General features: G+C 43.7%; 3 protein-coding genes across 5 annotated transcripts; 2 read left to right on the top strand and 1 right to left on the bottom strand.

The window, feature by feature from the left end:
• The first annotated feature begins 14,302 nt into the window (after positions 1–14,302).
• On the top strand, positions 14,303–26,301 carry LOC128802709 (uncharacterized). Its single transcript, XM_053969264.1, has 8 exons — positions 14,303–14,331; positions 16,203–17,390; positions 18,724–18,966; positions 20,615–20,698; positions 21,322–21,434; positions 23,516–23,708; positions 24,215–24,352; positions 24,589–26,301. Exons 2-8 carry the CDS (start codon positions 16,211–16,213, stop codon positions 24,618–24,620), a joined length of 1,983 nt encoding a protein of 660 aa, XP_053825239.1. The 5' UTR covers positions 14,303–14,331; positions 16,203–16,210; the 3' UTR covers positions 24,621–26,301.
• A 20,808-nt stretch (positions 26,302–47,109) lies between these two features.
• Positions 47,110–95,461, top strand: ABCG1 (ATP binding cassette subfamily G member 1). 3 transcript variants are annotated; one of them, XM_053969287.1, is made up of 16 exons: positions 47,110–47,151; positions 50,068–50,311; positions 60,326–60,367; positions 81,056–81,173; positions 81,915–82,047; positions 83,439–83,489; positions 85,512–85,657; positions 86,316–86,439; positions 87,547–87,661; positions 88,366–88,514; positions 88,685–88,786; positions 89,908–90,076; positions 90,838–90,938; positions 91,375–91,533; positions 93,233–93,351; positions 94,702–95,461. In XM_053969287.1, the coding sequence occupies exons 1-16, from the start codon at positions 47,110–47,112 to the stop codon at positions 94,928–94,930; spliced, it is 2,043 nt and encodes a 680-aa protein (XP_053825262.1). In that variant the 3' UTR covers positions 94,931–95,461. The 3 variants fall into 3 exon arrangements, with proteins under 3 accessions (XP_053825262.1, XP_053825253.1, XP_053825265.1); XM_053969278.1 differs by lacking the exon at positions 60,326–60,367 and having other exon boundaries at positions 88,643–88,786; XM_053969290.1 differs by lacking the exon at positions 60,326–60,367.
• Positions 95,462–110,195: 14,734 nt separating this feature from the next.
• On the bottom strand, positions 110,196–113,707 carry LOC128804408 (trefoil factor 2-like). The gene is made up of 5 exons (XM_053972161.1): positions 113,626–113,707; positions 112,547–112,693; positions 111,011–111,160; positions 110,306–110,374; positions 110,196–110,200 (listed from the first exon to the last, which is right to left on the bottom strand). Exons 1-5 carry the CDS (start codon positions 113,705–113,707, stop codon positions 110,196–110,198), a joined length of 453 nt encoding a protein of 150 aa, XP_053828136.1.
• Between the last annotated feature and the right edge of the window lie 16,519 nt (positions 113,708–130,226).

Raw genomic sequence — 130,226 nt, forward strand, 5'->3', positions numbered from 1 at the left:
ATGCAGTGAATATTTGGCAAATTGCTGCATGGGACTTTTACTCTTTCCTCACCTGGATCAAGCCTTTGGGAAAATCCATGGAAAAAAATTGATATAAGCATTGAGGAGTGCTTGGGACCTGCAGGTATGGTGGCATTATGGAGTTGCTTTCACTGGCATTTGGAGGCAGATCAGACATGGTTCAGTAGGATATGAGGAGCTGCATTCTCAGCAGGCTGACACAAATCCATCCCAACAAACCTTGCTCTCTCCAGGTGACTCTGAATTCCAAGAAGAGTCTGCCTTCCCGACAGAAACATTTGGGTAGAATTTTCATTGAGGTGTAATTATTCCAGCAAACAATATCACAGCATCCTTGGGAACGTGCTGGCAGCTACTAACACTACTGACAGTGAGGATTCTTCATGGCTTATGCTAGGAACACTGAAACTCTGCAAATCCACTCAGGAAATGTCTGGCTTTGCCTCTCAGAGTGTCTGCAGCTTTGATATGGAATGTTAGCCACGAACAGTGCTCTCATTTATTAGCTGCCCTTGGCATCTGGCAATTTGAAAAGATGAAGGAAGGGATTCACAGCAATATTTTTGAACAAATACAGCTGTTATTGGTACATGGAGACAGAAGGGTCGTGTGTTTGTTCTCGTGCCAGCCTTGAGAGGCTAATTACTGAGTGTTACATATCAACAGTGTTCTCAGGATTATTCCAGCACATTGAATTGTGCTCTGTATCATACCTGCCCAGTGAGCAAATTGTCCACTGGGCTACTCAACCAAAAATGTGAAAATATGGAGGAATGTCACCCTGTTCTTTCGAGAGTTTTAAAGTTCTTCTAAAAGTTCCTATGCCTTCTAATATTTACATATTTCAGCTGAGTTTTCTCACACACTGTTCATGTAAATAATGATTGTTTTGCATTCTTCTTTGTGAGTGGAGAGAATTAATGGACTGTTGGTTTGCACAGTGTGGTTGGAGAGGTGGCAGTTTCACCCTCCAATCCACTGTCACTTTTGCTGTTGTATATATAGTGGAGTCAGAAAATAAAGTTTACCTTTTTAGGTTCTTTTTCTTTCCTTTTACATCTAGCCTGCTTCTGTGAGTTATTTCATGTCACAGTGTGACAGAGGAACTGGAATTCAGAATGTCACATTTACTGAGTCCAACTTTAATTTTTACAGAGCAGCTCTGAGGTGCTTTGTGTGTGTCTGTAAGGAATACATCAGGAGTTACAGCTGAACAAGATGCTGTTTGCTTCTGGGCATGTTTTTATTGTCCCAGAAAGATTTTCAGCTGATAAATTGTTTGAGACTACATTTTGTAGCCCACATAAAAATCAGCTGGCTTAGTCACAGGAGCTGGTAGATACTGCTGCAAATTTCCTGAATTTCTTGGCATTTTTTTGGCTACCTGTTAGCATTTATCTGACTACCTGTTCTCCTCCTTTTCACTTGATTGGCTACAGCTGTGACATCAAATTCTTGAACAGGAGAAAGGCACCTCTGTTTTCTGAAAGATCAGTGAGAAGCATGACCTTGTGAAGTTTAGTCTCTTCCCTGAAAGGACATCTAAGGATTTTACATGCCAGGATGTCCACGCTGTGTCTTTGTCCTATATCCTGGATGTCCTGTATCCTGCACCTCTCTTGTGACACAGCACTCCCAAAGAAAACACAGTTCTTATGTACCTCTTCTGGTACTCCCTATACAGACTGTGTGGCCTCCCTGAGAAAATGCATGTTTGGCATCTTCCAGGTTTTTTATTTCTAGCACTTCCCCCAAAATTTAATTTCTTAAACTGATTCTGGGTTTTTCATGGGATAGAGCCATACACACCAGAGAAAGGAGCACCTGGGGTGGCCTGTGCTACTGTCTCACTGCCTTCCTCTGTTGCAACCACAGGTGGAAGTGTTTTCCCATCCATATGAGCAGCTGATATTTGTGCCATGTCTTGGTGTGCTGCATCTCTGCTCCTCCTGCTTTGAATTCCCCAGTGCCACTCAAATCCATTCAGCTGCTGTGACTGCCTCTGGCACCTGTCACTGAGAGCAAGATGTGACACACATGTGCCTCCCAGCAGCCTTCATCCAGGCCTGTGCAGGCATCTGCTCAACTTTTTCAAGGAAATTCAAAATTAAGAGTAAGAGATGCAGTTTGAAGTTAATGTGATGGTGCCTGGGTTTTTTGGAAGTGGGGTGCTGAGTGAAAACACAACCTCCCTTTGTGCAAGTTGCTGATATTTGAGGTAAGTCTTCATGGCAGCTTCTTGCTGGAATTCCTGCTGCATTTGGCACATGATGGATGAAGCAGGAGATAGAATAAAGGATGAAAAAACACCTTAAATTGTTTCTGTGATTGTACAGCTTTTGTTTGTTTAGGAACAGGTATTAGTGACTGTCAGCTGAACAAACTATATCTGTGCTCTAAAGTCACCTGCTTGGAGTTTGTTTTCTTTCCCAGTCTCCATAAAGATGCAAACAGATCTGTCTCTATTTTAGCACTTCCTGAGGGAGTCAGATGGACCCTGCTAACCTACAGAATCCCTTAGCCATGCTCTGCACATTTACTGACACAGGTTTACTCAGGTTTTCTGTCTAGTTACACACAAAATCTCCAATTACAGCTGCTGGTGCTTCGTGGTGCCCTTGCAAACCAACCTCACATTATTAACATGCCCAAGTAAAATCTCATGGAAAGTTTTACTGCTTTTCCCCTGCCAACGCAGCCTTGACTAATTCACTCAGCACAGCCAGGTGAGTTCATGTTCTGTACCTGTTTCCCAGTTTTCTGAGCTCTCTGCTGGGAGCTCACAGTGGTGCCTTTGGGCTCTGCTTTGCTAGGAGAGGACCTGCAGTCCCCAGGAGCAGCCCCTCTCCCTGTACAGCTGTAAGCAGCTGTTTTCAGTAGGTACACAATAGGGATTAGAACTGGCAGAGAGCAGGAATCTGGCAGCTGATAAAACACCATCCTCTGAGGTCACAGCTGACCAAGCACACCTTTCTCCTGGAGATGCCCTGGTTGAGGATCAGCCATCCAGTCCCTGGCCCCTGGGCTGGCAGCAGGGGCTTCTCCTGCTGAAGGGAGAGGGCAACCCTTCCTCTGCCTTTCCAACTGTTCTCCCTCCTGCCAGCAGGGTTTGGGTTTTATTTTTTCTGCTAATCCTGCCATTGCTTGGCCATGTGCTGGTGCCAGTGGTAGGGGGGCACCCAAGGCAGGCAGAGGTCACTGTCAGGGTGGGGAGGCCCTGGCCCAGGGTGCCCAGAGGAGCTGTGGATTCCCCAATCCTGGAAGTGTCCAAGGCCAAGTTGAATGGGTTTCTCAGAAACCACTTCTAGTGGAAGGTGTCCCTGCCCATGGCAGAGGGTTATAGATGATCTACAGATGATAGAGGGAAATAGATGATCTTTAAGTTCCCTTCCAACCCAAACCATTGAATGAATCTATGATTCTAAGCCCTAAAACGAATCTCCTGCGTTCAATTCCTGCCCTGTTGTGTAACACTGCAAAGTCAGTTTCCTCCTTTTCTTTCACAGATTTCATAATCACAAAACCAGGGGGAGGCAGCTGTGCTACACATGCCAAGGTGAGCCAGCACCGAGTTACATGTGGACAAAGTGCTTTTGTCACATTACTTCCTTGTCACATGATTTGGCACTGGTGGATTTTCCTTCCCAGCAGAAGGTGGAAGCTGTTCAGGATCTGAAACTAAAGTGTTGTTTTGTTCTCAGCAGTGATTCATTCTGCAATGATAACTCCTCAGATTATTCTGTTTATCTACCAAGCAGAAGAAGACACCTAAATAACAGTTCAAAGTACTTTGAAACAATGTCCCAAGAATAGCACAGGTTCTCACATTCCTTCCAGACAAACAATAAAAGGTTTTGGCCTTTGGTATGTTTTTTTTTTCCTGTTGTGACTATACTTACATGTCCAGTTAAAACTTCTTAAAGTATTTTATAATTTCTGCCATATTTTAAAGCTTAATGACTTGCCATGTCTTGGCAGGGTACATTTATTACTGCACAGTATATATCATATTCTTTTCTACCACAGATATATGTAAATTCTCGGTGTGTGGTTTTAGCTGACAAAGGGATTTGCAGAGCCATGCAGAAGAAATCTATGTGTGATAAAGAGATCACACAAAACATATAAAGAGCATTTTTCCCTAGATGCCTGACCTGTAACTACCTCTTAAGCCTGTGCAGGTGGTTCTGACCCCAGGACAGAATTTTTTTACTCATTTCTCCACACCTTTCTCAAGCTCTCCCTTTAAAACAGCAACAGATACAATAATTCAGTTGTTCACAGTTTGTTGCCACTCACTGTGTATTTTTATCATTGCCTGTGGATTTCTCTTTTCTTTGCCCTGTGGCAAATAACACATCCCCATAGAAATCAAATGACATATCACTTTCTTTACAGAACTGGAAACTCAGTGATTTCTATGCTTCTTCAAGTGGAAATGGCTTCTGAAACACAGATCCTGTTCTGTGGCTTGAATCACTCAACTGAATAATAGACTTTATACAAGAGCATGCAGTGATAGGACAAGGGGGGATGGGATTCTAAACCTACTGTCCTTCAAAGATGGGATATTAGAAAGAAATTCTTCCCTGTGAGGGTGGTGAGGCACTGGAACAGGTCGCCCAGAAAAGTTGTGGATCCCTGGAAGTGTTCAAAATGAGGTTGGAGGAGGCTGTGAGCAACCTGGGATTGTGGAAGATGTCCCTGTCCATGGCAGGGTTTTGGAACTTTAAGGCCCCTTCCAACCCAAACTATTCTATGGTATTCTATGAAATAACTCATCTCTTACTGCAGCCAGTGGAACAATTCAAAAATTCATGGTCAGATGGGTTGAACTGAAAGAGGAAAGGCTCACAGCCTTTCTGTAGCTCTGTAGCTCACAGGATGAGCACTGGTAGAAGTAAAGGTCCAAAGATGGGAGAAGAGGGTCAGTCTTCCTTCATGTAGCTTTTCCTCTGCTGTGCCCTTGAATCTACTCTCAGGAATATTCCTGAATACATTCTCAGGAGATGTTCCAGCTCATTTGTCCACAACTTCTTGGGAAGGATCCCATGGCCTAAAGAGGATCTGAGACCTGATGCATCTGGGCAATATTTTAGCTCTTCCAGCTACTGCATTCACAGAACTGGATGAGCTCACATGTTGTACATTCCCATGTTTGTAAGCAATGACAAATTTTTTTACGGCTGATCCTCAGAGATGATGCAATTACTCTTTTTATAGTCCCAGTGTCTGTTGATAATCACCAGGTGAAGCTGTTGACTCTCTACTCACATTGCTGCAGGGAATTTCCCCAGGCTAGGGGAACAAGCCAAGGACAGCCATAAGTGAGGTGTGTCATTATTTCTGTCCTTCCCCTCCTCATTTTTTCCCCAATTTTGACCAGCTAGAAGGTGAACAGAAACTTTCTTAATTAAAAGTGCACCATAAGTGTGCCTTTTGGAGGCATCTCGTTGTGTGCCTTTTTGAGGTATCTTGCTGTGTGATTGCATCACTACTGAAAACTGCTTTTTCATTTCTGCTCCTTCCAAACTCCTCTGTCCTCCTCTTTCCCCATTTCACCTGGGGCAGACAGACTCCTCTCCCTCTTCAGCCAACAACAGTTTGGCTGAAAATAGTTTGAAAAACTATAAAACTGAATTCTTGCAAGGCTGGAGTGTATCTATCCAGTGTATCTGGTAAATTCACTACACCAGCAAGGTTAACCTACTCATGGTGTCAAGAAACCAGAGTTTGGGTGGTAAATCTTGAGAAAACCTGAACCCTCCTTGGTTTTGTTCTTTTATACACAGAAAAGCAAAAATATTGTTTACTTGGAGAAAGGAGAGAAAGCTTTGGGGTATTAAGGGAGTTTGGAGAGCCACCCACAATGAGTCAAATCTCAGACTTTGTGGGGTAAGAGTGGATCCTTTCTGGAATAATCCTGCACGAATATCTTTGGATGAATCACTTAGTGGAGAGAAGACCAGCCTAGGATAGAAAATATGTTCTTCCAGTCAGATAATGAACCTCTCAGTGCTCCTCCCTCCATCCCCTCTATTTCTGTACTGGCAGCAATAACAATAACTATTAATTCCAAGTGGCATGAGTTTGGGAAAGCGTTGCTTTCCAGTGCAGTAATGCAGGAAATAAGCAAACCCACAAACCTGTCTGTGATATAGACAGCTAATGAGACTCTTTTCTGACCCCATGGAGACCTGCTGTGCTGTGTACTTGAGCCTGGAGATTGTTCTGTCCTGCTTACCAAAGGGTCTGCCACTCCGGGGAGCTGCTCTGGTTACCTGCCCCCAGGTGACCCAAAGCTGCACAAGCACCAGTGAGGGCAGGGGTTTAACAAAACCACATCTGGGACAGGGGAAAGATGCTTTTAAGTGTCTGCACATCCCCAGTACAAACCAAAGTTTGTTAACTTTCCTTAACTTTTTCATAACATGACTTAGAGCTAAGGCAGATTTTGGCGCATCACCTGAACACGCCAGTGGGATGTGTTTTGTTTCTAGTTGGGATCTATCTTTTTGTGTTTGGAGGAGCTGGGCTGTGGCCAAGCCATGTTTTTTTTTCCCAAACCTCCTCTCAGGTAGTGCAGTGCTGGTCCCCTCCTTCATCCCTCACATTTGCCTTACCCCAGTGCAGTCAGCCACAGCATAATGGACAATGGGAAAAGCCCTCAACATTCCTGCTCTCAGGCTGGGCCATGAGGCACTTACGGCCAGGAACAGGGAGAAAAGAATGTGCTGAAGCAAAAGCAAACACAGATCTGCAGTGATAAGATCAGAAATGGCAACGGGCGTTTTTTGTTCTCCTCAACTGAACGCAGGTTCTGACCTTTGTGGGTTAATTTTAGAGACTTGACTTCAATTTTCGGGTAGTGTTGCTTGTTTGGACAGCACCTGCAGTGTAAATTGGAGTCAGATTTATGAAAATACTTTCACTCAGCCAATAAATCCCACATTTCAATAAGAAATCTATAGGGAAATATACTCCACGAGTACTTGAATTACTGTTTTTCTTTAAATATCCGGGGTGTGCACTTTTCTTTTACATTTGCACATGAATCCTTCCCCATAAATTTTATTCACCTGCTGTTTGAGTAACTCAGGTTAGAAGGCAGTTTTCATCTGACTATTAACACTGCAAAGTGACGTGTGGATTCAGGATTGCTCAACAAAGGAGGGGCTCCTCCCTTCCCTTTCTCCTCATCCAGCGGTGTAATTTCCCCCTTCCCTGTTACGTAGCAGAGCTGAACAGAAAGTTGTCACAGAATCAGAGAATCACTGGATGGTTTGAGCTGGAAGGGACCTTAAAAACCATCCAGCTCCTACCCCTGCCATGGGCAGGGACACCTTCCACTATCCTAGGCTGCTCTCAGAGCCTCATCCTACCTGGCCTTGGACACTTCCAGGGATGGGGCAGCCCCAGCTTCTCTGGGCAACCTGTGCCAGGGCCTCAGCACCCTCAAAATAAAGAATTTCTTTTAAATATCTAATCTAAACCTACCCTCTTCCAATTTGAAGCCTTTCCCCCTTGCCCTGCCACCACCTGCCCTCATAAATAGTCTCTCTCCATCTTTCTTGTAAGCTGAATTCCCAGCGACTTCTTACAAGACTAATTCAGAGTTTTTAGCCATTTTTCACTTCTTGAGACTGAGTTCACAGCTGCTTTTGTGTCTTCAGCAGTAACTGGAAGACAAAGGCAGTAGAAATGCCAAGGGGCAGATTGACAAAGCCACTGTGCTTTGTGCTGGCCCTTTGTAGGACATGATTGTCCCTTTCCCAAGGAGATCACAGTGCAATAAGAGACAGTGGAAGAAATAAGCTGTCTGCAAAATACCCAGCCACTGATCTAAGAAATATTTATGTTTTGGTTTTTTGGGGTTTTTTTTATGCCATGCAGTAATGCATCTCCCATGCATAATATATGCCACATCACAGAAAAGGAGATTACTTTGTGATTTATATTTCACGTTTGCATATATATATATTTATATTTATATATTTATATATTTATATAGATATATCTATATAAAATATATTTATATATAAATATATAAATATATCGGAATATGTATTCATATATAAAAATAGAAATATATATGAATATACATTTATATATTTATATTTATATAGATATATTTATATATATTCTATATATTTCTATATTTATATTTAATATATGCATATATTTATATTATATATTTTTTCTCTATCTGTAAGGACACATATGTCATGAGGACCTCAAGCACTGAGGCTTTTTCATTTCAGTGACTTCTGCACCCACCTCCCCTTATGTTCCACACAGAGGGGCATGTACCACCCTCCACACCCATTCTATTTTGCACACTGGTGTCCATTCACCCTCTCTGTTGATCAGAGAGAGACACAGGATGGAGAATGAGCAATAAATGTGCACATGGGCAGTGAATCTCAAAGTACTCCGGTTAGCAGTAGGTAACCATTTCTTCTGTTCTTGAGGAAATACATTTACAGTCCTAAAGCTTCTCTATTTCTACATCTCTCCACAGCTTACATTGCTTTCATAAAAATAAATAAATAGAATACATATCCTCGTGTTGTTCAGTCACTTGCATTTATTTGGGTTTTAAGCTTTCTTCAGGGAAATAGAAAGTTTCCCAAGAGCTTCAGGTTTCCACACACCTGTTACACGAAATAACTCACAGAAGCAGGCTAGATGTAAAAGGAAAGAAAAAGAACCCAAAAAAGCAAACTTTATTTTCTGACTCCACTATATATACAATAGCAAAAGTGACAGTGGATTGGAGGGTGAAACTGCCACCTCTCCAACCACACTGGGCAAACCAACAGTCCATCAATTCTCTCCACCCACAAAGCAGAATACAAAACAATCATTATTTACATGAACCTGCATGAGAAAACTCAGTTGAAATATGTAAATATTAGAAGGTATGGGAACTTTTAGAAGAATTTTAAAACTTTCAAAAAAACAAAGTAACACACACCAGTTCTTCACCTCTTGTGGTACCAACTGATCTGCTGCACTAACTCATCTGAAAGCTTTCCGTGCCAGATGTGGGCAGATTTTTAGTCTTTAATGAATGGTATCCATAGTCTTCAGGAAATCTTTGTGGAACTGCTTCAGCCAGATGTCTAACCACTGAATTTTTCTGTGAATAAAACAAGGGAAATTCGTCTTAGTGAAACCCTGATGAATTGTGAAATGTAGCCAAATCATATTTCCAGAATATTCTGAAAATCTCAAATGGCAACTGATGTAGAGGTGCAAACTTTAAGGCTGTTTCATAATCCTTAGGCACTGAAATCAAGTGACTGCCAATGTCAACACAATCTTGGAGGATGTGAATGGATATTTTAAATTATTTTAATATTGCTTTATTTGCTAGTGACCATAGATCCTCTTGTTATCCTGTGCACTCTACACTTGAAATACAGAATCACAGAATATCCTGATTTGAAAGGGACCCACAAGGATCAGAGTCCAACCCCTGGCCCTGCACAGACACCCCAACAAGTGCCTGAGAATGTTGTCCAAACTCCTGGAGCTCTGGCAGCCTTGGGGCTATGCCCATTCCCTGGGCAGCCTGTTCAGTGCCCAACCACCCTCTAGAGGAAGAATATTTTCCTAAAATCCAACCTAAACCTCTCCTGACACCACTTCATGCCGTTCCCTCAAGCCCTGGCACCGTTCAGAGGGAGCAGAGATTGGTGCTGCCCCTCCACTGCCCCGGTTCTCACCTTCTCACACACCTTTCCTTTGCAGGGCTCATACAGGAATTTGAAGGATTGTTTTGTGGTGATTCATTTAAAGAACTGGTGCTTCAGAGAAGGATCATTAGCTTAATTGTTTCTGGGTATATTCTTGCTAGATAAATATGCCGGATTCTCATATGTTTGTCTTGAAAGCAGGGACAGATCAGGCTGGTGGAGGAGAAAGTCTCCAATGCCAGAGTCTAGCCTGGAAAATTATTGAATTAATACCCCTCAGGAGAGCAAACCAGACCAGATTAAGATGAGGAAGGAAAAGAGGAACTGAGACAAAGAAATGACAGCAGAGGACAAGTCTTAGTCATTGATCTCCTGCTGGAGCCCTCGAAGGAAGACAATAACAGGGAAACAGAGCCTTCCATTATATTTAGTCCTGCAAAGAAACAAAACAAGATTATGGGTCCCATCCTCCTCCCATTAATGCTGGCAGGCCCCAGAAGAATAATTTGCATTCCAGCTAAGCCCTTGTTGTTTTCATATCTGACTTGCAAAATGGTTTCTCAGAAATCAGCTGGAGCAGGCACGGGGAGCTGAGCCCACCTGGCAGTGGGATTAACCTAGAAAGGAGCTGGATGTCTTTGAGCTGCCCCAGAGCATCATCACAGGAAAATTCAAAATCATCTTAGGCTGAAACATCTTTCACAAACTTATGGGGTGCTTGCAAACAAGGCTGTTTAAACTCCCTGTACCCTGTTCACAAATGTCACCAAATTTATCATATCTGTGCTGTTTCAAATCACACCAAATTAGAAATGCACAAATCAATTGGAAATAAGAAAGCTGATGAATAAAAACACCCCACATTCTCTCTGGCACTGAAATTACAAAAGGTAGTTTTTCTGGAAGCAGTTTTAGACATGGAAGGATCTCGTGATTTATGATTGATGAGAGAGTAAACATAAAATAAAAACCGACGGTTCTGAGTTAATATGTAATAGGCTGATACAGAAACAAACCCAGTTGTTTCCTCTGAATAATGCAGCTCAGGGGGGCTGAGCCCTCTGAAATCACACACACTAAGGAACTGCAGAGAAAATTCAGTGGTAGGGCACTTCTTACACAAGTGTGGTTGTAAATAATGCAGAATGGCAGCTGGAAATGTCACTGACCCACAGCTAGTGTTAAAATTATAACATCAATATCAATAATAATAATGGAAATAAAATTACAACCACAACAACAATAGCAGTAATAATAATCTTGAGTGATTGTAGAAGGCAGGAGGGGTTTGAATGTCTGAAATCCATATTGTGACCACACTTTGTGACAGTGCAGGTACATCCTGCTTCTAAGGAATAATAGCTATAATAATAATAATAATAATAATAATAATAATAATAATAATAATAATGCTGTTTCATTCACCAGCATTTCCTTATGGGAACAGGCTGGCTACAGAGCCCTGTTTGTGTTATTCTAGCACAAATAATACATTTTTGGTTTTCTTTATAATAATGAAACACATTTTGATTTTTATCAGTGACAGGTATGTGAACTTACAGACATTTTTACACACATGGGAAGTACAGTTCTTACCTAAAAAGCCCATTTTCCCTTCACTCCTAACACCCACAGACCAATGCACATCCTCACTGACAGTACTGACATGTTTTTGGAAGTTCTTGGACATTTAAGTTTGGTACTACTGCAGGATAAAAAAAGGTAAAAGCGGCATTATCCACTTCCCCCAAATTGTGATTTCCACAAGAAATTCCATCTCTGACTTTCAAAATGACAAGTGAGAGTCTGGAAGTGCTTGGGGATGGCTGTCAGGAGGGAAAATTAGAAAGCTGAGTGCCTCAGAATGGGTTGTTTATTTTTCAGCTAGTCTTTTATTTTTCAGCTAGCTGTTTATTTTTCACTAGCACTTCTCCCCAACATTTGCTGCTTCTAATTCAAGTTGGCTGAAGGGCTTAGAAACCCATGAGGATTTTGGTCTTCTCCACGTTGTATTCTTTGATTTAATACAAGATACTGCCTTCACCAATTCAGCTGCCCCCTGTATTTCTTTTAGCTTCATCTTTCTTTGTTTTGAGAAGTTAAACCCTTGGTAAACACGTGCTTTTAACAAGGTGTTTTTAAGCAGATGGAAATTAGTATCTAAAGAGAGGTTTATTTCCCAAGTCCTGAGTCTTTGATCGCCCCAAAGGAATGACAAAGTTTTTTGCAGGTGAACTACATGTCATTTAATCTTGTTATTCCCTTGTGTATCTTCACCTTCCAACTCTAGGCGAAACCTGAGTTTCTTCAGCATCTTTCAAAAATAAATGTAAGAATGAAGTGATCATTTAAATCTTGAGTTTAAAGATTTGTAAGATGAGTCACAAGGAACTTAAAATATTTGAGAAGGGTCACCAGTTTCATACTGGAAAGTCTCTTACCTGTAAGGCATGTGGCAAAACTTGTTCTTTGTTTACCAGAAAGCAACTTTTACTGTAAAGTACATGACAAGCTGAATTAAAAGTTGGTTTGGTTTTGATCAAGGTGAAAGAAGAGAAGGTGTGGAATTGAGGCTGCCTAACACAAGAGCTTATCTGAACCTCAGCCCTGGTAACAGGCTCTAATGCAACATCCACCCCTCTGCTGTCTCTATTTCCTGGAAAAAAAAAAAAAAAAAGAAGAGAGTTTTGGTTTTTTTTTTTTTTTTTTTTTTTAATGCAGCATGTCATTTGCTGTATGTTAGTAAAAATGGGCTTATGCTGCAAAATCTGAGCTTGCTTTCTTCTTTAGGTTCACAAGAGACTTCATACAAGTGTCACTAAAAACCAGTGGTGCTTCTAAGATACTAGGAATTTGACTTAATAGACTTTGCAGCCAAGTTTCCATGGATGTAATTTCAGAGAAAATTCCGGTTAAGAAAGTAGGGAGTGGCATTTCCCACCCTGTACTCCACAGTCTGCAGGCTCATTAAAGGTTATTTGCATGTGAGTAGGACCTGCAGAGGTCAGGAAAGGGGCTGAGGGTCAAAAACTACCCTGGTGTGTAGAATTACACCACCATAGTCCCCATGGTGGTATAATCCTACCTTATTAGAGATAAGAATCTCTAATTCTTATACCATGAGCAAGAATTAAAGACTGGGTTTGGTCTTACGGAAGTCCAAAAGGGAGAAGTCTGACAACACTGATCTCCTAAGCAGAGGGAAAATGTGATTTCCAATTATTTATGCAAGCAGAAATAGCTTGTATTTAATCTTTAAGAATTCCAGATAGATCTGTTAACAAGTGATTGCTAAGAAAAGATCTGACTAAGTCAGAAGTTTCTACTTCAGACAAGGCACAAAGCTGAAATTGCTGTCTCACACCAGAAAACAATACCCTTAAGTTCATTTCAAGGAATATTTTTATTTGTCTTACTTCCCTGTCAGAGTAAAACCAAAATGAAACCAATTTTAGAAAACAGCTGCTGAAGCAAAATCTGGAATTTATGCAGTTACAGATGTGCCAAGTCTTGCGGGTCTATAAAAAACCTGAAAAAGAATTAGGTAAATAATGATCTTCCCTCTTCAGGCCTTACTCTGCCCCACTCCACCCCATCCCACCCTACTCAGGACAGCATTCCTCTGACATAGTGTGGCTGGAAAAAAAATCTCCCTGGAAATGATTTAATGAGGACTTTTAGCAGTATAAACCTCCGGCAGGGTAGGGTATTAAAAAGATGACAAAATGTAAATGTTTAAATCACTGATGAGCCCCAGGCATGCAGAGGCAGGTTTGACATCACTGAGTTAAAGTTCTGACCCAGATTTGGTGACCAGCAGCTGCCTATAGTTAGGAGCAGTTTCCCTGCTAAAGAAAATGGGGACAAACTCAGCTAAATGGGGATAAATTTCAGCTAAGAATGACAAGCCTGGTCATCCAGCATTTTCCACCTGCTTCAAAGAAGTGAAATCATGGAGATTTACAACCACTCCAGTCTCTTTCCAGTATTGCAGAAGCAATAACTGGCATGTGTTTGGTGCATTTATAGCAATTTGTTGTTCAAATACAATAAACATGCAAGTTAGAACTGAATATTTAAACATTTGCTCCCAAATAATTAATAATACAGGAAAATATGAAGGGAAAAAAGGTGGATCTATTGATTAGGGCAAGACTTTTGGATGCAAGGCTCCTCAGTTCTGGATCTTAGTCATGCATTGCCCAGACCCAAGGTTGTTAAAATATTTTAGTTATTGAATACCCTGAACAAAAGGGTCTTCAGATGTGTTGCCCTGCTCACTAAATTCTTCCTGTCTTTGACTCACCTTTGATCACACTCTGACCTTCCTCCATGAAGGAAAAGCAAGCCTGCTTCAACAGAAAACGCTGTGATTTATTACAGAACAGGTCAGGTGTGAGATTTTCGTGACGTTGGCTGCGGTCCCAGCGTGCGTGCGGGACTGGCAGGGGCTGGGAGGTAACACTGGCAGCCTCGCCCCTGCTTAAATTCCCAAAGTGCTCCATTCAAAATGCCACTCTCACGCACGGGACCGGCACTGCAAGGAGGGGAACACTCAACATGGGCACTCAGAATTACCTCTGGCATCTCATCCTCTCTCTTCTCCTCTGTAAGTAGAAATTAATTTGGTTATTTATTGTCGCTATCCATTTAGAGGATGTCATTGAGAAACATTCGAAATTATAATCAAGGAAGGGGGGCTGCTAAAAATAAATGTAAATCCAATAGCATGCAATATTTACAGGGTTGTAGTTTTTTGGGGTTTTTTTTTTTGTTGTTGTTTTTTGTTATTTTGTTTTTGGTTTTTTTTTTGTTTTTGTTTTGTTTTGTTTTGTTTAGCTTGAATGCATTGGATTTCAGCAGATATTTTAGTAGGGATACAAAGCTGTAAGTAGGTAAAAGAATGAGAGCAAAGTATTCAGAAAACTCATCTAAAAGATCAAACATGTAGTGTCTGACCAGATTTTATAACTTTTTTTACCCCTAGGCTTAGTTATGAATGATGCATTTTGCCTATTTTTCTTCTCTGAAAGACTCTTTAGGAAAAAACACATTAAAAAGCATGGATTAGGTTGTATTTACTGTGCTGTGTTCTCACTGCACTGCCAGAGATTTAAAAAAATATATAGAAATTCAGAGGGCTGCATTATTTTATTCTTAATGTCTGGTTTCATGTCATTCAGTGCAGATGAACACAAGTTTCTTGACTGATCAATACCTGCTGTTAAAAATCTGGGAGATAGAAGCACAGGAACTTACAAATCAATCTGAATTTGGGTGTAAAAAAGAAATCAGTCTGTAGGAAGAGTTTTGAAAAACATGAATTGTAACATTACAAGTTTCTATGTTGACATTAAAACAATATGAAAATACCACCTTGATTTTACAGGTGAATAGAGTCAAAAGCAGTTAATTAATGTGGTCCTTAAGAATTTGATAGAGCTGCTCCAGTACACCCTCTCTGAGAATCCTCTACATTTCATTCAGCCAAACCCAAGGATCCAGGATAATAAATAAGTGTTGCTAAGGAGTAAAATTGCAATAGGGCAGAAGGATATGTCTGGGTTTTTAACAGGAGCAAAGCCACTCTTCTAAATTAAAGTTGAATTACCAGATCACGTAAATTAAATAAGCCCAAATTAGCCTGACTATTTAATCACAAAGGAAAAAGGGTTTGATTTGCCTTTTAAAGAAAATTTGAGAGTGTTAGAAATGTTGTCACCTTCACACTTGGCAACTACAGGAGTTACAATTTATTTGTAATTAGAAGTAAACACAGGAAATCAATGAATTTTCACCCAAGATTAATAAGATTTAGAACATCAACTGAAAGATAGCCTTAGAAAACTTGTTGTCTCCTGCCTGACAGAAAGTAATTACAAAAGAAATAAATACCTTGCAAAGTAAAGAAATTGAAGCAATAAAATATGCGCAAACAGGTAAGGAGAAAATTGTGCTGAAAAATTCATTCTGCTAATTTTTAATTTTCCTGTTAATTCTCTAGGAATTTTACTGTAGAGCAATCATAGGATCATAGAATTATTTAGGATGGAAAAGGTCTTGAGGATCGAGTCCAACCTTAAACCTAACACCGATGAGTCCACCACTAAACCCTTTCCTTACTGTAAATAATATTTATGAGAAGAAAAATACATAGAAAATTGAAAAAAAAAGTAGACTAGGAATAGAAACCTAATATAAATCTCTACATTTATACAGAAAAAAAAAGTATTACCAGGAAATTGGTAAGATCTCCTCAAATTTATGCAAGTGGGAAAGGAAGTAACAGAGATTTTGTGGTAGTTGAGGAATAGCAAAGAATATGAAGGGGGAAATGAGGAAGGAAAGGAATAACATAGAAGATGAGAACAGTGAGTGAATTTTTCACACAAGAACACAGTCACACTTGGTAGACTATTGAAGTACTTCACAGAATTACAGGGCAACAATCCATAATCCACATTTCTGAAATTCTGACAGGTACCCCAATGGCATTAGAGGGACAAGGCACAATGACTGCCACCTCTGAGAGCCACCTAAATGACCAAAATGTCTTGAGGGGCACAATCAGCAACAACAGAACTGGCCAAGCTGCAGAGACTGGCTCTGGGACAATAGAGGCCACGACACAGAGTCCAACTACCCCCAGCCCTGTGGCTTCCACCTCTGGCACCTCTCCTGCCTCAGGTACCACCGAGGCCAGGCCTTCACCCACTCTGGGCAGCAGCATGGAGACACCAACACCTGGACACCCCTCCACAGCCCTCCCAACGGGACAGCCCAAGGTGCAGGGGACGGCCACCTCACCTCCCACGGGGAGCCCCTCGCCCTCCACAGCCACAGCCTCTGCAGGCAGCAGTGCCACCACTCCTCATGGAGATGAGGAGAGCTCCACCACGACCCAGGGGGACATAACAACAACCCAGCCCACTGCCAACACCACCCACTCCCTCCCTTCCACACCCCTGATGTCCACAATGAAGGTGACGGGTGGAGAAGGGAGGACAGACACTACAACCATGGCAATAACGTCAGGAGGGGGCTCACTGAGGACATCCAGGAGTGGTGCAGTGAGCCCAGCATTCCCAACAACAGGAACTGGCACCACCACTGGCCCAGAGAGTGGCACTGCTTCCTCCCCGTCCTTCGGCTCAGCAGTGACGAGCCACTCCTCCTCCTCCTCTCCTGAGGGCTCCTCACCTGTGACTGCCAGCCCACAGCAAAGTGGCACCAGCAGCACCACTGAGATGCTCTTGGCCACCACATCCCACCCATCCGCATCCCTCGTGTTCTCCACTGCTGGTGTTACAGACACGGGGTCAGACACTGTGACAGCAGAGGAGGTGACACCCAGCCCAGCTCCCAGCACAGCCAGCACGAACCCAGTCTCTTCTGCCTCCATCCCCTCTCCTGCCTCAGAAACCACTGCACCCAGCCGCTCACCTGCACCAGGCAGCAGCACGGAGACACCAGCACCTGGACACCCCTCCACAGCCCTGGCCTCTGCAGGCAGCAATGTCACCACTCCTCCTGGAGAAGGGGAAAGTTCCACCATGAACCAGGAGGACAGGACAACTGAGCCCACTGCCAACACCGCCCACTCCCTCCCTTCCACATCCACGACGAACCTTAGTGTGCCAACATCTGCTAATCCTTCTTCTACTTGCTGTGAGTATTTTAACACACGATACTAAATTTATTTTTGGAAGAACCGAGTATAATTTTATTTCATTATTGTTATTTTTGGTTGGAATTTGAGCTTTTTACAATGTCTTTTTTAAGATGGGAATTTAATCCAGGAATATGAATCCCTGCATCTGTCTATTTTTTGAAAAGCTGCAGCTCCTGTCCAGAGTTGCTTTTGAAATGGCACACCTTGTGTTAGGCAGTGCCACAGGGGTAAAATGCTATGTGGTTATGCCAAGTTATGGTAATAGGAGGTTTTATTGGTTTCTGTTGGTTTTTATTGGTTTTGTTGATTTTGGTCTTGAAATTTCCTTTTATGGAATACTAGAGGCAGTCCCTTCCTTGGGAGAATCCAGCTGATTTTTTTTTTTTTTTTGCTAACTCGATTCTCATTTGTTCCAATACTAATTTTTTTCTAGCGCATCTTTAATTTTTTTGCCAAAGGGCTATCTGCCCACATTCAAAGAATATGCAGCAATGAACCTTTCATCATTTTTCAATGAATAAAAAAGTAAAGCAAGGATGGAAAAGAGAAGGATGCAGCCTTTTTTGTACTATGCACCTGAAAAACAAAGGCAGCACGACTTCTCACTTTTAGAGCACATAAGAATTCTTCAAGATCTATTAGTCCAAGGGGATAATAGTCCTGGATATAATTTCAGAAAGGGAAGCCTGATAAAATCACAAAAATGCATAATTATGCAAATATCAATCAAGGCAGTTTCTACACCTTGGTAAAGCTCTCTTGGACCCAGTAAATGCTCACTGGGTGCCTGCTTGCAGGCATAAACCACTATGATAGGTAAGTTTTCTTAACCCTATTATGAAGCACATTTAATAAATGCCTCTCTACTGCTCTGAATTTAGGTTTTTCTGGTGGTATTTTAAAAATCCATCCTCCTGAGGATATCAGGATGAGTCAAATACCAGTTCACATCAGAACATTCATGTTTTTCTCGACCAGCCTCATCAATTCTCTATTATCTAAAAGCAACATTGTTAAATTCTGACCATTTACCACACTTTGCCTGCAGTTACAAAGGCTAGGAGCAAGCAGAATGTCACCCATTTGTGTTTTGGAGCCATCAAACAAAGTACATTAATGTATGGTTTCTGTCTGTAGAGCAAATGGTTCTCTTCTGCTCTTTTGGGAGAAAGAGGTAGAAAACTGAAATCAGCTCCAAAAAAACACACAATATTATTTAAATAAATTTATATTGGTTTCATTAGTATTTTTTTCTTCAATAATAAATGAGTAGAATTGCAGAAGTGAAATGAGCTGCTCTCAGCTGCATGAAACTTTCACACTTTGCAGTGACCGTGTCCATCAAAGTTCAGAATGTGACTGCAGAAGAAATACAGCTCAGCTGGACCAGCAGCAGCAAAAGCAGCTTCTACAACATCTCTGTCAAGGATGGTGGAAAGGAGATTCGTACAGCAACTACAAATGAGACAAAAGCTGTGTTTCAAAACCTGCTTCCTGGCCATGTGTATGACATTTCTGTGTCAGTGTCATCCTGTGCTGAGAACAATCCTGCTTCAGTCACTGTCCGAACAGGTACCTCCTCCACCACCCTGGCATCTCTTTTTAATTAATATAAACTCGCAGTATCTTGTTGCCATATGATCTGGATTTGATCTCACAGACTCTTGTTCCTGCAAGTTATTTTTTTATTTATTTGATTCATCCCCTTATTCGGATGGGACTGCTTGAATTAAACAGGAATTTGCAAGTGTGAGAGCTTGCTCTGTAAAATTTCTGATCATGTTGTATTATTGAGCCAGATAATTCTATACAGAAGTCAGGATATTTTGGTTGCAAATTTACCAGAAAATATTCTGGTAGTGTGAAGTTTAGGTTCTACATGCTCTTGTGAATGCAGGCAGTCCTTAGTTGTCACTGTTACCTTTTTAATTTCATCCTAGGTTATAGACATTAAGGCAAACAGTTTAATTATGTCTCTGTACTGAAACTGATTCTGAAGGAACATGACACATAGTATCCCTTTAAATCAAGGTTTCTCCTTTTAAAACTCCCCATTGCCATCTCCCCCTCAGCCAATTCCCTTAGAAAAAACTTTTTCCACTAAACAAATTGCCACTTGGCACTGTATACTATTGCTTCTCCATCACTGGCAGAGATCTAAAAGTCAGCCTGCAAAGGATGCCACTGGGTTATTCTGGCATGATCCACGTTTGATAAAACTGTGCTGCACTTTATCATTCTTTCCCAGTGGCTGAGAAAGTGCTCACGATTTCTTTTTATATAACTTGAAAGATCTAACTCGACTTTTGGCAATTGTTGCTTTCTTCCAGCATTTCTTGACCTATAAAACATAAATGTCCTTGCTGCAATCCTTTATTTTTTGAGCTCTCTAATGGATTGTCTGATTATTCTCAAAACCTTTCTAGGGCAATTATTTTGGCAGTGGGACTGCGGGGTTCCTTCTGATGGACTTACCCTCTCTTAGTCTTTTGGACCACAAAGCCAAGGAATCCTTATCATTATTTCCATTGAAATCTTTCAATTCTTCAGTCCACTGGCTTTCATTTATTACTTTCTCTATTCAAGAAAAATAAAAAATTGTTTCCCTTTGCAATCTGGAGCCATCTGCCTTACCAGAAAATTGTTTGTAAGCTAATTAAAAAGAGCAAGAAAACCAAGTGATCCATATTTCATGTGAAATTAAAGATTATGTTCAATTCTATGAGAACTAGAGATATAATCCAATGAGATAACCACATAAAACCTGCTATACCAGCCTTTAATGGGTTTTGACCCTTCAAAATAATTCAGATCAGCAAGTCCAGACAATCATACTGAGGTTTTGAGACTCCATGATGCATATCTTTTTCCAAAATAAATTGCAGATGACTTTTACATCTGAAAACTCCATCTAGCTTACCTGAGTTGTGCAAGCACGTAATAGCACAACCTATATATTTAGCTCTCATAAGAAATTAGAGTTCTCAATGCTATTTCAGTGAATTCTCAAATACCACCTACCCACCCACCACCTGCCTCTCTTTTGATGTGCTCCAATTTTATGATTTGCAATTCTAAGTTCTCACTGGGCCAAAGGAACTGCTGCTTAGGTGACTCCTTGGCCATAATTAAAGACTTTCACCTATTCAATAATTTTCTTATTAGCACTAATAATGCATGCACAGAAGTGATTATCTTGATTTTTACATTTATTTTGCAGATTCTGGTTCCTGCTTCAAAAGAACTGAGTTGTGTTTAGCACAAAGTACTGGCTGTTCTGACTTGAAAAGCATTGTATGCTCCAGTAAGTTTATAGAACCTTAACATTTGTTTATCCATAACTACGGGGTATTATTTCACAATATAGTATCTCCCAGGAGTATTTTGCCATCTGCTTTATTTTGTCAGTTCACACAGCATCTGAAGTTCACACTTCTTTGGTGAAGAAGCTGCCTCCATCAAACTTCAGTGTCAGCTTCCAGCTCTATTTTAGTCTGGACTTTTCTATGTAAAGCTTTCTTCTTTTGGCTCAGGGCTCATCCACCTACTCAGGAGGATTTAAACTCACTCAGAGCCTTGCAGAGTCGAACAGACTGGTGTTACTTCTGCTGGAATCAGTGGGAGAGTGGCCGTTGAATAAGGGAGTGGGATGCACCCTAAATAATACAGGAATGGTGAACAAGTCATGAGGATTGTGATGGCTGACAAACTTGGAGAGATTCAGCTCTGAAGGTTCCAAAGCCACATACATGATACACCACATTATTATTATTATTATTATTATTATTATTATTATTATTATTACATTACTTTCTGGGTTTCTCAATTCATATTATAAATACATGAGATATTAAAGTCCAAAGACCAATTGTGGAGGTAATCCTGGAATTCACCTAATTGTTTCTTCTTTTTTTTTATTTTTTCCAGATAACCAAGCATTTGCCTGCAGAGTTTGGTTAAAAAATGAGACATTTAATAATACACTTTATAACTCTGATAGTGAAAGCTACATAACAATGGCTGAACGTTTCAAAACAGAGGTAAGTTGATGCAATCTTCTTTGTCAATGAATGAACTGCAGAAAGGCTTGTGATTAGCAGCCTTAGTCTCCTACATTCATTGCTAAATCAGGACTCTGACAGGTGAAAAAGAAAAAAACAGTATAGGAAGCACAAAATCTGAGAAGGACAGAGAGCTTGCTGTCCAATGAGGAGGACTATATTCCCTAAGCCATCCTCAAATATAAGTTACTTAGTGAAAGGCACTTTAAAATTCTATTTTTGCAAGGAACCTCCCATTCTGTTTATTTTCTTCCACTTCACTAACTGATGCCTGTGGAGACAAAAAAAAAGGATGTTACTCAAACCCATCATTTCAGCACAGTTTTGGAAACACGAAAACTTTGCAAGTGTGTACAGTAAGTCCAGATTACTGGCAATTCACCTCATGGAAGTGGCTGCAGGATTGGACAAAGTATCAAGGGGTCCATCTCAGGGGGAAAATGAGGAGAGAAAGTGGAAGCTTTGAGCTAGTAATGCTGACAGGCAGAAGCACCAGCCTGCCACTCAACTGTCTTTAGCAGCATGTTAAAAAAAACTTAATAATTTTGACACCTCTCAGGAATCCTGATGCATATAGACCTGCTGGAAAGGTAAATCTACCGTGGGATTGGGGTAGACTACTTTAAATAACTGACACAGGTATTTTTAGTGTGATGATCATACCCTTTAGCTAAGAAACTCCACAGATTTCAAAAGCAGTAATTAATTTGTTCTCACCACGCCAACTCGGAGGTAACCTTGTCTTATGACTGTTAAGATCTCCACTCCATGGATAGAAAATTTATTTTGGTGGATGTAAAAGGTTTCCTCCAACCTGACTGAACGCAGCAGGAATTTCCTTTACTGGCTTTTAATAAGCTTTCACCTCATGCAAAGTGTCAGCTTTTCTTCAAAAAAATGGCAAAATCAAAGAGAGGCTGTACTAACATGATTGAAAATATAGACAATTTCTCTATTTTCTCTATTGGATTTTTTTTCCGATTTTGAATGTTGAACTATTTCTTTTATATTCCACAGTACTACCACTCTGTAGTTGTAGCTTTGAAATGTTACAGTTTTGCCTGCATAAGTCAGGTTTCCTATCTAGACTGCTCATCAAGGAGAGGAAAAGAAAATAATTTCTAGAGCCTCTGGCCAAAGAACTTAAAGGGATGTAAAGTTTGGAATGGGGGGTTTATTCCATAGCAAAGATGGAAGCAGATAACTGAGCAGTGACTCAGAACAAGGTTTGTTATCATCTATGAAAAATAGTAATCTTTCAGACTTTTCAGGTAAAATACCATATTTATCCACAGGGAGAAGATAGCTTCCCTTAGTGGGTTGAATCAAACACCTAATTTTCTGAAAAGATCAGTCCTGACAAAAACATTTCAACCAGTCTTACTTAAAAAAGGGGACTGCTTGCTCTTGCTTTATATCCATATGAAAGCACTAAGGGAGGCTCTACTTTTGGAGATATCAGTGTAATTGATTTGATTTTGATTGATGCCATAGGAATACACTTGGTTTATGCCAGAATGATTGAGAGGCAAATCACACCCTTGTCTCTCTTTGCAAAGGTATTCTGTAACACCATGACTTTGAAAATCTGGTGACAAAAATAAGTTTTAAACCTCTCACATGAAGTTCTGTGCTGGTAGTGCATGCAGAACCACAGCTGAAGTTTAGTTGCACATGTTAAAAAAAAGTTAGGGGACACTGAACATAACTTTGGAAATATTGGGTGCTCTTTGTAGATTCCAAATTTTGTACAGTCGGGGTCCCATATGGGTTTGTGGAGGAGGACAACTTGTTTTAATGCATTATTCATTGATAACTAGCTAAACAGATTGGAGCTTTGGAAGTCAAGCTCAGATTTCACATTTTCAATCACAGACAATGCATCGCTCTGGAATCCTCTTTCCCTAAGTGTTTTTATTTGTTATCCCAAAGCAATTACCTTGAAAGAGTAGCAAGTGAGGAAAATTTAATAAATACTCTGATGTGTGCAGGATGTGTGTGTTCCTGCTCTGCCTCAGCTGACTGACAAGTGGAATAAATTTCTATTTCACCTCGCACAGGTTGTTGCAGCAATGCACGCTGAACTGGGGAATAACCACTCTGACGTTTTTGTGCTGGGGTTCAGACCTGGCAGTGTGATTGTTGATTTTCTCTTTCTGCTGCCAAAAGAAAAAGCCATGGATGTGGATTATATACAGACCCACCTGAGTAACGTGCTAAGGAGCAAGTATGGGAGCCAAAGTGAAGTGCAAAGTAAGTGATGCAGAAACAGCTTTTCTGTAATGGTGTGGGGATTAAAGGGCCAGATCTACTGCTGTTAAATTAAGATGATAAGTTAACTTCTCTCTTTTAAGAGATTCAGATAGTTCAAGTAACCTATTAAAACATTCACTGAAAGTACAGTGATTTAATACAGATTATGGACCTATTTTAAAGAGTCATTACACATACCCAGTTCCAGACTCAAAGGATGGGTTCTCTTCACACTTAAGGATCTAAAAACTCTCAAGTTACACCATTCCATCCAGTAAATCCTCAGAGCAGCTGTTATGGGTGTCACCAAGAGATCACAAGGACCCTCAGAAAAGATTTCCAGTTAACAAATCTTCACCACATACAAAAATATTTTCAATATTATTGAAAAGTTTCAAAGCTGCCAAGCAGTGAAACACAGCTGTCACTTAGGGCTCCAGGATTTCTTACACCCACTTTTTTGCTCTTTCTAGCTAACATTCCTAAAATGTGCTTTAAATTCCCAGCTCTGTCTGTTCAGTCATCAACTGACAACAGCTCCTCCTGGAGAGTAGCAGTGATTGTCCTTGGAGTTTTACTTGGAGTTGCATTAGTGCTGATTCTCCTGGCAATAGTGTTTTACATCCATGTGAGGAGAAGATCAGGTAAATACTTGGTTGAACCCTCAGGACTCATCGGAATGTTTGTCTACAAGCACTTCTAAGATAAACCATCAGTTTCACTTAAATATTTTGGGCGAGGCAGAAAATTAATATATTTATCTTGTAATTCGTCGTTAACTGTGCATAATAACATAGAATAATTCCACCCTTTCCTTCCCAATGTCCATTGCCAAATTCCTGAGCTTCTAACAACACCTCATGAATCTTCCTTTAAACAGGTATGGATTTTTCCACATTGTACACGTGGTAGAGTGAGGAACAGAGAAACTTCTCTTCAGCCTATCCCCTATAGGTACTGCAATGACTCTTAACACTGAAAATCTAGAGAGACAAGACCCAAACTACTCAATACTGTATTTAGGTGACACTGAAAACAGGGTGACTGAGCCTGGTAGCTGTGGCAGGTCACCTGAATGCTCAGCTGAGCCCAGAGTCATCCTGTTGAGTTTTGTGCACTTGCCCAAGGGTGATTCACCTCCCCTGAGACTTTTATCACTATATAAAATTATATATATACATACATATATATATATGTATAATATATGTATATATATTAAAAGGCATATATATACATATATATGTATATATATGCCTTTTTCTCTCCTGTGACTGCAGAATGAGCCCAGAGTAATTAACATTAAAGCTTGATTAGGAGTTTGGAGAAAAATTGGATACATCTCTGTTATGTGGACTTGCTAGAGAAGTCTGGTGGACCAGAAACTTGATTAGGAGGCTCCTGAATTCAAGGTTTCTATAATTGCTGGGCTATGAAGAAATAACTGCTTATATGTGTCAAATGTATAGCATGCTAAATACAGCTGTGCTTTCACAGCATAATCTCAGAGATGGGGAAGGCAAACATTAGGTTAATTTGAGCCAAAAGTATTTCACTCACCTATTGTTGCCTGTCAGAAATGGTTGGCTGAGCAAGGACGTGCCATATAATGCAATTTTATCCTGGTGAAGATACATTCTGTCCCTACGATGGTGGAGTTTTTCCTGCTTGGAATGTGCTGAACAGATGATAAAGGGGCAGTTTACTGCTGTGCATATTTCCAGCAGGATTTATGTGTTTCATTTCAAACCAGCTCTCCCTGTATCTGTATATTTTGTCAGTCTGCCTACATTTGGAATTCCTGTTGAGGCACTGAGCATCCCATGATGTTGAGGCCCTGGCTCACAGGCCCTGAACAGCCCTGGTTTTTGGGGGATTAGGTTGTGGTTATTTGGCACAGATTAGAGTACACTGGTGCCAGAACTGCAGCACAAGCAGTGTGGAGGTGCACAAGCAACTCTGCTCTGCTCCATGTGCAGCCAGCCTTCATTCTTCTCATCCCTCCTTCCCCGTGCTGTAACACAGCTCCTGGGACAGCCCTGCTGAGGATCCTGTCTGGAATATTATTTTTAGTAGCAGGGACCTATGAAACAGGGTCTTGCATGCCTTGCTCTCCCTTTCCTTCCATGTAGGGTCAGCTTGTCTATCCTGATTAAGATCTGGGGTGTGGAGTCACAGACACCTCACTGGTGGGAAGAGAGTGATTAGTACTTGTTAAACTTACATTATGTGGCTTTTAAATATAGCTAGCTCTGGTGTTCTACTCACTGAGCAGTCACTCAACAATGTATTCTGTCAGTAAATACAAGTTCTCCAGGGAGCTCCACTGAAAATAAAAATGAGTGCTCTCTTATGTTAATACTCCTTTATTTCTTTTTTGAGGAATCTGCTTTGAATAGCAAATCCTCATTGTCAGTAAACCTTTCTGATGTCCTTGTAAATAGTGTTAAATAGAGACCATGTACAGCAGGCTTGAACAACCCTGGGACTGTTCATGCAAAATGTATTTAATGTCTTGGGGGGGAAAAAGAAGTGGTATTTTTAACAATTTTCTTGAAGATGCTTTACAAATAAAATCTTTATTTTTACAATTGTGCATTCTGAAAGAATCTGCTGTTCTTGTTTTGTCATGTAATTTGGAGTCTCTTCTACCTGCAGGGGGGAGAGGGTGGCCAGTGCAGTCAACAACAGAACTGACCTTGGTATGATTATACAGAAGGATGATCTCTTTGAGCACAATCAAACAAGAGAGAAAATCTACTGAATCTATCCTTTTTAACCTTCTACTTCAATAAAAACCCCCCTACCACCACCATGTGGAGTCTAGACTTTGGGAACTCTCTGAAAATGAGAGCAGGAGAAGCCAGACCTCCCCTTCCACAGAGGAGCATTTGGGAATGCTCCCAAACAGCATTCAGATGGGCTCCTCATGCATATTCCCTTCTCAGAGAGAGGCAGCAAGTGGGACAGAGAAATACATGGCTGAGGATAAGACACTCCATTTATTGAGGCAGCTGCCTCCTGTTGGAATCAGTGGGATTTAAGCAATTCCTCCATTGTTGTGTGCCAGGATATCTGTGACTGAGAAAGGGCATTTTGCCTGTTTCAGACTCGCTTTCCCCACCCCTGGAACTGACTGACACTATGATCCAGAAAAACCTGAGCTACCTACCAATCCCTTCCTGCATGCTGTGATCAAGGCCAAGGTCCTAGGAAATACGGTGTTCTGTTCCTGTTGGAACTGATGAGATGAGACTCAAGTCTTCAGCTGACTTTTTTTTTAGCAATTTCACTTTTCCATTATTTATTATTCTAGATTCTGTCAATAACCAAAAGCTTTTGCTTCAAGAGTATGAGAAAATCATGGTGCTCTGGAACCAGGACCCTACCCAGTTATTGCATTCCCAAGGGCACGGGCAGTTTGGGACTGGATAAAGCCAAGCTTGGGAGGAGCAGGTTGTGTACTTGCCATCTTCTATCTAATTGAGATTATTTAGGCTGGGGAGTTGCCATCTATCTAACTGAGATTATTTAGGCTGTGCTGGGAATTTCCCTTAGTGCCTCTGTCATTGTAGATTCATGATGGAACAACACCTTGAAAGGGAGGAGAAAGCAACAGGACAAGCTCTCAGACTTAACCAAGCAGGCCTGGGGAACACTGGGAATGCCATGTCTGTGACAAGCCAGGTGACAAGCCTGTGACAAGCCAGGTGCCAGAGGATCAGAAGGAACTGAGGATCAACACAGGGAAGGCACAGGGCCAGAAGTTCCCCCTGCAGGGAGCTGGATCTGCCATGTGCTGCAATAAAGACTGGAGTGAGACACTCAAGTGACACAAATCAGCAACAAGAGGGGTCAAAGTCACAAAAAGCATAGCAATGTGCCTTCCCCAAAGGTAGCTGCTTGCTTTCCTCTTCTCAAACAGCAAGGAAGTGCTGTAGGACTTCAGGACATCCCAAGCACAGATTGACCTATAGGCTAAGGAGAGTTTCTGTGCCCTCAGCACGGCCTGGGAAAAGGAACTGGGGCTTTGGGTCTGGCAGCTGGTGCCAGGAAACAGGCATGACCTGCTGAGACATCAGCCAGCCCCCTCCTCAGGCCCACATTCCTGCACTGGACATTGCAGGGCTTTAGCACTGGCAGTGGCTGGTCCTCATGACTGACTTTGGAATAAAAAACCTGCTGACATCAGCTTCTAAGTGTACTAGTGGGGAAAAAAATGCAGGAACAGAAATATTACTGTTGGTAATCCAAGCAGGCCTGTGTCATTTTAGTCACTTTTATGGGAGCTGGGCTGCCCAAGGACATTGCATTCTGGGGACCTAAATCAATAACATCCCTGTTTAGCTAACATTAAATGGATGAAGCTGGTCTGTCTGCCTGCTGGAAACCCACTTTTCCCTTTCTGAGCAGATCAAGACTGTGCTGGTGCTGAAAATGAGTTAGATTTAAACATTTTTTGGTGTACAGACACACCCACCTGCCAGTTGTTTCCAGTTAAGTGGTTCTTTTAAGGACTCCGTTTCTGAACAGTCCAAAAATTTAGGGCTGTGCTCAACTTCTGGTTAGAAAGCTTGCAGTGCAAAAGTGGGATTTGTCCAGCTCACATCCACTTTGCTGTCCCATGGCCCCACTTAAAATTTGTCCTGAGAAACTGAAGGTCTTTTCAGCTGTAGGTTAACCCTGTCTCCATTCCTCTTGCTGTGGGGGACAAATTTATTTTTCTTGGATAGAGAAAGTAATAAATGAAATATTGAATATTTGTGAAATCAGGCTAGACACCATAGCAATAATTGATGTTTTATTTCAGGGATATATATTCTGTTGTTGCTGGTGTTGTACGTGCCCTGTTCTAATCTCACCATGATCCTGTGCTGGCAGCAACACAACACAGGTTAGGCAGGATTAGAAACGACTCAAAATGATTTTAGGATGGCTTGGCCTTGTCAGGTGGTTGAGGCATTTCCTACACCAGCACTGGACTCGCAGAAGACAAGTTCAGCTTCGTTTTTTGCATTTCTGTGCTCTTCCAGTTTGGCTGAGCTGCTGCAGTGAGTCAGTGCAGCTGTGGGATCCCACAGCAGATGTGCACAGCCGACCAAAAAATATTTAATGGATTAATCAAAAAAGGGTATATGTGTGAGTGGGCTGACTTCAAAGCTATTTCATTGCCAGTTATTCCTCTTCGCAACTTCCAGCTTCATAAACACACACTTTTAATTTTTTATTTTTTTTTTTTAATATGAGGCTGAACGAATATTACACCACATCTAAACCTCCATAAATCCTGTCGAAACTTTGATTAGACAGGGAAAACTCTCCATCCAGGAAGGTGTGTGATCTGAAAGTGCTGCGCTGTGCAGCAGGAGCCAGCAGATAGCGCTCCCTGTGCCGGCATCAGCTGCTCCAAGACCTGTTCGCGCCAAAATCGTCAGCAATTCACCCATTTTTGGCTCAGGGCAGCCTGGAAACTCACTTCCTTCCAACGGCTTAAGTGCACTTCAGATCTCTCTTCAAGCCGTGCCTTCTTCTCCAGCACATGAGATGCCCAGAGAGCTGGGGAATTAATAAGTTTTATTGCTCTGGAGAGGTGGCACAGAGCAAGGAGAGGCTGGACACAGCCGGGGAGCTGCACATCCTGCAGGTGACCCTGCACACACCCAGGGGAGCTGCACATGCTGCAGGTGACCCCGGACACACCCAGGGAGCTGCACATCCTGCAGGTGACCCTTCACACACCCAGGGGAGCTGCACATCCCCTGCACACACCCAGGGAGCTGCACATCCCCTGCACACACCCGGGGAGCTGCACATCCCCTGCACACACCCGGGGAGCTGCACATCCTGCAGGTGACCCTGCACACACCCGGGGAGCTGCACATCCTGCAGGTGACCCTTCACACACCCAGGGGAGCTGCACATCCCCTGCACACACCCGGGGAGCTGCACATGCTGCAGGTGACCCCGGACACACCCAGGGAGCTGCACATCCCCTGCACACACCCAGGGAGCTGCACATCCTGCAGGTGACCCTGCACACATCCAGGGGAGCTGCACATCCCCTGCACACACCCAGGGAGCTGCACATCCTGCAGGTGACCCTGCACACATCCAGGGGAGCTGCACATCCCCTGCACACACCCAGGGAGCTGCACATCCCCTGCACACACCCGGGGAGCTGCACATCCTGCAGGTGACCCTGCACACACCCGGGGAGCTGCACATGCTGCAGGTGACCCTGGCTGTGCCCTGGCAGCAGCTCTGGGGCCGTGGTGGCACAGGTGTGAGGAGCCATGCAGCTCTCACATGCATTTAAGCTCCTGGGGGAATTACAGCCAAAAAAGGAAGGGATAAAGGTGTCTGTGGGAATCTCAGCGTGATCCTACCTGTCTCTCTGAGCACCTAAATACCAGCTTAAAGCACAGCCCTGAACCCTCAGAAAATACTCGAAGGAAAAGGGTTTTTTTGATTCACAAACTCTTCTTCCACTTGTTATTTTTACATTCTGGGCTGGTGCAAGGTGAAGTGAGGACATCACAATTCAAGGAGTCAGGGAGGCAGGAGCAGTCAGCTGCCTCCCCCCGAGACACTGATGTGTTTGTTGGACACTACCAAAGCCACCTCATTGTAACTGTGGTCAGATATTGACAGCAGCTCCTAAACTTTTATTTGTTTCATTGCTACAATAAACTATTCAACTCATTAAAAGTTTAATTGTCTATGAACTACATTTGAAATCTTTATTTGATTTCTCTTCTCATAATCAGAAAGCTTAAGCAGCCTATGGGCTCTTTATTTTTTCAGTTGTTCCTTGTGAAGATTTTCACATTGGATTCAGGGAACCAGCAATTTAAGTAAATTAATATTAAAAAAAGATATAATTTCATGACCATGGCCAAATTATCTGGGGGAAAAAAACACCCCATGAATCAAAAACGTAATTAAATATTAGCTTTTGGTAATTAAAAAAGGAGATATTCCAACTGTCACTTTTCTTCACTGTCAGTGAGGTCATTTCCCGTGTCTAATCATTCCCCTTGTCTAAGAACAGGGGTAGCTGCAGAAAGCAGCTATCAGTGAGCTTCCTCTTGAGCATCATATACAAGAGCCTGAATATCGTGCCATTAGTTATTAAATCCTAATTAGTGTTTAGAGAAAAGATCAATTTTTTCTTCCCTTCTGCTGGACGGTGCCTGGTACTCACAGAATTCACGCCTGGAACATGGAAAAAGGAGCGTGGATTGGCACCAGATGGCAACAGGAGGCCATGAGGTGGGTCACTGCTGTGGTGCTCAGCTACAGGACACGTTATCTTAGGCTGAAAGATGTGGCTGGGGGTGTGTGTTCTATCACCATCTGTCAGAGCTGGGGCAGTTCTCTGCTGTTCATTGGGCAGTTTTTTCTTTATCTCTCCCACAACCAATCCTCCCTCCAGGAGATCTCTTCTGTTCATGGCCAGTGAGTGTCCCTGCATGGCTGAGAAAATTCCATCATCCCACGGGGAGATGCTCTGCCCAGGGGAGGAGCCAAGCATTCCTACCTGGATACAATCTGACCTGGGGAACACCACAGCAGCCTTTGCCCACTGCATTCCCAGAGGAGCAGCTTTCTTCCCCACTGCATTCCCAGAGGAAGCCCAGGCCCATCTCCAGCAGCCCTGGAGCTCCAGAGGAAAACTCCAGCCTTGTCCGGGATCCTGCTCCAGCAGAAGCACAGCTGGCACTGCAGGAGGGCTGAGCCCCCATGGAATGGGACTGCTGCCACCTCCCTGACCCACAGGCTGCCAGGGCCTGCTCTGACTCTGGCAGGGTTGTTTTTGTACTATTACATTTGTATTTTTAATTTCCCTAGTAAAGAATTGCTATTCCTATTCCCATATCTTTGCCTGAGAGCCCCTTAATTTCAAAATTATAATAATTCGGAGCGAGGGGTTTACACTCTCCATTTCAAGGGAGGCTCCTGCCTTCCTTAGCAGACCTCTGTCTTTTCAAACCAAGACATGACACACGTGATGTGCCATCACCCTCCAACCACGGGCTGGTGAACAGCCCTAAAGTGCCAGAGGGATGGGCAGAACAATCTCTTGTCCCTCCTTGCTGTCTTTCCAGAAGAAATGGACTCGGGAAGTGCAGCTCATCCTTGGCCTGGGGGCTGCCACCCAGCAGGGTGGAGGAAGGTCCAGGAGGGGAGGAGAGGAGGTTCCAGGAGAAAGGAGAGCTTGCAGGAATCACAGCTTTGTGTCCTCCCAGGGATGCAGCTGTGTTTGCTGTGCGTGTGATGCTGTGGCAGGGATGAGGCATCTGTCTCGCCTCGGGCTGGCCTCTGCTGTCAACAGAGAAAAATGAGCACCTCCAGGACATGATTCGTGTGCCCTGTGTCGTGTGTCTACTTCAGATGAGATGAAATCTCCCAGAAACGGCTGTTTCTCACCCCTGTATGTGAAGGGAGCATACAGCACACAAACTCCATTATAAAACAGCTGCAGGGGCTCAGAAGAAGGTTCCATTCCCAACTTCCAGGACTTGGAAGAAGGTACCAGCTTTGTTTGTTGTGCCAACACCTGGTGAGGTGGGTCAGCTGATCTGTGGCTTTATAGGCATAGGCAGAACATTATTTTGGGTCATGAAGAAAGAGCAGGAGTTTTTGCAGGCATGGGGAGTTCAGCAGCAGCAGGGATCAGGGAGGCTGTGGCTCTGCAGCCACACAGGTGGCACTAGAATTTTTCTCTGTTTTCCAGGATTTTGCCAAAAAGGGTCTATTTACCCCATTTCCTTTCATGGCTGGTGGTTTTCCTCCCCTCTTTGCTTTGAGTATCACAGAATCATAGAGCAGTTTAGATTGGAAAAGACCTTTAAGGTCATTGAGTCCAACCTGTGCCCACCTTGTCAAAAAGCCCAGAGCACTGAGTGTGACATCTAGTTGTTCCTTGAACACCTCCAGGGATAGTGACTCCACCACCTCCCTGGGCAGCCCTTTCAAATTTTGAACAACCCTTTCCATGAAGAAATTCCTCCTGGTGAGCAGCTTGAACCTCCCCTGATGCAGCTTGAGGCCCCTTCCTCTAGCTCTAAATAACTGCATAAATGGGATGGCTCTCACTAACAACATTTTGGTCCTGTGTGGGATAGGACATAGATCCCTCGTGCCTTTCCATCCCATATCCCTCTCACCATGCCTGTTGAATGCATCTTGACCTCAACACACACACATTACAGAAAATGCAGTATTGCACATGCCCTCGTCCTCCCTGCACGCAGAGCTGCAGCCTGATCCTGTGTTTTGGCAAAGACTGGGCAACCCAGGAGGAGAGGGGAAGACAGGAAGAAAAAAAAAAAAAAGGATTAAAGCAAGGGTAAGCTGAAAAATTCTTTAATGCCAAAGTAGTGCATGCTGGTTGAACTAAGAAAGCTAAGGAGGGTTGTGACTGCTTCCCCCTTCATGGCAGGTCACTGCCCAGGCTCCTGCACAAAGCCCTGGGAGCAGCAAGAAAACAGGGATGTGTTCTGACTGTGAGAGCCTGGCAGGAGACACTGCTCTGCTACTCACTGCCAGCAACCTGCCTGCCTCAGACAAGCAGCAGGCAGCAGGGTGGCTCAGTTGATATTGAGATGGAAACCAGATAAACCCTTCCTTCTCCTTTTCTTTTTTTTTTTTTTTTTTAATATATTTTGTCTAGGCACAAAGGTTTGTGGTTGGCCTGTTGCTAACAATGAGTGTCCTTATGCTGCTCTGAGAAAAATGTCCTAATTTCTAGCAAAAAGTGCTGAAAAGCCGAGTTAGAAAAGAGAATGGATCTGCAGTTTTATGCCATGTTTGAAAATGCCCTTTTCTTTGAGTTGTTCAGTCTCATGCCAGAAACTGGTTCCTGCTTTGCTGTAACAACTCTGTACCCAGGTTGTCCTTAAAGCCTTTTGCAACACAAGGGTGCAAAGGCATGTGAGATATTTACAGTTCTCTCACAGGAAAATATGCTCTAGGCTGTCACTGCCAAAAAGAAAAAAAAAAAACCAAACCTTAGCAAAGGATGCTCTTGGGTCACTGTAAAAAGGAATCTGATTTTGTTCAGCTTGTGCAATGGTCAGAAGTGACTGATATCCTAAATATGAGGAAACAGAGTTTTCTGCTTTGTCCTGCAGCTTGTGTTGCAATTGTCTCTGTCTCCTTCTCTTTTATTAAGTGATCTCTCCAAGAGTAGCCAGGAGCAGTTGCCCTTTTCATTCTCTACATTGCACAATGCAGACTGTAATTATTTCAATATGACTTTAATTAGTCTTTCTTACATTAAGGTTACAGTCACCATGTATCATGATTTATTTATTTATTGATTTATTTAATTGACTACTCAGATCTTAAAAGAGCTGAGGGAGTTGAGGGGCTTAAAAGAGAGTGAAATGGCTATTCAGTTTTGGAATTACCTCTGACACAGACTCAAGACCACAAAACTAGCTGTCATTTTCTTCCAGGACAAAGGCATTGCATTGGAAAACTGCCAAATTCAAATGGCTCTGTAGGATCCTGCTTGGTTTCCTGTCAGCTCAGACTGGCCAGGGAGGCTGCAAGTGCCAGCCTTCAATCTGCTTCAAATAGGATGGTGGGGAGCTCAACAGTGAAAACTTCCCTGAGGGCTCCTTCCTTCCCTAACCATCTTCTCCTCCTCCCCCTACTTTCCCAAATAGAGGCTCTACAAAACTGGAAGAGTATCTTGAATAAAATTATGCTGGAGATGCTTCCATCAGTCTGGGGGGCTGTCATAGTAATCTGGCCTGTCCTCTTCTACTTAAAAAAAGTTATCTGAGCAAAGTCTGAGGAACTGCTGTGCTAATTTGGGATGCTCAGTGTGTGCTCCTGCCCTTAACAACACACCCCACTGCCATGGAACATTTGTTACACCATGAGCATGTACATGACTGGTTGCAAGGAGCTTCTCACCACAGGTGCTACATCTGGAAACTCCAGATGTCCACAGAGCATGCACAGGTGAGGTGGAAAGTCGACCTAAATGGTTCAAAATGGAAAAAGGAAACAGGGAGATGCATGCTGTCCATGTGCTGTGAAGAGTGCACCTTGATGGAAATAAAACTAGAAAGATTTTAGCTGTCATTTTTTTCTTTTAACTTTTAAAAACGTTGTGCTCAACATAGGGTAGCTGTGTATTTTCTGTCTCACTGGATCAGAAGCGAGTGGCTGCAGAGGCACCACTGATTCCAGTTCCGTTCAGAGAAGACTATAATACATTTCTATTTATATTTCTATTCTATTTATTTTGTATTTCCCTATAGAATAGAATAGGAATAGGAATAGAATAGAATAGAATAGAATAGAATAGAATAGAATAGAATAGAATAGAATAGAATAGAGTCTGGGTTGAAAGGGACCTTAAAGATCATCCAGTTCCAACCCCCTGCCATGGCCAGGGCCACCTTCCTCTAGACCAGCTTGCTCAGATCCCCATCCAACCCAGCCCTGAACACTTTGAGGGATGGGGCATGCACACCTTGACACATGATTCAGCTACATTCTTGTGAGGTTTGAATTAGTGTCCTCTCCTGATCTGTCCCACACTGTACAGTATCATAAAATAACATAAATAGTTCAGCAACAGGTAAAATAACATCCCTCAAGGCATTTATCACTGGGAAAGCTTCTAATGGGCATGTTTTGATTAAGATTGCACTGGAGGCAGTGTTAGGTCTGAAGAGATTAAATATTTGAATCAGTGATTTGGAAGTAAATATAACTCCTCTGCTGATTAAGGTGTGTGACTTATGCAGAATGGTAAACAAAGAGGCAAGAACGGCTGCAATGCAACGATCCTGACTTCTTGATAAGCCTGACTCACTTAAGTGAAAAGTATTTAAGCAGCTGACTGCCCAAATGCACTTTTAGGAATCAGGAATGAAGGCCATGTCTCCAGAACAGGAGGCTGTATCTCGCAGCAGGAATGGATTCAGCAAAGGATTTGGCAGTGGAAGGATAAGCAGGTCAGCCTGAGCTCCCCCACAGTTACATCGTGGCCAAAAAAGGTTAATGGGATGCTTGGATTAACAATGCACGAGCAGGGCAGGAGCAGGGTGATGTTAACTCTGAACATGGCATTAGTGGGATCAACACTGAAATGCCACATTGGGTTTTGGCATTGACTGCTTGAAAGAAAGGCTGGGAAAGTACAAAAAAGGACCCTCAAATGATTGGATGGCAGGAGAAACTGCCACAAAGGGTGCACTAAAGGGTTCAGTGCATTTAGTTTATACAAAAAAAAAAAAAAAAAAAAAAAAAAAAAAAAGATTGGACAAAACTTTATTATGTCTTTGCTGTTATTATGAGGTATTTACCGTCTTGGGACGAGGAGACAGGAAAGTACCAAACTGCAAAGGGCTTCTAAACCTGGTTAAACACACGTGTAAACCAATGGTTTTAAATTGGGGTAAGTAAGTATGTAAATACTCTACAAACTATTTTACAGCAAATGACAAACTGGTGGAAAAAACTGTCAAAGCTAACCTTTGATTTGCTACCTTCAGATAAAGCCAGGAGAGAGGAGAGAGCTGCCCGGGGGCCGTGGCACGGCAGGCGGCTCCATGGCAGGGCTCCTTTGTGGCGCGGGTGAAGCAGGGGCGGGCTGTCAGGGCTGGCGTGGGCGGAGGGGCGGCGGGAGAGTGGAGACCATGGTCGGGTGTGGGAATGTGGGGAGAGGCAGGAGAGTGGGGAAGATGGTCGGGTGTGGGAATGTGGGGAGAGGCAGGAGAGTGGGGAAGATGGGATGAAAGTGAGAATGTGGGGAGAGGCAGGAGAGTGGGGAAGATGGGATGAAAGTGAGAATGTGGGGAGAGGCAGGAGAGTGGGGAAGATGGGATGAAAGTGAGAATGTGGGGAGAGGCAGGAGAGTGGGGAAGATGGGATGAAAGTGAGAATGTGGGGAGAGACAGGAGAGTGGGGAGGATGGGATGAAAGTGAGAATGTGGGGAGAGACAGGACAAAAGGGAAGACGCCACCGAAGCAAGGCGGGGCGAGGCGGCAGCGCAGGAATCAGCCGCCCGAGGCAGGGAGGTGGAGCGGAGCGAATGTTTGGCTCAGCATCCTGGGGCGCTGCTGTCAAGTGTGACGGGTTACAGGTTCGAATCTGCCGGGTGCAGTATTGCACCACGGGGTTGTGCCACCGCTCTCGGTGTTGTCCCGTCAGTGTCAGAGGTGCATGTGTTGCCATCATCACCCTGGTCCAATGGGACTGAAGAGACTCGCTGGCGGACGGAGAAGGGCTCCTTTGAAAGCACTCAACTTGAAGCGAGGGGGTGCCGAGAATCTCAGCAACGCAAGACTGTAAAGGATCTCAGTGCTCCGTCCAAGCAGGAGCGTCAAGACCGTGACTAAAAGTTGCTCAGCTCCTGCCACGGATGGGCACTTCTCAGCTTGCCACCATGGGAGACAAGATCTCCCTTTTCCTTACAATTCATTCTTCTCTTTCACTAACCTACTCATTTCTTCCCACCCCCTCCCCACACCTTCCTTTCCTCTTCTCCCTTTTTCTCCACTGTCAACTCACACCTGCTATCGCTGCCATGGGGACTACACATAAATTACAAATGGGACAAGACTGCTGACAAACACGTCTCAAGCTGTTTCTTTTCCACCATCAGTCTCATTACATGCTTATGACAATGAGAAGATGTTAGCAGCTTACATCTCTGGCAGCACACCAAGAACTTAATCTTATAACTTACTTTAAAAACCTTTTGACCAATCATACAAAGCAAAAGCGTATTGACAATAATTCTATCCAACCACTAGAAGCACACCTACCTTTGGTTAAAACAGTGCTCGCTTATTTCAAATACAATACCTGCTTGTAAGCTTTAAGATATAATGCACAGAGCTCCATTATTAAGCTTAGAACTTCCTAATATCTTGCTAGATGTACTTTTCTGTAACTTAGGCAGTTATTCTAGCCAAGTGTTAATACACTGACCATTGTTCTATTTGTCCTTACTTTCTACTTCTTGTATAATTTTTCTGCTGACAAATGTTATGGCTACTGCTTAGCTCTAATCGCAGTTCTGCTGTCTCTGAGGCCTGCCTTTTGCAACCTGCCTAAAACCCTCTGATTTTAAGGTTTCCCACAACCCACAGACCTAGAGGCTCAGAATCGGGGAGAGGCGGGAGCTCAGGAGTCACCAGCCCTATGGAGGGAGGTGGAGCATGGGAGATTCTGTGGCTCAGAGACACGGAACCCTGTGGAGGGAGGTGGAGCGTGGGAGATTGTGTGGCTCAGAGAGATGGAACGCTGTGCTGGCAGTGCCGAGGTGGCAGGTTCGAACCCCGTGAGTTGCCAGCTCCTCATGCACGGCTGCATCCGAGCTTGGCTCCGAGCAGCCGCGTCCAGCAGCCCAAGGCACCGGCCCCTCTCGGGGGCACCGCAAGCTCTGGCATCGCTTGGGCCGAGCAGCAGCAGCCGCGGTCGGAGTTTGTGTCAGTGCCGTGGAAGACACGCGTGGTACATCCACCACGGTGTTTGCTGCTGATGTTACCATGATCATCGCCTGCTGTGGGGGTAGCGCAACCATTACCCAGTATGACTGAACCTGAAGTGCCTCTGCTGTGCAGCGCAGAAGAGCCAAGAGGGGGCACACTTTGAAAGAATTTGTATTCGGAACAATTTCCCACCAGTGCAAGACTGGAAAAGACCTGACTGCGCTCTGTCTGACATAGAACAAGACAAGAAGCTCAAGTCACTCCGCTCCTGCATTGGATGGCCCATCTCTAATTTGGAGACCACACATCTCCCATTTTCTTAAAATTCATTCTTCTATTTCACTAATCTACTCTTTTCTTCCCCCCCTCCCTGTTCTCTCCTTTCCTCTTGTCCCCTTTTCTCCACTGCAGACTCACACCTACCCCATGCCACAAACCCAGGGGCTCAGAATCAAACCGTCTCTTTTTTTCTCAACCTCATCTTTCTCCTGTTCAAACCTGTGTTCTTTCCACGCTTTTTTCCCTATAATAATAATTGACAAGACCCACGAGACCACTTGCTTTTTTATTTCCCCACTTTTATTTCCCTATATGATAAATTAACCTAGAAAAAAAAAAAATCAAAAAGCTGGGGCAGAGCATCAGAACACAGCAAGCATACTCCACAACACATCCAAACCACTTTGTCTTTTCAAATGCAAAAATGATCCTCTGTCCACGACAAATTGTTGTTGTTGCAGTTTTGTTCCAACAAATAATTGCATCAGCCTTTCACAGAGGGCAGTTCATTTTTTGCTCTCAGCTTGACTCTTTAGGAAGATTTCTCCTGAAATATTTTCCAGAAAAATCCTTGAACTCTGCCCGGAGCAGCTTCAATTAACAGCAAGTTGTAAATTGGTCAAGCTGAGGTACAGTTTTACTGAAAATGCCATCTAAAATCTTTTGCCTTTTATACTTCTAACTTTCTTTTTCCCATCTGCCTCCTCCACGCTCTCGCTGGACTTTTCCCACGTGTTGTATCCCAGCACTGAAGTCCACAGTGGCTCATCTCTCCAAACTCTGTCGCTCCAACAACCATGACAAATCTGAGTGTGCTGCAGGTCCTGCACTTTGGCTCCCTCCTGGGCAATGACAGCTCTGCCTCCTTGGGAACCTCCCTGCTGAGCAGGCACCTTGTGCAGAGTGCATCACACTCGAAAATCCCAAATCTTCTGTGCTTCTGCTGCCAGTCATGTCCAAAAACACCTGAGGCGGACAGGCTGGGAAAAGGAGTTCTTTTTCTCCTGATGTGGATGGTCAGAGTGCCCATGTGCCAGGCACAGCCACTGCTCCACCCAACCTGCAGCAGGTGGGGTCATTCTGAGTCCCCTGCCCTTTGTAGAAGAGCTGCATTCCCTGGGGTGAAACTGTGGATTTCATGAAGCTGTTCCACTTCACAGAGGAAAAATGAGGAATGTGGTACTCATGTCCTTCCCCCAGCTGGCGTTTAGCTGCATTTTCAAAGCAGAACAACTGTGAGGGGGAAAGACACAAAACTTTCCCCAGAGAATACTAAACAGCAGTGACTCAGGCCTTGTCCTGTCCCATCAGGCATATTCCTGAAACAGAGCAGTGACTGAATTTGAAATTTACCTTTTTCATCTCCAGGGTGATTGCTCAGGGGCAGGGTGCTGTGGGAGAGGTGCTGCTTGCAGCTTTCAGTGAGAAAAAGGTGAGTTTGGGTCATGGCTGAGAATTCCCTTTGGAAACAGCTTTCAGGTACTGAGTCCAAGTCATATCCTCCAAGCATGACTCTTCCCCTGGCATTTCCTTCTGCCCAACTTTTCCTGGTGATGTCTGTGTGTCCCCCTTTCCCGGGGGCTTCACTCCATCCCTTGGCACTGCAGAGGGAGGCTGAGCTAAAGGATTTCAGGAGATTGGTGCCGTGGCTCCACGTTGCCCTTCAAACTGAGATTGCAGCCTTTTCATCAGACTGCAAGAATATTTTCCTCACCTAATCTGCTCAGAACAGGTTTGCTGAAGGTTTCCCCTGGCTATCACTGCATGAGTGCTCTCACTTGCTCCCCTGTGCCCAGACCCTGAGGCTACAGTCTGGGAAGGTGCAGTCCAGGGAGATATCATGCCTAAAGCCCAGCTGTGATTTCCAGTCATTAGTCTGAGCAATGTGTGCACATTTCTGCTTATAACCAGGGCAGTATGATTTGAGGGGGACTGCCCTGGAGGAATGCAGAAAGATGTCCAAAATAGCCTCTGTGCTGGGGGCCTTCTCTCTAGAGCCCTGGTCTTCTTCCAGCATGAAGAAAAATCTGCTTTTCTTCTTTCATGACTGAGGGAAAGTAAATTTGCTGCAAGCATGCTCTGTTTACATCAACTCAAAGCAGTGAGTTCATCTAAATTATGCCCAATCTCTGACAAAATAACTCTATTTGTTCAAGCAGGAAGCCTGACACTGTGTTTTCTTGCTCTCTTCTAGCACATCTTGGGATCAGCTGGCAACTGAGGGCTACTTAAAAGATACAGACTAATGAACTACCAGCTCTTGCAGAGCTGAGATAAGCCCCCACGGTTTCTTCTTCCCACTGCTACCCCACTTTAGTTTGCTTGATCAAAAAAAAAAAAAAAAAACCCAAAAAAAAAAACAAAAAAAAACCCCAAAACAAAACAAAACAACAACAACAACAACAAAAAAAAACACAAAAACAAAAACAAAAACAACAAAAAAAAAACCCTTTCATCATAGGGAAGGCTGTACCCCTACTGATTGCCAGGAGTACCACAGGCAGCAGCCACAGAAATGAACTACAGCTGAACTGGTCAGACACAGGTTGGTGTTCTGCCCTTCAGTTTCTTGCCTCTGCATCTCTGGAGGGGGAAGCTCCAGTACACAGATGTAAAAATGCAGATAAAATCCGGTGTGAAATGAGCATGTGAAACCTCTTGTGTTATTCCTGGAAGTGTCAGCTGGAGACAAATGTAGTGTAAGACACAGCTCAGGTGGCATCCATGTCTGTAGCACTGGCCATGGCTGTTCCACGTCAGGTGTCTGGAGCCCTCCCCAGGTGACAGGGAAGCCAAGATGGATCCAGAATCCACCCCAAATCAAGGTCAACATTTAAGAAGGAAAGCCTTAATTTTCTTTTGGGGATGCCCATTTCTTTCCAGTCTCTCCAAGATTCTCACTCTTTAGAAAGAGAATCCACAGGACTAGCTCACATAGCAATTTTCCAGGCAGCTAAAATTAGAGATGGATCCCACCCATTACACAGAGTATACCTAACCTGAAAGGAATGACTGATTATGTTCTTCAGTATTAAATAGATCTGAAGGCTGATCTGTTTAAACTGACTGATCACATTGTTCTCAAATAGCATTATGGGAATATTTCCAGTATGGATAGGGAAGCATTAATGTCATGTACAGAAAGACATGACAAAATTCAGATCGTTATTACTGTTGTTCCAATAAACAGGGAAAGGGAACAACAGGAAGGACCACAGCTGTGAAATCAAATCTTCAGGGGAGGGTAACTTTGAAGTCAGAACCAAAGCATACTCAAGCTGTTCAGTATCTTTTAACCACTACCAGACTTTATTAAAAATATGTGAAACTATACCTTCCCCTCCCTTTTTTTTACACCCTAAAAAATTGTAATTTGGCCAAACTGCCTTAGTTTTAGCAAGAGCCATATCCCAAATTACACCATAGACTGTTACTCAAATGATGGGTATGAAATAGGGGGGGTGTGGGGAATATGCCTCTCCTTATATTTGTTCTCCAATATGATTTTGTCCTGTTTGCAGATGTTTTCCCCACAAAACCCAATATAATTTCAGGTCTAGTGGCTGAAGTGGAACAGCATCCAGGGGGTTCTGGTCAGATACAACACAGGCCCTGCTCTTCCTGGGGTCACTTGCTGAGATGAGCCTGTCTGGATGCCAGGCACCCACCAAAGCCGCTCTGTCACTCTCCCCTCATGGGGGAGAGAAAATACAATGCCCGTGAGTTACGGGCAGAGAGAGCCACTCACTAAACACAATCATGGGTAAAACAGACTCAGTAGGGGATACTAACTAAATTTATTGCCAACAAAATCAGAGCGGGAAAACGAGAAATAAAACCAGAGCTCTGCCTCCTCCCTCAATGCGGCTGGGAGACGAGAATGGGGGTTGTGCTCAGTCCATCACCCGCTGTTCCTGCCCAACCCTAGGGCAGCGGGTGTCCACAGGCTGCTGCAGCGTGGCTCCCTCTTGCCCGGGGTGCAGCCCCTCAAGGCCGGGCTGCTCCAAGCTGGGTCCCGTAGGGGGTGAGAAGTGTCAGCAGGAGAGCTGCTGCAGGCTGGAGTCCTCTCTGGGCGGCTGCCGTGGGAGCTGCCCGGGGGCCGTGGCACGGCAGGCGGCTCCATGGCAGGGCTCCTTTGTGGCGCGGGTGAAGCAGGGGCGGGCTGTCAGGGCTGGCGTGGGCGGAGGGGCGGCGGGAGAGTGGAGACCATGGTCGGGTGTGGGAATGTGGGGAGAGCCAGGAGAGTGGGGAAGATGGGATGAAAGTGAGAATGTGGGGGGAGCCAGGAGAGTGGGGAAGATGGGATGAAAGTGAGAATGTGGGGAGAGACAGGAGAACGGGGAATACGCCATCGAAGCAGGGCCGCGGGGCGAGGCGGCAGCGCAGGAATCAGCAGCCCGGGGCAGGGGGGCGGAACTGAGGCGATGTTTGGCTCAGCGCCTTGGGGCACTGCCCGAACTTTATAAACGAAAGACCCGCGGGTTCGAGTCGGAGTGTAGAACCCAGACAGATGCTGAAGCACGTCTTAGCGGCAGCTCCTTGGATCCACAAGCGGCAGTAGTGCTCCCGTGAGTGCGGAGGAGGGTCTTCTCCTGACGGCGTAATGCTCCCTTGGGGCACGGGTGCGCGGCTGCAGCAGGGCGAAGGCTCACTTGGTAAGCGCTCGAGTTGGAATGACGGGCCAAGAATCTCAGCAACGCAAGACTGTAAAGGATCTCAGTGCCCTGTCCAAGCAGGAGCGCCAATACACCAACTAAACTTGCTCGGCTCCTGCCAAGGATGGGCACTTCGAAGCTGTCATCAGGGGAGACAAAATCTCCCTTTTCCTTACTTCTCTTTAACTTGCTCATTTCTTCCCACCCCCTCCCCACACCTTCCTTTCTTTTTCTCCACTGCAGACTCACACCTACCCCATGCCACAAACTCAGGGGCCCAGAATCAAACCATCACTTCTCTTAACCTCATCTTTCTCCTGTTCAAACCTGTGTTCTTTCCACGCTTTTTTCCCTATAATAATAATTGACAGGACCCACGAGACTTTTTGCTGGTTTTCCCCCCCCACCTTTATTTCCCTATATGATAAATAAACCTACAAAAAAAACCCCAAAAACAAAAAACAAACAAACAAACAAACAAACAAACAAACAAACAAAAAACTGGGGCAGAGCATCAGAACACAGCAAACATACTCCACAGCACATCCAAACCACTTTGTCTTTTCAAATGCAAAAATGATCCTCTGTCCACGACAAACTGTTGTTGGGTTTTTGTTCCAGCAAATAATTGCATCAGCCTTTCACAGAGGGCAGTTCATTTTTTGCTCTCAGCTTGACTCTTTAAGAAGATTTCTCCTGAAATATTTTCCAGAAAAATCCTTGAACTCTGCCCAGAGCAGCTTCAATTAACAGCAAGTTGTAAATTGGTCAAGCTGAGGTACAGTTTTAGTGAAAATGCCATCTAAAATCTTTTGCCTTTTATACTTCTAACTTTCTTTTTCCCATCTGCCTCCTCCACACTCTCGCTGGACTTTCCCACGTGTTGTATCCCAGCACTGAAGTCCACAGTGGCCTTTGCATTTCCTGAGGCTGCAGCACTTCTACACATGAACTAGTTCTTGCAGAGACACCCGAGCCAGCACTGCTGCACTAAAATGCCTCCCGTGGCTCTGCTGAACATCTGCCCTCTCCTGCTGTCTGTGCATTTCCACTTTTCCTGGCCTTTCCCCGTGCATTTCTGCATTTTCTTTTTCTTTCCTGTGGGCTGCACCAGTCTTGTGTCTGTAATGCTTATCCTGCTGTAAAGCCTGGAAGCTACTACTATTTCCTCATCTATTTTAGGAGTCAGGGTTGGTTTTGTCCCTGCCTGCCTGTCCTCACCTTCATTTGTAACTTCCCTTTTTTTTTTTTTTTTTTTTTTTTGTCCTGGATTTTTTAAACACAGTTTTAACTCTCTCTTTTTTTTTTTTTTTTTTTTTTTTTTTTTACTTTTATTTTTTTCCCTTCACACAGATATTTTTTGTCTGCAGGGACCAGGGGATCACCTGTAAAGTTAATGGAAGAGTTAATGAGGGAATGTAGGAATGCAGGAGACTGCTATTTTTAGCATGCTTCATCTTATGTAATATATTTTTTTTTTTCCCTGTGTGGTATCAAAATAGATACCAAAATACCAAATAGAACTTGGTTTCTGATAAACCTGTTTTATGTCTCAGTGTTTTACAAGAAACCCCTGTAGATACTGATACTGCAGCCACCATGATAAAAATAAATCCTGGGGCTCTGGTCATTTACACTTGCTCAGGAAAAACTCTTGTGGAAGACAGCACCTTGGTACCACAAACTTCTCATGGACAGAGCTGAAACTTGGTTTGTGCAGCAGATTTCAGGACTGTACATTTCAGTTCTGCTGCAGCTTTTATGTTGCTTTCCTTCCTTCTCTCTCAGCCTTTAGGAAGTTAAAACAGGACAGCAAACATCATGCTGGGTTTGTATCACACATTCACTAGGATCAGGGTATGGCTTCCTCTGTCTCTAGTTCCACCTCGAACTTAAAACAATGATATCTTTAAGTATATATATATATATATATTTTTTTTTTTTTTTTTTTTTACCCTGTAAATGCTTTAAACACACAAGTCAGTATTTCATAGCCCTTTTCAGCTCCTGTGTGGAGAGAATGCAGCTTTTGCAATGTTCTAAGGGAAACTACAAGAGACAAGCTTGAATAAATGGTGGGTGCTACAAACACATGCTCCAAATCAAGTTAACTAAAACCCTGGGATCGTCACTGGAAGAATGCATCATAAGTTCTCTTTATTCTTAATATTATGTGATAATTGTCTTTAAAATGTCTACTCAAACACAATTTAAGCCTTCAGTGAGGACTTCTGGATGGGTCCATCCATGTTTGAGTGGTATTCCACAGCAGGTAGATATTTCTTCCTCAATAAATGAGTTATAAGTAAATAACTTTCTGCAACCCTAAGGACTGAATCCAAGGCTGAGCTTAGAGTCCCCGCACTATTCCTTGCCAAGGGTTGCAGTGGATGGTGAATTTTGCTTGTTTCCAAGGGGGAGTCTTCTGGAAGAGATTCCCACTGAGGGTTATTAGCACATTCTGGAGAGACAATCACGTCAGGAAATCCTTGAGCCGAGAACAGCTGTGGGCTGGGAGAGCATCAGGGAGACATTTGATAGAAGCCAACCCTGTGCTAGAAGCACTTGTTTGTGCATCCATCTCGCAGCCACTGGCAGGAGGGAGGACACTGCAGGGCAAGGACCACATGTGACCTGGCACAGATGTTCTGGGCAGCAGTTCCCTCCCTGCAGCGCCCTGCTGCCTGTGGTAAACACAGGAATAAAATACTTACCTGCCTCCCAGGGGCTTTGTGAGGCTTATCCTGTGTCTGTGAAATGCTACATGAGTTCCAACCACTCTGGGAAGCTCTCTGATTAGAAAATTCCTCTCAGATTATAAACTCCTGTTTGTCATGTTTGGTAGTTGCTTTGAAACCAGCTCTCAGACCGCTGCTGTATTTTATCCCCACTTTCTGCTGCTTCCAGAGGAATTGAGAGGGAGCCTCAGCACACACCTAAAACAGTCCCACCAGGAATGGGAACACAGATGGCTAGTGGGTTTTTCAGCATCTGGCTTCTTAGGGCAGAGCTTTTTGTCCCCAGGTAGCACAGCCAATGAATCCACCTCCAAACCTAGTCATGGATCCAGAATCAAGCCAGCAGAGCCAGCACAGCCCTAATGCCATGTGAGCACCACTGTGAGCACCTCAGTGCCCGAAGGGAGGTGTCAGAGGATGAACCTGCTCTGCTCCGTGCTGCCCAGGATGGGTCCAGGAAGTTGGACCTGATGCCCAGGAAGTTCCACCTGAACATGAGGAAGAACTTTCCTCAGCAGTGACCGAGCACTGGACAGATTGTCCAGAGAGGGTGTGGCGTGTCCTTCACTGGAGATATTCCAGAACCATCTGGACACAACCCTGTGCCTTGTGCTCTGGGATGGCCCTGCTGGAGCTGGGGGGTTGGACCTGGTGACCCGCTGTGGTCCCTTCCAGCCTGGCCATTCTGTGATTTAGTGATTGTGTGACCTCGCTGAAATGCAGGTCTTTGGTGTGAGGAGCAAATGAATGGAGAATGTGACTCAGTGACAACTTTCCTTCCTCTCCATTCCTGAACTACAATGGCTTGCTCACAAATCAGTGGGTAGGGGTCCCAGGGCCAGAAGAGCTATCTCGTCCTCATGAAGATGGGATGGATGGTGCTTCTACTCCCCATTTCCTCAGGGAAAGCCTCCGGGAGCTCTTTAGGAAGCCTGTCCCTGCCTGGAGCGTGGGGACAATGCTGACCGCCCTCCTCATTTTGTCCCGGTGAGCGACCTTTGGTGCCCCAGTCCTCGGGACAAGAGTCTGCCGCGTGTTTGGGCAGAGCGAGAACCACGGCCACCAGCGGGTTGGGGACACGCTGCCCACCTTTCCCAGTGCCGGGGGGTGCCCCGACCCCGCCGCTCTCCCCATCCCCGGTGGGGGCGGGCCGGGGCGGGGGCGGCCCCAGCTCCATCCCGGCCCGCCCGCCTCCCGCAGCCAGTCGGGGCGGAGAGGCAGCACTGGAGGGCTCCTCCGCCAGCAGCCGGGCGGGCAGCGGTGCACATGGCATGTCTGATGGCGGCTTTCTCCCTGGGCAGCGCTTTGGTAAGGCGCGCCCTGCCTTGCCTCCGCCGGGGCCGCGGCGAGCGCCGGGCGGGGGGCGAGGTGCGGGGCTGGGGGACGGAGATGGAGCGAGGGCTCCGCGGGGAGCTCCCGAGACGCTTCCCGAGGGAAAAGCAGGGTCGGAGGGTGCGCCCGGGGCTGCGGGGGGCAGGATGGGGGGCTGAGGGATGCGAGATGCGGGATGCAGGGTGAGGGATGCGGGATGAAGGATGCGGGATGCAGGATGCGAGTGTGCGAGCGGCCGGCGGCGCACGGCGGGACTTGACCGCTGGTTACCTCTGTCTGTAGCTAAGGCGGGGGGATTATCGCCGAGCATGCTCCCTGCGCCGCTGCGCCCCGCCGGCTTCCCAGAGGATTTGCGGAGGGACCGTAACCTTTGCATAACACCCGGGGCCGGCGGGGGAGCGGGCAGAACCCGCGGGACCGTCCTGCCGCTGCGACCGGGCGGGCGCTGCCGTCCCCACCGGGCGCCGGGAGCGGCCCGGCTCCTCAGCGGCTCCATCAAACTACATGGGAAATAGCCCAAAGTGCCCCAAAGCAGCTGAGAGGTGAGCGCGGTCCTGCGGAGCGGCCGCTCGCCGTGCCCGGCGCGCAGGGCTCGGTGCGGGCACAGGTCGCGATGCGGGGCTGGGGCATCACTGGGGGGTGGCAGCGGAGAAGAGAGCGCGCTGCAGGTGTTGGAGCAGGTACAGAGGGGGTTCGGGTGTGTCTGTGCCTTACGCACGGCTTGGCTAAGTCTGTGGCCGTCGTAGCCACGGGATTGCCCAAGCGAAGGTGATCCCGATACCGGGAGGCGTTTGGATCATCCCAGTTGCTCGGGGGGATCCTCACCCATAGCGGGTGGTCCCTGGAGGAGGCAGGTGTGTGAACAGGCAGTTCGGTCCACAGAGTGACTGAAATTGTTTAATGTCCCACTAACAAAAGTCTTTGGCTTCATACTCTCAGATGATTGAGTAGCCAGGGTCTCGTCCAAAGGATATTTCTTTTTGAATGATCTAAACTGTCACCTGAATAATCAAGGTGACCTGCTCATTCAGAGTTCATTTTTGGATATTCCCTCTGATTGGGTGAAAGTCCCCAGTGGTTCCTTGGAACAAAACAGATTGTGAGTGCCAAAGTCAGCCTCGAAAACATTCAGGGAAGAATATTGTTAACTCGCCTTCTCTTAGTTTTTAGGGAAGTTCCCCTGCTTTAATTGTTGAGCTCTAAGATGTTTCACATTACTCTTGTTATGTTCAAATTACATGCCATGGCAATCAACTATTTAAGAATTTGACAGTAAGTGTTACTGGATACCTGACCTCTAAGTAAGTTGAGAGCATGATTAAAATCTTTTTCTTGGGAAAATGTGGTGAGCAGAGCTGATTATTTTCATCCAGAACTGGGGGCTTGTGCGTGAAGAATGTGAAGATGCCAGCTATGGAATGGTTAAGCAGGAGCACTTTTTTTTCATCAGTGATTATGTAGGACTGGAGGTTTTTAAAATGTGTTTGTCAGCGTTCATGACAAGCGACTGATCTGAGCTGGGCTGCTGTTACAACAAAGATGAGAAGACCAGGAACCATGAGAGGGAAATGGTAGTGGCACAGGCAAGAGGAGGCAGTGTCACTTCTTAGTTGAATTAGACAAATAGAGGGAAACAGTGGCAAGATCTGCAGCTCTGTTTGTGCTCATGCATTGAAAAGTAGTGCAGCACATCTGCTTTCCAAGAGATAGCTTTGTATTATGTGTCAGCATGGAAAGCCTGGCATTTAAGCCATCTACAGAATTCCTTTCCAATACAAATCTGTATTAAAAATACTAAATTTCCCAATAGACAACTGTGTAGATGTTTGGCTCTGCTTATGACATCCACCAAACAACAGGTGACAGCAGACAGCCTCTGAACTGTTCAAATTTCTGTTTAGCTGAAGAAAATTCATGACTGTTTTTCTTTTGAGCTTACACACATCCTGCTCATATTGGTGCAAGGCATCTGTGGTGGTAAAAGGAATGGGAAAAAAAATCCATATTTTGTATGCATAATTAAAAAAAAGAAGAGAAAGGTGGGTGGAAGGCTGTTGTCATGGCCAGGAGGGGAGGGGAAGGAGGTTTAGTCAAAAAAGGGCCAAGTGGAATTGCACAGAGTGCTGTGATAGGCAAAATGTAGCAAGAGGGATGGCTGTGAGCACAGGACATTGACCTTACAGTGTCAGTGGTGCAAGAACTGGAGCAGGGTTTGTGTGTTCATGTAGCTGATAATATTTCCATTAGTTATCACTATCAAGTATGGAAAGCACTCAAGGATTTTGGATGCAAAGCATTGTGCTTTCCTAAAAGACCTCCAGAAAAGAACTTGTACTGTCGTCCCAGGTTGCAAACTTTCCAGAACTATCAGTGCAGGAGAAAATAAGTCATGAAACAGTACATTGGAAATTATCAGAAATATAATTTCACCTTTACAGACGCATAGGCTGATCCAGAGGAACAAGAGCTCTTGGACACTTTGAGTGGCTGTCTTTTCAAATGTCTGCACAAATAATTGTTCAGCCAGATCCCTTCCCCCTTCAGCTCTGTCCCAAGTCCTTGAATCAGAGTAACTAGAACCAGATTCCTTGAGTGCATGAGAAACCAAATACAATGGGGACTAAACTTATAAATGTATTAATCTGGTGGAATATCTGAAAGGAAAACTAGTGCTGAAGGAACTGTATGTGCTGCAAGAGCTCTTTTACCTCTTCTGTCAAGGCTCAGGCAAAAGAACAAACAAAAGATTGCTTGATTTTACCCCTCTTTCACCTTTCAGTGCATTACAATGCTGGGTTTTTGTGCTATTTAAAGAATAATTCCTCTGGTGCAGAAGGTGTTGGAACGTGTTCCTAAACAAAAGTCTGTGAACTTTCTCCACTTTCCCTGCAGGGTGGCAGCAGTTCTGGTGGCACCATGGCCGAGCCAAAGTCTGTGTGTGTTTCGGTGGACGAGGTGGTCTCCAATGGCACAGACACCCAGGACATTCGACTCATCAATGGACACTTAAAAAAAGTGGACAATGCTCTGACAGAAGCTCACAGGTTCTCCTACCTGCCTCGCAGGCCAGCTGTGAACATTGAGTTTAAAGAACTGTCCTACTCTATCCAGGAAGGGCCATGGTGGAGAAAGAAAGGTGAGGAAAACAAGGTTCCATCCACAAGAAGCTGCAGATGCAGCAGTTCATACAACTGCTTATTTCTGCCTCCCAATTCTTCAGTATCTGAAGTAAATATAGTATTGCTGTGCTGCCAAATATCTGTCCTGTGATCTTGCCTGTCTACAATTTATTGTTGAGGGTGGGTAGAGCATGCAGGAGTTTAAAGATGGGGGTGGGGGAAGTGAGGAGGCTTTGTTTTTTTACTCCTGCAGTTGGCTGTTTTGTGAAATGGTTGTTTTTTCAGTAGTCTTTCAGAACAGCGAGTATCTCAGAATTTCTGAAGGCATTAGACACCAGGATAAAACCTGTTTTCTTTAAAGGCTGTGTTTGGAAAGAAATGCTGTGAGCTATAGGTTTCTCTACAGCTTAGATGGGTCTCTCAAAGCTTATAATTTCTGTGATGAAATCGCTGGCTCTTGCTGGGACTGCATCCTGAGGTTCAGTCAAGGACCAGGATGCTCTTTGGGTAGCTCCTTTGCTGATACACACTGCAAAGAGTTCACAGCCTGCAACACAGAGCACCAAAATGACAGATATTGGGCACTTCTCAAGGAAGAGAAGTTTGGAGTAAGTAGGGATTATTCAGCTCTCTCCTCTATAGGTTCTTGGTTGATTCCAGTTATAAAAGGTGATTCTGTCCTTTCTCCTCTGCTTGGCATAATTTCCTTTCATGCTTTCCATGCTTTCATTTGCTTTGTGTAACCATGTGTTTCCTAGAGAGTTTTTAGTTTTTTGGGTTTTTGTTTTGTTTTTTTTTTTTTTTTTGGTTTTTTTTTTTTTTTTTTTTTTTTTTTTTTTTTGTTGTTTTTTTTTGGTGTGTGTGACTAGTCCTCTCTGAAAGGAAAACTAGGTCATGCAGTAAATTCCTGCCAGTGAAAAGTATGCCCAAGAGAAAAATATTGAAATCTTCAGGAGAATTTTGTGTACTAAATGACATAACTGCCTTTCCTTGAGGAACTCTCTCCCAGTAATGTAAATTGGTATGGTTGTGTGCTTTAGTTCTTTTTAGAGATAAGGCCCTGCCAGTGCAGCCCCCACCTGAGGCGTACTTGATACCTGCACTGGCCCTGAAACTATAAATCCGCTGGCTTAAAGGTTCCACTTGAAATTGTTTCACAAAGTACTTGGCTGCCGTCTGTAAATTGTATCATTATCACAACACCAAGGCTTCAATAGTCTAAAAATGTGTGGTATGAAAAGCTCTGGAGCCGTTGCCATGAAAGTGCTACTGTATGCGGACAGGCTGTGCATACAATTATTCATTTGTTGAAAGATCTGCAGATTTCATGCTTTAATGGGTTTTTCAGCATCAAAATTGTATGTAGACCCACTGGCCTTCTTTTAATTACTTGCTAAAATTGCATAGAGCCACATTGTCCATAGAAGAACAACTTGGTTTGGCAGCAAGTTTGGTACATTCAAAATTATTCTTTATCTTATCAGAATGAACACAAAACATTGAAGTTTTTTTTGTCCTCCAAGAAATGGAGCTATGCCAAAATGTCTCATTTAAGGTTTAAAAGCTTGAGATTTCTAACTGAATCTCTTTCTCATTGACTAGAATTGATTGACCATATACCCAAAACCTCTGTTCAAATTTTCTGACATGCCTGGGTGACTTGGCTTGAACAAAACAGTGTCCTGGCAAAACGTCCTGCTGCTGAAAATGACCTGTGAGGGTATTTAGCTCTAGGGTATGGTTATGACTGTGTCACTACATTTGGATTTGAAAGAGGAGATTGAACTTTCCTGGCTGGCTGTGTGGAGGGGTTCAGATCCTCCTCAGCTGGTCTCACACCGTGTGTCATTCCTGGGACCACCAAGGACAGGCTCAGCATGGCTGAGCTGCTGTCTGCCAGCAGGGCTTGGCTCTCCCCTGCTTGCCAAGGAGCTGACACAGACTTGGGAGGCCTGCACCCAGTGCCAAGTGCCCGTGAGCCAAAGGGTGCTCTCACAGCCAGGAAGGTGAATCACATCGTGTGGCTGAGGCCATTCCCAGCTGGAGGCAAATCCTTACCCTTCTCCTCATCAGTGAGAGCACAGCTGGAATATTCTGTCAGTTTTGGGTGCTTCATATCAACAGAGATATGAAGCTGGAAAGGGTCTGTCAAAGGGGTAAAAAAATGGTTCAGGGGACCTACAAAGAGCAGCTGAGGAGTTGCTCCTGCCAACAATGCCAGATGATAAATAACATGAGCCCATGGCCACACATTGTAGTTTGGGTGGTTTAGAGTGGACACCAGGAAATAAATTCCTGTTCCCCAGCTGCAGCACTGGGATGTGTCACCCAGGGACAGTGGGGCTTTCTCCCTCACAGGGAGTGTGGGACACGTGGCTGAGCTGCTGATCTGACCTGGAGCTGGGGGTTGTCTTGCTTTGAGTAGAAGGCTGGGCCAGGTGACCTCCAAAGGTCTCTTCCTCCAGTGTTTCAGTGAGTTGCTGGTCAGATTATAGAAACCTTCTAGAACCAAACTTTCCTCCCAGCCACGTTCCCTCCTCCAGGGACTGGCTCAATATATTGGTTTTAAAAGAAAAGATTTTCCATTAGAGAAATAGAAAACCAAATTGCCTAAGTAGTCCTCAATGAAGGTAGGAACCAAACAGTTCAGATTCTTCGAGTTGTTTTAGTGGTTCTGCAAGTAGAAGTTTTTTGTGCGCAATTTGGGATATCTCTGTTCAAACCTGGTGGATTTGTAGCTGAGTGCATTACATATAAAACTATTCTGAATACCTTACACTGGTTTCTTTTCCAGTGGGAAACTGGGACTTTGCAGTGCCCAAGAGAAGGGCAATATTGTGCCTCCAAACGCTGGTGGTTGCTGCAGTTCAGCACTCCTTGTGGATTCCCTGTGCTAAAAGTCTCTCTCATTGCTGTAATGTGAAATATTTCAATTCACTTTTTATGAGAAGAGTAGCAGAAAACATGCTGGGGAAAAAAAAGAAAGGCGGTGTCTCTCAGTTCACATTGTTCTTGGGTGCTGGTTGTGGTAGGAAGAGATAAGGAAAGCTGTTTCAAAAAAGTCTTTTAATTAATGGTGTTTCTATTCTGAAATGGAGCTTAAAAAAGAAAATCTACTATTTCTCCATCATTCTCTACGACTGTAATGAATTAGTTAAAACCTTTCAAGAGTGTTGGATCACAAAGGCAGAAGTACAGATTCCTTGCAAAGACAATTTGTGCCAGCATGTTGGACAGGAATTCAACTGAAGAGCAATTCCCTTCAGTAAAAATGGCATTGCAAAGTAATGTTAAGGTTAGGCTCTAAATTAGCAGAAGGAGGAATAATTAGTAGTGCTGCCATTGTGTTCTGTACTTAGCTTGATTGTTCAGACAATGCAACTCATGGTATGTCATGTCTTTTATTTTTCATTAAAAGCCCAAAGAAAGGTGAATTTGCATTGCTTGTCAACAACAAAGAAGCTAAAAAAGCTATAGTAGACTTCAAATTGGAATTTGTCATTGATTTTTGTCTCAGCCTTAAACTGCTTAATTAAACTATTAAATATCATTTTCCCTTTAAATATAAGGAGGGGCATTTTGATTCTGAGGTTTATATGATAAATGCTGCTCTCCTTATGAGGTTTTGTCAGACTCATAGCAGAGATTGGTGTGACTCTGGAGCTGATTAATTCCTGCTGTAATTTCCCCTGAGGTCAGTGGGATTAACAGGGAAGGAATATGGCAGGTCAGTCCTTGATCAGAGCTGCTGTATCTGACCCATTCCATTCAGTAGGAGCTGTTGCCAATATGGGAATTTGGGAGAGGTTAAAGAGGTAAAAGTTTCAGAAGGTCTCACTTGACTTTGGCATTTTCCCCGTAAAGCTTTTAGGGAATTGGTCAACAGGTAGAAACAACTGTTCCTTCAGGTTTGAAGGAAAGGGATTTTTTCAGTGACTTGTGAGGTTAAGAATCTTCCAGAACTGAAAATGTGTCTCAGTCTTTGAACCCAGGCTATGTTCAAGCATGTCCTGGGGGTTTCCTGTGGGTCAGCGAGGTTCACGATTTCAGAAAACCCCAGGGCTCCTGGAGGAACTCTTGTGAGGTTAAGTTGGACTGGCAAAGCCAGAAAAAAGGGAACTCCAGGGCTGCTTAGTCCTGGGATACTTCTCCTTTCTTTTAGGATGAGGGACCCAGCTGGCTTGGAGGGGAAAAGAAGGAGTCCTCTGTTAGATCCAGTGTGGATCCTTAAATGTGAAAAGGAAGATCTGCAGAGTTTTGGAACAAAACAGGCCCAAAGTTTCACTGTCTTCTCACAAAGCCATTTATCTAAGGGTTGAGAAGGAGGTAGAAGTGGGTCTTGGCTTCTGAGCTGTATGTTTAATCTGCAGTTTGAAATGTAAATCACACAAACACAGAATCTGGTTTTACCAGTTCATAGAAAAATGATAGATGTGTAGGTTTTCATACTAGGACTCCTGAAAACTGTTTGCAAGAGGATTTGGTAGAAAAGTCAGTGCCTCGGGTTTCTGTCATTTTTGTTAAAAGCACCATGAAATAATCTGAATTGTGGTTTGGGGATGAATTATGTATAGTCCCCTATACAAAGGGGGCATGAAAAGTACTTTGGAGCTTTCTGTCTAGGTCAAAGTCATTCAGATTTACTTTAAAAAGGTACATACATTCTATATAGCCATGAAAGGACATTTGTTCTATTGTTTCTAGGTGGGTTTGCTATAATATGGGATGGAAATGGAAATATTCTGCCTATATAAGTGAGTGCATCCAGTAAGAAAGTAGTAATAAATTTGCTTGCAAAACCCCACAACAACTCAGGGATTGCTTTTTTTTTTTTTTTTTTTCTTCCCTCTCACACTTTTCAGTATTCATGGTTAATTAGGCAACGTTTTAGTTGGAAATTTCTCTGTTGTTATTTTTAGGACTGTAATGAGTCACTTGTGCTGCGTTCCAGTGCAAGTTCTGGTAGGATTTGGTCTGGAGTAACCTCTGAGAGAACGGGCTCCAGCAGGGCACAGTGCAGCCGGGGATTTTGGGCACAGAAATTCATGCTCAGCAGAAAAAGCGACATTTCTTGTTATTTTGGGTTTGTTCTGATGGCTCAAACCGCGTGGAAGCAAAGCGGAGAGCTGCTGCTGTCTTTGCTGTCAAGGTTGTTCCGCGGCTTTGAGCGGCAGGAGGGGAGCGAAGGACCGGGCTCGTTCTGGACGGCTCCGAGGTGTCCGATGGGGGAACACGGAGCCCTTGGCAGGTTGTTTGGTATTCATGGCAGGCCAAAAGTGGCCGTCACAGCCCGAGATAGTGTCATCAGAACAGCGCGATCCCTGCCTTCCGGCTCCGAGCGCTGTGTGTTATGTTAATACCGTTCCCTGCATAAGATGGAAACTTCACCGCTGTCAAACCATCAGCAGAGATTTAAACAGGCTGGGCTTTGCTGATTTGCTTCGGTGCTGTCTTAGGAATTAGCTGTGGTACACACACTCGGACAGACCCCTTTCTTTTTATTTAGCTGGGAGCTTTATTTATTATTTTTTGTGCAGCATCCTCTCTATGACTTCATTGACAAGATCTCACACCCCCCCACCTCCCATCCCCTCCGGAGATACCCAAACGAAACAGAGGAGAGGCGGGGGAGGGGAGCCGGGAGGGGAGGATTTGGCCTAAACGATGTGCTAATCCGTGCTGGGGGAGTCGGAAAAAGCCGGTGTTGCTGGGGCAGGTGCAGTGCGGTGGAGGTGCCGCATGCCCGCCCGGGCGCGCCCGGCGCGGTTACTGCCGGGCGATGCACTGCAGTAACCCGGCGGGATGCGCGCCTGCCTGGTTGGCTGCTCCAGGCTCTGTTGCTAAGATGGGAAGGAGGGAGGGAAAGATGCAGAACAGGAGCGAGCAAAAACCCACTTTGCGAGAGAGGTTTTTCTTTTCTTTTTTTTTTCTTTCTTCCTTTTTTTTTTTCTTTTTTTTTTTTTTTTTCCCTCGCCTCTCTCTGACAGATGGGCTGTATTGTTCTCGACCATTTTTTCCTGCTTTGTCTTCATCTCTTGTGCAAATTAAGATCCATATGTTGGGAAGAATAAACAAGTTAGGCCGGTTGAAACCAACTGCCATACTGGTAAAAGGCTCTTTTTAGGCAAATATTGTGTAGATTCCTTTTCAGTGGCTTAAAGTGTTGGCAAAATTAATTAAAATTAGGCATGATGTTTTAGCAGAGGGTTTCTAAGCACATGTTTTAACCTTGATAAGATCTGTGTAGTTTTTCTTTTAACACTTAAGCTGTGTCAAGATGGTAAAAATATATTGAGTAGTCGCTGTTACTGGAATAGTTCACAGTGTTTTATTAAGTGATAAATAACTCTTCCCAGTGTCCTCTTGGATGTGTTCTGTAAAATAGAGGTTATTGGGAACAAATCTTGGTCAGCCCCTTTGTCTGATCCTTCTACTGTTTCCCAGCTGAGTATGCCCTTACTTCAGCATTATTTGTTTTCCTTCAAGCAGAATCCATTGTTGTTGTGGGTTTGTTTTTCTTGGGGTTTGGAGGGGGTTTTTTTGTTTGTTTGGAGTGGGGTTTTGTTTTGTTTTGTTTTGTTGTTTCTGGAGTTTTTTAGAAATGTGCCTTGAGTTTGACTCAGTGAGTTTTGGTCACTGAGTCTTAAAGCAGAACATCTTCTTTCTCTTTGCTGTATTGTTTATTAAACCTAAACATTACAATGACCTCACTATTTCTCATTCTAGCTAATGTTCTGATACAATAAATTTTACTAACTGCTGCTGTGAAAACTTGTGGCTGAAGAAGGAGGTTTTAGAGATACCAATTAAAGCATTTTGGAATTCAAATGCCAGGAAGTGGTCACAGTGAGTTGTTGGGAGTCTTAGCTCTGGTCTTTGCTGTTTCCATCTCTCAGATAAATGTTGGGGGCTGGTTGTAACTCACCCTGACACCTTTCCCCTACAATTTGCTGTATGCTGAGTGGGATTTGATGAAATGATTTATCCTCTGCCCATAGGTAGTTATGCCCTGCTCGAGGTGTTGAGGAGACAGCATGCACCAGCATCTGGGTGTACTTTTGTCACGTTTCACAGTAGACTTTGGTTTCTGTAGTCTGGAGATCCATCTGAAGGCTGAGGAAAGATGAAGCAAGAGGCATTTTGCAATTGGAGACTTCAGACATCACATGGTTGATCAGGGTTTTCCACAACCTCACTAAAAGGAATGAGAAATCACAAGAGCAGACAAAAGTAGAAGCTGACTTGAGTAAAAATGCTGCTGAAATTGATTTTTTGTTGTGCACTTTCATGCCATTTTGGAAAGTGCCTTCTGGAAGTCCTTGAGGTCTGAGCTTACCAGCTCTTTAGGGCAGATTTTTGTTCAGTTCTGTGTCCTCTGAGAAATTATTTGCTTCTCACACTTCCCTGTAGTATTGTTCTTGGAGGTAAACTGTAGAGACAGTCAGAACATGACATGACTCAGAATGTGGCAGGCCCTCACTCAACTCAGCTGCTTTATAATTCACATCTGCACCCTTTAAACTTTGGATGGATAACTTTGTCTTAGAAAACGGTGCTTGTTCTTATTATTAAAATAACAAGTCAAGACTTACAAGAAACAACATGCAAGGAGATCCCCAGCAAAATTTGCATGGTTAGCACATGGGAATGAACTGACTTGGATTTATAATCAAAGTGTTGCAAACTGAAAGGTGGGTGTTCATTCTCAAAATGAAAGTCCTTGAGGCAAAACCTAAATCAGCCAGTGATGCTTTAACCCTAGAATCTTTGTGACTTGCATCTGGAGAGGTGCAGAAGGACATGTATCTTACAAAAGACTGAGTTTTTGTCAAAAATAAATTGGGAGTTTGGGTCATCGTGCCCAGAGTCCCTTCCTTTGCTTCAGGCATTGGAGAGAATTGGCCACCTCCTTTCCGGTGGGATTCTTTTATTTAAGAGCTTTAATAAAATGCCTTGTTGAAACATGACATCCATGTCAGATGACAAAATGCCCCATTTTTTTAAGGTAATCCTTCTAAAGGAAATCACGTGCAATTAATATTGCCAAATCTTGTATCAAAAACTTCTGCACAAGGCCTTTTATCTCCTACCAAAAGCCTTGGGACAGTAAGATACTGAGGTGTTGGTGGTTCAGATTGCCTGCCCACTCTGCCAGCTTTGGACCCAGCAGCCAGCAATTTTTGGTTAGCACCACTGGTACAGAAGGACAACAAATCCACAAGATCTTCCTTACCGTGTGGAAAATATAGTTTTCTTCTGTGAAAGTAATTTACAGGCAGAACTTCAGTCCCTAGGACTGGCAGAGTGCTCCTTATCAAGCCCAGGACCAAGCTTTAACAGACATCTTCTTGATATCAAAGTCTATTCAGAAATGGAAAAACTGAGGGTCCCCAAATTGTCCAAATGTACTCACTTTTTCACCAGCTTCACGAGAGGAATACATAATACACCATGTAGAGAAGAATTACTGCCTTTTTCAACCAATTCCTTTAGTTGTTCATCCCCAAGTATGATGGAGAAGGGTAACAGCACAGACAGAGGAGGCGAAACAGTTTAGGTTGTTTTCAGAAACTGAACCTCAGTAACTTCCCACAAGTAACTGGGAGGAGGCCTGCTGAAATATCACTTTAATGATTATTTTGAAAGCTGCTCCCTGAATTCAGTGCTTTGGTGCAGATGTTTGAGTTTAATTCAGCCTTTGGACACTTTGTTGCTTAGAAAATAAGATTTCGGAGAGAATATTTGATCTGAATGTGAGTGGTGGCATAAAATACAGCAGGACTAGTCCTGTGTAAGTGTCTCTGGAACGAGGACAAAACAATTCTGTCTAGGAAATGGTGTGGCTGCAGACGTGTGCTGCAATGTGGCTGCAGGTCCTCATTGGACCTTCTTGTCACTGCTGGGTTTCTGTTCCCATTTACAACTCATTTAGGCTCTGCTGATTTGTGGGGGAAACAGATGCACTCTGCAGACTTAATTTTCTTCAGAAGGTACAGGGATAAAGCCATCCAGATTCTTACCAGGCAGAACTACATGGAATTACATAATAGCTGAAGAGATAACCACTTGTTTGTTCAGGGCTTTTTTTTTTTTTTTTTCCTTTTTTTTTTTCCCTTTTTTTTGTTATGTATCTGATCCAAACAAAAATAAATGGCAGAGACCTTGGCTTTACAAGCTAATTTACCATCTGCCTCTCCTCTAGTATGTACAGCCTGCATCTTTTGTGTAAGAATCATATTTCTTCCAGCTTCGCATGTTTAAAGTAATGACAAATGTTATTTATAATTGCAGAGCATCTGCTACAAAAGAGAGGAGAAGATTGAATATGCAGTGGTCAGGTTCCTGGGTAAATCAGAATGGACCTGTGTTCCTGCTGAGCTTTAGAGAGTAGGCTTTTATGCCAGACAGAAGAAATAAGTTTCAAATGAAGTGATGCACCTGGTTAATATGAAATTTAAAGGAAAAAAAACACCACAAACTGAAGCTTTTAATACTCTTGTTATGCAATGGAGTTAAATTCTGCCCTGTTGCATCTGTTTTGTGCTTTTGAAGCAGTCAAGTGGATGGGGCTGTACCAGCAGAGCTTGGCCAGTATAATTTTTTTTTTTAGCCATGATATAGTTATTACCTCAAGTGCTTTAAAAATTAAGCCCTCTAATAACACCAGTATGACAGGGTTGGAATGGGTAAATGAGTACCAAATTAAAAGAAAGGGGATGGAAGCTAAATATTTGCTATTAGAGGAAGAGCATTTTCTTTTTCTGGGTCAAAAAGCCACAAACTGCAGCCAGCTTATTGCATATGAATATCAGAGCCTGACTGTCCAAAATGCTATTTGAGGCTCATAAAGCTGAAGCCTGTGGGTGGATGGAGTTTCATTTCCTTCTCCAGTTGGAGAGGTGAAGGTCTTAAGCTGCCACCAGAGAAATGTGAGTCAGAAAACCAAGGACAGTGCAGGGGGGCACATCTGTGCACAGCTGGCAATGAAAAGTTACTCCCCTGGGTTTTCATTTTGACCCTGAGTCTTGCAGAACTACTTGAAGAAGAATTTTCCCCAGAGGAACAAATTGACAGTACATAAATACAAAGGTGACTGATGGGAGACCTTTTGGAAAGCGAGTTGGGTCAGTCTGTTTTGTAACCAGAACTGCTGAGTTCTTCACAAGGGATGTCCAATGATAATGACAGTAATTAGACAGTAATACAAATTAGACTGTTAGGAGCAGCTGGAGCTGGTGGGGCTTTGAGACATGAGGGAATTCCTCCTGCCCTGGTGTGTGGCAGCCTTGGTTCTGGAATTCCAAGCCCAGCTGGTGGTGAGGCAGGGCACCCAGTCAGCTGTATGGACCAGCAGGAGGACGGGGCTTCTCCAGCACCCTCCTAAACACAGATGGCAGCTGGGCAAACCTGAGCAGCCCCAGTGCCTCACTGACATTCCTCCTCTCTGGCTGGTTGTGGGTTGCACATGCAAACACACACAGAAGATCTCTCTAGTGAGAGATCTCAGACCAGTGGGTTTTGGACACGCTGTCCATCCAGTCAGTCCCTCAGGCTTTGGTCTCCTTCAGTTGTTGGCACCTGGACCTGCAGTAACCCCTCAGATTTGCAGCCTCATGCTCCAGCAGCTGGTGTGCAAAAACTTCTGCTACTAACCACTGAGTCCACGGTGGTGCCTCCTGCATGTGACCTCACAGTGGTGAGGGCATTCCCACATGAGAAATTTGGGGACAGTGTTTAGCAGGAGTGCAGGTTGGACTGCAGTGATGAGGAGCTCTGTCAGACAGGTGTAGCTGGCTCCTGACATGCCTCTGGCCCCTTTAATCCCCATTTCCATCTACTTTCTCAGGCCTGTTCCTCCTCAGTCCTTGATCCATTCCTTTCCCTGCCTTTGGCAAGTCTCCTAAGTGTGCTGTGATGGATGTTTCTCACTCTGTAATTCCCATAGCCACCCCATGGCTGGTTTTACACCATTCCACACTCCTGTTCCCCCTGCATGGCATGGTAAAGTTCAGCATTCCACAGAGAGAATTTCCCTGTGGACACATCTTGGTAGGTTTTGCTCCAGGAACAGCAGTCCTGTCCTTTCCATTTTAGCATCTCCAGAGTGGCTGGTTCAGGGGGCTGTGTCCTCTGAGCCTCAGCTCAGTCTCTGTGCTCACTCTGACTGGCCTTTTATCACACAACTGAGCAAACACCATTTTTAGACCTTCTCAGCTGATTTGATTTTTCTAAGCTTTGACTTAAAAAATAAATGAAATAATATGGCTGGCCAGTCGTTTGTTTAAGCCCATGGAAAGTTTCCCTGTGGTGTATAAATCATCACTGAAGTGGAACTCACATTAGGCACATTTTTACCCTCTCGTGTGAAAGTTTCAGGAAAGTTGTGAGTGACTGCAAATAGGGAATGGAGCTGCTGCACTTGTGATTATAATAAATCAGGTTCTGCTGTCTTACAGGCTGAGTTATGACAATATGTGTGAGGTGCTATATCACAAACAGTCATGGGAGCTTGACAGACATCCCTGAAGGAGGATTTGATGCTTGATTTCTTGCCTGGGAGAACAGTGATGTAAACCTGAAGGAGAAATACATATCCTGAAGTATTCACCAGTCCATGAACCCTGGGGTTGCTGTCAGACTTGGTGTTCATGGAGGATGATTTTGCCTTGTGCAGTAGTCTGGCATCTGGGGACACCAGATGAAACTTCTGAATACACATGATAATACTTAACAGATTTACTCTTTAGTCTCCAAGCAGAAATATAGGCCTCAGTCTCCTGAATGCCATACATTCTATTTGCATTATAAAATCAACCAAACAAATGAAAATAAAGCAGGCCTTCCCATATAGGGCATGGCTGTGACATTTTAGAATTCATCTTTTGATTCTTATTGACAGGCAGTAAAAATAAGCTCCTCCAGCAAAGTGAATTGGGACAAAGGGTGGCACACGTTTTACAGCAAATAAAAATAACTTCAAAGCCAACCTACAATTCTTCTTGGGTGCTCAAACTGTGCTGCTCTAAAAGTACAGGCCCAAATGAATGTTGGAATCACTGCAATGACACATTGGACAGTTCATCCAAGGAACAGGTGTCAGCATTCTGCTGGGCTATTGCCTTATGGTAGAACATTTTGGACCAAATTAACAGAAATTAATAAAGTTTGATGAAGGAAGGGTATGGCCTAATACCCAGAAGGAACTTTTTCACTTATTTGTATGTTTCACTGCTAAAACTGCATTCTAAAAAGTACAGAAGCCAATGACATTCATTTCAAATGTCAGTGTTGAATGTCATCAGCATTCAAGGCATGTTTATATAGTGGTGGAATGTGTCAGCAGACACCATCCTTTATAGACTTGTCTGAAAGCATCACAGGACCTCCTTTCAGAGCACTAAAAGTAATATATTACAAGTATAATGTATGTACCTTGTGTTTCTAGATATAAATATGTACAATATATGTACATTTAATTTACCTATATAGATACCTGTAAATATGAGTGAGTATATATATACACACAGGCCATATCTATATATCTATATATCTATATATCTATATATCTATATATCTATATATATTTTTATATATCTGTATATATATATAGGTTATATATAGATATTTATAGGTTATCTCTGTTTTCATATTTAGATGTATGCATGCACATACACTCAGGTATATTTATTTATGTACAAAAACTGGCTTCATATCACTGCAACAAATACTTTGAAGATAACATTTTAATCGAGGTGTATATTCCTCCTCCTCCTCCTTTGTAGTGACAAGATGATGTAATTATGGGAAAGCAGCAGCAACCTGATTTTTTTTTTTTTTTAATGGAAAGCAAGAGAGTATCGGTTGCTTAGAAGTGGTTCAGGTCTGTTGCTACTGGATTAACAGCATAACAGGCTAAAATAGCAGGAAAAATGGATGTAAAATGGAAGCTGTTTTATCTGAGTGTCAGTGGTGAAAAGAATGGCATGAAGAAATGGCAGCATTTTGCAGATGCTTTTCAAGAGGGACTTATTACATTACATAAGTTGAGTAATTTTCTGCTCCCAGTAATTTCTCTCGTAATGGGATTGTTTGTGCTTTGTTCCTGTTTCCTTTAGAAGTCGTAAGAATTGTTTGGGGCTCTCATGTGTAGCAGTGGTGGGTCCAATTCAGACCTGTTTGGGCTATTTTGCCTGCTTACAGCTGCCAACATCATTGTCTGAATTCCCTCATTAGCTGAGCATCTTTGGAGCTTGCTTTCCTGCTGGGTGTAAAGGAGAGTATGTTTATGTGCCAGATAAATGGCTGCTACTTCTTTTTTGTTTTGTTTGTTTGAACAGTGGTTTGCTGGTGAAAACTGGGGTGAGTTGTACATCTTGGATTGCAGAAGGAAAATACTGAGGTTTTAAGTAGAATAATGTGTTTTGATTTGCAAGAGCCACCAAGAGAGTGGTGCAGAGAACAGGGATATGGTAGAGATGTTCTTCTGAATGATTTTTCTGGGGACTAGAAACATTCCTTAACTGCACCAGGAAGGCAAATAACAGCACTGCAAATCTACAGCTGGAGGGCACTTCCCAGGAAGAGCTCTCTGCACATGGTGGGTGTCCACGTTCCCCTGTGGCTGCTTTTGCCTTCCCAGAGCACCTCTGATGTGGGAAAGGGAATGGGCTAGGGAGGAAATTGTCTGTTTGTGGTTGGCCTGGAGAGGATCCACACTGTGTACCCCTCACACACCCCAGAGCTGTGAGCAGGAGTGGTCTGTGGTCGCTTCATCACTGGGGTGAGGAGAGTGGGATAGGGATGACTAGAGCTCTAATGGCATTTTTGCTGGCCACACTGGCACTCCCAGACCTTGGGATTGGTGTGAATTGCCCATTTAGAAGATGGTCCCACCTGTCCCTCCTCCAGCTCCCCCATCCACAGTAGCAGCCATTCTGTGCAAGTGCTGATGCTAAATCCACATAGAAAGAGGTGGCTCCAAATGCTTCCAGGGTGTTTACAACTGTACACAAGGAAAGGAGATTGGGGATATAGTCAAGATTAACCTCTCCTTTTGTATTGCAGTATCATTACCTAATGAGATCAGAAGCAAAGCCCAGCAGCTTAGTCAGTATTAGAGCGTAGGCACCCATTTCAGGAGGGAGCCTCTGAGAAGAGCAATCCTGAGCCGTCCTCCTACACCATTTTCTTTGCAGCTTTGCAAGATGGAAAAAGTGACAGCTGTAAACCTCCCCAAAGGCAGTTGCATGTTCTCCTCATGTGCATTGCCTCCAGACACTTCTGGCCCCCTGCATCATCATGGGTGATCTCCAGCGGTGACCCCAGCCTCTGCTGTCCCTGCTCTGCTGGGATAGAAACAGAACAGCTCTGTTGGAATTCATGGGGACAAGGTCTGGTTTTGAGCCATTCATGCTATTTCCACCAGACCAGGTCCCATTCCTGGGGTTTTTGTACTTTGGGACTCATGCCCTGTTCTCTGCCCTTGCTTCTACATCAGTTCTGAAAGTACTTTCTGGTTTAAGTTCAGCAAACACCCCTCCACAAGATCATGCCTTGTGCAGTTTCCCCAGGCATTATTTTAACATAACAGATGATGGGATTTCTGTGGGCAAAGCCAAATTTTAATTTTTATTCTGTTTTGGATAAACCATTCTATGTGACCTTCGCCTTACTGACATACGAGGGTCTAAAGAGCAGTGCTGTGGGAACTGCAGCAAAACCTTCAGTTATATAAGGACAATTTGCCATCAGCAAATAAATGGAGAGTGTGGGAGACAGGAATTGAGTAGGTAAGATGCTGTCCTTGCTCCAAGATCTTGAGCTTAATATTTGATGTCAGTAGACCAAGAGCGTGGGACCAGGGCATGTGGAGGCTGCCGTGCTAACAGTAATATCAGCTGTAAATGCACAAGAACTATTACAAATATTACAAGTACAGAAGTAAAAGCTCATCTGTTGGGGGCAGATAGCAGAGCTTAAAAGCAGCGTGTTGGGTTCCACTCAGGTCTTCACTGGAAGTGGAGCAGTGACTCAGTTTTAACACATACACACAGGAATTTAAAAACATGGCAATATTTTGAAAACGTTGTGATCTGGTAACACAGCAATGTTCTGTACTTGTGCCATTACCCAGATTGCTGCAGCCCCTGTCAGAATAAGGTAATCTCACCTGTTGGCACAAGGACAAAAAAAGACATAGGTGGTGCATTCATCACTTGAACACAATGATCAAAAGCATTTAGCCAGCCCCGAAATGAAAACCAACAATATTAGAGGTGCTTATTTTTCCATTTGCACACAGACTACAGCTGTTATTTCTGTGCTTTGTTCTGTCACATACACTTAGAAAAAAAATGCTTCAAAACTCTGAACTTGTGCATTGCCCATATGGCACTGAACATGCTGCCCCGAGAATTGTCTGTAGCCTGGCAGACCACAATTGCTTTATCACAGTTGGCAATTCCTGTGACAATGAGATTTGAAATTAGTTTAAGGTATTATTTCTTTTTAAAGTATTTTAAAAAACATGGATTGCATGAGCTGTTGTACCTATAGGTAGTAGAGCAAATTTTTCCTCAGGTGTCTCACAGCAGTGAGAAACAGGGCTGGACACATTCCTAGAATCACAGAATGGTTTGGGTTGGAAGGGAACTGAGAGATCATCTTGTTCCAACCCCCTGCCATGGGCAGGGACACTTCCCACTGTCCCAGGCTGCTCCAAGCCCCAGTGTCCAACCTGGCCTTGGACATTTCCAGGAATGAGACAGCCACAGTTTCTCTGGGCAACCTTGGCCAGGGCCTCACCACCCTCACAGGGAAGAATTTTTTCCTAATATCTAATCTAAAACTACTCTATTTTAATTTGAAGCTAATTTCCCCCTTGTTCTGTCACTCCATCCTTTTTAGACTCTTTCCATCTTTCTTGTGGGCTCCCTTCAGGCACTGGAAGGCCACAGTTAGGTGGCCAAAATGTTCTCCTCTCCAGGCTGAATAAGCCCAGTTCTCCAGACCTTTCCTCACAGCAGAGGTGCCACTCCTTTGAATCCATGTAGGTTCCTGCTGTGTAAGAGCATGTGGACAAATTAGATTAGACAGCAACCCTAGGCTTCTTGTATTGACAAAATATTTCACTGATGGTCAGCAGACTGTAAGTTACTATGAATTTTATCCAAAAGCTGAAATTCAAGTGAGTCTGCACATTTCCTAGGGGAAATAGCCCTGGCCTGTGGCTGAGCATCCACACAGCCCCTCCATGCCCCAAGAACAGGGGAGAGCAAAAGCTGAAAATTATGAAGATGAAGATCAGGACAGTTTAATTAGGGAAACCAAGCTGGCTGTGTCCCCTCCCAGCTTCTGGCATGCCCCAGGCCACTCTAAAAAAAGAAAGCCTTGACTTGGTGCAATCCCTGCCCAGCAATAGCCAAAACTCAGTGTGTGACCAATACTGCTCCAGAACTGCTCCATGGGGGCTGCTCTGCAGGAAATTCACTCTGTCCCAGCCAGACCCAGCAGAACAGCTCACATTTAGTGTCCACATCACAGCTCTTTGCAGCTGGTTGAAACAAACCCCACACTGATATTCTGAGTTCCTCACATCAGTGTTACTACATGGAAGGTTTCCATCTTCCACTCTTTTGAGTGGTGCACTACTGCCTTGTGTCTAGGTTGCCATGAATCCCTGCTTTTGATCCCTGAGCCTGTGGCAGCCTCTGAACCACACAACTCTGTGCCACTGTGTTGATTTCAGTGGTGCTGTGTTGTTTGGCAGGAGCTGAGTGTGGAGAGTGCCTGTGATTTTTAGGATCAAAGCATGTTTTGAGGTGACACGGATATTCTTCTGGCTGTGCCTCTTCATTATTTCATTTAACATGACAGTATTTGTGGGGAAAACAATGTAAACACCCTGGAATCTTTATCTCCCCTTTATTTCCTGTGTGTACTGATGTGTTAATAGGTAGCAGAGATAAACAGCTGGAGAAGGAGTAAAGTATAGGTGGGCCAGTGATACAAAGTTGTAGTAAGGGAATAAAGAAACCTCAAGTGACGAGTCAAGTTGAATTTTCTGGTAATGCATCCAACCAACACTTTTCTGAAATGTCCTTGTCAGTTTAGTTGGTGGTCAGGAAAAAATGTAAACATGCTGCCTTGACTTTGGGAGAAAAAAATGTGCACTGGAATATGGTTTACAGAGACATCTAATTAGAAGGATTTGAGAAGACAAGCACTTTTTAAGTGTGTCTCTCTTACTAATGATATACATGAGTCTTCAGGCCATTAAAACAGCTCATTTCTTTTGATGGACTTCCAGTTTGTGGAGGAAGCAGCAGCTGCTTTTACTACCAAATTTCTCCTGTCTAATTAGACCAGTTGAGTCAGCCAGCTTAAATCAGCCCATAGCTTACCCTTTGCCTCTTCACTGAAGAGCTGAATAACCTAATTGTAAAGAAGGACAGAAAATGTCAGAAGAAGTTACAGTTGTTACTGGGAAATTAACCAGTGCAGAGTAAAAAATACAAGGGAAAAAAGGCTGTTAACACAGAGGGCCTCCTGATGAGCCTATAATGAAAATCCCCCTGGAAATTCTCAATATCCTCTCTTTGTTGGAAAATGACAGTGCATCAGAGTAGAAACTTGTTGTTTGTTCACTGTGTTTTCCTCTGGCTACATTTTCATGCAGGAGATTCGTTAGGTCGAGGACTTTATAGCTGGGAAAGACCAGCTGAGTGGATGACCAGGGCTCTTCAAACTCTACAAGACCCAAGTTGAAGTTCTTGATCCGACTCAAGGACTTGGGCTTGGATCATCCTCACCTCAGTGAGTTCCACTGGCCTCTAGAGTGACTTGTTGCTGGTTTGCCAAGAACATAACCAAGGAAAGAAAAGAAAAAAAAAAATCCACCTCCAAAACTCAGAGTTGAATTTTCTCTCTGCCTCAGAATAAGGTGGAAAACCTCTAGAAGTGGAAGTCGTGCTTTTGTGATATGAGTTACTGCTTCCCACCTTGCTTCAAAAATAATTCTGTAGATAATTCCAAAAATACAGGATTCCCAAAATGCTGAATGACTCTGACGCCTTATTTTAGTATGTCCTGAAAATGTGAATCAAAGTTCATCCTTTTTTTTTTAACTTCAAATCATTTTAATTTGTACATTTGATTTTTTTTTTTAGTCTGTGAAATCAAAATTAATCAAATGGATGGTATTTATACTACAATTAAAGTACATATACCAAATTCTTTTTTTCTGTTTTGTGTGTGAAGAGTTTTTCTCTTAAAAACTCTTGATTTTTCCGTGGAACATATTATTGATGAAACATTTAATTGTGGTTAGCAGCAATATTCCTGCTTTGCTCATGCTACTCTATAAGCTTCAACTAATCCATAACATAAAATGTAGGTCAGCTGGAGCTTTTAAAAACAGATGGAAATTCAGGAGTTTATGGTAGTGTAATGGATATATGTCCCTGTGAGGCTGCCAACTTCTCCAAATGCAAAAAAAAAGCAGAACTCAGAGTGCTGAAAGGTGCTCATTCTACCTCATTTCCATTCCAGAACCAGCAATGCCCTGTGCAGTGGCTTTTGTTTGCAACAGATTCAGCACTGACATGCTGCAGAAGATGAGAATTACTTTTGAGGTGTTTAAAAGTTATTATATTCACTTTGCTGACAACAAAAACTATTTTAATTTGGGCAACTTCATTAGTGTAGAAGCCAGAGGTAAAAACACAGTTGTTCTAAGTAAAATGTGAGAAGTGGAAGTAATCCAGGTTTATTTCTGCACACACTTTTTGCTTTTACACTCAGGATCATAGGTTGTATCTTTTACTAGATTAGTGTGGAAATAAAATAAATACAGTGCCCTGCGTTTCTGTTTCATTAAAGTCTTGAGTGTTTGGATGAAGTGATGAGAGCCAGTGTGGCTATTTCTGAAAATAGAAGCCTCCCAGGACACGTGTCCATATGGCAGGGAGCAGGGATGTCCTGCTGCCATCGGGGCTGCTCCAGCCTCAGCAGCTCTCCCAAACCCAACTCCTGCTCCCTCTGGAGAGCTTTTCCAGGTTTGAAGGCCCATCAGGAACTTTCTGTCCATGTCTCTGCTCCTGGGTGTGTACAGTAGGGTTAAAGTCTCAGTGCCAGAGCTTCAAATTTACTTTTTAAAACACCTCTGATGTTTGCCCCCGAGTGTGTTTCAAAGGGTCCTCCTGGCTCCGAGTGTTCCTCACCTTCTTGTGGGAGAGAAAGGGACAGGAGCAGTGGGAATGTGAGGGGATGGAATGCATCTTGCAGTTTGCAGTGCAGAATTGTTTTGGGAGGGTGGGAGGGGCAGGGCAGGGAGGTGCAGGGGTTGTTCAGAGGCTGAGATCGCCTGCTCTTCAGAGAAAGTTCCTGTCATCACTAGTGCAGCTGAGCTAGACTGATGTGAAAAAATGGAATTTGTTTGGAGTCAAATGTAACATTTTGAGTTTCCAAAGCTGACTAATGATCTGTGATTTTATTCTTGATATCAGACTCTCTGTCAGCTTTTAAATTGCAGTGATTAGGGCTGAAAACATTTTTCAAAACCCAAGAGATGTCTCTCCTCATGTCTGAAGGCTGGGGACAAAGCATTGTTTTGTGAGCATGTGAACCATGGCAGAAGTCTGTTTTAGACAAAACTCTGTTTCTAATACTCTGAGAAAAGTTTTTTTTTTTCCCTCTGCAGTTTACAGGAGACATTTCATCACATTCCAGTTTAACCTAGAGTGTGTGATGGAGGTCACAGAAGGCTTTCCTTCGTGCACCAAGCTCTTTGGACCAGATATTTCCATGAGGCCCAGTGTGGAGGAAGGAGATGCTAAATAACTTCAGCTGCTTCTGCTGTAACTCTAGAAAGCCCCAGGGCTCCCCCCTAACCCTTACACAGGTGTACAGGAGGAAGGAGCCAAAGTTTTACTTTTGCTTTTTCCCCTTCCCTCCTTCTTGCTCTGGGTACACATGAGTGGGGAGGCTGGGAGGAGGAAGGGAGAGATTTGCAGTGAAAGGGGACTCTGAGCAGCAGCACAGGAGAGCCAGAGCAGTGTTCTCTGAGGAAGGAATGCTTTCTGTCTGCAGGGTGACCCAGCTGTACCCACGCTTGGCAGGGAAGGCAGATGGGGCAGTTCAGTTCAGAACAGCTGCTGGAATATTTCAGGATATCTCCCACTTGAAGATTTTTTTTTTTTTTTTCAAAAAGAAGGGGCTGTTGTGAAGGATTCTGGTTTTATTTGTTTGTAAAATTGTAAATAACACTATTTGTACCTTGATGTATGAAGGTACTGCAATTATGAGAAATTGCTTTTTGCCTGATTGTCACACATAAACAGCTTTCATCTCACAGTGCATCAGGCTCGTGACTTCAGTTTGTCATTACAGGGAATGTGTCAGCCTTTCATTTCAAACTGGCTTGGCTTTTCTTTTGTCAGGAAAGACCTTTCCTGTGTGCTGAAGTAATAGAAACAAAGGCAATTAAAAAAAAAAAACAAAAAAACGGCAGCAAAAAGCAATTATCAAACAAAGATTAGGCTGTGGGTATCGCTTGGAAAAGAGAATTCCACTAGATTCAGAAGAAAGATGAAGCTGTGCATCATTCATACTTTTTTTTTTTTTTTTCTCCTTTCATATTTCCTAAGGGTTGAAGATAAATTAGGGTAGCTATTTTCTGTGCAGGCAAAGAACAAGCTATGCCCCAGATCTCCAAAATGCTTCAACATGTAAATACTGCTTCTGGAGCCATCAGGTCCTGCTGCAAGTAGAGATTTATTTACATTCATGTTTGAAGGTTACTTTCGTTCATTGACCTATTTAATTGTCACTCTCTATCCCTGGCTGCAGGCATATGGCTCCATGTGCCTGTGGAGGGAAGAGGAGCAGCTTTAACTCTCTCAGGCAGAATCTTTCCACAGGAAAAAACCCAAGAACTGAATCTTAACATGGATGTAGCATGGTAATAATAAAACTAATAACAATAATAAAAATAATAGCAATATATGAATAAGAATAAAGGAACAAGAACAAGAACAAGAAGAAGAACAAGAACAAGAACAAGAATAAGAATAAGAATAAGAATAATACCCATTGAACTCACATGTAATGGTAATCCTCCTGTAAACCTCACTAGAAGGCTGCAGAACCAAATAAAAGGGAGGCAGAAAAGGTGACTGCAAGGAGACACAGGTTACTTAGATGCTTCTGCTCTAGTGATAACCATAAAAAACATAGAATTAAAGGGGGCTGGCACAAACCCATCCATCTCCCAGCACAGTGGGTAGGTGTAACCAGTAGTAGCAGGGGCAAAGAGGTTTGCCACAATATTGGTGACACTTTATTCCTCTCTTCTGTTGGTGGAACATTTGTCAAGAAAACCAGAATTCTGTGTCCACCTGCAAACACCTCTGTTTTTTGTCCCTTGGAGGTGTGGGTTCTCAAAATGAGGGGAGAGTGGCTGTATACTCTATTAAACCTTCAAACTCAAAATTAGGGGGCTGCAGAGCTTGCAAGCCCAACAGAGTGTCATATCTAATTAGCTATTCTGAGGAAGAGCAGCATTCAGATACTAAAATAATGTGATGAGCAGCCAGGATAACAGAGAAAGAGCATGGTACACATGACTCTTATTTCAGAGTTTCAAAGGAGTGGAATCTTTACTTAGTCAGGGCTTTTTTTGTTTGACTGCACAATGTGAACTGTCACATCCAGTGTCTTGCATAAGTTTAATATCTAGTCCATGGATCTGAGAGAACAATGAAATTAAAGGACTTTGCAGAATCTTTATAATTTACAGCTTAGTTTAAGATTCTCCCTGTGCTAGAACTTGGTTTCTTGCCTGATTGGCCATCTTCTCATCATTCTCTTTTATTATACAACATGACCTACAGTTACTGGGGATTTTGGGTCATAAAACTTGGCTTGGGGGCTCACAATCACTCTTTAGGCTCCAATTTATTGTGTGTTTTTCTGACTTGTCACAGAAGGAAGTTACTGTTCAGCACAGAGGAAGTGGTGTCAAACATTAGACATTCATACAAACAAAATTCAAAAACTGCTTTTAAGTTTGTCCTCAAATGTTTAGCTTTTTATTAACGTCTTCCAAAGCCCATTTGGGGTTTTTTTTCAGGCTCGGAGATGTTCTGCTTAAGTTTAAAGCCAGTGCTACCAGCACAGTGCTGTGTGCTGGAGCTAGGGGATAGCTTGAAGAAAAAATGTGTGAACTGCCCCCATTATCAGAGTGAAAACAGCGTCTGATACCTCTGTACATCCTGAACATGGCCAGGCTGCTCTTCTTGATGAGTGCCCAGGGAGCATCTGAAGGTGTCCCAATCTGTCGATTTCTTGGGGTTCTGAAGGTCAGGGTGACCCCGAGATCGTAAAGAGTCTTTGCTTCCCAGCCCAACGCAGCCAAAGAAGGAGCCTGGAATGTGTCCAATTGCGTTTTCAAGGTTGTTTATTTTTCCTTATCTATAACATTCTTTCTCTGACCTGCCGAGCTCTGCCTAGCAAGTCGGCCATCACATTCTCTCTGCCCTCTAGGGTGGTGTTTACATTTTGTATCAAAAGTTACATATTGTCTTTTTAGAATAGCGTGCCAATATCTATAATTTATGTTGGACAGTGTGTCTCTACCTTGAACCAATAGAAAAGTGTCACCATCACAGCAAGACATGGAGGACAAGACGAAGGAGAAGAAGGCCAGGACATGCCCAAATCCCTCCATCTTGAACCCGTGAATTATATTCTAAAAAGTTCCAAAATTCTACTTTTTCACCCTGTGTTAATTCAACTACCACACTACTCAAGCCCTTGTGGCTTGTAATTCCTCATACAAAATTGACAGCTTTTTCCATGGGCTAAAATTGAAGCCACAGATGTTTTTGACTTTGTGCCAAGGTCTCCGAAACCCCTGCCAGGGTCTGGAGACAGCCAGGGCAGCCAGAGGGATGTCCTGGACTCTGACACCAATCCAGCCTGAAGACTGGGGGGGTGCAATTGCTGTGCTCAAGTGCTGCGATGGCGCAAGCAAATGAGGGACCACAATCAAACTGACATTTCAATCCTCAAAAAAGATACTAAAGTCAGCCATCATTTTCTTGGCAGTGGATGGGATTTCTCACAGCATGGAGAGGCTCACCTAAGCTAATTGTCCTAAACTCCCACTGTAGTGAAGAGAGAGGCACTTCCACAGGGTTATTTATCCCTTCCCAGAGCAGGAATGCAAAATAAGTAGAATTCATCACCAGTTTGATGTGCCAGTTCCTATCCACTGATAATTTATGGGCCCTAGAAATGAATTTGGGTTAAGCATCAAACATTTTGATGTGTCAGATCAGGTAGATTGAACACCCCAAGCCTCGCTGTGAGCACAGGCTAAGCCCTGCATCTGAGTTAGGACTAATCCACCTCATGACCACTAAGTGGGAAATCGGCTGTGGATCAAGAGCAATATGTTTGACAAGGCCTGGCTGTGGGCTATATTAAGAAATGCAGTTTAGTCCACTACAAAGAAAGAGCTTTGCTGCCCACAGGGGGATCTCTTTTCTTTTTTTAAAGCTTGAAAGACTTACTCGTTTAGGTTGCGAGGAATAAATTCATCATTTCTGAGCTGGAACGAGCTGTGAGGCAGAGGAACTTGATTTGGTTACTTCAAGCACTCACCTGGCTTCTCTGCCCTTTCTGTCCTGGTGTTTTGGTGCCTGGCTTGCTGTTTTATAGACATTTACATAATGAAGGTCGTTTCTCTGAGGCAAGGTACAAGAATACATTACAATTGCAAATTCCCTTAATTGTCCTAAAGCAGGGCTCAGAGCTTAGACAATGGAGAATCCTATTGTTTAGTGTCCCTGAGAGACTGTGTGAACAGAACAGAAATATGTGCACGTGTTGATTCTAAAACTAGAGTGAGAAAATGATTGGTGAAAAAGGTTTGTTCACATTTGATACACAGTGGATGGCAGAAATTATGAACCAATGACATATGAGTTCACAGATAGGTTTTATTTGGTAGGCTAAAACATGTTTATTATTTCTAATGTGAGTCTGCCCCTCCAGGCTTTGTAGAGGTACAGTTCAAACCAGTATAAAATTAGGAAGGTGCCTGTTATTAAAGCAATATATTTTTTCACTCTGTTTGTCAGGAAAGCTGTTTCTGTCCCCCAGATTTTCTGGGAATTAAAAGATGGTTTTTTTTCTTCCCAAGTATCTGTACCTGTAATTCACTTTAACTTAAGCTTGTTTGAACTCAGTGCAGTGCTTGGGAAAGGAACCTCCATTTAAATAATCCCCATCAGGAGGGTTTTTAAAATCCAAATTATTTAAATAATCATCGACTGATACAGATAATCCCTTTCAACTGAGAATTTACAAACTGAAGCATCTACAAACCCTGTTGATAGCAGGGAGAGGAAAGTGCTCTGTACTCAAGCAGTGGGTGGGGAACACGGCGCCCTGGCTGGTTAAAGCAGAATTAGAAATATATGGCAAACACCGCCCTGACTATATTCCAGCTTAGGGAAACACCCTGCCTTTGATCTAATATTGGTTTAGGTGAAAAGCCCCAGGTTACTTCATCTTCTCACTGGAGGAAGCAGATTGGTGTGTGTAGTCCCTTCTAGTAAACACAAAGATGTTTTCTGTGAGGGTGGCTTCTCAGGAGTGAGAAAAGGGCTGACATGCAGAAAGTGAGTAATAGATTGAGAAGGAGGAGGCAAAAGAACTTTCTGGCATATTCACACCTGGAAAAGGATGATGTAAAAATGATAAGGAAAAATGTTTCCTAACTAATGTTTCATTACATCTCCAAATGTAAATCTGGCCTTGAGCTGTTATCTCTATGTGTGTTTCTCATCTTGTGCTTCTATGTAGAGTTTCTGCCAGTATTTCCCAGCTGTTCAGTTTTCTGATGGAAATCTGAAGAGTCTACAAATGAAATGCCTGCCAGGTCATCTGAGGATGTTTCCAGAATCTGGATGGACTTCTGCAAGGTCCTTGTCTCAGCCATAAGTCGCTAACCCTCCCTTCAGTATGACATGAGACCAAGTTATCCTGGTTTTCACTTCCTTGTGCAGTTGCTGTCCAGTTCATAATCCAGGGAATGGCCTTTGGCCATGGAAGTGGGACTCTGGTGGATCTCGGGGCAGCAGCAAAGTCATGAATTTTCTAGGAGTGTTTTTCCTTAAAGGGAGGATTCCTTACTCCTGCCTCAAGGGGAACAATGTGACAGCTTGGCTCCACATCCCCTTATTTCAGTTTTGTGCTGGAGAATTCCCTGGACTTCTGCATAAGTTTGGGGATTTCTTAATTGATGTAAGAGGAGGTGAGGTGAGGGCTGAGAGGTAAAATTTAGAATAGAAAAATACAGTGGGGATTCTTTAATGGGTCAATATACGGTGCCAAGAAATTGCTGTGGTTTCTTGTTGTGATTTAAGAAACAATTTGCCTGACAGTACAGTAAGAGAACATATTTGTGGATTGAAATTTAAACTGCTGCTTAAAACGTATGTTTCTTGTTGAAAGCATTAGAGGAAGGCAGGTAAGTAATACAGTAGTTGCCAGAGATGTCTTCTGTATTTCCAGCTGGATATTTCTCAGTAGGAATACATCCTGTCTTAAAAAAGCACCACAAAAAGATGCAGAAATATAGTCTTTGTATAATTACTTCATTTTTAATAAAGGAATGCTTCATTTCTGCCTGGCAGGGAGTGTGGAAAGAGCAGGTTATGATGTCTCTGGTTTTGATTTTTAAGTGCCAAATGCTGATTTCTTTGTGGCTCAGTTTCCAGTTGTTTGTAGCTTTGCCAAACTTGTGCTCCTTGAGTTGAAATTTCCCATGTTACCTTTTACTTCAGTAAATGCTCTGAGAAACCTTTGAGCAGTTTCAGGCCAGTGGCACTTGCAGGGCACCAGCAGTGATTTCCTGCCTCCAGAAGAGCTTGTGATGAAAGAGAAGCAGTTCAAATACATTGGGAAGGACAAATCCTGCTCTAATTGCAGCGAGCAGGAAAAACCTGCTGTGCTCACCTGGGACCTGAGACGGGGTCTGGGTGCCCACTGATGGAGGTAGAAATAGGTTACAGCACCTAGAAACTTCCACGAGTCTGTGTGACATTTCTCTGAATAACAAATGAGGATTACTGACAATGAAATGCAAATGAATGAAGCATTTCAGTCAAAAACCTAGAGGTGGTGTTTACCTGAGGAAATTCACTGTGAGGTAGGAGTAGGTTTTGGTTGTGTTTTAATTGGTGCTGATTCAGACACATCCTGAAGCATTGCTCCTACCCCGAGGATGAGGAGGGGATGGCTTGCTTCTCTCCAGATTAATCATAATTTCTGTGGGAATGGTAAAACCAGATCTCCCCATAAATCTCTGTAAAATCTACGGGGAAGCAAATAAAACCATCAAAATGTTTCTCCCTTGCTGATTCCAGTAGTAAAGAAATTTTGTTGACTTGAGGAAGGAGAGCTCCCTTAGTATCTTCATCAGAGACACGAGGTCACCTCTGTCCGTTTATTGAAAAAGGGGCTTTTGTGGGCTCTGTGCTGCTGCCAAGAAGGGAGGGAATTCCACCTCTGGAAGGGAGGTCTGGTCAGGCCAGGCAGGTGGTTCAGCTGTAATATGGTCAAATATCACAGTGATTGAATATCACATTTGATTTCCTGGGAAATCCTAACATGGGAAAACAAAACACATTCTGCTTCTCAGGAGAAGCATTTGAACTCCGGAATGTAATGTGAGGTGAAATTAAGACCGAAAAAGTTTTGTGTCACTAGAATTTTCTGTTTCAGTTTTGATTTGTTTCTGCTGTGTTCTATTTTCAGGGGGTTGGGCTGAGAAATTTGCTGAGGGGTTGTTCTGGTTCGTGATGGCGTGTTAATGTCAAACCCGTATTTTAAGTAGTTCTTGAAAACTGATATTAAAATTCCCACAGGAATCGCCCCTAAATATATATATTTTAAAGGTTGTGTCACAGTAACTTAAGGAGGGGACATAGGAAAACTGAAAGATCCAGGCTGATTTCCACTGGAAATTGAAACAATTTTAGGAGTAGTGAAAAAGGAGAAAGTCGCATGTCGCTATTGGACACAAAATGAGTACACAGAAGCTTGGTAAGTTCAAAAGAGAAAAAGAGCCAATTTTATTTCTGACTTTGGAATATATAGAATTCTAAAAGTGACAGTGGATTGGAGGATGAAACTGCCACCTCTCCAACCACACTGGTCAAACCAACAGTCCATCAATTCTTTCCTCCCACAAAGAAGAACGTAAAACAATCATTATCTACATAAACAGTGCGTAAGAACTCCAGTAGAAATATGTAAACAGCAGAAGGCATGTAAAACTTTGAAAATAACTTTAAAATTTTCAAAAGAACCACAAAAGACAACTTAACACTTTTAAAAATCAGGGCAACAGTCACAATTCTACACTTGCCCTTGGTGTAAGTCCAGTCCAAGGGGAGAGAGCTGCTGTGGTGCTGGAACTGACCAGCCCAAGGTGTGCATCCACCCTGGTGTGAGCTGGCTTTGAGGCCCAGCCTCCCACTAAACTCTCCCATACCCAAGCTCCTTGCTGCAGGGACTGAGGAAAACGAGCTGGGCTGGGGCTGAAGGCAGTGAGAAATTCCTGATGTCTGGCAGATGGATGTGGAACAGGCCCTCGCTGTGAGGACACAATCCCCTCCAAATGCATAATCTGTTCCTCGTGAAAGACACGTGGCCCCGTATAGAAGTTTTAGGTCAACTGATTCAGTTGAAGATTAGCCTCAGTATTCTGAAAGGGGAGCCTGTGGTTGCTCAGGGGACTTTAATTCCTCATAAAGGATTATACTGGGGCACCACACCACTGCCACGGTGTCAAATCTTTTTGTGGGTTTGCTAAATTAACCTTTGTAATGGAAAAGCTTATTATGTGCTTCCAGTCAAAGGAGGAGAGGAGTTTGAGTTTGTAGCAACTTAAAATGCCAGTGATTAGGATCCTAATCTAATATTCATAGTTTTGGGGCTTTTCTTTTACTTCTTCTTAAAGCTTATTTCTCTACTGTTTAGCAAATGACTTGCTGAGAATTTCAGGCAGAATTTCTTCATGGAAAGGGTGGTCAGGCATGGGAAGGGGCTGCTCAGGGAGGTGGTGGAGCCCCCACCCCTGGAGGTGTTCAAGGAATGACTGCATGTGGCACTTGGTGCTCTGTGCTAGTTGACAGGGCGATGATCAGTCAAAGCTTGGACTTGATGATCTTGGAGGTCTTTTTCAAGCTGACTCTCTGTCTCTGTGATGAGTCCTGCTGTGATTTAACATCGTGTGCAGGGTACTTAAAATGGAAAACTCTATCAGAGGGACAGAAACACATGAAGGTCATGAGGGGGAAGATACTGCAGTTAAAGATAAACCAATCATCACTTGTGAAACTCTGGAAAAGTGACTTTAATGTGTGTAATGTTAAACCTCACAGTCATATGCAAGGAGAGGAAAGGTTTCAGTTTAAGTAATGATATCAATGTTACCACATGTTTGCAGCTCCTGAGCCTGTATTTTAGGTTGCATGTCCCTCATTGATGGCAGTGTGCATTTTTTATCCTCCCTCACGAGTTCGTGCAATATTTACTGCCTGGTGCATAATGCAAATAATTGGTGGTGCATTCTAACATTTGGTGGCACATTCTAATATTTGAGTCCCTGAGGTTTAACAGGGTTGGGAGGGAGCAGGTTCTCATTACACTGAAGAGGGAGAATGAAGAACTCTGTCCCTGCAGATCCTGTTTATTAAATATTGCCACGTCTGAAAGGCCTGATTGTTCCTTGCCCTTTGCCTTCAGATGCTGCTGTGGTTGGGGGCCTTGGTGTGAAGGACAAGCTGCTTGACCTGGTGGGGGTGCCATGGATTTCTCTTTTCAGAGCTGCTGTTCCTTTTGATAGATTGTCCTTGCTTTCCTTTTCAGGACTTGTGCCATAAACAGGCTATGTGGATACCCTGCTATTTTTGTATCTGTGCTACCTCCTGGCTTCCAAACATGTTGTTTCCTTTAGGTACAGGACAAGATTTGTAGTGAAAAATTACTGGCCTGTTTAAGAAAAAAAAAAAAAAGGCACTCAAGAAAACAGTGGTTTTGATCCATTTAGTCGGTTACATTTTCTAGGACATCTGCCATGAAAACAGTAGGATCAGATATTTCTAGAGAGGTTCTGTGGCTCCTGCATTGCCCCTGGGCTGGGGTGTGCTCAGGGAAGAGGATTTGCTGTGGATTTGGAGACCCCAGAGCAGCATGACAATGTTTTTGGTGCAAAGTTTGCTCTCTTGTAGCACAGGAGGAGTGTGAATTCAGAATGGTGACAAGAAGAAAATTGAAAGAGAATAAGTGGAGATGAAAACAAATAATGAAGTTAGGAAGAAAGAGAAATCAGAAGATAACCCACAATTCTTTTTTTTTTTTTTTTTTTTCTAGGAGCTTGCAGACAATGTGGGTTTTTTTACAGCATTTCCTTGTTCCAGCTACAGCCTGTGCTGATCATCAGAGCTCTGGGATAGTTTACATGTGGAATGTACATCCTGCTTGCATATCCACCAGGGTGGAAAAATGAACTGCAAAACCCTGACTCTGCATTAAAATGGATTTTCCACCCTTCTGTTTTAGTTTTAATTGAACCACATAAACATTGTCAACATATGAGACTGGCTTTTGACACCTTACTTAGCATTTTTTTATTATTAAAAGCTTTAGCTACAAGCACTGGTAATTAGAATAAAGTAAGCAAGCAAAAAAAAAAAAAAAAAAAAAAAAAAGACAAAAGGGAAAGAGATCCTGAAAAATTTAATGGTGATCAGGGCTCTCTCCACCTTACAGTTTTTATGCCTTTACGTGGAAATTCTGCAGGGCAAGGTGGATGCAATTGGTCCACATCTGGAATTCTCATTGGAGCACAGTTTGCTTACACTTGGAATACCATGGAGTTAAGGCTTTTAATAAAGGTTTGCTGGCAAAGCGAATTAAATGAGAAATAAGTTGAAATGCTTGAAGAAGGTGGTGGTGTCACTCTAGAACATCCTTGCCTGAGGATGCAATTATAGTGGCATGAAGTTTTGGAATGGATTAATCTAAACAAGAGGAACACCCTGCATGTTCTTAACTATAAATTTTCCCTAGAAATTGTTTTTACAGTTACTGTGGTCAGTCTCCCTGTCTAGAAAAGCCTTTAGAGTTCCTCTGGTAAAAGAGTACTTGTGGCAAGAGAACTAAGAAATTTGTGTGTCTCCTTCTGCTGAGTTTCTTGTGATACAGGACATTTTTTCCATTTCTTTTATGGAAAAAGGCAAAGGTCTTTGAGACCTTGGCTGTTGCTCTCTCTAAGAAACTGCTGTTTTGGTGAGAGGGCAGAATTTTGGCACTGAAACTGCAGTGACTGGAGGGCAGCCTGCTCCAAGACTGTTAGCTGTGGAGTACTGGATATTTTAACAGCTTCCTGGTAAAATACTCTGAGAGGACACTTAGAGAATGGCAGCAAGGCTTCATAGCTCTGTTTAAAAATCATCCTGCACTGAGGCAAGAATGTGAGACCCTGTAATCCCATTTGTGTCATGGCAGGAAGCTGCTGCTCCCACCCACAATTTGGCTTCTGATAGTTATTTTGCTGATGTTGGCATCAGTCTCTCAGTAGGTGGCTGTTAATGCCCATTTGTCATCAATATTCAGTGGAAACGAACTTTTATTGCTCCCCAGATGTGATTAAGGGTTCAGTGAACTTTTCTGCCTTCTTCCAGGTTATAAGACCCTTTTGAAAGGAATTTCAGGGAAGTTCAGCAGTGGAGAACTTGTTGCAATTATGGGACCTTCAGGAGCTGGGAAGTCAACGCTTATGAATATTCTGGCAGGATACAGGTCAGTACCAATGAAAATCCCAAGATAAGATAAAGTCACCGAGGCTGAGGCTCCTTGGAGGCAACAGAAGAAGAAATTTTGTCCTAGAGTTTGTCAAAAACAGGCACTTCAAAGATTTTGAATTAGATTCTTTTTGCTTATCTTTTTTGCTCTGTGTCCTGTTTTGGTCACTTGGGATTTATCTCTTAACAGGTCTGATCCAAAAATAGGAATCAATTTAAAATCCAAAAAACACACATATAAAGAAAATCTGTTTTTTTGGCTGTGTAACAAATCTGACTCAGTGTCTTATGTTTGTGATGCTTTTTAAATCACATAAACACTTGAAAAATCTACTCTTTTTAGTCACCACTTCATAATGTTGATGTCTTCCTCACCAAAATGCAGTGATTGTGTTTCATTTTTTCTAAATCCCCTCTTGTATGGTTGTAAAAGGTGTCTCTGCCTTGTCATTTGGGGCATGAGGAACAGGATAGAGAAACCTAAAAAAAACCCCAACTTTAATTTCTTGATATTTTTTCAGATTTATATACGACAGCACACAATTTGAGTAAAATTTTCAGCATCATGGCATGAAGCTTTATATGATAGAAAGCGTAATCTGGAAATAATTTCATTTCTATCCAGTCTACCAAATTTATTTCATAGTGACAATAACTGCCTAAGACTTCCACGTGCTGAGTCATTTGGCAGCACAAGTGATGGTGAGATTCACCTCTGGTTGTTGCTGTTTGGTTTCAGAGAGACGGGAATGAAAGGAGAAATCCTCATCAACGGGCAGCCCCGCGACCTGCGCTCCTTCCGCAAGGTCTCCTGCTACATCATGCAGGACGACATGCTCCTTCCTCACCTCACTGTCCAGGAAGCTATGATGGTGAGCTTTGTTCCTTGCTCTAATTTATCTGAGCAGAAGAAAATGGAAAATGGTTTCTGTTGTGCCCTTGGTCCTACCCCTGGCAGTGCCACAAGATGTTATCCCTGTCTGATCCCGCTCAGTGAAAGTTCTTGGAATTTGATGATGCCTTGAATTCCATTTCAGGCTCATCCTTCTAGGGATTCTTTGGCTTTATAATTTCCAGTTTGTGCCCAGCATTGTGATTTGGAAGGAGATCTAAGTGTCTCCTCCTTAGATCTCCTAGAGAATAGAACCTGAAATTCTTCACAAATGAGCCTTTGTAGGGACCATCTGTTTGCTTGGGGGTGGATGTGTAACCTCATCTCGCTCTCTTTCTCCCCATCTTTCATGTTCTGACTGAAAATTTGTATTTACACTTCAGTGTGATCTCTCTGCCACTTCGACTCTTTTGTGCCTTTTTAAAAATAAAGGCATTTTATAAAATCTCTTTCATTTCTTCATGGGAAAAAAACAGGAACAGAATAAGTCCAGGATGCACAAGCAACATTAATTCTTCTCATTGTTTTGCATCGCATCAGCAAGTTTATGAATTGCCAACTTGACCAGTTAGTCTGGAAGTGTCTGTAGCTCAGCTTGAGAAATGGGCCAGTTTTTCTCAGAAATTGTTACCAAAATAAGGCTTAGGTTGCTCACACTGTGCCAGCTCAATTCACAAATTTTCAGGCCAGAAGAAATCACTCCACTTTTTATGTGGCTAATTTTCTGCAAAGGCTCTTTTTCTGTGGAGAAGGTTTTCTTCTCTTTTGTTTACTTGAGTGTTTTCATCAGAATCTCATGGGACCACTTTTGCAGAATTTGGCCCAGATTATAGCTGCTGTCTAAAATTAATCAATCAAGGCTCTGACAAAAAATAATTACCTAACAGTTTAATTGCTTTTAATAAAGGTTAATCATGATGCTTCGTGGAGCTGCCTTTCAGGACAGCAGATGACATCTTTCACAAGATTATTTATTTCTGTGCTCACTTGTTTGCATGCTGGAGAATGGCAGAGTTCAGTTAACAGTGTGAATGAACCACAAATAAACTGTGTTTCTAGCATTACCTGGGAAGTTTTTGGATGTGCAAAATATGTCACTCTCCCATCCTCCTGTAAAGCTCTTTGACTTGCAGAATGGCCTTTATTTTAATACACTTTCTGTCAGGTGCTTTGCCTAAGTCAAATTAGACTCAGTTATTTACTGCACAGAAAAATGTGACGCTCGTGACTGGAACATTGTAGTTCAAGTTCAGGTTTTGTGACTGGGTTGAAAGGAGTTGTTCAAGTGGTACCTTGGAGTGCTGTGCCTGAGACGTCTGCTCTGAGTGCTGGCTGTGCTTCAAAATCAAATTCCACTGTTTTGCATTCCAGGTGTCTGCTCATCTGAAACTTCAAGAGAAAGATGAAGGGAGGAGAGAAATGGTATGTACACTGCCCATCAAACTAGAATTTGGGGGATGCCAAGAAGTGAGCTCTGTAAAGCAGACATTTTTTATCTAATACTGAACTGCACTGGTCTTGCAATGACAGAATAATTCATATCCTCTAGGCTGACATGTGTCATCAGGAGGGAATGTTCACCACAGTCTCCATGAAAGCTACTTTCAGTACAAGACTGGAAAATTGTAAAAGGTTTACAGAAACAAATTAATGGGTTCTGCAGGATCCCTGTTAATGCACCTGAGCACCTTGGATTCTCCTATGTGCGTGTCAGGGCTCAGGCATCTCATGTGGGGTGGGATAAATCACCCAGCTGGACCTGCACTAGGAACTGTGCTCCTCTAACCCATCCATGGGGAAAAGCACAACTTTTCCTGAAATATGAAAACTGTGGCAACTTCCTAGATAGATCAACTGGTTTTTTGACTGTCCTTTGTCTGTGTTTATTTACAAATTGGAGTAATGGGCATTTCTTCAGAGTCAAAAGAATCCTTGAAAATCAGAAAGGGAAACTTACAGGAATCAGCTTGTTGTGTAGAAAACAAACAGGTTGTTTTTCTATTGGAAAATAAATTTATATAGAAACAGTTGTTAACTGTACTTTGGAAGCCTTAGTTCATTTACACTTTAGTGAAGTTAGGCCAAGCAAGTTAATTCACTTGTTCACACTGCCACTGTAATTACAAGCAGCTCTTTGAGTTAAAATCTGTGCTGTGTTTATTCAACACATGTTAGAAGAATTTTCTATTTCATGTTACTGGCCTGTGCAGGAGAAGATAATTCATTTTATTGTTGTAAATTGGAGTGTAAGTGTTTATCACATATAAATGCTATGAATTTACACACTTGTGCTAGCAGGAATGCAGACTCTTGTTTAAAGCAGGGACAAGTTAAAATCCTCCAGTGAACCACAGTTTATGTTTCTAGTTGTCCTTGCTTGTGCTGCCTGAGTCCTGTTTGCCCTTCCCAGAGATAAAGGGAATGAGGTTGTTGGGATGTCTTCTATGAGAAACAAGTCTTAGTGGGTTTTGTTATTTTTTTACTCCCTCTTACTGGGAGAGGGAACTCCTGGAAATCAAAATCAGGACAAGCAAAGGGTCAGGCCCTGGTTGGTCTCACCAATTTTCACCAGGTCAGGCACTCTTTCTGGAAAACTCTCTCCATCCAAGCAGCTGATACTTTGAAAAATGGTGGGCTCTGTTTCCTAAACTTCAGTGAAATGTCTGGGCTGCTTTCTACCTTTGAAGTGGTGGAGTTTGTTAATTGCATGAGCAATGTAGCTCATGGATTCACTCATCTTTGTGTCCATGCTTTTATTGAGGCCAAAGAGCTATTTCCCTTATATAGGGCTACCAGACCAGATCTACAGTCACTGAAACAGAAAAAATCATAGTGCCTGAGATTGTTCTCCTTTTGCTCCAAAAACACTGGGACGAGCTGTGCCCTTCCTGAGGCTGTGCCTTGAGGAAATCCCAAACATCCGAGAGTACCTGTGACAACTGCATTGACTCTGAGTGGAATGAAAACACTTGAAATCAATGGCTGCACATGAAAGAGGAGACTGTGGAGAACAGAGGACATAAAGCAGGTCACTGCTCTACAGAAACCACTGGTTTTTGTTATAGACTCCCTCGTAGAGACAGCCCCAGAGTTCTATTGAAAGAAGCTTCTTGGTTTCACTGTGTAAGAACCCCTGACATGCTGCAAAGTTCTTTTGATGTCTGTGCCATACCCATAAATACACAGCTATAGGAGAACTGATTTCCACTCCTTTTTCACCTCTTTACTGAGTGAGGTCATGCAGGACAGGCAAGTGGAATTTGGGTCAAAACAGTAAATGGTAGACTGTTAACACCGAGTCTAAAAAATGCCACATTAGATGGAAAAAGGCTTTGAGTGTGTGGGTGATAAAGTCGTGAGATGGTTTGCAACCTCCGTGAAAATCAGTGGAGGGGCTGGAGGCTTTTCGTGTTCTAACCCTGTGGAATGTTCTGCTCCCTCCAGGTGAAGGAAATCCTGACAGCCCTTGGTTTGCTGACGTGTGCCAACACGAGGACTGGGAGTCTCTCTGGAGGCCAGAGGAAGCGCCTTGCCATTGCTTTGGAGCTGGTGAACAACCCTCCTGTCATGTTCTTCGATGAACCAACCAGGTACTTCCAGGCCAAAAATCAAACACAGACAAATGTGGTTTTGCATAGCAGAACAGAGCTACAGAAAAGCTATTCACCTCTAAATCCTTGGAAAAGGCTCCTCTTGTGTTGCCTGCAAGCACTGAATAGGGCCAAGAAATAATTTGATTTGGGCTCTTGGTGCCTTTGGTCACTGCTGCAACTGCTGGACTGTGGGGCTGTAAGTAATATTTAAAGCATTCACAAACTGCAGGAGGAAGGAAAAGAGAGAGGAAAATATTGTGGCATGGATTTTCTTTTTCAAGCAAAGACTGCTTGAATATAAACATTTTAAAATGTGACTTTTGGTAATGAATGTGATCAGTCTGGGAGGAGGCTGGCAAAGCTATGAATATGTATCTATTCATTAAAGTTGGGAGCATTTAAATCTGCAGCCCTGAAATGCAGAAGTCCCTTAAGGCAGCTTTGAGAATACTCTTTTTCATTCCCAGGCATGCTTCCAACTTAATTAAAAGCCTGATGGAGAAGTACAAGCATAAGGTTGGCATATGATAAAATGAAACTGCTACAGAGAAAATTTGTAAAAGGATAATAATGGGATACCACGTAGCAAATGCATGTGCTGGTTTTGAGTGGTGCCTGTTTGGCTGACAAACGAACTTGTTTGGTTTTTTTCCAGCGGCTTGGATAGTGCATCATGTTTTCAGGTGGTCTCTCTGATGAAGGCTTTGGCCCAGGGTGGCAGATCCATCATCTGCACGATTCACCAGCCCAGTGCAAAGCTGTTTGAGCTCTTTGACCAGGTATTGCTCTCATACTTTCTCTTCATGCGTAGTTCAGGGTGGTTATGCTTTCAAGGCTACACTCTTTAATCAAAAAACATGAATAATTCTAGTTGATGGCTACAAATCATATAAAGAAAATAAATAACAGCAAAATATACTTATTTATTATGGGTTTTTTTCCTTCTTCTTTGCCTCTTTCCTTTATTTATGTGTAATGTTTGTGAAGAATCTTGCTGTTAGGTTTGTGAAATCATGTTTATTGCGTTGGTGATTATCATGCCTTCACCCAGCACTGCTCCTGGTTACAGGGCGGTCACTGAAGTAAATTAGAGCAATATAAAAGCAGGAGAGCTGCAATGTCAACGTCTGCAACATATCTGTGTATCCTAGATACACAGGTGTAGATTGAGAAGAGTTAATTCACATGAAATAATAATAATCAAATTTAGTATTTAAAATTAATTGAAATTAAGTCAGTTGGAGAACTTCTCTCCCAGCTAACAATGGCATGTGGACCATGTGTGTTTAGATTAGATTAAAAAATATATTTTAGTCTTGTTAGAGGATTTAGATTAGTCCTGTGAGAGCTGAGAGAAAACCTCCACCACCACAGGTGAACAAACTCTTGCAGATTGCCAGTCTGGCAGGGAGGTTTATTTAAAGTCAAAATTGTGGCTAAAAGTGAGTGATTGAGCTGTTTGCTGTTGCTGTGCTCTCCCAGCTCTCCTTCCATCCCACCAGCCTTGTCTCCCAGCCCAAAATATCCATAATGTGTGGAAATTAGATGGCTTGGCTCTCCAGCTCCTTGTCTATTTTCAGCATGTGCCAAAGGCTGGAATTAGTGTGTTTCTGTGTTAATGTGTTTGAAGTCCTGCAGGCAATGTGTGCAGAATTCCAACTCCAGGCTTTAAATTTTCCATTAGTTGTGATTCCATGCAAAGTTAATTTCAAGTGGTGACAGATTTTTCCCAAGGTGTTCTTCCCACAGGGACAAGGAGATGTTATTGGGCAACAGGTTCAAATATTTTGATGCTATTTCACATTTTTTTTCTTATTTCTTTTCCTTCTATTTTCTTTTTTTTTCTTTTTTTTTTTTTTTTTTTTTCTTTTCTTCTTCTTTTCCAGCTCTATGTTCTAAGTCAAGGTCAGTGTATTTACCGTGGGAAGGTGACAAACCTCGTCCCTTACTTGAGAGATTTGGGGTTGAATTGTCCAACCTACCACAACCCAGCAGATTTTGGTAAGGACAGCTTGAATAGTTTATTTCATTTTTTTTGTATTTTATCATTTTGTATTTTATCATTTTATCACCTTCAGGGTAAGGAAAACCATGGTGTGATTTATACTTCTGTACATATATTCTTACATGCTTTGTCCATATACGAACCAAAATTCAAAATAAAAGTAATCAGATTTTTTTTTTCCCAAAGTAATTTGAATGCCATCTAGTGGTAGGATTTAGTGAGTATTTCTCTCTCTTAGAAGTCCAGGTTCAGGAAATGAAAGATAAAGTGTATTCTTTAGTGTTTCATAGTAACTAGTATTAGTGACTTTTTAAAGTGGCTCCAGTATTGTGCTTGTTTTCTTTTTATCTTGAGCAGTACCACTGTGGTATTGTACAGGTTAGAGCATTGAGGGTTTTTTCAGTGCTGTTTCTTAACTAAAAAAAAAAAAAAGAAAATGCCACAAAAATAGACTTTTGTCTATTTTCTGTATTCACTGCCTTTCCTCTGAACTGGTTCATTTAACTTCCAGGATGAAGAGATCACTCTGAAGATTTATGGAAAGATGCATTTAAATGTTGTTTGTGTAGAGACATGAATTTGCAGGTGACAGGTTTTGTCAGTGCTGCAGCACCAAGGGGATTTAGCAGCAAGGCTTGTACCTGGTCAGCAGTAACTTCAACTTTTGCAAAGCAGTAACTTCAACCTTCTGTTTTTGTAGTAATGGAAGTGGCCTCGGGTGAGTACGGGGACCAGAACAGCCGCCTGGTCAGGGCTGTGAGGGAGAGGATTTGTGACACAGACTACAAGAGAGACGTGGCTGGGGAGAACGAGCTGAACCCCTTCCTCTGGCACCGGCCCTCTGAAGAGGTATTCTGTGCATCTCAGCCCAGAGGGCTGCAGGGGGAGGGAGGGAATTTAAATCCTCCGTCAGTGGAGGAGTCTCTGGGCACACTCAGCTGATGTGAGTGGGCTTTTGTGAATGAAAACCAAAGCAGATACTGCAAAGGAAGGAGTTTATTCTCTGTGTGTTTCTGCAGGACTCCTCCTCCACAGAAGGCTGCCACAGCTTCTCTGCCAGCTGCCTAACCCAGTTCTGCATCCTCTTCAAAAGAACTTTCCTCACCATCATGAGGGACTCGGTAAGAATGGCTTTATACTAACTTCTGTGGCCAAAAGATCTGTTCAGCTGTGTGTGAGGCACTGCAATACACCTCAGGGGTCCTGTCCAGCAGCCCATCCATGAATTGTCACAGAATTTCAAAGGGAAGAGGCTGATCTTTCAGTCTTGCTGTTAGCGCTACCATCTTCATTGTGAACGACAGCTTTCTACAAAGCACGCAGAAGCACCTGGCCTAAAAACCCAAAGTTTAAATCCCCTCTGTGCTGGCAGGTCCCTTATACAGTTATTAATCCTACTGAAAAGTGAGTGGGAAGTTGTAGTGCTGTGTCACAAAATTAGGTTTTCCAGAAAATTCAGGATGGCAGAGATAATAACTTCAGTGTGATGTAAAGCTACTACTTAAAGTCTTCACTTTTGGAAATAGAAAACTGGTAGATAAAACATTTGCTTCTTTGCCATAACTTATTCTCCCTTCCTGCTTTTTATAAGTGCATTTGTCAACAAGGAATAATTAAGTTAATGAATTAAGATCAGGAGAAACTGCAACTGATTTGCTGATGCATAGATTGAAGGCTCAATGTTGTTTTTAATATATTTTTTTTCCTCTCGACTCTAAAGGCTTGCAGTTGTTCCCAATGTTATTTCTTTTGTTCTTCCAAGCCTCTTGTGGGAATACTGTGTTGCAGAGAAGGCAGAGAAAGCTAATTTATTCCTGATGAAGTTACTTTTGTCTACAAAAGCCTGAAATACCTTTTCTGCTTCTCTTCTGCTCTGGGGAAATTTATCTTTTAGTCAGAAAGTCTCTTTTCCCTGATGAATAAGAGCCAGTGGCTCCATGATATTGTCAGACAGTGAGATTTCAGGCTGCAGCATTTGCAGTTCATGCCTGTATTACCAGGAAGAAATTTTCGTGGGAAGCTCATAATTTTTCTTACCCAGCAGGAAATTAACATTTCTCATGGCAGGGCATTGGAACTTGGTGTTCTTTAAGGCCCCTTCCAACCCAAACCACTCAATGATTTCTATATAAGGTTTTCTGGACATAAGTGCTCCTTTCCTGCAATCTATCTGATTTCAGCCACGCTGTCACTGGTTTTGAGCCCAGACTTTCTGATAAATGCCACTCTTTGCTTTTCACAGGTCCTGACACACTTGAGGATCACCTCACACATTGGCATTGGGCTGCTCATTGGATTGCTCTACTTGGGCATTGGCAATGAAGCCAAGAAAGTCCTCAGCAACTCGGGGTTCCTCTTCTTCTCCATGTTGTTCCTCATGTTTGCTGCGCTCATGCCGACCGTCCTCACCTGTGAGTCACACCACTGGGGAGGGGATGTTGGAATGGTGGAGTGTGTCTGCTTTTGTGTAAGACAGCATCTGACTTGTGATTCTACCTCTAAGACAGGTGGAGGGATAAATCTTGCCCCCACAGAAGCACTACTATGCAAGCAGAAACAGGTTTGGCCAGCTTGGCCCAGTTTTTCCAGTGTTTTTCAGCACGGACAGTTCAGTGTTACAGTCCTGGACTGGAATTTCTCCTTATCCCAGTGCATCTCAACCATGCCCTGAGCTTGTTGTTGGACTTAGGGAGGATGGAATAATCTCTCTGGGGCTTCCAAGTTATGACTCCTGCATAAAATCAGCTTATTCATGTGGCGTCAGAAGCAAACTCCTGCAGAATGGACTGTTTCATACTTGCTCTGGGAGTGCTGTTACTTTGGATTCCCTGTTGGACCAAGAAGAATAACCAAGTCCTTTAAGTTTTGACACCACATTTAATTGAAAAATCCTCTTTAAGGGAGGTTCAGATCATCTGAGTAGACTGGTCATAGTCTCAACAGAGAGCAGATCTAGGGGCTGACCTTTCATATTCCATTACAAATCACTGAAACCTTTGCTGCTCTGTCAAAGACCTGAGGGTTCCAGTCCCACCCTGGGACTGCAGCAGTGCAGGATTAGACATGGATGAGTCTTGTTTTTATGTGTTTAACAACAACATTCGCTTTGTTTTTATGTGAAGCAGTATTGCACCCTGCACCAATCTAAGTGAATAATCTGTGTTCTCTGCAGTTCCCCTTGAGATGGGAGTATTTCTCAGAGAGCATCTGAACTACTGGTACAGCCTGAAAGCCTATTACCTCGCCAAAACCATGGCTGATGTTCCTTTTCAGGTACATGCTCTACTCTTCAATAAGGTAGAACCATTTCAGTTCATGAATGACCAGCCCACTTGCCAAGAAGATCTGTACTGGTATTTTATCCATTGGAATAGTGGGGGAAATGTCCATATGTGTCTGGTGAAGCTTCAGGGATGAATCAGAAGCACTCTGAGAGTGCAGGACTTCACAAAAGCTGAGACCTGACCCAACATTCTCCAATTAAACACATGACCAGCTTTGCCTATTTGCAGGAGGGGAATTGTGAAGGGATGGGAGTGGAATATGTTTTCAAATGCCCAAGTAGAAAGGCAGGTATCCCAGCCCTGTCATGTCATGGAAAGGCTGGGAGCTGTGGATTAATGGGAACCCCCCCCACGTTTTTGTCTCGCTCAGAGTAGCAGTGAATGTCTGGCTGTCGGGGGCTAACTCCCAGTGCCTGTCCTTGCAGATCATGTTCCCTGTGGCTTACTGCAGCATCGTGTACTGGATGACTTCCCAGCCCTCCGACGCGCTCCGCTTCGTCCTCTTCGCGGCCCTGGGGACCATGACATCCCTGGTGGCTCAGTCACTGGGCCTGCTCATAGGTGCAGCCTCCACATCCCTCCAGGTACTTGTCTTGGTTTGGAAAGACAGGTGTCTGCTAAGGAAGGTGGGAGCCTCCCTTGAAATGGAAAATGTAAACCCCCTCCCTCTGAATTATTATAATTTTGAAATTAAGGGGCTCTCAGGCAAAGATGTGGGAGTAGGAATAACAGTTCTGTAGTAGGAAAATTAAAAATACAAATGCAATAGTACCAAAAAAAAAAAAAACCAAAAAAAAAACCAAAACAAAAAACAAAACAAAACAAAACAAAACAAAAAAAAAACAAAACAAACAAACAAACAAACAAAAAACAACAACAAAAACAAACAAACAAACAAAAAAACAACCAAACACTGCCAGAGTCAGAGCAGGCCCTGGCAGCCTGTGGGTCAGGGTGGTGGCAGCAGTCCCATTCCATGGGGGCTCAGCCCTCCTGCAGTGCCAGCTGTGCTTCTGCTGGAGCAGGGATCCTGGACAAGGCTGGAGTTTTCCTCAGAAGCTCCAGGGCTGCTGGAGATGGGCCTGGGCTTCCTCTGGGAATGCAGTGGGGAAGAAAGCTGCTCCTCTGGGAATGCAGGGGAGAAGAAAGCTGCTCCTCTGGGAATGCAGTGGGCAGAGGCTGCTGTGGTGTTCCCAAAGTCAGATTGTATCCAGGTAGGAATGCTTGGCTCCTCCCTGGGTGGAGCATCTCCCCATGGGATGATGGAATTTTCTCAGCCATGCAGGGACACTCACTGGCCATTAACAGAAGATAATTAATAATTAATGGCCCATGAACAGAAGAGATCTCCTGGAGGGAAGATTGGTTGTGGGAGAGATAAAGAAAAAACTGCCCAATGAACAGCAGAGAACTGCCCCAGCTCTGACAGATGGTGGTAGAACACACACCCCCAGCCACATCTTTCAACCTAAGACAGTACTGATGCTGTTTCGTGGTCTCACAGGAGCTCTGCTGTGTCCTAACTCTGCTCCCTGTCAGGGCTGCTGTGTCCCCAAGATGTTTGTTGAGAGGTGACAGGCAGAAAGTTTCTTGCTGTAGCAGAGTTCTTGATGCTCCCCACTCACCCCAGAGCACAGACATGCCCTGGATGTGAGGCTCTGCAGTTCCTGCCCCACCTGAAGGGGCTGTGCCTGCCCCTGCTTGAGTGGATTGTCACTTGCTGTTCATCCCAGACTGAGCAGGTCCTGGAAACTGCAGGACTGATGTGTTTCTGCATCCCCGCAAACTGGAAATTTTTCACAGTAGCTCAGGAGAAGGTTATTCCATGCACGCCCAGAAAAACTGTAGAAGGAAAGGTAGGAAAAGGCTTGCCCAAACCCCAAATTTCTGGAAAGTGAGGGAGAGTGGCAGCTGTTGGCATGACTGGAAGCTGGCCATGTAACTCCTGGCAGGAGATGTGCTGAGGTGACCATTCCACAGCAGAACAGACGATTCTGACCTCAATATGCATTGAAGCTGTCACGATTTCTGCAGTAGAACCCTCGATTCCCTCTCTGTGCCAGCTTGTGGAGACCAGCATGGCCTTACTGCATGATCCCTGTGCTTCTGCTCTTCCCCTCACAGGAAATCTCACAAGGAGAAGAAAATCAGCACTTTTCTAGTATTTCAAACTGTGATAATTTGGGGGAGTAGAATTACTCCTAGGAGCCATAGAAGAGCAAGTTAACTTTTACTTTTTCTCTGTCTTTCTGACAAGAGACACTCTGTTCCTTGTCTTCACAGGTGGCAACTTTTGTGGGCCCAGTTACTGCCATCCCAGTCCTCCTGTTCTCTGGGTTTTTTGTCAGCTTTGACACCATCCCAACATACCTCCAGTGGATGTCCTACATTTCCTATGTCAGGTACTGCTGGGGAGGCTTTCACCCACCCATCTGGAAATGCTGTTTGTTTGCCTTTGCTTGCTTGCTTGGTTATTTCTGGTGCCAAAGAGACTGTTCACAGCATGTTCTTTTAGAGTGTAAACATACTCACACATGTGATGTAAACCACATTATCTCTCTGCATTTTAAGTTGTTTATGTTGTGAAATAAATAGGAATGGGTTACTGGCCACAAGTCTGTGTCAGTCCCTTTGAATTGAGTGGGATTGCATAGCATGAAAATTTTCCTGGATTTTGCAATAGTGGATGTATGAAATAATAGGGACATCACCAACTGAGAAATTGATGCCAGCACCCCATTTCAATTATACAGAAAATGTATAATTCAGTGCTGTATCCTAGATAGGTTTGTTGGATAAAGGCCTGTTTTTAAGTTTTGCAGTAGCACTGCCACAAGAGGCACAGGATTTGTGTCACCTCTAATTTAAACTGCTGCTTTAAGATCCCTAGGCACCTTATATGCCTTCTGTATCTGACACAGCTGTCTTAGGAGGGGACAATTCCCTCCAGGAAACCTCTGGAGGGATAGTTTAGACTAGACACTGAAATGTTTTTAGCTGAAATTAGGAGAGGGGAATTTTCCCATTCCCCATTTCCCCACCCTGCCCAAGCTGCACTGTTACTGAGAAATCCCAGGCAAAAAAAAATCCTCTTTGTTGCCAGGTGAGGTCCTACACAGATTTCTATCAAAGATAATGAGACTGCACCCCCTGAATTAATACTTAGAATTCAAGGTGAGGCCATAAATCATTGCCTGGCTCGTGTGGGGTCTCCTGAAGCCAGAGGGAGCTTTCATATGCCTGAGATCCATGATGGTTTATCTCCTTGCAAAAGCCAATACAGTTTTATCAGTAAAACTGTTAGTGCACAGGGGAAAGGAGAAGGGACATTCTAGACTGATGCTGGTTTTAACACATTTTTGACTTCAAGCCATAACGGTATCCCTGTTGCTTGTTTAAAAAAAAAAAAAAAAGAAAAAAAAGAAATTATGATGTCACTTTTAAATGAGGAATTTCTGAATATGAGCTGAAATTATGCTGCTTTCTGATTTGACATTTTTCTTTTGGAGAAATTGCACTGTGCACTAACTGGAAGCATTAAAGGCAAAACTCCTGCCCTTGTTCCCTCTTACATGAAATGGCCGTGGCATGTGATGTGCCTGATTGCAACAGGGATGGAGCTTGCCCCAAGACAGACGTGTCAGAGCAATATTGAACCCCTCAGCAGTTCAGCTGAGCTCTCCCAGGGATTGTGTTGAACTTCTAACCAGATCATCAGGATTTTCCTTGTAATCCCTCCTTCTTCTTTCCAGATATGGGTTCGAAGGAGTCATCCTCTCCATCTACGGACTGGATCGAGAAGATCTGCACTGTGACAAAGATGACACCTGCCACTTTCAAAAATCAGAGGCCATCCTGAAAGAACTGGATGTAGAAAATGCCAAACTTTACCTGGACTTCATTGTTCTTGGGATTTTCTTCTTCTCCCTGCGCCTCATTGCCTATTTTGTCCTCAGATACAAAATCCGAGCGGAGAGGTAAAGGAAAAGCAGCTGAACCAATGCAGTAGGAGAACTTTAGAGATGCAATAGAGGGCACTTGACATTGTCTCACTGTGGCAGGCTGGTCCCCAGTGCCCAGCCATACGCTGTCCTGACCGAGCCCATGGAGAGCCACAATGGGATAGTGGACATACAGTGTTAAGCCAATCAGTCCAGTTGGGTTGGGTCATGTTTTCATTACACTTTCTAGCTTTAACTAGGAAGATGAACTAGAAGGGAATTTTACACCACTAGAATATCAATACTGAGGCAGTGTAACTGTATCAAGAAACCTGGCTGCAGGAGCTTTCCTTATGAAAACCAATTTTGGGATAAGGCCAGCAGGATCCCAGTCCTGGTGGCCAGAATAGTGTAATGACATCTCTAGCTGACAAGGTAGTGAGATGCAAAATGAGGAATGCAAAGAAAATAGGATTCTCTCATCTTTTTAAATTTCATCTTTGCAGTTTCCTATGTATTATTTTGCAATTCTTTTCCACAGAATTACCCCTTCTGGCTAAAAGTCTGTAAATGTATTAATAGGGTAAAGATATCTTTTTAATATGGATACTTTTTTAAAAGAAACCTAAAGTGATTCAAGTAATTATTTTTGTTTCTGTCTGAATTTAGAATTCTGGTGCTTTATTTGTTGAGCTGGTCTCATATCTGAAAACTGTAATGATAGGAGAAAAAGGCAGATTCTGAATCTGCACTAAACCTGTGATCCCATTTGGAAGCAGCACTGGATAGCACATGCAGTTAGACATGGTCAAGCTGTCACTGAATGGTTGAAAAAAAAATATTCTTTTGCAGTGTCTTTAAATCCTTAGTATTTGTGGTATTTTGGGATACTAGCTCTGTTCATTATCTGTTTGATCTACCTCCTGCGACTGAAAAAAATCAAAGCACTCCAAAGGCTTATTTTTAATTAAATTGTGAAAGCAGGATCTGTCCCTAAAGTGATTGTTAAAGGAGTGCAAGGGCTGTCCACAGATCAAAGCTTGGGCTACTGTGTTAAAACACCTGTGACTGCCTCATCCAGAGGTGTTCATTGTATCTGCAACACACTCTGTGTGGGACTCTCCCAAAAATACACAAATGACCTTGTAACACTGCAGGTCTAATTATGCCAGGCAGTTTTGTTCTCATCCCTAAGTCTACATGCACAACATGAGAATCAATTGATCTGAACACCAATGAAACTGTTATTTTGGGTATCTCACCTCTGTAAATTTGGCAGGGGGAATTCTGGTTCCAAGCTGATGTGATTTTTCTCACTGATTTTCATGGGTTTGGATTTTCAACCCAAAATTAATCCACCATCCTCATGTTGGACACCTTGGAGAGCTTTGGTGCAAATTGCACGGCCTTCTGCCATGACTGTGAATTTATCTGGGTGTTCCAGACCCCTGAGTGAAGCCTGCACATTCTGTAAATGCATTTTTCCCTTAAGGATGCTGAACTCTTGCAGGTTGGATGCAGCTTAATGCCAGCAAACCCTTGAGGAGCCCAGCAGCTCATGGCAGCAGGGTAGATAAGAGGGACCTGGTGCACCTTCTGGCCTCCAAAAATCCACAGACTTTTCCAAGACTCCGTGGCTGTGTCTATCCTAGTGAAATAAATAGTGCCAGGCTCAGCTCTGTTAGTCCTCACACAGCTGGGGCTAATAGGAATGGCCCCTGTACTGACTTTTACACAGCCCAAACACTGTCTGCAAAAGCTCTGGCTGTGCTGGGCTGCAGCTCAGCCATTTAGCAGGGAAGAAAATTGTTTCCCAGTTTTCCTGACCCATGCCCAGGCTCTGTTTGATTTACCAATACAGACACAGACTGCGTGTATCTGTTCAACTCAGGACATCTGAACTAAGCCTGGGGTCTGGAAGACTTTAAATTAAGTCACATATTTTAGGAAGGCTAGCTGAACTTTCCCTGAAAATAAGGTTTACCTGTGAAAGCAAAATCAGTCTTTACTGTAGAAGAAAAAACAAATTCCTTGCACAGCCTCTTTGCATAATTTTTGTTGCTGTTTTTTCTCAAAAAGCTTTTGTACAGCCCTGCAGCTTTTCCAGGCATAATCACGAGCAGGTACAAACCTGTATGGCTGTCAGATTTGAGGAATTAAGAATTTGAGCTATTCTAAATAATACTCATAGCTGTGAACAGTTTTTAAACAAGGCACAAGCTGAAATCCCTTTAGCACAACGTGCATTGATTATTTCAAGACTCCCAACATATTTATGAATATTACAGGCAGTTCAAACACTTTTTGCAAGCAGACAAAGGACTACATTTGCCAAACTACTCTTGGGTTGCAGACTTGTGGTCCAAGGTGAGGTCAAGGAGTGTGACATCCCTGGCACTGAATACCTTCAAGGTTCATGTTTTGTGTTTACCAGCGCCATTTACCAAATACCACCCTGACAATCCCCTGCAGTGTTCCAAATGAGGTAACTTTGCTGGCATTTCCACACTGGTATCTTGCAGGATGCTGTTCTCTCCCATCTAGGCCAGTTTAGCTGCATGAATTCCTTGGATGCTGTCTTGTTATTTCTGCCTGTTCCTCTGCTTTTAGACTGTCTCATTTTATGTTTTTAGCCTCCAGCATGTCCTCCTGTACTCTAAGTTTGTATTGTGTTATGGTAGCCAAAAATCTGGTCCTCCACGGGTGTTCCTGAGAAAACTCCTGCTCTGGGAATATTTTTTTCACTCCTTTTTTTGTTAGATATGCTTTTTCCAGCCTTCTGTTGGCAGCATTTAGCTGGAAGTTACTATTGTTAGGAATTCTTTCAGTCTGTGGTATCCTAGTAAAGAAGTAATTCTCTGGAGACTCAGTGATACACATAGACCAGATAACAATTTTTCCTCTCCCTAGCTCACAAATTTACTGATGATCTCTCTTTTGTCACTGCTGTGGGACAGAAGCATTTAAAATCCATCCCAATTATGTCTTCATCTACTGCAAAGATTTGTAATGTAGTCTCAGGTTGGCTTTTTTCCTCTTTACATGGAGATAAATTCCAACAGGCTGGTATAAGGCACATTCCCAGGTTAATGAGTGGAGCACGCAGGTGCTGTTGTGTTGAGCAGCACTTTGTGAAGCTCTGGAGGCTTCACTCGGAAGAATAATAAGGCCAGCAAGATTCTGAAGACTTCAAATCCTCAGTTTTCGAATCCTCAGTTTTATAGCCATATATAAAGAGCCATAAACTCTTTGAAATCAATGCCACTATTACTATTTAAACCATTCACAGCCTGGCTAAAAGTTATGTAAGAGGCTCAAGGTTTCACTTGAAAAGTGAATGTATGACTTTTGTTGGGACTGCAGGAAGACTTTAGTGCCCTGTTGGACTCCTTGTTCTATTTTGACTTGTTTTGAGACATTGCTTTGGTTACTGTGTGCATCAGTTAAGACTTTAGGTCCTTCATACTTCTTTTGTTGTTTTTCTTTGTGGAAACTTGCATATAAACTGAAAAACCCTGAAGGTTTTTAAAAATAACTTGAAGCATTATTATTTACAATTAAATAAAAGATTTGAAAAGCAGAAACTACTCTTAAGAAATTGAGAAGGTTCCATTGTTACAGGTCAGAGGGAGTGGAAGAAGACTGGTGCTGAAATCCTCTTCAGCTCTTAGAATTTAGAGCACAAAGTACCTTTTTAATTAAAAGAGAGGAATATGTGCACATGTAACAGGGAGAGCTGGTTATGTAAGTGGGAGATAATGAACTTGAGTCCAAGAACTGGATGTCTCAGGTGATTGACAGTTCTATCCACACTTCTGTGTCAAACTCTGTGTTCTCAGCAGAAAGGAATGTTTTTTTAAACAGTTGTTCCTGCAGGGAAGTGGGGTACATACTGACCTGTGCCACCCCAGTGATCCTCACAGGGGAGATCCTGCCTGACTTATTTACACAGTGCTGGGTGGATTTGGGGGTTCTAAGGATCAGGGGGAAGGCCAACAAAGCAGATATCCTGGTGGGAGTCTGTTACAGACCACCCAGCCAGGATGAAGAGGCAGGTGAAATGTTCCATAGGAAGTCTTGTGATCAATGCCCCTTTTCCTGTGGGAGACCTTAACTTGCCAAATGTCTGCTGGAAACACAACACAGCAGAGAGGAAACAGTCCAAGGGGTTCCTGGAGTGTGTGGGAGGTAATTCTTGACACAGCTGGTGATGCCCCACTGGACCTGTTTGTGAGCAGAGGAGGGCTGGTGGGTGATGTGGTAGCTGGAGATCCTCTTGGGCACAGTGAACATGAAGTGAGAGGTTTTGGTTCTTGGGGAGATGGAGGGGTGGCAGCAGAACTGCCCCCTTGGACTTCTGGAGGGCAAACTGTGCTTGAGAGCTGGCTTGGCAGAGTCCCTTGGGAGGCAGCCCTGAAGGGCTGAGAAGTCCAGGAAGGCTGGGAATCCTGAAGAAGGAAATCCTAAAGGCACAGCAGGAGCAGGCCATCCATCCCCATGTGCCAAAGGATGAGCCAGAGGGGCAGAAGGACTGGTCTGGCTGAGCAGAGAGCTGTGGCTGGAACTCAGGGAACAAAACAGGGTGTGTGGCCTTTGGAAGAAAGGGCAGGCAACCCAGCAGGACTGCAGGGACACTGTGAGGTTATTCAAGGAGAAATTAGAAGGGCCAAAGCCCAGCTAGAACTTAATCTGTCTACTGCTGCAAAAGACAATAAAAAATATTTCTGTAAATACAGCACTAAGGAGAGTCTCCATCCTTCCTTAGATACCATCCTTTATTTCCTACCAGAACAGCCCCATTGTCACACTGCGACACAAAATAACTAAAAGAAGGCTAGATGTAAAAGAAAAGAAAAAGAACCCAAAAAAGCAAACTTTATTTTCTGACTCCACTATATATACAATAGCAAAAATGACAGTGGATTGGAGGGTGAAACTGCCACCTCTCCAACCACACTGGGCAAACCAACAGTCCATCAATTCTCTCCACCCACAAAGAAGAATGCAAAACAATCATTATTTACATGAACATGCATGAGAAAACTCAGTTGAAATATGTAAATATCAGAAGGCATGTAAAACTTTTAGAAGAACTTTAAAACTCTCAAAAGAACAGGGCGACAGCCCCATAGGGTGCAACTGCTCAGGAATTTCTGTGCGCACATCCATTTATAATGTATGATCATGTGAAAAGCTGTTGGGAACTAGAAGTAGGCAGAAAATGACACCGTGTCATGTCCTCTGTGACAGCTTGTGACAGGCTGATCACTGCAGTGCCACACAGCACTGGTGAGTGCATAAATTAAGTGCTGAGTGCCACTGGAGTTAATCAGGAGCTCTGCCATTTGTGAACAGGGGCAGTGGCATTTTCAGGGGTCGGCTCCTACTGCCCTCCTGTTCCCATAAATACACAAAGGGGTTGCTGTGGTGTATCCCACTGAGTGATTTTTGTCAGCCCACATATCACTCTTCATAAGTCATGTCTAAAAGTTTCAGGTTGAGCCTGCAAACATAGCAAGTTTCCTTTTAATTCTGTTTAATGCTTTATTTCTGTTTCTGTACATATTTCACGTAGAGTTTCTGAAGGAGTAATTGTACCGTAGAGCACAAAATTTAGCTTCAGTCTTTTTGTTATTTTGAAATCTTATGAAGAATGATAATTTTATGCAGCTGTCAGCTGTAGAACCTTTCTTTAAGAGATTTAGGTTTCTGCTGAGACCTGTTGCCAGCACTGTAAAACAAAGGGTGACCAGCCAGGATGTGTCTCCTCTGGCACAAAACATGGCCATGGCTCAGCCTGCATTCTCTGCACTGGTTGTGCCTCCAGGACACATCCAGCTTTTGCTGGTGGTTTTTTTTTGTTTTTGTTTTTGTGTGGTTTTTTTTTTTTTTTTGTTTTTTTTTTTTTTTTTTTTTTTTTTTTTGTTTTTTTTTTTTTTTTTTTCCTGGGGGCTCCCATGCAGCTCAGCCCATGCCTGTCAATTGCTTGTGTCCCTTTTTTTTCTGGATATTCATGGCTGCTGTCCACGTGGGGTGTGAAAATGAGCTGCTTGGGAAGAGTGCAGGATGGTTAAAGGTGGAGGGATGGCTTTGAGACTTCTTTGAGCTACCAAAACCCCGATGTGCTGGATCTCTGGGTGTGCTTTACTCTTTCAAGAAGAAAAAAAAAAAAAAATCAAAAATGTCTTTTTCAGCAGATTGCAAGGCAACATGGAAGCTTCTACTTTTTAAGGTTGATGGGGTTTTCTACTTCAGTGGCATCTGTGATGTCTTTTTTTCTGACCCCGTTGTAGCTTATTTTAGCAGCCCATTTAGGATAATCATTATACAAACTCCTTTCTGTTGCTTCCAGAAACAAGCTTTCCCGGCCTCAGTGATAATTACACCAACCTTTCCAAATGTGAATGAGTTGTTGAGCAATTTTTTTAAAAAAATATGGAAAGAATTCCATTAAATTATGGCAAAAGAAAATTAAATTTGAGATGATTACACTGATATATCTTAAAAGAAGAAGATAACAAGTCCTGCAGTGGGGCCAAGCCTTTACCTGTGTCAGTAAAGATTTATCAAATACCTTTTCTGACTCAGCTGACCTTATTGTGAGATTCTGCCCTTGAACCTGTTACTGAATTATTTAACATTCGGTTCTTTTGTTTTTCAAAGCAAGACTCAATGCAAGGTATGATTTTAAATCAGCGTGCTAAAGTGTGCATATTCTGAATATCTAATATGTCATTGTTGTCTCTTGTTTCTGTAATGCATTTGCATTACTATGAATCAATTTTATTCTGCTTCTCTAGAGACTATCGCTGCCTGCACGCTGTGATATATTTGCACTGTTGTAGATAAATATATATACATATGATGTAATTATATTATACAAACCATGTCTTTTTCAGGTTGCTTGTTACCTTTGTAGTTTATGCTTCCTGGTACAGTGGACCTGAGTAAAAATGTGGGATGTGGGGCATTCTGATGATATATTACAGTAATAGAGAAATCTTTGTATATTTCTGTATACTTAATACCTGTAAGAAGAGATTTGTATGTGCATTATTTTCCAAACTTAGGGCTTTGTTTTCTGAGACTAGAGAACATTTATGATAATGTAACACACACACACACAAAAAAAAATCAAATAAAGTGTTATTATTTTCAGACAGATGCCTTTGTTCCTGTTCTCACTCTGAGGGAAGTGGAAGATGTGTTGGTACTGATACATTTTCACTGCCTGCTCCTTGTTCCTGGCAGCCAGCAAGGGCATGGAATTGCCTGTTTCCAGTTGTGGTGGTTTCAGGTAATTCCCAATACAGGTGGGTTACAGAAATAGCCAGTAAAAATCCTTAGAAGCATGAACTGCAGTCACACTGGGGGATGGAACTAGAGGATATTTAAGGTCCCTTCCAACCCAAACAGGGCAAGCATCAGGGAGTGCTTATCTGAGAAACCCTACACAATTGAAGGACTTCCTGAACTAGTGGAATTAATTACCATTGTATTTTCATCCAATTTTGATGAATTTTTCTTCCATGGACTAATCTTCTGTTCATCTTGTCCTTGCTACCTGCAAGAGGCAGATGTTCCCTGTGCTGGTTCATTAGAAAAAGCAGGAAAGGATCATTCCCTTTTTGCCTTCTGCTTGGCACTCTGGAATGGGTGGGTTTCTTCCTGCCTTCTTCCCAGATGAAGAAAAACTCTGTTTCATCCTGCCAGTCCCACCTGTCCATTTCCCATTTTAACAAACACCCTTCTCCCTCATTCTGCCACAGCACCTGTGTGATGTTCTGCAGCTCTCAGGGCACTTCTGTCACCTGGAAAGTCTTCAGCTGGTTTAGAAATTCAGTATTGTCATTCCTTGTGTTTCTCCTGAAGATCCACATTGACCAAGAAGTGGCATGCTTACCGTCCCTGCTGCTTCCTCCTGCACTGGCAGGGAAACCCTTGGGCAGAAATCCTGACCTTGCAGGGCCCCACGAGCAATGCCAGTGCCAGGAGGAGGGTTCAGGGTTGGTGTCCTGTGCTTTGGCAAATCCTCGCTTTGCCTGGGTGGTTTTTCATGCATTTTTAAGGCTGTTTGATGGTGTTTGTGTGTTGGACTTGAGGCCAAGCCTAGACAACATCACTGTCTTTGTGCCACCCATCCAGAGCACCACAGCAACCAAATTACCTGCCTTGCTCACCACAGCTCAAAGAAAGCTGCCCTAACTTTTACCCAGTCATAAATAACATGAGCAGTGGTGCTTAAAGCATGGATTGCCCTAAGGATGCAATAGGATTACATTTTCAAGACAGTTTTCTCATGATGAGAGAGATCATACTTTATGTTATGTTTTATAGCCCTGGAAATAATACTAAATTAAAGGAATTATCTTCCCAAAAATTTGATGCCTCCCAGTACCACGTTTTGTCCACAGATCAGGAAGGGAAGAGGAGGAGCAGGAGTCCTTCGTAGCCTGAGTAGCAACATAAATTACTTTAAGCATTTTATATGGCAGTTAATGCTATTAAATAACCCAGCCATAAACTTCTCATTAGCAGCACTGCAAAAATTAACATACCTCACATGCAATTCCCATCCACTGCACTCTCCAAATGGATTCATAAAATAAAGAGCATCTGAAACTAAAGGAAACATAATTTTCTAACAGCTATCCATTTAAATCCAGCTTTGGCATGCAGGCTGAAAGGCATGGGATGTCAGGGAGGTGGGCAGAGTTAGAGATGAGCTCGTGGAGCATGGGAGGGTGCAGGGATCTGCCCAGGTGAGCAGGGAGCAGGGGCTGTGCTGCCAGAACCAGCACTGACATCTGCCCATGGGACAGCCTTCAGGAAGGGCTTGGTGGAAAGTGTTGCCAGCTTCATTTAGGGGCAGAAAAGCTGTCACAGGCTGGGTGAGTCAAACTGACACTAATTGCATCCATTTCTGTTGTTTAGTGCATTTTAAATTTCATAGCCTCGTTTGGTTCTGTGTCTTTTTTTTTTTTCCTGTGCCTTGTAGATCTTTTCAAGATCTGTGGATTTTATCATGCACTGTTAACTCTGTGTGATGTCTTTTCTGGATTCCTGACATTCCTGTTCAAGCCTGTGCCTGTACACACATGGGAAGGCTGAGAAAAAAAAGGCAATGCTCTCTCTTCCACAGATAGAAAACATTATCAAAACATGAAGCTGATCCATTGTCAGCTTCTGACAGCTAAAACACCCCTCAGAGTTTGCATTGTTCCCCCCAGTTCTTTCTAGCAGAGTCATTCTCTTGTCCCACTGCCTGTTTTGCTCTGCTGGACAGACAGAATAAAGCTCCACCTGTTCCTAGGACCTTTCTTTTATATCCCCATGGCATCTGTAGAATCAAATATGAAGCAGATTTTGTGGCTTCATCAAGAGTCTTGCAGGTGCTTTTTGTCTTTCTCCTGTGTAAGAATCAGACAGTAATCCCAAAGTACATAAAGAAGAAACAAAAGTGACAGTAAACCTTTTGATTTTGCTCCTTCTGTTCATTGAAAGTCATATTCTGTGTCTCAGTGAAGCATTCCTTGGATGGGGCATGATGCCAAGTCTCAAAAAGGGTAAGAAGTAGGGGAAAACTCATTTTGTGGCAGAAGGAGCTGCATTTTACTCACCAAATTTACTTCTCATGAAGCTTTCTGAAAACATCACAGACTGGAGTGCCAGTCCACACTGGTGGCAAGTCAGACCCCTGGGAATTTCCTAGAATTTCTGCCACAGATACTGCAGAAATATCTTTCTGCAATTAAGATATTTGGCTCAGCTGCAGTGAAATATTTTAATTCAAGACTTCCAGATTCTCATTTCAGTTGTGGTGTTCTAGTACTGAATCCCTCAAAACTGCTGCTTACCAAAACAACCTTCTGTTATGCTCTGAGACAGAAGCACATGTTGAAGGAAGCCCGAGGGACCTAACTCAGAGACAGGTGGGAACAGGACCCTACAAGGGCCTGTCTTTGTCTGGTGGCCTCTCCAAGAGGGGTTTCTGGGTGCCACAGTGGGTGTGCAAAGGGAGATCACAAAGCACAAGAAGTTATCACAGCTAGGTGAATAGAAACACTGGTCTCCAGCAGAAAAGTACTTTGTTTTCTTACCCTGCCCACCTCTGGTACATGGAAATTTTATGAAACGAAATGTTATGAAGTGAAAAATGAGAAATTTTGCCATTAACTGGCAGGGGAAGGAGCAACCAAGGATGGCAAACACTGGAAAAAAGGAGCAGCCTCTTCTACAGCAGCTGAGTGCTACTCAGCTCCTTCTAGAACTTGAGTGCATTCTGTGCTGCAGCACAGAAAGTGCAAGGACAGATATTTTACAGCAAAGTCTGTTTGTCTGGCTGCTTTTTCCTAGTACTGAGGACACATCTGTAGTCCCATTGTGTACCAGGTGAAGTGTGCTGGGACAGGGACCATCCATGAGCTGGGCAGCTCACGTTCATATACCAACACTGGCAGCTCTCAAAAGCTTTAGAAGAAGGCTCAGATGAGGGAAAAAAGCCTGCAGAACAATAATGGACTCTTATGCCCAAAGAGGACTGTTGTTTCTGGCAGAGCACTGCTTGGAAAAATCATCTGAGAGCTTCTGAAAAAAAAAATTCTCACGGGAATTTTTTTCATAAGGAAGGTTTAGCAACCATCACCCCTAAGTAGTGAATTTTCATTTTTGGGCTCAGTCTGGCAGTTGGGGCAACCTCTTGGAAACTGAATCTGGGTATGGAGATCATCATTCTGCCTGGGTTTAACACAGGGAGCCAGGCTTGGTTCTTGTGTTTTATTTTCTGTTTTCCAAGCTGTTTCATGGCATTGTGGTCGAGTTTTCAAGCATTAGTAAAGCCAGTAACTCACACAGAGACCTGTGGCAGCATCGTGTGACTTAGCTGCTCTCAACAGAGGAAGATTTCAGTTTCCATATTCTTTTTCACTTCAGTTTAACACCTTGTCTGAAATCTTTCTTTGGAACAAGAGCTTTGCCAGAGGAGGTGTGTGAGGCTGTAGCAGGATCCATGCCCTACTCTTTTATCTATTCGAGCTTGGTCTTATAGGCTCTCATAGGAAAACATCATACCCTTGATAGCTCAGCCACCTCAGGTGGCATAAAGTAGCAGGATGGCTCCTGTGACAGTGTTGGAAACAAAAAGGTTTTAATAAAAGGCAAAATAAAAAAGCTCTTTACAGAGAAAAACCAAGCCAGGGCAAGAGGTTCTTGCTCCTGCTAAAACACTTCACAAAAGCGATTTACTTTTTTGTTCTCTTCTTTTCTTAGTGAATTGCTTTGGCGGGAATTTTTGGCTTCTGTCCAATTAGCTATCCTTAAGTTTGAAGTGAAGTCTCTAAAGTCTTATGAGATGTCTTTTAACTAAATTAAAGAGAGAAACTTCTGAGCTTTTTTCCTTTTTAAAGAGACAAAGGGTAACTTGTTTACTCCGTCAACAAGGGGCCACCATTCCTACACCCTGCCCAGAGTCATTTGGGAACAGCACCTGAAGGAAGTGGCACATTAAAAAAAAACCACTTTTTTTTTTGGAGTTGTTTGCAGTTAAATCTCGTGTTCACATGGCTACAGGTTTGTTCTTTGTCGCTAGCACCCATCTGCTCTGAGCTCCCTGTCTGTCCTAGTTTTCTCCCCTGTCAGTTCTCCCTGTCAGCCAAGCACAGCTTTCCTGATTACTTCAAAATGAACGATTTCCGAGACCTTTCCCTCGGCGACAATTGCTTTAAAAGCCAGCAGAACATCTTCACTCACTGAAGCACCATTGCAATCAATCTGCAGTGTCAAACATGTTCCATTCAGCCTTTATTAGAAGCTGGAGCTTTGGTGGCACTCAGCTGCTATGGTTGCAGTTTAGGACTATTGGGTATTTGGGATTTTAAATGTCATTTGCTGTGTAATGGCCCCATCAGCATAAAGCCTTTGTGTCACAAATTGACACAAATGGGTTCCTGTATGTGAAAAATGCATATTATATGGCTCTAAGTAGATAGTTACTATATGTATTATGTTATATTGATTAGTTGTGTTGTATTTACATTTTAATAGTATGGTAAAGGTAGTTTTGCAGTTAAAATAGAAAATATGTATGTGGGGTTTTTTTTAAGGAATGAGATACTCACTTCGAGGTAACTGTCATGGAACACCTAAATCTTCCAGAGAAGAAGAATTTATGGTTTTCTTATCAGAAGAAGCTAATTTCTTCAGCCCTTGCTCAGACTCGAAGACACCGTGGGAATTAAAAGAAACAGCTGACATATAACAGAGAGAGTTTCTTGTTTTAAATAGAATGTATGCATAACCATGAAGTATAGATGAATATGCAACAGTGTATTGTTTTAAGGGTTATTCCTTTGTTCACAAGGCATGCTTGTCGTGGCTCAAGTGCCCAAGAGCATCCGGATGTCGGTAAGTCTTTGCTTTTTATTGTCTTGTAATTGTCCTAACTCTAAATTTTTATTACTCTAATCGTATTACTATTTTTATAACCATTTTATTATTATTAAACTTTGAAAATTTTAAAAACCAAGTGATTGGCGTTTTTCACACTGTAGCACCTTTGCTGACGAAAATCACAACGCTGACCTACTTTTTGCCCCTTCAGAAAAAATATTCAGAACTTTGTTTACTTATTTAGCACTCTCTGCTTGGCGATGTGGCTGTGCAGAGCTGCAGATACAAAGGGTGAGTCTTCATTCGAGGCTTTTTCTCTCTGGGGCTGTAAATGAGGCCCATGGACACTGACTCAGGTGAGGGGAGCCCTCAGGAGAGGGAGGTCCCTCCTCTTGTAGCCACCTCTCTGCAGGTCCTGCACACTTCTCTTTGGTGTGCACTCCTGTTTTGGGATCTCACTTGGCTCTGCCTTGTCTCTGCCTGTCATCTTCAAAGCCCCAGTGGCTGCTGCTTCCAGTCTGTTTCTGCCAACTTTATTTTCTCACCAAAAATGTTATTTTTTAGGATTCTAGGCAGTTTTTTCCAGGTTCATTTGTGTGGGGTGTTGATAACAGTCTACCTAGAGAGACCTCGAGCACTTCCCGAATGAAAATTCCCAGAATAGACAAAAAATTAATCCACAAACATCAGAGATTTATGTCCAAAAAGGAGACAGAGTAGTCCTTTTACTTTATTCAAATAAAGGAGAGGCCATGGGGCATTCCCCTTGGGTTTCTCAAATTTTTGGAGGATGCAGCCTCCTTTTTATCCTGATTTCCTGGCTGCATTTCCCTTCTCTCTTTCCCCATTGGCTGAGGTGTTTGAGAGGTACAGACTTCCCAATATGCCTGATACCAAAGATTTCCCTCTAATGTATAACCCTCCCTTTTAATTTTTTAATAGTTATGGAATTTAGGGGTTTTCCCCATTGTTTCTTTCATCTTTCAACATCCAATTTCATTTATCAACAAACCTAAAGCTTATTTGTAAAAGCAAATATCTTTTTCCATTCATCAATCAGTGAAATCCTTCCCATTACTTCTTTTATCTCAGTGCCAGTTTTATCCACCAGCAGACCCACAGCTTGTTTGTAAAGACAAAATCCATCATTCCTCTCAACATCATCCCTTTGGGCTTAGTGATGATGGCATATCCTTAGGTAATAATTTTTAGTGCTGTGAGCAGCTAACTCTGATTTATAGCCCCACCCCAGTGGTGGCTTAGTTCTTGGGAATGCTTTGCCTCAGCACAGCAGTTCATGGCTTTTGCAGGTGACATCGTGCCCAGGGATGATGCTGGGGGCACTTGGTCTGTCCAGGCTGGAGAAGGGGAGGCTGAGGGGAGACCTCACTGCAGTTACAACTTCTTGTGAGGGGCAGAGGAGGGGCAGGCACTGATCTCTGCTCTGTGGTGACACTGACAGGACTTGGGAAAATGGCCTGAAGCTGTGTCAGGGCAGGTTTAGGTTGGATATCAGGAAAAGGTTCTTCCCTCAGAGAGTTGGTTTGGCACTGAACAGGCTCCCCAGGGCAGTGGTCACAGCACCAGCCTGGCAGAGCTCAAGGAGTGTTTGAACAATGCTCTCAGGAACAGGAATTCCTGGGGCTGTGCAGGGCCAGGAGTTGGATTTGATTTTTGTGGGTCCCTCCCAGCACAGCATTTTCTGTGATTCTTTGAAACAGCTCCAGCACTCTGCTCAGTTTATTGCTCATGTTACAATGGGTAATATTGGGTAATATGGGTAACATGAATATGGACCATATTCAAATCCTATTATTGACTCTGTTGGAAGTGGTTTATGAATGACTAATTTTTTACCTGCCTGGATAAACTTACTCATCGCTAAAGTGTGCAGGGATAAATCAAACCTCCAAGGAGGCATGGTAAAGAGGAAGATTTTTACAGTGGGGCTGGTGAAAGGCTGCAACAGGTTGCTCAGAGAAGTGAAAAATCCCTGGAAAAGTTCAAGGACAGATTGGAGGGGGCTAGGAGCAATATGATCGAGTTGAAGATGTCCTTGCTCACTGCAGGGGGGTTGGATTAGATGACCTTCTAAGGTCCCTCCAAATAAGCCATTCTATGCCTCTGTGATTCTGTGTCTCCGTCTTTTTCTCTCTCCTTGCAGCACAGCCCTGTACAGCTGCTCTCCCCTGCTGAGCCCTGAGCAGAGTTTGCTGCTGCAGCAGTCTCAGGGTCCCCACTTTGTTCCCAGCACAGCTCTTAGAGGCTCTGTATTGAGCTCCCACTCAGCTGAAGCAGGGAAGCTCTCGAGCTGCTGTGCTGAGCATTAAAGACTCCCAGGAAAAAGCAGCCACACGACACCAGGAGCTTCTCCTGCATCTGGTGAGACACAGCAGCTCCACTTCAGGTCTAGGCCAGGGCTGGGAGAGCCTGTGTGAGGCTTTTAGTGCTGCAGAGACGTTTCCTGAGTGTGACCCATGGGATCTGCTTGTGGTGAGCACCAGGGACAGGGAGATGCAGAGAGCAGGAGGTGTTTGAGTCAGACCAGCTCCATGATCAGCTATCAAAGGCACCCTTCCCTGTTTCCCAAGGGGAAATAAAAGCCCAAACCCACAGCTAAATCTATATAAAGGCAAACTCTGAATATTTCCAGCATTCAGAAGGACGGGTGGCCGGTGTGATGCCAGCTGACAAATTCAAGCAGTCACTTGCAAGTGTGAAGAGTAACTAACACAAAAAGCTGAGTGCTGCACTCCTTTTGGAAGCGCTGGTGCCTGCTCCCTCATCAGCAGGTTGCTGACATGCCAAATTTCCTGGGAAACGGAGAAATACACAGCTTTTAAATAAAGACAGAAAAAAAAAACCAACCTCACAAGTTGTGTCGTACTTGTTTTATTACAGTGAAAACCTGTGCAGTGCTAGCCTACAGAGAGAATAAAAGCTACCAGTAACTTTTCATCAGAAAAGAGTCAATCCCAGATAAAGAGCAGCCTAGAAGTCATGGCTGTTGCAAAATATAAAGTCTGACTTGGGACCTCCGTCTGTCGTTCCATTGGAGTAGATCCAAAGGTTGCAAAGTTCTCGATGGAAGTTTCTCCTTTAACAAGCTGGGGAGGTAAAGAGGAGAAGCACATTAAGGGACATGTTTCCTCCATAAATCACACAAGATGTTAGGAAGAGTTTTGCCTCAATGTAGGACATCCAAAAAGCAATTTTTTAGCCATCTCGACCAACCCCCATATGTAGATGTGTTCACCAATTATGATCCAGATCAGTAAAACCAAATTATGGTGAGCTGTATGTAGTACAGAACACAGCGTGGCTGAGGCTATTGGTTATTAAATAGGCTGAAAGGTCAATCCTAACTAAAACAAAGTTAGCTGGGGATCAGAAATGTCTGTAAGTTTCAGTCCACATTTCCAAAGCAAAGCCTTTTGTCTCTCGTGATAAGGTGGATGTGAGCTGGGTGACTGCACCTCTGTTCTGGGATCTTAAGCTCAGGCCTGAGCCCAGACTATCACATTGCCCACAAATCCCTGGCTCGGATTTGCTCAGCAACACCCCACTCCCCGTACAAGAAGCTGTTCTTTTTAGGGTTTAGCCACCTTTTTGTGCTCACACCCTTAGGATTCTCTGGCTGGCACAGCACACCAGGCCTGGGCAGAGCAGGGACACTGCCAGGAGCTGGGGAGCACGCACAGGGACACGGGGGACATCTCCTGTGGGACGTTACCTTCCTCTACGACGCGGTGGTAGAAGCACCAGGGGACACCGGCGGGGTGTGCCCTGAAGCAGCAGCCCTTCCTTGTGCACTCCCTGGGCTTGATGCCCGGGTAGCCACAGTTTATCCTGGTGTAGGGATCGTTGGGACACACTTTCTTCACTGTGTAAAGCAAAAAAAAATAAAAATAAAAAAAAAACCAAGGGAAAATGTGTTACTCCGTGCTCTGTCTGCCCGGTGACGCAATTCAAAATAAAAGGCAGGACACAAAGATGAGGTCACTGGGCAGATGGGATGGCCATGATGACCTTCTCTGAAACAATTTCAGCCAGCAGAGTCACCCAAATCCTCACCCAGCCTCCTAGGCAAATTAAATTCCAAAGGGTGATGAATTGCTGCTGTGCCCCAGGGATAAGAGGAGGCAAAATTCACCCCTGGAAGTGTCTGGCAGCAGCCCATCCTAAATCCAGCAATGGGGTGAAAGGTCCTGTGTCCCCTCAGTGGTAACACATATGCTGGTCTCAGACCAGGTATGCCCATGACCTGACCCATGCTAACCCCAGAGCAGCCTGGCTAACACAGGGAAAGGACCACCCAGGCCTCTTTGCGTGCCAGCTTAAATTACAGAAATGAAATAAGTCTTTTAGGAGGAAATCACAGCTCTTCCAGGCACTTAAAACTAAAATCCCAAGTAAAGAGATTATACCACCCAGCTTGAATACTTCAGTTTTCCTCTCATGGAGCAGTTCTGCTCAGAAAAGCAATTCTATGGGAATGGCACTCAAAGTTGCTGCTGCTTGTTTTTCAAGGTTTACAAGAGTTGCAAGCAGTGCTCAAAAGCAAAACTATTTTTTTCCTACTGTAATTCTGACCCCTGTTGACTAATTCCATTTTATATCAGGTTCTGTTGGGTAACATTGCCTTTGCACCCTCATTTTCTTTCATGTCACCTGTGCAGCTGCTGAGGCTGCCCTGAAGTTCTCCTAAGAAGGAGTCGTGCTGTCAGCCCAGCAAACGTAGCTTACACTGAGTTAATTAACACAGCTAATTACACTCCATTACTTAACACAGTTATGTAAAATATACAGCTAATCCTAGAAAGACTAAGAGAGTTGCTGTTATCCTCTCTGAGAAAATAACGGTAAAAAATAGAAGCAGGATGCTGACAGGTGTCGAACAAACCCACTTAAATAAATGCTGAGTATCCCTGGCTCTACCCATGGACAAGACCACAAATGACACTGAAATGCCTCTAAGTAACCAGCACAGGTTGTTTGATAACTAGAAGCGTGAAGGAAGAGGAACTATATTGTGTGAAGAGGATAAGGCAGCAGTCTGACAGGTAAGCAAGGCTGAACTTTGCATTTTACTGCCACTGGTCTCCTAACAGAGGTTTGGGCCCACTTTTCTTGCCTAAGGAGAAAAGCAGAACTGCTTTTCTAAGTTTTTTTTTTTCGCAAGTTTTTTTCTAACTGCTTTCCCCCTGGTTGTACATGTTTCTGAATAATCCAACACGAGGTAAATCTGTGTTTCTGGCAGCAATATTACCTTTCTTTGGTTTAGGATTGTAGCACCAGGGGACGCTGGGGACTGAGGCGTTGAAGCAGCACCCAATTTTCTTGCATTCTGCTGCTGAAATCCCCGGGTAGCCACAGTTTGTCCTCTCCCTGGGAACCACTTTACACTGGCATTTTGCTGTTCAAGACAAAAGGAGCAAGTTACAGGTGTCAGTTTGCACTGCTGTTATGGAGGGGTGTTTATCAATGCTCACTGGGAACAGTGCTCTTTCCCTAGATACTTTCCATCTTTTCAGTCCCCTGCTAAGACCACAACCTGAGTGGTTTAAAAGTTGCTTTTAAACCATTACCAATTTTGGTCAGGGTTGTGCATCACACTTTGAGTGTCTGTGGTCTCCCTTGCAGCCAAGCCAGCCCAGCGTAGTGTGGTTTGTGGGCTTCAAATCAACCACACCAAATGGGAAATCCCAAGAATTTCAAATGTTATGCTATCAAATGTTTGCTGCTTTGCCCATCTCATGCGAAGAGGAAAAGACTTAAGGTCCAGTGGATATTCAAACAGGTGTAAAGATACAAAATCTTTGCATCATATAAAATATAGGATGATGTTCAAATAGCTGCAGCTATGCTTTTAACATTTTAAGTCATTTGCACCGTCAGCCCCAACCAAGAAATTCTGGAGCTGTCCTCCAGCTGTCATTGAGTGACTTGCTTTCCTCTTCTGGAGCTGTCTAAATGGCTTGCCTTTAATGAGGAGGCAGATAGACTCCTTTAAAACTGTATTGACGTGGCAAAGCAGCATAAACCAAACGTCAGAAGAAAATTTAGACAAAGCTGGCTCCTGTTCCAACCCTGGTCCTGTTCTAGTGACCACCTCTGCCTTTGCAGCGGGTTCCTGGTTATTCCAACAACACAAGAGCTCAGCTGCAGTCTTTCTTTGCTATAGATCTCTCAGATAAAAATTAAAAAGTAGGCTCCACTTTGGGGATAAACAGCAGCACAGAAAGCCTTTTGCTGTCTGGTCTGTCAGAGCTGACAGGCTCTGGCTGCAGTCGGTGGGAGGAGGGTCCCACACGTACCTGGAAGGCAGCAGCACGTGGAGGTACTTACTTGGAGGTGCAATTCCCTCTGCCAGGGTGCTGAGGGCTATGATGAGCGCGATGGAGAGTGCACAGAGCACCTTGAGATCCATGGCTCTTGCAAGAGGAGAGGTGCTGCCTTCCCTGGAAGCCGCGGGTTTTATGCACTCCTGGTGTTTGCCCAGCGAGTTCTGATAACATTGTTCCATGTGAAGCTTCACCCAGAAGGCTGGGTTTTCTTTTGTTTGGTTAGGAAGTGTTGCCATGCATATTTTGATATCCCAGAGATAAATTTCTGGGCTCCCGTGAGCTATTGATCACATATCTATTACATACCTATAGATCCATCTCTATTATGTGATCCCATAATCTATCAAATGGATGCTGCTGGCTGCCTCTGGGTGCCAGAGGCTCTGGCTCAGAGTGCCAGACTTCATTGTGCTCTGATTTCATTGCCTTTAGGGTATTTGAAGCCTCTGGGCAGTTTTATTTTCTGGTCACTACTGAAAAACATGTACATATATTTTCTATTCAGTGTATCTTTTCTGCCACGATTTTTCCGTGGCCTTAAGGTTTTGGTTGGGCTTACTCTGAAACAGGTAAGGGAGGAGGGCTGGAGCTGTGGTACCTCCAAGCTTCGGGAGAGCACTGTGCACCTGAAAAAATACATAAACACAGAATCTGGAGGTGGCACTGAGAAATACTGAGCACATTAGGCCACTGCTGGGTATCCACACAAGAGGATTTAGGAAAAGAAGGTAAGATCAGGGAAAAAAAAAATAAACAAACAAACAAACCCCAAAAGCCCAAGAGTTCCAGCAGCATAGAGACACAAGAGAAGAAATGAGAGTTTCTGTATGATCTCAGCCTGTCCCACAGCTCATCCCAGCATCAGTCCTGAGTGTCCCAGCTTTATTTTGGAGTTGCTGCCCTGTGCAGGGTCCTGTTCCAGGAGTGCCACAACAGGGGCTGTCCCCACCCCCTCTGCCTGATCCCCAAGGCAGAGCAGCACTTCCCAACCCATCCAACACCACCTGCATGTGTTTTTTGCCAAAACCAAACTTCTGAAGCACCGTGTTTGACCTAATAACTTCCTGATTGCTTTTCTCCTGGTTTCAAAGGTGGCCTCCCAGGCAGCCTTTGGGCTGCTTTAGGACAACAGGCCTTGGGACTTGGACTGCTGAAGGCTTTTATCTTCCTTTTGGACAATTTTCTACCATTTACTGTAACATTTCTTAACTTCTAGATACTTGTCAACTCTTAAAGACAATCAGAGCCGTGCCAGGGAGGGAGAGCAGCAGTGGGATGGTGGAACCATCTCCCCACAGGAGGCACCTGCAGAGCAGGCAGGGCAGGCTGCAGCCCCTTGGGTGCTCTGCAGCATCACTTTTCCTGTAGGAAAACCACCAGGTAACCCTTCCTGTTCATCACCAAAATAAAGAGATTCAATGCACTTTTTTGATCTTTGACAGAATTGTGTCTTCTTGCTTTTGAATATTATATATGGATTTTTTTTTTGTGCATATTTCCATTACAAAGCTCAAAGTGAGAACTTTCAGCTTCCATGGTTGTGTTTTGGAAGAAATTTCTTTGTTGAAAAGTATTTCCAACAAAGTGGGAGGGATTTTGTCCTACAAGGGGAATAAAATAAGAGAGTTCTTTTTCCTAAAGGTTAACTTGTGCAATACTTAATGGACTCTATTTATATCCATCCTTATTTAAGACATGGGAGGCATTTCTCATTGAGAGTCACAGTTGATAAATTCAATATTTTGTGTATCCTCCATGCCTAGGCTGCAGGCAGAAGAGGGAGGTGGAGCAGAAGAGGCAGAAGAGGCAGATGCAGCTGCTGCTGCTCCATCACTCAGCAGCTCGTACCACACTTTTCACCTCCATCAGAGAAAACATCGGACTAAAAACTTTAAAATCCAGTTTTCCCCTCATGTGCAAAGGTCCACCATGATGCCTTGCCCAGAGAAGTCATGGGGAGCTTTTCCACCAGCCTGGGAGATGGGCAGTGAGGTTGGCTGGGGGAGGAAAGCGGCGATCCCGATCCCGAGGGGGACCATGGAATTCTCAGTAGATTATCAGCCCATCGTGTGAGTCAGCTGAAACTGCAGATAACGTTTGTCGCTCCTGCTCCTTTCTGGACATTAATTAATCCCTTATCTGCTGGCTGTCACCTCTTGGGCCCGATCCCAGCTGCGGGCACAAAGGCAAATCTAGCGCCGAGCTCTCGCTGCGGAAAGAGCGTTTGATTGGCATCTCAGAGCAAACACACCGCAAGGAATGAGCTGCCTGCTTTCTGCCAGGGGATTACTTAAAGATCTTTAATATGTTTATATAGCAAAGCCTTGAAAATTATCTGGGGCTTCCCTGTAAATGTGTTTCCTTCTGTGAGGCCGGCACCTGCCTAAACCTTTCGGTAAATCTGTGAGGGATCTCAGGCTCTGCAGGTGCCCATGGCCAGAGGGGGCTTGGAGGGCTCCTTCCTCCTCTCCAGGCTCCTTCCTCCTCTCCAGGCTCCTTCCTCCTCTCCAGGCTCCTTCCTCCTCTCCAGGCTCCATGTCCTCCCTCACCACCCGCCCCTGCTCCCTTTCAGCTGCACTGTGGTGCTCTCATTTCCTTCCCAGCAAGGAGAAATCAGAGCTGGCATTGGACCTTGCTGTGGATTGGTGGCAGCCTGCAAATCTTTATTCTCCTAATCCAGAATTTTTGAAGGATAAAGGTGTTTTTGTTTTTTTTCTCTATCTCTTTTCACTTAACAAGCAAACTTTGATTTTCATCCTAAAGGGAGTGTTTTGCCCTGAAGGGAATTTCCTTTTGTGGTAACTCTTAGTTTGAATGCTGACATGAGGAAATCTGTCACTGGGCCAACATCACTGCTTATGAGCCCACAAAGTAAATCCCAAGTTTTAAGTGCTCTCTAAAATAAATCATCATAACAGAGAAAAAAATTCAGTGGCAAAGGAAAGGGGTGTCTGCAATTTGCTCCTTCCAGCTGTGCAAGGCACAGAAAAAGATTGAGTTGGCACATGAAATTCCTCAAACCAGGACAATATCTGTCTGTCTACCAGATAACACTGAGGGGTCAAAAAACAGAGAAAAGCCTACATCTTCCTTTTGAAAATGCATGGTTCAAAATAACTCCTGAGATCCATGGCTTTGATAAAGATCCCTACCACAGATGTATTCATGAAATTGTCAAAATCATCTTGAGCTTGCTGAGTTCAAACTCCTCAGGGGAATTTTAGCAAAGGATATGTCATTCCTACAAACCACAGACAGTGCTGGAATAGGACTTTTATCACATTTCTGTGGCAAACACCCTTGCCCAAGGTTAAAAGAAAGATTTAATTACTGAAGTGAATCAAATGTGTAACTCAGAGCTGAGTCAGATCTAAAAGCCTGAATTTCAGCATCCCATACAGTACAAAAAGGTCTGATTGTGACTGCAAAGCCCAATGCCAGTTTAGAAATCCTGATCTGAGACAGTAATTTTCCTTAATGCTTCTGGGATCTCCAGGCAGTCCATGATCTCAGCATTGCCATCATTTTCTGTGAGCACCAAAATAACCCTAAAAAATCCTTATCATTCCTGAAGTGAGGTGGGAACCAGACTGTGGAGAAGAGGATACACTGGCTGGAACAAGCAAAGCAGGGAAATATTTTTTTTGTTTCTTTTCTAGATCCCATCAGATTTGTAGTGACCCAGAGAAAGGAAGAAACTCCTAAGAAATGCAGAAGATTTGGTTCAAAATGCGGCCACTGAAAGGCTTGTTATGATAATGGTTATGATGCATTCCAGTTTACCATGCCACAGGCAATGAGGGAGCCCAAATCCTGGCCTATTACCATCTAAAAAGGGAAAAATAAATCAAGAAGACTTATTAAATTGGGCTTAAAGGAAGAGTAAAATGTGTGAGATGTTGGCAAACAGCAGAGTGCTATTGAAAGACACAATATGAAAAACTCAGTAAATATTTACTATCGGACAAAAAATATGAGAAGGATGTTCTTAGGCACACATACAGACCCAGAATAATGAAGTGAGAGAGTAAAGGAAGCTACTAGAAGAAAAAAGACTTTTTTTTTTTTTCAAAGTAAAATAAAGAAAATAGAAAAAAAAATACTGCTGGAAAGTAAATTCACAAAAGGTAAGCAAATAACTTCAGAGAGGAGACAAAGGTCAGCAATCACAGGGGAGAGGAGGGGATTTTTGCTCAACATATTCATAAATGATCAGGAAAGCTTGGTGAATAATGAAGTGATGAATATGCTGATGATTCAGAATTATTTTTCATATTTTTTTTTAAAGTGCAGCTAACTGAACAGTGGTGGAAATATTTTACAAGATTGACTGGGTGATAAATGGTAAATGAAATAAAAAGTAAAGTGCATGGAGAAAGAGTAACCTAAGTATATAATCACCAAGATGGGCTGCAAATTAGCTACTGGCACTCACACAGCTTCCCATCACTGGGCATGTGCCAGCTGAATATTCAAAGTGAAAAAAAGGCAAATTGCTTTCAGCAGTTATCAGGAAAGGAGTACAGAGGAGGAAACATAATTCTGGTACGGTCCCAGTCCCTTTGTGACGTTCTGGCTGCCCTGAGTTAAAAAGGAGACAGTGTAATCAGAAGAGATGCTGAGAAAAGCCCTCTGGCTCATGAGAGCAATGAGCTATGGAAAAATGTTTTGAAGAGTGTAGGGATCTTAGAAACGAAGCCATCACAGGCCAGATGGGGAAATTTTCTCCTGGATAAAAACAAGCAGAGGACAGGATGGTTTTCACTGTGGGGAGAGGTCATGAGAGGGCTCCTGCAGAGACTTATGCTGGGACCTTTGCAGCTTAACAGGCTCACAAACCATCTGAAAGAGGAGGTGAGAGGGTAAAATCACAGAGTTTCAGTGGCAGTGAAATCGTGAGGCAGCTGCTGCAATGGATTGTGCAAAACAGAATGACTGCAGGGCTGGATGGCATGTGAGGCATCGTGTCTGGAAATGTGGAGTGATGCACACCTGGGAAAGGAGCAATCCCACCTCTTCAGCTACAACAAAGGACCCTGAGCTGGTTGTGATCACTCAGGGTCCTGTGAGTGCAGGGTGAGGATGACAGGAGCATATGGAGGATGACAGACAGTTTGGTGGAAACACCAGCTCAGTGCTTAGCAACCGTGACAAAAGCAAATGACAGATTAACAATTCTTAGGCAAGGCATCGAGAATCACAGATTTACAAAGTTTTTCCATTTCATAAACCCGCTCTGTGTCTACTTTTTCACGCTGTGCTCTCAATCTCCAGCCTGTTAAAGGTCCCGTGGAGGGGACAGCAGTGTGGGACAGCATCCACATCAGGAATGTTTGTGTACACCAGGCCTCCCCAGATCCAGACAGGTCACAGGAGGCACAGCTCATGGTCTCATCTGACATAAAAGTCTCAGTGGTAAGTTAGAAGCACATGAAGGAAGATGGCTCATCACCTAGCACAGGAATATGATGCAATTCAGCTGTGGATGCTAAAACTTCCCACAAGTCTGAAAAGCAACTGGATGAACTCATTGAACAAAAACTGTTTTGGGGCTATTACATCCCCAAACTGCACATCTATCTCAGGAAATGTCTAAGCTGCAAATCCTTGGAGGCTGGAAGGGTATTTTTGGGAAAGTATCACTTCCTGTGGCTGGGTGGACTTGAGCTAGAGTTACTCATCATTTCTCAGAATAAAACAACGAGAAAGTATTTAATAAAATGATGAAGCAGGATTGGGAAATGAGAATAATGTGGTGTATGACTGGATTATCTTTGCTCCTTGTTGAAGTTCTCCTGTGAGCACCCCTGTGGGCTAGGGAGGGATTAATTTGACCGATCCCATGACTTTTATCATTGCATCTTTTGATTTTCATCATTTCTCAGGGACATATTTTCAAATCATCTAGTGAAAGTTTCGAGCTCAAAGCCAAGATAATCTAGTTTGGGTTTACTACTGAATCTGGTAAAAACGTCCTGTTTTGGAGAATGGAAAATGCTGAAGGGTGGAGCTTCACAGATCATTCAGAAACTCACCAAAACCTGAAGCAAACCCACACCTGTGGATTGGTTGTGATTCCCAGAAGGAAGACCCAAATCCAGCACCACTTGTGACGTGGAGAAGGTTTTTGGGTCTGTTCCTTTCCACAGTGACTGGTGGGAGGGATTCTTGCAGGTGCAGTGAAGAAAAAGCATCTCCTGCAAGGGGCACAAGCCAACACCTCTCACCTGCACACAGGGGGTCACTGAGATCACCCAGCAGCCCCAAACACTGATATTCTGAGGGCAATGGCATGGAACAGCTGATATACATTGCCCATATTGCATCACTTTAGCATAATTCATTCATTAATGTCAGAGCAATTAGCAGTGTAAATAGGAGCAGGCAGGGGTCAGCAGCCATTCACCCTGCAAGCTAAAAGGAAATGCTACCCCTTTGGTTTTCAGGCAGTTTCTTAGAGCAGATTGAGAGCTCTGGCTTTCACCTTACATGTCAAAGATTGAATATTATTTGGGACACATGAAATATTAAAAAAAAAAAAAAAACAAAAACAACTTGATGGCTCTCATTTGCTGCTATGGGAACAATGAACAAAACTTTGAAAACCAGGCAATGCAGGCTGCAAGGTTATTTCTGACACAAATAGCTAAAGAGATAAATACAAATGAGAAATGCCTGAAATAGGAGAAGCGGGAGACTTAGGAAATAATAAGTGAGCCTAAGACCCCATGTGGGAGGAAAAGGTCATTTCAGAGAAGCTTTGCCCTAGTGGTTTCAAAAGTAGTCAGCAAAAAGATATTGCCTAAACTGCTGTCTGCAGCTGATGGTGAGGACTGGAAAGGCTGAGAGGGATCTACAGTGTGACAGGGTCCGTAGAAGAATTGAGGTTAGAAAGTGACCTGGGCTGGCTTAACTGAGCTGATAGCAAAAATTACCTACAGAGCTGGCAGAGTGGAGTCAAGATTATTGCTGGTTTTAGCAAGTTTCACTTACTGCTCTTTTCATTGATGACTGCGAAGCGAGGAAATATTGGCTAGGAAGTGTTTCTTCTGCATCAATTAAATGTGGTTAAAAATAGAGGGAGAAATATTAAGCTCCAATGTTAGCAAGAGTTGGTATATGATGATTAGGAGGAGAGCTACTTCAGGGGAAAATTGTGTCTCCATTCAGTTCAATTCTTCAAGGGATTTAACAAAATAATGATAGAAAAAAGTAGAAAGGAAAGAAATAGAAATTTCAACAGAAGCAGAAAAGGCTAGCTATGAAATTCCTTTGACATCTTCAGTTTAAAGATTTTAAAGAGACTAGGGATACAAAGTGAACTGCAAAGTTCTGGCAAGAATCAGGAAACGAAAAAAAAATTCTCTCGAGATGGGAAAATCTTAACAAGAACATCTCATTTTACTGTGTTTTTTCATAAAAAGTTACTGCAGGTGAGAGCACTGCAGAAGCCAGAGCTTAGCCAAGAGAAGCACACTGGAGGTTTCCAGCTGGGATGAAGGATGCCACGGCACAGGAAAGGGCACCTGAGGCTGCCCTTGCTGTGTCCTGCTTACCTGGAGTAACCCCACGAAAAGTGCTGCAAGCACTTGCTGATCTACAGCTGAGGAGCAAGAACTGGATCAAATGCACCCAGCAGGATCAAAATACAGCTTCTCGAGCTGGCTGGGATCTCTCCAACATAAAGTTTTGTCAGGATGAGTAGATTGAAGCAGAAACTTGATGCCTTCAAGGATTGCGTTGGCTGTGACAGCTCTTCCCCACCTGAAGGTGTTTTGGGATAGGGCAGACAGCAAGCAAGAGGGGTCCTTGCAAATCTTTACAAAAAGCCATTTGTAACAGTTCCTGGGAGGGAAAATCCATCTGGGCTTTTAAAAACACCAAAACATCACACCTGGTTCATGAATTCCCTGAGTCTGGAATGAAAAGAACACTCAGGGGTGACCTTATCACTCTCTACAGCTCCTGAAAGGTGGCTGTGCTCAGGTGGGGTTGGGCTCCTTCTCCAGTTAGCACTGACAGAACCACAGGACACAGCCTCAAGCTGCACCAAGGGAAATACAGGTTGGATATCAGGAAAAAGTTTTTTGCAGCAATGGTGATAAAGTTCTGGAATGGTCTGCCAGGGAGGTGGTGGAGTCACCATCCCTGGGTGTGTTTAACAAAGCCTGGATGTGGCACTGGGTGCCAGGGTTGAGTTGAGGTGTTGGGGCTGGGTTGGACTCGATGATCTTGAAGGTCTTTTCCAACCCAGTGATTCTGTGAAAGGGACACTTGCCCTCTTGTTGTGGCCAAGTGTGTGCAGGGCCCAAGGCAGCACAGCTTTGCCCTTCCACACTTGCCAAGGACGTGGCGCTGGCTCAATCTTCCCCACTCTCATATGAAGTCCTATCTCAGATCTTCAGGGCAAAGTGAGAACCAGAAAACGTCTTTGGTATTGAGAACACAAAGCTAGTTTAGTGCAAATAGCAGAGCAATTAAATTTTCATGATGAAAGATTTTGTTTACATTTTCTTTATATGTCACACAGACAATGCAGTAGCCCAAGAGGGCTCTCACGTTGGATCACTGGGTTAAATCTGTCATTTGTAGCACAATAAAATGAATTGTCAAACATATTTCTGTCCACAACAGCAAAACAGCAATTAATCCATGCCCATAAATACGGGGAGGGGGGGGACTGCTAATACTGCAGTAAACCAAGCAGCTTCCCTCTCTAACAGATTTTGCTTTTCATAAATAGGACCTGAATTCTCAATGTCTCTCCACTAATGAGAAAATTCTTAAAACCTAATTAAAAGATCTCTACTCAATGGGCTGTGGAGAATTTATCGCAGTGAAACTGCCTGTGTCAGACAGATATGCTACTGATAGTCCTCTGGGAGCTAATGATGAAGGGCTGCAAGTCAGAATGGAGAGGAAAATGAACTGGGAGAGCAAAAAGAACTGGGCAGCAGGCTGGGCATGGTTTCATACAGCTGTGGTGGTGTGCAGGGAGGCTGGGGAAGGGACAGGGCTGGGGACATGCTGGTATCAGCCCTAAAAACGTGCTGGTGAGATCCAGTGGCTGTGGTAAAAGCCACTGAGGCTTCTGGAAGGGCAACAGCACCAGCATCTGTGAGGAAAAACAGATCTGCTGAGAGCAGGCTCTGCCACTGATGAACTGCATGGGAACCTGGTGGATTCAGGGGGAGTGCACAGCACTTCTCATTTCAGCAGCCACAGGACAAACACTGCTTTTCTCCCAAAGTAAAACCAGTTTGCCCAAAGCTGGAACAGGCTCTTGCCCAGCATTACTGGCGTGTTCATGCCAGGCAGGTAAACAAAGGAAAGCAGCCCAGCTCTTTCACCAGCCCTGCCTCACTGAAAATGCTTAATTGGTGGCAAATGTCCCCCTCCTGCACCTTTAGAGAGCCAAGTGTTAAATTCTGAGCTGGTCACTGGTGCAGTGCACAGGCACACAGCACTTTGCAGCCAAGGGTCACTCACTGGAGATATTCCAGAGCCATCTGGACATAATTCTGTGCTCTGGGATGCCTCTGCTTGGGCAGGGAGGAGGGACCAGATGAGCCTGACCCATCCTGTGAAGGGCTTTGCAGTGGCAGCACCCAATGCTGACAGGAGACCAGTGGGGTTTAATTGCTAATAAACTGAACTATGAGTTCCTGGTTGCTGGAACCCACTGTTCTACAAATGCTTTCTGGGTTTTAGTCCCAGCCTGGCTGGACTTTGTTTGGAGTGGTTCAAAACCTCTTTATTCACCTCCTCGATAACAAAGGAGAGGTTTGGAAATGTGGAGAACATGAGGCCCCTGTAAAAAAAGGGGACTGCTTTCTGAAGAACCCTTCCCTGCCTGCTGAACGTCCTCCTCATTTGGCAGCAGGAGCAGCCACTTTCACCTAATGCCCATTTAATTGTTTGCATTAAGAAGGGCCACCTGCAAGGGGAGAAGCTGAGAGGGGAATTATTTGAGTCAGAATGAAGCCTTGGAAGTTGGGAGCCCCAGCCAGCTGCTCTCACCTGAAGGTTTCAGGATTGGGGCTTTTCCCCTCATTCTCTCCTCTAGCCTGGACTGGAGGTAAATCCTTGGCTCAGTCCCTTTGCCCCTTAAAGATATTTTTACTTAATAAAATTGCATTAGCAGTAAGAAAAAAATGTCCTGCCAGTGATTTAAATTATTTGTTGCTACCTCTACAAGCCCTGCTGTTTGTGCTGGGATCTATTCAGAGTAACTGTTATTTAGTAAATGCTTTGTTTGCTATTCCTAAGAGTAGTTTTATACAAACTTTGATTAGAACGTTCCCTACCAGTTATGGGAGTGAGCACACTGGTCAGGAATTTTTAGTCAGAGGTTTTCTTCCCAAGCTAGAACTAAACTTGGCCATTGTGACTGCATGATGTAACAAAATTATCACTGCTGCAAGGCCTAATTTGGTTAATTTCTTGCTATTACATTGGTCTCAGAGATTTGCAGTGTTCAAAGCAAGTGATCCCTAATGCTGGCCTCAGGGAAGCACAGACCTGCAGAGGGTGTGAAATGATGAGATACTCTCAGCTGAAATGCTCCTGAGAAATAGCTCCCAAACGGATTTCAGGTGAGAGGACAGCTGGGAAGGTCTTTAAAGGGCAACCTTGGCAATGAGGCTTTCTCCCTTTTTGAAGGAGCCTGTCTGGACATGGAAAGGTGAAATTCATTTGCTTTAGATGTCACCAGAGTCAGGATCAGCCTGGCATGGACATTTGGCTCCCATTCACATTAGGTGGGTCATCCCAGTGCCAACAGGACTTTCTGGGACTTTCCTGACCTCATTCACTTCACCTTTTAATGGAAGGAAAGAAAGAAAACGAATTTGCTTGTATCCTTGGAGAGACCAATTCCTGTGCCATGGTGGCAGGAAAGTGGCTGAATGGGGACAGGATGCAGACAAAGGGCTTTGTGCACTCCATCTGTCATCTTTATGTTCCTCTAGGATATAAAAACGTGAGTCATCCATCTGTGGGACTAATAAAGTGAACCCTTAAATAATCTCTCTTTCTTCCTCTTTTTAGTTGGTTAAATCAAATAGGCTTTGTGCATAGAGACCTCCACAAAGCAGATGTGCCTTAAATCCTGTGCTTCACTAAAGTTTGGGCCGCTCCTGTCTTGGACTCATCCCTCTCTCATGACACAGCTCAAAGGAGGGTGAGATTTAGGAGAAGGAAATAATTTTCTTTTAACATCCTTTTACCTTTCTAGACATTATAAAATAAAAACAAATTGCTCATGCCATAGCAAATACTTGCTTTAACAGCTTCAGGGTTCCTGCTTGCACTGCAGGTTACCCCTCTGACTACAAGTCACCTGAAGCCCAGTGTGGGCCACTGATGGCTCGATGTGACTGTTCATGGCCACCAGGGAAAACAGCCCTGCAAAAGCCCCATCCTAATGCTCCTGCTTGGCCTGGTGGATTTCAATCTGATTCCAGGAAAATGCAGCAACAACCCCAGGCTGAGGTGGCCAGTCCCTTTTCCACCTGCCTTCACAGCCCAGGAGGCAGCAGGGCTGTCCTGAGCCCCTCCATTCCTGCTGGGTTGGTGTTTGCTCCTGCAGGAGCAAGGCTGGAATTGCTGGATCAGCCCCTTTCCCTGCTTTTGGGAGCCAGCCTTTTGCTCCAAGCTCTTGCCTACCTCATTCTCCTCACAGGAGAGAGTCAGCAATCCCTCTCCTCAGGAAAGCAGCATGATGAAAGCAGATTTCAGCAGGTTCTCTGCTTCACCTCCTTGACATCCAGCTAAACTTAGATGGTGTCTTTCCTCTCCAGTCCTCCGTTACAGGCATCCTGGACCTAAAGCTTAGCAAAACTGGTTTTAAAATCACAAATTAATTAGGTTGGAAAAGATCTCTGAGATCATGGAGTCCAAAAAAAATCTCCTCCACATGCAGTGGGGTGTGGTTTGTTATTCAGAGCTGAAGTAATGGGAGTAAAAACCATCTGAAATGTGAGATCCCTGCAGGAGATGGGGGGGGATGAATCCACAGCCCAGCACTTTTTGCCCCACTTTTCCTGAAACCACAAATGCCAAGGATAAAGCAGCAGGAGTTCAGCTTTGACGGGGCCACAGGGAGGGCAGAACCTGCACCAGCCATGGCTGGACCCTGCCTGTCCCTGGATCTGGGGCCATCCCTGACCTGAAGGAGCTGCACCCCTGCAGCCAGTCCTGAGGGCTGCATGGGAAGGGCTGATAATTGCAAACTCCATGTTTTCCTCCAGCTTTCCTCTTCTTCAGCAATATTGGGACAGGAAATATGAAGGGACTGATTTTCAGAGATGGATATTTTTATTTTTATTTTTTTCATTACAAATGGAAAAAATTTCTTTTTTCTTCACAAATTGGGCACCTTTGGGTATGCTCAAGTCCCTGAGTGCTCTCCCTCAGGGCTCAGTTTGGTTGTCTGCACCCTTGGTGCCAGCTGCTATAGCCCATGGCATCTGCAGCACTCCTGGGAGCTGGGCAGCACCACACAGGACCTGGGGAATTTGCACAACACTTGGGTGTGAGCATCCCAATCCATCCCCCAGCCTCTCTGCCCTGCACAGAGGCTGCTTGTTTCAAAGATTCCCATAGTCCAGGGGTTCTGAGGGGTCAAATTTCCCCCTTCCCCTCCCTCCCTCCCTCCCTTCATCAGCATCTGAGCACATCCATGCTTGAGCTTGCTGCAGGAGAAAGGAATTGATTTTTTCTGGTTAATTTGTGTACTTAATGACCTCGAGATAGAGTTGTTTTCCTTTGGCTCAGGCCAGCACCAGGATTACCCTGAGCTCCTCCTAGCCCTTGTTCTTGCTCCCCAGCCATGCTCAGGAGATCTCTGCTATGAGCCCACGGTGGCATTTGCCCCCCAAGTATTCCCAAGTGCCTCCTCCCATGCCACAGCCCTGGAAGAACCTGAAGGCTGCATGTCACAGAATCATGGACAGGTTTGGCTTGGAAAGAACCTCAAAGATCATCTGGTTCCAACCCCCTGCCATGTCACAGGGTCCTGCTGTCAGCTTCTCCTTGGTCCCTCTATTCCTGTCAGGGCCACACCTGCCCTTGCACTGATGGGTAGCCAAATCTGCATCTAAAGTAGCCATGAGCTCAGGGCTGCACTGCCACTATAAACAGGCCCAGCACAGGTCAATCCTCTGAGCAAAGGGCTGCTAAGTGAAGTAGGTTATGGTCCTGGCCTGCTGTCAGAAGTAGAATATATTAATCTTCACACTTTAATGCAGTATTTTCTTTTTTTTTTTCTATTCTATGTCTGCAGCCAAAACATTGCTGTGCAGGCTGGTGTGCCCCTGAACAGCACCCTGAGGAGCCTCTGAGGGGGTGACACTGCCTTTCCCTGTGCAAACAGGCAGTGCTGGAAGCTGGAAACATCAGCTGTTCAAAGGTGTCAGCACTGGGGATGGGCTCAGTGTGGCAAGAGAGCGATGCCATGAGACTGTGGGCAGTGCCAGGGGTGGTCCATGTGACAGAGGATGGCCCATGTGACAAGCAAAAGGCTCAAGAAAAACCCCTCAGCTCCAGTGTGGCACTGATGATGGGTTTGGTGTCTGCTTTTGGCCTGCTCTGAGGCAAACCAGCCCTTCTCCCTCCATCCCCTGGCAATGCTCTGCTCCAGCCACCTTGCCAAGGATGCTCCAGGGGCCAGAGGTCCAGCCAGAAGGTCTGAGGCATCACAGCTTGTCCCACCCTGCCTGGCCACAAACACCTCCAGCAGAAATCCTTTTAACCTGTTTGACAGAGTATTGCCCAAACAACACCTGAGAGACTCTGCCTGTCCCTGTGCCTCTCCTCCTGCTCCTTTTCCTGGGTAGCTAAAGGCACCTCCATAAGAAACCTTTCAGTTAAAGGTTCCTCCATAAGAAACCTTAAAGGTTTTTCCATAAGAAACCTTTCAGTTAAAGGTTCCTCCATAAGAAACCTTTCTGAGCTGCCTACAGCACGGATTATACAGGATGATGCCACAGAAACTTATTTAAATAAACCTTACACTATTAGCAGATTAACTAAACGTTAAGAAAATCTCTTTCCCCTTCTGAATATTGGCTTGTTTTTTGAATTCAATTATCCTGGAGAATGAAAACTGATTCGATTTTTTTGTAGCACAATCCTTGAGGCAGGTTCTCAGCACCACTTTATTTTTCCTGATGGCACATACACATACACAACAGAGTGAGAGGCTCCCATACACAATTTGAAAGCAGCAACGCAGCTTTGCTCCCTAATTCTGCTGGTAGAATGGGGCTGCTCCCTTTGAGCTGCTGAATGGTTTCAGTCCAAAATTAAACCAGCTTTTCACCAACTCAAGAAAGAAAGAAAGAAGCTGCAATAATTCCTGATCTGATTCAGAAAACTGTTATTTTGATCTGCTCAAAAAGCAGCACTGCTGGGAAAGCAGATCTCTGTGTGACTGTGCTGCTGCAGCTCGGAGAAACACAAATCATTGGTGTCCCAAACTTTACCCTCCCTCCTTTTCTGAGGAACAATGCTCAGACTGCCTTCATTTGCTGTGTCCATCATGTCCATCATGATCCTGGACTGAGCTACATTTCACCTCTGCACGTAACTTTACCTCTGCACATAACTTTACAGCTATAAGCACATTATTTACTCAATGTTTAGTATTTCTTGATAGTGAAGCAAGCTCCCTATGAAGCGTTACGTAGCAGCCCAGGCTAATTTCAGATGCTGGATTTTACAGTTCCTGGATGCTTATAGAGAAACTCCTGAGCTTTGTCTCTGGGTCACTGCTACCCCACAGCCAGGGAGGTGGTTAGGATTCAGGATAATGTCCATCTGCAGGCTTTAGGCAGGATGTGTATCCAAAGGAAAAAATCCCTTTTGAGCTTTTATTTTACACTGGTTGTGTTTACTCAAACATGCTGATTTTAATTGTGGAGCTTTGTTACTGTTTTAATTTTTTTAGTCACCTTTGATTAACATGTTTTTAGCACATTTAAAGCAGGCTAGTGGCTGATCCTGGGCAAAGGGGAGTTCAGCCATCAAGCTGGGCATTCTCACCAGCCTGGCTCTGATTTATCACTGGGTTTGTGTTCTGCCAGCTGCTAAATAAGTTATCCAATACAGTGAATCACCAGATCAATGCTTTTATATGTGTGTGCAGCAATATTTTCTATTTGCTTCTTAAATTATGCAGGTGATGGGGATCCTTCAAGCAGTGCTCAGTCCAAGGGACAAAATGAACAGGGGCTGCAAGTCATGGGGGGAAAAAGGAAGAAATTGGTTTGTTCTTTAGCAAGGCAAAGATGTGTAGACCCAACTGAGACAGGATTTGCAGAGGGGCTTGTTATCATTCCTCCTCTCTTGTACCAGTGTTTGGAAGACTTGGTACCTGTGCCTTCAGGTAAAAGGCAGAGCAGTGGTGCAGTCCTTCCACTCCAGGCTCTCCCTGCCTTGCTGGATAATGTGCAGAGGTTGTAGCACTGGGGAAATTGGGATTATGGGGCTGCAGGTCTTCCTGCTGCAAAACCATCACTGGCAAAACAGCCTGGGAGAAGCCCCATTCCCACGTGTGCCAGTGGTTTTCTGTTGCTTCCCGGGAACTTCCACAGGGCCTGAAGAGAGGTCATTAAATGTTACACTCATTGCAGTAATTGCTATCCACAGGGACTGATTAGGGCTCAGTCAACATTGCAGAGCTGGTGACGTCAGTGGGGTACAAAAGGTGACACTGCTGCCTGCCAAGCTTTGGGGTGGAGGGGTTACCCCAGGCAGGCACCAGCTGGGTGCAGGCAGCCCTGGGGAACAGGAACAGGGAGCTTTTGGGAAAAGGCAGCCCTGGGGAACAGGGAGCTTTTGGGAAAAGGCGGCCCTTGGGAACAGGGAGCTTTTGGGAAAAGGCAGCCCTGGGGAACAGGGAGCTTTTGGGAAAAGGCAGCCCTTGCAGGACTGCAGGAGCCCTTCCTGGGGGGAAGGATGCCCTGTGGGCTGGAAGCTCTCCCCAACAGTTCCCCTCTCCCTGGGATGGCTCTGGCTCCATCCCTGCCCTGCTGCAGTCCTCACACCAGAGGTGTGTGTGGTATTTGTGTGATTCTCATGAGTGACAAATCCCCCTGTGAGGATGGGTCTCACAGTGACATCCCTGGTGTCTCACAAAGGGATGCTGGCAGCACTCAGAGGGCTCTCAGGAACAGCAGTCATCACCCTCCTCTCCAGCAAATCTGTATCTCAGGCAGGGACTAGGATTTTTGGGTCCTAGAATCAACATTTGCAATGGGAAGGGAATTAATTGATCACCTGAAGCAGCATTCCTGAATTTCCAGTCCCAATCTGTCAGTTACCATAGCTGCTGCTGGCCAGCACAGCAGCTGCCAGAAATAAAGATAACAGAAAAAGAAAAAGAAAAAGAAAAATAAAAAGAAAAAGAAAAAGAAAAAGAAAAAGAAAAAGAAAAAGAAAAAGAAAAAGAAAAAGAAAAAGAAAAAGAAAAAGAAAAAGAAAAAGACTTTATAAATATTAACACATGCCCATGCATATACATGGATGAACAGGAAAAGGGAAGTCACATAAATAAAGAAGCACCTCTACTTGTAAATAAAAAATCATTTGGCTGCATGG

This window comes from Vidua macroura, chromosome 2 (assembly GCF_024509145.1).
Source record: "Vidua macroura isolate BioBank_ID:100142 chromosome 2, ASM2450914v1, whole genome shotgun sequence".
Lineage (NCBI taxonomy): Eukaryota > Metazoa > Chordata > Aves > Passeriformes > Viduidae > Vidua > Vidua macroura.

Coding starts and splice junctions, on each gene's coding strand:
- LOC128802709 (XM_053969264.1), top strand. CDS start 16,211: ATGGCATTAGAGGGACAAGGCACAATGACTGCCACCTCTGAGAGCCAC. Junction 17,391..18,723: donor TAATCCTTCTTCTACTTGCT/GTGAGTATTTTA, acceptor CACACTTTGCAG/TGACCGTGTCCATCAAAGTT. Junction 18,967..20,614: donor TTCAGTCACTGTCCGAACAG/GTACCTCCTCCA, acceptor TTTATTTTGCAG/ATTCTGGTTCCTGCTTCAAA.
- ABCG1 (XM_053969287.1), top strand. CDS start 47,110: ATGGCATGTCTGATGGCGGCTTTCTCCCTGGGCAGCGCTTTG. Junction 81,174..81,914: donor AATATTCTGGCAGGATACAG/GTCAGTACCAAT, acceptor GTTTGGTTTCAG/AGAGACGGGAATGAAAGGAG. Junction 88,787..89,907: donor TCACCATCATGAGGGACTCG/GTAAGAATGGCT, acceptor TGCTTTTCACAG/GTCCTGACACACTTGAGGAT.
- LOC128804408 (XM_053972161.1), bottom strand. CDS start 113,707: ATGGATCTCAAGGTGCTCTGTGCACTCTCCATCGCGCTCATCATAGCC. Junction 111,161..112,546: donor CAATCCTAAACCAAAGAAAG/GTAATATTGCTG, acceptor TGCTTTACACAG/TGAAGAAAGTGTGTCCCAAC. Junction 110,375..111,010: donor CCACCGCGTCGTAGAGGAAG/GTAACGTCCCAC, acceptor AGCTTGTTAAAG/GAGAAACTTCCATCGAGAAC.